Source organism: Anas acuta, chromosome 7 (genome assembly GCF_963932015.1).
Source record: "Anas acuta chromosome 7, bAnaAcu1.1, whole genome shotgun sequence".
Classification (NCBI taxonomy): Eukaryota; Metazoa; Chordata; class Aves; order Anseriformes; family Anatidae; genus Anas; species Anas acuta.
The window spans coordinates 28,542,419-28,666,747 of NC_088985.1; the positions used below are offsets into that span (position 1 = coordinate 28,542,419).

At 39.5% G+C, this 124,329-nt stretch overlaps 1 protein-coding gene across 5 annotated transcripts; it reads right to left on the reverse strand.

Moving 5' to 3' along the window:
• Positions 1 to 59,136: 59,136 nt before the first annotated feature.
• On the reverse strand, positions 59,137 to 109,211 carry GPAM (glycerol-3-phosphate acyltransferase, mitochondrial). 5 transcript variants are annotated; one of them, XM_068688555.1, is made up of 22 exons: positions 109,149 to 109,167; positions 107,018 to 107,109; positions 89,081 to 89,211; positions 86,947 to 87,069; positions 83,904 to 83,977; positions 81,512 to 81,625; positions 80,140 to 80,289; positions 79,182 to 79,278; positions 78,080 to 78,216; positions 76,625 to 76,724; positions 75,692 to 75,904; positions 75,143 to 75,256; positions 73,018 to 73,103; positions 71,906 to 72,021; positions 70,956 to 71,026; positions 69,602 to 69,866; positions 68,949 to 69,091; positions 67,458 to 67,535; positions 64,346 to 64,486; positions 63,641 to 63,830; positions 63,468 to 63,526; positions 59,137 to 62,453 (listed from the first exon to the last, which is right to left on the reverse strand). In XM_068688555.1, the coding sequence occupies exons 3-22, from the start codon at positions 89,180 to 89,182 to the stop codon at positions 62,337 to 62,339; spliced, it is 2,490 nt and encodes an 829-aa protein (XP_068544656.1). In that variant the 5' UTR covers positions 89,183 to 89,211; positions 107,018 to 107,109; positions 109,149 to 109,167; the 3' UTR covers positions 59,137 to 62,336. The 5 variants fall into 5 exon arrangements, with proteins under 5 accessions (XP_068544656.1, XP_068544658.1, XP_068544655.1 ...); XM_068688557.1 differs by lacking the exon at positions 107,018 to 107,109 and having other exon boundaries at positions 109,149 to 109,211; XM_068688554.1 differs by lacking the exons at positions 107,018 to 107,109; positions 109,149 to 109,167 and adding an exon at positions 90,508 to 90,690.
• Positions 109,212 to 124,329: the final 15,118 nt, after the last annotated feature.

Below are 124,329 nucleotides of genomic sequence, written 5' to 3' on the forward strand. Positions count from 1 at the left end.
TGGTGGGCTCAATGTTTCCAGGAAAGATAAATATATCATTGTGTCCTCATAGCACTTGTAATATAGATATGGAGTTTAAAACACAGTCAACCTCTAACCCACAGCAGGACAAGCATCCAACTCAGCTCCAGCTGCTAGGCTGCAGATTGAATACTGCTGCTGTCACAGTGAAAGACCTTAATATCCTTAGACCTGTTATTAGCACAAATCTAAGTCAAAGTGTGTTATCTCTGCTTACTTTTAGTTTCCTGTTCTTATTTCATGTGCTCTTCTCTGATGCTTAGCCAAACTTGTAAAAAATAACGACCACGCTATTTGAAAAGTGACTAAAGTTACCGGCCAAAGGTGATACAGTGCTGTTGGTATGAGGGGCTGATTTACATGGTGACAAGGTCAGGACTTCACTAAGACAAAAACATTATGTGAGGTAGACAAAGTAATACCTCTCACTAACACTAATATATATATATATATATATATATATATATATATACACACACACACACACAAACCTTCCGGCCCCCCCCAATTCCTTACAGTACGCATACACTGGTCCTAATAAATGGGAATCACAGAATTTCTAGGTTGGAAGAGACCAAGATCATCGAGTCCAACCTCGGGAACATACATAAAGCCAGGAAATTATTCCCTAGATAAAGTGCTTAGTAGCTATTCACCAGACACAAATGCATCTAACTAAGTACTTTAATCCCTGAGAGGTACAAAGCTGAGGTTGCAGGATCTGTATTAGCTTCAAAGGTAGGACTGTCTGTATTCAAGCAAAGTTACTGCTCAGTTGTAATTAACTGGAGGAGGTTCAATCCTGTTCTGATGCACCCCAAATTGGGTAAATCTAAGACCTGTGGCCTGAGCCTGGTCACAGCTGTCTTCTCGAGGAATGGGGTGAAATACGGGCAAGAAATGCTAGTTATCCTTGGATAACCTGAACACACGCAGCACAAGTGCTTTGTGGTAATCTTCCTCTTACAGGCTGATAATCGGAGTGCTAGTGAGTCATGGAAAAAAGAAGTTTGTTTGGGATTTGGGTGTTTAGACCAGAGCACTAACATCAAAAATATTAAAGATAAACATTAAAACAGCTTGTAGCACAGCGAATTGCTGTAGACACAGGCTGCAGTAAGGAATTCTTAAGACAGTTTCAAATTCTTTCAAATTCAGAAAAAAATAGACAGTCAATATCTGATTATCTCTGATGAAATATTTCTGGTCTTACCAGAAGTGTTAGAAATATGAGCAACTGGGATATCCATAGATCCATAAAGATCTTGGATGTTTCTGTCAGGTATATGCATGTGCACATCAGCACTTCCATCAGAAACAAGCACAAGGCTTAGAACTGAGGCAGCTGAACTCAGCCTCTCTCCATTTTCTGGAGCGCATTCAAGGCACTAAGGTGGGGCCAACCAAGCAGTGTAAATCCTGATCTTGAGAAAGATCAGGAAATTAGTATTTTCAGAAATAAGTATTTAGTTCTTCAGCGTGCAGTGCTTGCAAATGCTCTGGGAAGCCAGGGGATGTGTTATGTCAGCAAAGAAGGAGCGGCACAGCAACTGCACACCTATCATTGCAGTGATAGCTCCCTTTTAATTCCCTCAATATCTTGGAAACAACTTTAGATAACGATGTTATTTCCAAACTCAGAATTTGTGGGAAGGAACAGACCAGAGCAGCCTAGAGAGCTGCTGGTAAGCAAGCTGGAATCCACCCACTCAAAAAAGGGGAACAAATAAATGCTTCTTATGGTCTCCTCAATCACAAGAGCAATAAAGCTATCTTTCCCCTCTTCCCTCCACTTGTTTTTCTCTTTTGTGTTTGTTTTCCTTTTTCTAGTATTTCTGTTAAGAATTCAGGAGTTAATCACATTTCTGATGTTTTTCTAGACATCTTATATGCTGCATATATTACTGTAGTACCAGGGGGCAGGGGGAACAGATTCAGGTTGCAGCATAAGGGAAGAGAAAACAGCAAATACAGATTGAAGAAAGGAAGCAAAGATGAATATAGGACACAGGAATAACTGATACCAACAGGTATTAAAAACAGATGACAACTCTTGAATAGTTCAGCAAATATTGTAATTGATTTAGTTTTCTCTTTCAGAAACTCTTCAAACTCCTGAACAAAATTATAACCTCAAAAAGGCTGCCTTTAGTTTTGGATCCAGAAGGCAATAGCAACACTCACAAGCACGTTTCTATTTTGGTGGAGACAGAACAGAAACATAATGCATCTCTTCATCTTTGTTTCTTATGCCTATAATCTCAGATTTATTCTCTATCTATAATTGCCAGAAACAATCTTTCAATAGAAGTGATACAATACAACAGTGTTTGAAGGTAAAAGAGTGAGGATGGAGTGGGAAGTGGAGGCGTTTAGTAAAAGGAACATTAGTTTGAAGACAATTGTGCTTCCTCCCATACTGATAAAGCAACCATTAGATATAGAGAAAGCATTTCTGTGCAGGCAACACTCCAGATTTCTGTACCTTTATCAGAAAAATACAGAAGTTGTATTCCTAATGGGAAAAAAAAAGAGCATTTATTCACACTCTAAGAGCAAGCCAACTGTCCTATCTCATGGTAAGGCACATTATGCCTTGTAGTTAAGCAATAAAATATTCCTCTGTTCATGATTTCCCTGCTGCTTAAATTCAGAGGTATATGAAGTGAAACAAACATCACCGAGGGCCAGACTGTAATCTCCTTAGAAAGGAAAATCCACTGATATCAGCAGCCAACCTAAACAATTCCCTTCCACACCCTCTGCCACAGCAAGATTTCCAAATCTCTTCTCAATGAAGAGCAGTTCAACTGGGGGGGCTGGGGATTAATCCTGATCTGGGGATTTATCCTGTGTGCCCAGCATGTGTCAGATAAGCAGTGACAGATGAGGGGTACTACCACAAACTCCTCCAGCAGAGCCTGGCCACCTCATCTGTTGTGGGTTGTCACTCCCACCACAAACCATCACATACAGGTTGCTGCCCCGTGCAGCCCCAGCTCTTGCTTGGTTTCATACTGGTAGGCTTCAGGGGTGCTGGCACAGGCATAGTTGGACAACTCCACTGCTCTGAGCCCTTCCTCTAAGCTCAGGGGAGGCACATTTAGCCAAGGCATCTTGCTCATCAGCACAAACCCAAAAGCTTCTCACAGCACTGAGCCAGTCCTCTTGTATATCAGGTTCACTACACCACAGGAGCTTTAGGATTATATCCACACAGCTGAGGAATTAAGTCTCCCCTTCCACACGTGCTTCTTGCTACAAATACCAACTCTTTTTAGAACACAAGAAAGCTCATACTGTAGCTGCAAGTACAGTCCTATTAGTCTTGAATTCAGTCTGAATTGACAGAAGAGATGAAAGGAGGGGGTTTCAGCCAAGCTTACTCTTGCTGTTTTGTAATCCTAAAGGCTAATACCTAGCTGTGCTGCAGATGGTCAGGAATCCCACAGCTTTTAGTGGGTCTGGTACTGCAAAAACTGTTTCTTAGAGTCCTAACTTCTGGACATACATCATTATAAAAGCTAGCTTTATGGGAGAACAGAACCAACAAGAAAATTGAAATAAATTAGTTTGTTCGCTCAGTTTTCATTCTTCTGAGAACTTCCCCACTTGTATTGATTTACCTTTCCATCACCATACCAATGCTCTACATTTCTTAGAAAGCAGTTTGAATGGCTCCAAGCTCCTCAAAAACCCTCTGCAGTTTTGTGGTCATTTGTACTTGGGTAAAAACTCTGCTTCCCAGCAAGTGGGTCTTCTCCCTGTGCCTGGTGAACACCGTGACATAGCTCTCTTCTACAACTGCACTTAAGTGTCTCCAAAGCACAGATAGTCTCAAAGATTCACCTTGGTGAATCCTAATCCTGCTTTGATCTCCCATGCTCCTACTATACCTACTACTGTTTAAGAAAACAAGGATGGAGACATGGCACTTCCTACAGCTTCTGTGAAGCCTCTGTGGACACTCCTGCACTTCACTCCAAACAGACCTGGATTTTGTTGTCAATGTGCTGTCAATTTTTCCTGCTTACTCCCCTTCCTGCCTCCAAGCTTTGCTGGCTCCACTCTTCCTTGCTTCACCCACTTTATCCCAGTCTCTTCCCTTTCCCTTCAGAGAAAAGCACTGCATTTACCAACCTCACCATAGATGCCTGTAATCCTGGTGAATGACACTAGCACAAAGCAACAACAGCTTTCCTCTTTGAGCCAAATTTTCAGTCCCTCTTTGCACTTAACACTCATCACAAAAATGTTTTTAAAGCTATTTGCAAGCAGTATGAGAAAAAGCAGTGCTCTGCGCTGAGGTGCACTAGTCTTTCTACCTCTAGAAGTGGATGGAGTCTGTACTCCCTGCACCTCAATGCTTTCTAGCAACTACAGATCAATTAAATGCCTACAGTCTCAAATCCCACCCAAACACAAGCTCAGTTATTCATCAGAGAACAGACAGTAGGCTGAATTCTTTTTAAAACCATGCCATTTAACTTGTAATTTAGCAAACATTAGATTCAAATTGCTTTCCAATTGCTAACTCTACTTAAAGAGCTTTCAAGGCTTTCACATCTGAAGTTCAGCTGAACAGGTCTGCAACTGAACCACCTCCTGCACAAAATCCAGCATAGTCCCATCTCACGTATGACCTCTAAGGCTTATTTTAGTCTCAAAGAAGAGCTTTAAGTTTCTAAATCAATGTTTAGAGTTTAACTTCCTGTTGTGCAAAAAGGTGAATGGTGAATATAATGGTTCCTGCTGCAGCATTCAAACACCTGAATTATGTGTAAGAGGTACTCATGCTTATAAAGCCAGGACAACTTCTCCCCAAGAGGGAAGGATAACAAGCCACCACTGATACAAACACTGTAAGCAGCTACATTTTTTTTTTTTTTAAACCAACATCCCTCCATATTTTCTGATCTTCTAGACTTACTCAACAAATTAAAATTAGCCAATGCTATCTTTTGTTTTGGAACAGCACCAATGAAATTTCATCACAGACGGTCACCACTTCATTCTCTCTGCTTCTTTCTACATCTGCACAAAATACCCACATTCTTACAATGGCCAATCTGCACTTTCTGTGCCAAACCAACCCCAAAATGCTTTTTGCTCAGTGTAAGTCATTTTTCTTAAATGTTAAGTGTCTAGAATAATTCCTAACCATTTTTTCTGAGAGGTCTTAAGGCTCTCAAGTCCAGTTTGTGCTCCACTGTCCTAAGCAAAATAAATGGAGTCAAAATGAGAACCATCACCACCTGACAGAGCTTGAAATCTCAGGAAAACAAGCTTTAGACATATTGAACAAGGCTGGAAAAAAAAAAAAAAAAAAAAGAGGCAGCTTCTAGAAGTCTCTGCCTGAGCAGGGAGAAATCGGGTGATTTTTAGGAACTGCTGTTAAGTTCAGGCATATTATGTCTGCAAGGCAGCTTGACAGGAAAGTTTGTGACCTGAGAACAGCTTCATCATATGAAATGCTCATAAATCACTATCTCTAAATTACTTCCTTTCCAGACTGCCTTAAGTGCAGGATTTGTAGGGTGCAGGGTTTCAAGACAAGTTCCTTAGACAGCAAGGTAGGGGATAGTGTCATGCCACTGGTTTGGTAGCTGCCACATCCTTCAGGAACAGCAGGGAATCCCATGGGTGGATCTTCGCTGTAGTCATGCCCAAACCTGACCACATAATTCTAAATTTCTGTCCAGCTGCCTGCAGTCACTTCTGCTCCTCAGCCTAAACTCTGTTTTAAGCTCTTCCTCACTTCCCAGCTTTTGTATAAGGTCATCTTTGGCCTTGCGGATGGTCATCTCTTGTCCCGGCCTTCAGTTACACATTTATCTGCCTTTTAAAACATAGCCAAGGTTTGTAGGTTTAAGTACAGGGGCATCTACCTTGATATCAAATCCCATTACAGACAAAATGCTGCAGTTTTTACGCTGACGTAGTCAGCTAGATAAATAGCCATTACCACCATTACCAGTGCCCATTAGCTAACTGCTTCACTAAAGACGCTATTACACAGGGTATACTACAACAATGAGAGGGACCTAGATTCAAAGTACATTAGCTATTCCCCTTGGCTGATCTATTGCACATGGAAAAGCCAGGGTATAACTCATTTTACTTCTGATAGTCAAGCAGTTTACCTAACCTTTTCATCTAGATTCATTTAATTACCTATACAACAAACTTGAAAATGAGGTCACTAAATACCTGTGTAGTGCTAGAGTTTAGGGTGGATTCATCTGTCTTAAGCATGGATGGCTTACAATACTTCCAAACTCTCACCATGAACAGCATTGGTCTAAAGAAAAACCCAGGTATGAGTACAAAGAAGCTTGTATTTTCAGAGTACATTTTAAAAGATATGCAAAGTTATTTTTTTTCTTTTATTGTGGACAAGAAAAACAGGACGTTCAAATTCCACTTTTCATCCAAATTCATGATTTGGCCTTCAAAAGCACACATACAATGGCTACAGTCCAATAACTATTATTTATACATTTAGAAGTGTTCCTGTGATTATTAGGCAGTTTAAAAAAAATGTAAGTGTAGGTTGTTTAGAAAGAGTAGAAATTTTCACTTTCCCCTGAGAAAGCTTTCCAAATTACAATAAGGATAAAACAAATAGGCTCTAAAGAAATATAACAGATCCTATAGGAACAGTGATAGCAACCTGCAGAAACTTATAGAAACAAGATTATACTCTGCAAATTTTCCTTAAATCAAGTAGAATTGAGGTAATAATTATATCCTAGATATTCAGTGTTGCAGCATACTAATTTTACATGTCAACACGACACCTGCTACAAATTACCATATTTCACTGAACCTTACTGGGGTTTTCTATAAGGACAGATAAGCTTAAAAGCAACTGATTTTTCAGCTTTTCTAAAGAGACCAAACAACTCATGAGAGTACAATATTAGTTCCACGTGCTTGTGCTTGACTTTTTGCTGCTGAAGGTCATTCCATTACATAGCCAATACAATTATAGCTGTATAAAACTGTTCTGAAGCATGTTTCGTCATCTTTACTGCAGAAGTATTAGACCAGCAAGTAGTATATGATGCATAGTAAGACATGGCATGATGAATCACTTAGGTCGTTGAGCCATAAGGCTATCCAAGACAGCAATTAAGCAGGGCAAAGGAGACAAAGATGTATCATACAATCAGACCTGAAGAGATGGAAAGCTAATGAAGCAGAGAGAAGAAAACTGAAATGTTTTCAGTGGTGTGATGTTGAGTATTATTCTGAACAAGAGCCATTTGCTTTTCTTGATACTGGATGGCATTCACATCTCATTAAGTCAAAAGGATAAATGTTCCAGTGTTTCACAAATGTGAGGTGCTGCTCACTGAGTTACTTTGACTGGTGAAATCAAAATTCTGCTTCAAGCCCTGATCCTGAGGAACACACCATAAGGTTTAGCAACTATATCTCTTGGCTTTGGCAAAGTCTCAGCAATGCCAGTGAAAACACTTGGGAAAAGAAAATACTATCTTTTAAGGACATTAATTATTTGGCTTAATTTCCATTATTCCACTTCCAGTGCATTATAACCAGGAAACACACTTTACATACCTGAAGGTAGTTGTATCAAGAGACACAACAAGCATTTCACTTGACTGAAACTTTACTGTGGAAGCATCTCTGATACAACTTCACGTAAGTGATTATACGCTTAGTAATTCTAGAATGGCGCTTCCCAAACTAAGCACCTCCAGTCCAACCACAAATAGCAGCAGCAGATACAAGTGATGAATATTCAGACAACACCTGCATGCTGCCTTAACCTTTCACATGTTGATCATGCACAGCACACATACCAGGCTGCAAAATCCGTATTCTAAAGCTAACAGCTAAAACCGTCAGTTTTCAAGAGTTGATAGGAGAAAAAAGCCTGACCTGAATGACAAGTTAATTGATACCACACCTCCCATATCCCAAGAATTTGGGAACTAAGTTCTGGCAGCTGTACAGATGCTACAGCAGCCACTGAGCATCTATTATTTGTCTAGAACATTCCAAGACTTGAAGTTCCTGCTATTAACCAGATCTGTGGCAGTACTTTGCGAAGAAGCTTAAGACCACAACATACTAATACCATTTCAGTTGACTTCTCACTTTATCATTTCCTACATAATCAGGAAAATACATTTTGTATCACAGAGCTCAAGGTTTCAAGAGGGAGTTGTTCACCATGCTCTTTGCTGTGAGGAACATCTTTCCCAAGACATAGATAACAAGCCCTGTCAGATGAAAATAAGTAGACACTGATCTGTCTGTTGTGATATATAATACAGCCAAATTCCAGGTACAAGGCATTAGACTTCCAGGTAGAAAAAAAAAACACAGATGCTTTTTAACTAAAATGCCAAAGTAACAAGTGCAAAGTACTGTCGGTCTGATTTTATTCTTCAGCTATAGTAGTTTTATACCAGCACATTTCAGCAGGCTCATTTTTTTCTTGTAGAAGCACAGATAGCAAACACTCAGCCTGATTTAACCATTCAACAGGCAAAGGGGTAGATGCCTTACAAAGCCCAGGTTTTTGAACAACTCAAGCCTCTCATTCTATGACCTACATTTCTGCAAGCCCTGCTTTGCCTCCTAGTTTATGTAAATTGGTACAAACACCTGAAGTACTACCAACTTGAGACACACACACCTGAGCAAAACAAACTAGCAGCAGCAAAAGAGATGAACAGCAGTTTACAGAGTCCATGAACCAGCAAATTACTGTCTGTTGAGGAGTTGCTTTCCTTTGCCCATGATGGATACCCACAGCTTCATTAGGAAGCTCAACACTCCAGTCTCATTTCACAGCTCACAGATGTTCTGCTTGAACTCTAATTATCTTCATCAATCTGCAGTTCAAACATCTGTAGTAAGTAGGATTGTTGCTCAAGTTGCCCTGCTTCTGCTGGCTACTGAATTCTCCTTAAAAGATTTTCCTGCCCTCCAGCTTAACAGCTCCCAGCGTTTTTTCCCCTTGGAAGTAAGATCAAGGAGAAAAAATCTTGGATTCTTTCCACAAGAATGAATATAGCAGAGCCTCAAAAAGTTTCCCAAAACAGAAGCACCCTGTAGTTAGCTCTGAGTTCATGCTTTACACCTGTTACTGCTCTCAGAGCATTCCCTGCAATAACTTGAAATGGTTTTTACACATAAACTTATAGTAGACAACAAGTAATGGGAGAAGCACTGACTTCTGCTTACAGTATTGAACTTAGGTTTTCCTCTTCTGAGAGGAGTAGGATCCAAGCACACAGATCACCAGTGCACAGTGCTCTGAACAGAAGAATTCAGCTGGAAAATAACACAAGTTGTCCTTTTTGTTATCTCCATTAGTGGCACTTCCCTGCACAACACACACAAAAGTAGTCACAACAGCATCCATATTAAATACACTGGTGACCCATCCTGGGCAGTTACCTGCCCATGCATTCCACGTCTTGTGCATACCAAAGCATCACAAGTAGTCTGCAGGCCTCACAGGATCATGAACAATACTTGTGTTGCCTGCAGTGTGCTGCACTCTTGTGCAAGCTTCCTGTGCCTGAAAGAAATATTAGAATGCCTGCAAGGTGCAGGTTGGGATGACCATTAAAACCTTTATTGTGGAGATTTTTTTTTTTATCCAGCTGGTCCTGGATGTTTTCCTGGGCTTGCTAGGTGAGGAAATTGTTTGCTTTAACATTTCCTTCCTTAGCAATTCTAAAAGCAATTGAAGTAGTTTAGAGATCAGTAGAAATAATGCATAAAAATTCATCCCATCCCTAGAGATATTATAACATGCTCTTCTATAGCAATACTAAAATACCAGATGCAAGCCAACAGCTGTCAGCTTTAGTTTCAGTTAAACTGTACAGGGTTTAGAAAAAACTGACCCTGATCTGCAACCAGAGCTTGGATAAGAGTCATACACATTTATTAGCTTGAAGATATTTAATTAATCCCACAAATAGGAGATAATTTTGAGAAGTACCTCTCTCCAAAACAGCCTGTGGATCTCCTATCATGGAGAAAATAGTTTTCTTTGTTCTATGCTATTTTCTCTAGCAGAGGAGATAGAATGGGCTGCTCAGGAAAAAAAAAGAGATCTGTCACTCAATTTTGTACATACACAAAAGATGAACCCCGCTCTGAAAAGAGCACGCTACACTTGACAAAAGGCAAAGACAAAAAGCACAAGGTAACTATTCAAATAGAACTTAAACATGCAAAGCAAGCTCATTTTTTAGACAAGTAATTATTAGCCCAATAAGAACATTTAGTGAATTGCACTGTCCTGTGAATATGCAATTTGTTTCTAAATTATAAGGTCTATAGTAAGAACATGTTTTCTTAGCCCTTTCCCACCTATTGAGCTGTGTTGTATACACTTTTGATACTTCACAAATGGACAAGTAATAGTGATAAAGCCATGTCATTTCCTGTTCTCATTAAGGCTAGAAAAAACAGGGAAATAGAACATTTTTATTTTGTCTCCCTACCCCCAAATCCTGTCACCTATTTGGTTGCCTCTCTAGAGGAAGCTGTAGGCGTGTTCACCAGAAAAATAAAATCTATCTATAACAAGCTTCACAAAGTAATTACCCTACTTGGAGTCTGATTGTGCAGTTGCTTCTTACTGATATGTTTGCAGAAGAACTAAATTAGATGGGACTAATTAAATTCATTAGAGATTATGAGCATTCAGGATCAGATCAGGAGTGAAACTGATTTCCATCTATGATTACTCGAAGTGCTAAGAAAAGCACATATATGAATTAACACCCATGGATTGTGTTTGCCAGCGATTGCTGTAATGGGGGTGGAGGAATAAGCACTAACCTATGCTCTTACCATAAAATCAATAATGTGTACCATTATCATAAAATTGCAGCAAACAGCTGGAGCCTTCACATTTCCTACCTGAATTTACATGCTCCACAGCACCTGTAGGTCACAGCACAGAAAAAGATAATCATTTGCTTCAGGTAGAGCATGCAAACAAAAGCTAAGACTACAGTTTGCGTAGGTTTTATGCTTGCATTGAGTTGCCTTTTGAAGCATCTAATGCTTGAAATGCTAAAAATTGAAGGGATTTAAGACAACATGTTTTGATAAGACCAAAATGTTTTGTTCAAATACCACTTATGAAAGTTCACAATGCACATTTGTGTGCTTTTACCCCAGAACGACATTTTGCAACACAAATGCATTTTCTTCTAGAGCCTCCAGCCAGCTCATGATTCATGGATTTTATTTTTTCTAGTGCCATCAGGTAAATGATTGGCTACCAAGCTCCAGCTACGGGCTTCCTGACTCTATCAGCACAGCCAGAGGCTAGCAGTCTGCCCCATAGTTCCAGCAGCTTTGCATTCAGGCAGTTACATGTAGAAATAGTCACACTTTAGGTCATCCTTTGTAGCTCCCAGGATCTTCAAGATGAGGGTTTATGTAGCTACATAGGAAATTTTCCAAAAGGTAGTCTGAATGTTTTCCAGTAGCTTCTCTGTGGACCCAGAAGCCAAAGATCAACAGAACAATGAAATATTGCCAAACAATAACTTTGGAAAAGTCAGACTTGATTAATGTCTCTGAACTGTAGAAACACGTCAAAAAGCATAGAAAGATTTTTGCCTGTAAACATTTTATCCATGCCATAGAAGTCTACTCAAGAGTATTTATTGGAGTCCAAGTTCAACCAATATAAAAGTTCAATTCTGTGCATTACCACAAGCCTGACAGCCCATTAAACATCTAATGCATTGAAAACACTTCTTGTACCCAGCTAAAACTGCAACATATACTTTTGGTGGCAATAAGTCAGCTACATGCTCACTTTTAAACTATAGGAAGATTGAATGGGTGGTAATTTTACTATGGCTACCCAATAATAGTACTACTAAAATTAAGTGACTTCACCAGAATATTTTCTGCAAAACTTGCATGAAGACAACAACTGATGTCTGTTTTTGTCAGTTACTTCATATCACCTCACCTTGCTGGTCAAAATTGCAGGAAGAACAATAGTATCAAATAAGACCTTTGGCCAGTGTAGAACCTAGAAACATCATTAAAATTACAAATTAAAGCTGTTCTGTTTTTTGTGCTATTGCATTTTGGAATTGACTTCTGTGAAAATCTGATCTGGAACACCCTCATATGAAAACAAAAACTGTGTGCTCCAGTAAGATTAATATCAGACAAATGAGTGAAAAACATTAGTGAGGTTTTACTCTAACTCAGAGCACCCGCATCTTAGCATAATTCCAGAAGCTTGGAAGTCCTCCCTTTCATTTGATGATTAAGATCTGATTTCTGAAATTGTTCACAATGAATTCATTCCCTCCTACATGCAAAGGATGGTTGGTACAGCTGTAAGTTGAACAGGTATCATTTACACCAAGAAAATACTATTTGCACTTTTATCTAGTTTCACCATACAAAGAGAAAAATCACAGATAACTTTCAAGGATCTAAAAGTTTGCATGGCAATAGTTCTTAGGGCTTTGAGCTAGGAACAACAGAGGAGGGAGAAAGTCCCCAGCAGCTCTGTGAGGGAGAGGTGAACAAGGTTGACAAGCAACGGGCTTGGGGTGGTGTGAGCAAAAGGGAACAGAATCAACAGAATAGAGATTAGGCAGTTACCTCAAACACTTGCATGCAAGAATATATTTTTTGTACCTATATTTACTGAATGGCTAAAAAATCTAGGTACACAAAGTCCCTCTAGTCTGTCTCCAGCAGGACCAGAAACTGGAAATTTTAAGATCTGATTTTGTTTGGTACAAACATTGCCGCTGATCTGAGGAATAATTCTCTAGATTAGGAAAGAAACTAAGAAGCTGGGCAAATCAGCTGGTGAACATCAGCAAAGTCTTTCATGTTCTTGTTCCACACACTTCTACCCAATCAAAATTTACTGCAGTTTTCAAATACCACTAAGGTGTCTGAACTGCCTGTCACACCCCTATGGCTGTGATAAACCTCTCAATTAACCATGAATATTGATGATACAATTCTAGTAAATAGTCGGAGAAAATTATGACGTAGCTGTAGAAGTTTCAGGAACAGAAGTAGAAAGCTAGGCCTACTGTATATTACTTTCTGCAAGTTATTTGTTCAGCATACTTCTGCAGAAAATATATAGTACTATTGCATTACATTTTATATAAAACAATTTTCAATCTCTGTATAGTGTAGTACTTCTCTTTTGTAGATCTACTGAACCACCCACATGCTTCTATAACTGAGTTATGGGAGAGTTTACTTTTTACTTCTCTAACAAATTCAATCAGACAGTCCCCTTCAGAAACAAAAAAGCAGTAGAAAGTTTCAGAGTTTAAACTTCACGCTTAGAGCTTTCTTTAAAGGGTTGGAAAGAAAAATGTATTATGTTCTTATTTTAAGTGCAGCTTCTAGGAAAAACAGATAACCAGCCTTTAACCTACTATATAGATGGGAGAGGAAAAAAGATTTACATGGCATGCTCACACAGTATATCCAAACCTGAGTTGCATCAAATCCATCAGTTCTTTAAATGAATGGACACAAACTAGTTCTTCACTTTGTACTTCCAGGCATCACTCTTGGAGTGCAGTTTCCTCTTAGACCAGTGAAGAATCTTTAAAGCAGGTAAAGAAAACTATTCCTATAAGGTAGATCAAGAGACAGTTTTATATTGACCATGTGCAGGAGACAAGAAAGAAATCCTATCTTACTGTTTTAGTAGTCTAACAGCCACTCTGCATTGTCATCAAGAAACAAGAGTTTAACTTTTACCATTCAATTATTACAAAACCCCTATGGAGCATCAAGAAGTAAGGCTAGATAACTAGAGTGCAATGGTTTTATCCTCAGCTCAATAGGTTATTCAGCAGCACTACTTCAGTTGTTATACTCCAGACAGCAGCATAACACCTATACTATGACACTTCTGGACATCTGGTTATCATGACCTAGACTCACACCTCCTACCCCATGATACAAGCATAAATCCAAATCCCACATCCCCACATCCCTATGAAGGAAGATGGAGACAAAGACCAAAGCATTCAGACTGCAAATTACATATAAGCCACCTCATGAGGGACCGTGTTCTTAACCAGAATGTAAAATAAGCTTGTCTCAGCTTGTGTGTCTCAGTCACATTTAGAAACAGAAGCCAGAGTATTTAAAAATATTGAGACCAAGTACTACTTACATTCTTAAACCTTTTGAATTAACAGTGTTTTGGTTATACCAGTCATGTTACTCATGTCTGTTTACAGTCTTTCAGATTTTAAGATACTTTCGGTCTAATATCTGAAACTACCTTGATGGAAAATTTCAGACCAAACCCTGATCTCCAAGAAGATGCTTTTCAGAGTAGTGATGTTTGATATCAAGCATTTACCAAAAAGCATTTTTTTTTTGTTTTGCTTATTTCAAGTATGTAGCAGCTACAATTACTCTTGTTCTTAATGTGTTCAAACATCACCAACAGCCACAACCCATTAATTTCTTGCCTTGAATTGGGAGAAGTTCAAAACACCTTAGAGATAAAGGATAAACTATTTCTGCTGAACAAATCCTTTGTTATTCATGTCAAAAAGAATTTCACAATAGAAGAACGGAATCCCCAACATCACTACTGCCAATTCACATGAGCCAGCTCAGTACAAGTTAATATTTAGGGCAGCAAGAAGCAACTCACATACTAAAGGATCAAGTCACATTCCTAAATCATTTTTTGAGATTAATTTAATAGGTATCTAATCTGAGCAACTCATCCAGATTCTTTCTATAATCCAGGGAAATAGAAAGGCATCTCTAGTGAGTCTAGTGAGCAATTTGTTTCATTTTAAATCTTTCTAGAGGCACCTTCTAGCCTCGACTGAATACACAGAGCCTAAAAGATTAGCTTTGAGTATCTAGGATTAGAACATTTGAAATTTCTTAATGTTTGCATTACTGCTAATTGTATAAACAAATTTTAGCTACCAGTATGAAAATAGTTTGCAAAAATAATTATGCGATTGTATGCATACAATCGCATGTTTCATTCATGTGACAATGTTAGTGGGTGTACTACTAATAAATCTCTCAAAGAAAAAAATGGACTCTTAAAAATGGAAAGGCTACCATATTTTAAAAATCCTGTCTCCAAAGGTTGACTAGATTGCTTTTCTACCGTTCCGTATTAGCATACTGCTAATGGAAAATTGCAAGTCCTCTCCTTTGTTGGGCATCTAATGAATCTGATCTGTTTCAGTCTGGCCTACAGCTCTATACAATTTTATCCCACAACACTGAATGTCAAGTGCCACTCCCATCCTTGCCTGTGTTCCTAAAAACCCAGGCAACATATCCTCTGGGAAAGAGGAAAGTGCTAGACACCAAAATTAAACACTTCATTGTTTTATTACAATATGCTTATTCACATAAATGCCCTCTATTTATCGTATTGGATCAGCACAACCACAACAAAATTTACATTTAAATAGTATCACTATAATTGACATCAAGTACCTGGGCTTATTTTCACACTCTTATTTCCATGCATAACAGGCAGGAAAAAGCTTTCTCTACTTGGAGAACAAAAGATCGGTATGAGATAATAAGCAGAGCAACTTCTCAGAAGTCTGTTTATTTAAGTTCTCCAAGGACTCTGTGCTTTTCCCTACTTTAAAATATGTTGGCAGTTAAAGAAAAACAGCAAAGTTGGACTTGGTCTAGTCAAGAGAAGACTGAACCTGCTTGCATCATCTCATACCAAAGACATCTACTTATAGATGGTATTCCTGAGTAGAAGTGTCACAGGACAAAAGCTATACCAAACAACAAATGGGCAGCACTGGCCATTGCACTTTTCTGATCAGTCCAACTATCATGCCAATGATCATACACTGGAAAACAAAAAGATGCTCTACAGAGATGAAGTTTCTTATCCAATACTTGGCTTTCACTGGAAGAAGAGGTTGCCACTTTAGAATAGAATGAGATGGCTATGGGAAGAGATCCTGAAGCTTCTCTGTAGAAGCTTTACTGGAGAAAGGCAGTTGGATCATACTTTAGAGATGTTATGAAGAAAATTGGTGATGAGAATCATGCAATTCAGAGAGAATACCCCCTCTGAATGCCAGATTGGTTTATAGTAGATTAACAGCCCTGCTACATAAAAGCATCATGCAGACCCACATTTTGCTACAGGAAGGATACCACTTAGAAAATGCTTTGTCATCCCAAAACAAAGTCTGAAACAGAAGAAGCTAATGAAGGTTTCATTTCCTGCAGTTCTGGAATACAGCATGAATCATTGTTGGGATGAAGAACAGGAGTCCAGTAATGATTATGGGATAATGACTATCTTGCCTGAGGTGGTGGTTATCCCCCCACCCCATCCCAGTTTTCTTCTCCACTTCACTTTTGATCCATAAAGGCACAGAACTGTAATTGCTGTATGACAGGACTTCCAAATGAAGCAATGAAAATAGAATGCTTTTTCTTTTCATTTCAAAAAATAAAGGACAAATATTTTAGCAATATTCAAAGGGAAAAAGCCTGGGAGAGTGTGGAGAGAGGTATAAACACAGCTGAGCTGCTTCCATAGAGCAATGTTTCTCACAACATAGGCTGTAAAGCACCAAGAGGCTCACAAAAGACAACCTACTTCAGACAAGAGGAAGACAACTCACTTCTCACAAGATGAGGCTGAGCACAGCTGTTCCAGTTAGGGGCTGTGGGTTTCACAAGGAAGACAATTACTACCTCTAATTGGTAATTCTCCAAATCACAACAGACATTGAACACTTCAAAGAGCATTTGGGGTGGGAAGAGTGACCTCGAAGAGCATGCAGTATACAGCCTTCAGACTGTACCTTTACACACCATTGTGTAAAGGCCTCATTGTTATGTGAACATAGGGTGTTGTGATTTTTTTTTTTAAACAAATTAGTTAGCTCAAGTATTTCATTGCTCAGTGTAAGAACAAGACCTTTAACAAATTCACGTAGACACACACTGTGCAGTATATTTGCTTGATTTCTCATTGCTATTCAAAGAAATAAGACAAAACTTTTCAAAAAAGATGTGAAACTCCACAAGTAAAAAGTAGCCAGGAAAAAAAAAGATGTTTCCAAAGACAACCCAGAAATGAACATTCACATTTTTGCAAGTTCTCTAGTTAAGATTTTATGAAGACAAAGTTGCAGATGAAACACTTGCAAGGCTTAGTGCTCAGATGAACAAGGAAGACTGAGGAGAAAACAGCAGAATGCATCTTTCAGACATTTCACCAGTCCCATCACCCACATTCCCCCGTGCAATCAGAACTACTGCAAGGTGGGTCTAACATGCGCCTGCCTGTAATGGCCACTTAGAAGCTGCTGCCTCAGCAGGGTTCATCAGAATGCAGTACCTTTTCACTCTGGTGTGCCTCTGATGCCAGAGATCCTGCAAAAGGCACCATTTGCTCATCTTTTCCCTTGGCAGAGCAATCAGCTGCACAGGTAATGCAGTTTCATAGTGTCAGTTCAGGAAGTCAGCCGCGCTTCACTGGGAAGCTGAGCAACTGAAAGCTAATCAGAGGATCCTGAAACAGAGCTGCTTCTGCATAACTCTGCTCCAATAAAGTTAAAAGGAATGGGATAAACAGGTTGTTTTATTTTTGTAGACTGACAAACCCACGCTGTGCAGCCCATCAGATTATCATTAATGTAATTAATGAAAGGCTGATGTTAAAACAGGTCAGGTGCTCAAGCATAAAGTTTTACTTCTTCAATCCCCAAACACAACGCAAACAAAAGAGCTCCAGAATGATATTCTTTGACACCAAAATGCCAACTGTCTTAAATATCACTGAGAATCAGACTGCTGTGAATTGGAGTCCAAGGACCTGTCAGACTGATTTTAATTGAAGACAATACACTGCTCCTTTTATTGTTACTCATTTACATAGCAAGGTAAACCCTTTCATCCCAAAATGCAGAATTGTTATGCTGAACAGCAGAAATAAGAGTCCATTTCTGCATAAGAATAGCTGGACAATATGTACATTTTACCACAATTATCGTGGCATAACTTATTGAAGAAATAGTTGTCACACAGTGATCTTAGAGGACATTGCATGGTAACAGACACATCTTAGCTACAGAGTTTAAATTGAACCTTTGGTAGCTATGATTTAACTGTGTTTTGATCAAGAAATTTGGTGCAGTCTTGTCTGTAGCCTCAACCGTGTATTTATGCATTGTTCCTCAAAACTAAAGGCAAATAGACTTTAGCTACTAAACAGACTGTGTCGTAGGAGATTGCTAATGCCATATTTAGGCTTTGAAGTGTTGGCACATTTGAGCAGGGAGGGGAAAATGCCTTAAGTACAGAGTACTCTACAAATTACACAAACGATTCCCAAGAACCTCTGATATACTTAAAGCTCACTTGATTATGATCAAAGGCATGCAAGTAGTAATTTGTTAGTCTGTCAGATTCTTGACTGTTTACAAGTTGGCACAGATGTCAGATCAATAATTTAAATTTTGAGCACTGTACAGCAAACAATGCCTCTGCAAAAATCCTTAAATGTAACTGGGCTAATTCATATAATTTATTCCTATTAGAAAACAGTGCCCAAGACTACAGTAGCTGGGTCTCATTTAAAATCCATATAGAAGTGTTAGAGATAAAGCATTTAATTGAAATGTAAAGGCCACTAGCAGGAGTACCAAAGCCACCCCCTCATTTCTGTGCAAGTCTGCTGCAGTTTTGCACTGCTAACTTTATCAACAGCTAGAGACTGCATGTTAAATCCATGTTACCTTAGTTTAAAACAGCTTCAAGCAATTCAGGACTTTTATACTACAGCTTGGAAGGCACCATAGATCTTGAAAGGTATCTAGTCTCTTAAATTGATGCAATTTGTACCAAAGCCAAAATGGGCACTTAACCACTCCACTGCCTACACAAACCTCAGACAGCCCAATGACCTACTAAAAACTATGACAAAAGCGAACATTTTCCTCACCTTTATATCATGCAATTTTATTTTTTTTTTTTTTTGCATCTTTCAGGCAGGTATTAATGGGTACAGGAAAACTGTCTGGCTTGTTTCTTTGAGTTATTGCAAGCCAATGGACTTGTCAGTTCTGACAAATACAGCAGCGTTTTTTTCTTCCAAGGTATGGAATTCAGTTACAAGTTGAATTGTTGTGTTTTAAAGTCAATTCCCCATCCTCCTACTAGTCAGAACAAAATGATCCACTAATACACTGAACTATTTCAGGTTAGATATAGAGGAATGATAAGTTCCCACTGCTGCACATGTGCATATCAGGAGTCCGCAAAGGGACCAGAAGTCAACATGTACACACTTTTTCTTCCCCCCAGAGTTGATGATTTTTTACTTCTAGTAGAGGAATAAAGTTCACACGCAGCGACTGTTCACTTGATCAAGTCTGAGATCATCAGCTGCTTTAAAAAATTAAACAAGCTTCTTTCAGTCTGTTCTTCTCCACTGAGCTATAAGAATTCACTTCAGATTTGTCCTCTTTGCACTGAATTCAAATGACTGACCTTTGACTTTGAGCTTTACAATACCATGAGTTAAGACACTGGGCAACCATGAAACTTCACATGAACTTGAGTGTAGACGTGGTGTCATTAAATACTAATTGATCTTCCACTTCCTGCATCTCTTCCTTCTTCAGTATTTATCCAGTCAAGTTATCCTAGTCTAGACAGAAGCCTGATGGCTAAGTCACATTTCCGTGACTCATTTCTTCAATATACATCATGCTCTGCATGTAGTGCAACTCCTCACTCCTTTTCACACTAGGAGAGTATCTAACAGCTCCAATCTAAAGTGATTTAGATACCTATCTGGCAGATAAAACATACTAGGAGTACCAGCAATTTCACTGGTCTATTCTACAAAGCACCCCAGTTTCAGCCTGATGAAAAACAAACCCCAGTTCTCATCTATTACTCCTGCAGAAACAAGTAGCTTGGACCTGCTCAAATGAGCTGAGGCACATCTAAATTTCACAGAGTAGCCTCATGCTAGTCTGCATGACTCTATGGATGTGAATGTCCATAGCTGAGGACCAAACTATTAGCAGTACTTTATATTCACCCCTTTTCTCACTCTCTCCTTCTGTTTGATGCCCTTAATGTCTTGATGTGTTTAGTTACCAGGGAATAGCAAGTTCATAATGTTCTTTAGTTCCATTTGCAAGTCGTCTTGCCCTTTCTTTTTACCTTGCATATCACCATTGACTATCTTAGCTTTGTATTTCAGTGAGTCACTTCTCTGTGCCTATGCCCCCTCCCATCCCCTTCCAGTCCTCCTTGCTCTACCACTCCTACACATGACCATCTCCACCTCACCCATTTCAGACTCACAGGGAAAGACTACATCTTGCCTCCAAAATGTTGCAAGTCACCACAATCTGTAGGAAGTAACTCACCGGATCACAAGTGGCTTTTGCTAGCTGTAGAAGAAAAAAATGCGTAAAGGCTCCAGTAAGCATTGAAAGACCTGTTAAAATATGATCTCCATTGAGGTCCAGGCTGTACTTCTCGAAAGCAGATGGGAGCAGCCAACACATCAGATCTAGGAATGCCAGCAGCAACATCCAGGCCAACACTTTTGGAACAGCTTTTCATCAACTTCTGTGGAGACAAGGGATCAAGGCTCCAGGAGGAAGTCTAGCCACTGGGGCCTCCTGGGTGAAACACTGCACACACAGCTTTGCAAGAAAAAGCTGAATGCAAAAAGGCCAGGGCCTCAAGTATTCCAATGAATTTGCCTCAGGCTTGAGAGAGCAGAAATTAATATCCTACTGAGCAGTTGCAAGCTTCAGTAACCCTAAAGTAACATTTTCTTATTTAGAAGGCAAGACTGGTATCACATTTCCACCAGAAGTTGTCGGAACCCACCCATTCCCTATCTCACTTCATAACTTTATTTTCTTCCCTAAACTTAAAGGGATTTAAGAAGACAAGTCTGGCAAAACCAACTTGTGAACATACTGATCTGGTCCAGTTTGTTACTGAAAGCAAGCACAGCAGGATATGCATCATAACATCTGTCACACCAATCCCCAGGCTTAAGTACAAAAAAGAAATCTGCTTCAGTTTCATCAACACTAGGGCTGTACACATGAACTTTGTTGTAAGACTTAAGCTGTTGTGCAAAGTACGGAGAATAAAGACCATAAAACTTGTGTTGAGCAACTGCTAGCAGCAATAAGTGAGAGCATTAACCTGATTGCAGATAGCAACATTTAGAAGTGCAGCTTTCCAAAGGAGGAAAAAAAATAATCTAGAAAACATTGCTCTTGCATTCAACTCTAAGGTCAGTTGAAACTGATCTAGTAAGATGTTAAATGGGCAAGGGGGCTACTGCTGAAGGGTATGGTTACTTTCCATCACTGATAGAATGAAAAAAAGCAACTAGAAGAATATTTCCTAAGGACTTATCTTGACCAGATTCAACTCTTGCAACAGTGGTAATGGTTTAACAGAAAGTGCACTCCGCCTGTGCAACTACTACTAGAACAACAAATAGTAAGATTTTCAAGTAAAAATTGAATTTTGTGATTGTTAGTCAGGATTCTCATTCTGCTGAAAGAGATTAGGCTCCGCAAGGCTGCCTTTTATGCATCTTTTTAGACTCAGAGAATAGCTTCTGGTATTACAAGTTCATACTGTGTTCTTTTGTATACAGGTTTTTATACCTTCTTGAATTCTTTGTGATATGTTTCCAAAGATAGTAAAAGAAAAATCCAAACAAAGCATATTGATCTTCTCCAGCTTACTATTCAAGTTTTGAGTAGAATTTCTGTAGTGTGCTACACTGGCCTCAGTTACACAATTGATGTATCCACAGCTTGAAGCTTTTGAAAGGCCAGACAGCCCAGCTGAATTGCTTTTTTTTTCCCCACTGATTACTTGAGTCAAGTCATCTCTTCTCCATGCTAAAATACTTCTAAAAAGATTCAAGGGGTGAAGCATAATTACAGAAGCTGTGTAAATGAAACAAAGAGCTTAAGTACTCTTTATAATATATACAAATATGAAAAATAGTACATTGCATTTGTAGTACACCAAAAGGATGCGTGACAACCTACGCAACGTACCTTTAAAAGGGGAAGGTATAAGTGAAGAACCAGAACTTCCAAATATCTTAATACCCATTTAGGATGAAAAGAAAATACAACACCACAAAGTATTGCAAAGCAGGTGTTGAGGCTCCACCAGGGTAAACTAACACACCTGTTGAGAAAACACAAACCATATTGCAGTTTACCCCATGCAAGGATTAAATATCCTCATAACAAACAGCAGTTTGAGGCCTTGCGCTCTGCTGCAGGACAGCTGCCTTAGCTATTGCATTTGCTGTTATATTCTTCCAAGCAGAACACCAGAAATAAGGATCTCTGCCCAGGGTTTCCTCCAACTCTTTCCCTCTGCCAGAGATTTTTCTTCGGAAGTAGCCCAGCATTTAAAGGTAGCCCTTTTGTAATAAAGGTGTTCCTCCTTTCCCTGCCTCCACAAAGACTTCCTGCATTCCCAGCAACTTCCAAACCCTTATATTAATTCCATGCTCTTTTGTTCTCCTGTTTTAATGTCTGCCAGTATCCATACTCATCTTTCTCAGAAGAGATTAGCAGGGACTTGTTTCAAACACGTTTTAATATCAGCGTCAATTCACTTTACCTCTATACTCAGCATGGTCAGGAGAGCACAACTTGCAGGAAGGCAGCATTGCAGCTGAAGTACACCAGCAGCAGCTGGGTACAAAAACCTCACACACCATAACTGCACCCCACTGAGAAAGAAAAGCAAGCAAGTCAGAAATTTATTTTTGGTAGTTTGCAATTACTTTCTTCCTGCTCTGCTGACAGACTCTCCCACCCCCCAGCCATGCCAGAGGAAAACCAACATCCTTTCTTTACTTCTAAGGCCTCTCTCCACAACCTCGTTTGCCTCATTACACACACGATGTTAGTTTATGTTCCAAAGCTAATTGCAATAATTTTTAGATGAGGAACAAAAATCAGGTTCATTGAGGCTACAGAAAAAGGAAGAGCAGACCATAAGAAGTCTGCTGATTTCTAAAAGCTTGGTTAGAGACAATTTGAAAAAGGTTCTCATAGAGGAATCTGTGCTAAATGGTCTCCATCAGTTACGGAAACCTTTGACTTCTCATTTCCACCGATTTTACCAGCTGCATTTCAATCCCCTAATTGTTTCCTTGTTCCCTGAGATTGTTGTTGTTTGCTTGCTTACTTTCAACCATGAAGGATACCCCTTCTTCGCACAACTAGGTCTAATGAAGGGTACTATTTCCACCATTGTAAAACATCTAAACATAAGATCTCTTCCAGGTTTCTCTCATTTGTGATTTTCACTCAAGATTTACAAAGCTTGAAAGTGCTCATTTTCCCATAGGATTCTGAAAAATTCCTTTGCATGATATAGTCTGTGCATATAACAGATTGTCAGCAGACAGAAAATAAGCTTAATTTCTTCCTACACAGGAAAAGGTATGCTCCTAGGCAGCATCTGTTACTAACTTAGTTACCCATGAGGCTTTTTTTCTAAGCACATTAATTCATTGATAGAAGTTGGTGGGGTTTTGTTTGTTTGTTCATTTGTTTTTTTTTTTTTTTTTTTGGGGGGGGGGGGGGGGGGGGAGGAAAAGTTTTTCTACTTCTTAAACTGTTTTCAATGTGAACATTTTGCAAACTCAAACAAAACTGTAACTATTACTTTGGAAGTATGACATGTATTACTGATGCATCCAGAGTCTTTTTGGTCCTTACGACGTGCTGTTCTCTATACACACATCTGAAGAACTACCCCTGCCCTGGACAACCAATCTGAGTAGTGAGAAAAGCCTCACTGTGCCTACTTCACAGCAGGAGAAGCTACCATGATGAAATTCACTGACCTTGGATCACAGCTGGAGCTCATTCCTGGTCACCAGCAAGCTAGCTTTGAACAGACACCATGCATGGCAGCTATGGAAGCACAGGATGACTGCAACACTGCTGCATGTAAACGTGCAAGTGAGCCAATTTAAGACTAGTGCAAGATGATTCCAGTTGTAGCAACAGCTTTGGGCTGGGGTCAGAGACAGCCTTAACCCACATAAGAAATCACTAGCAGAGCACAGCACTCTAATCCAGCTCTCCTAGATCACTAATCAGCAGTTCTCAACTCAACATTTTTTTTTAAATCTATGGTCTCCATTTCTTATGTTCAGGGACTCGTTTCTGTTACTTTTTTAATAAGTAGTTTTATTTTTCCTTTTGCATCATTACTGCAAATCACTCCACAAGACCCTTACTAAGCATCTGGAAGTGCTACTTAATTACTTGCCTTCAGCAGATCAAGCTGCTCACCTGATCAGAGACAAGAGCTGTAGAAATCACAGCCCTCTCGTGTTTTAGCTGAAATTGTGCTTTATATTTGAAGAACAGACATCAGATAGCTGCAGAAGGGAGCTGTGCTGCCAAATCAGCAGCAACTGCACAGTAACAGGAGCATTAGCAGGACAAACACACATAGCTGTTCTTTACCCATTTTTTTTTTCCTTCTACCCCCCTCTGAGTCTTTGCTGGCATACATTCATGTGGAAAGAGCAGAGTTTAAGGCTACCGTTCTCTTTCAAACAATTACAGGCAAACAAGAAATTGGTCAGCTACTTCATGTAGGCATGTGGGTTTTTTTGTTTGTTTTAAAAAAAGGTTCAGTGAAAGTATGTCTTACATTCAGCAGCCTGACTCAGGCAGCTATTTCTCAGCCTACCAACATGGGCCTCTCATTCAGTAAGGTTTTTAAGCACACGATTATCATTATTTTCAAGCCAAATACAATGAAAACAGTGGGGTTGTGTCTGCCCTTAAAGCCAGGCTTTCCTTTGATGAAAGCAAGGCTAGATAACCCATCCACGGGACACATATTGCTCCAGTGAAATATCTGCATGCTTTCAGGTTTCTTTGTTCATTCCCTAACACCAGATTTATAAAGATCGATCATATTTTCCCTCTAGTAAAACCTACCTTGAGCCCACACTGATCGTGACATTCAGCTTGAAATGCAGTGATTGCATTCACCTCTGCCTGTTCCATTCCCTCCTAACATTGGAGAAGTACTCATTTCAAGCTTAATGACAAATCTGCCCATAAAACATGTAGCAAAAAGTTTCAAATCTGATGCTTTGGGAAACTGTCCCATTTTGCAAAATGTTTTTAGAACACTGCCTTATCCCATTTCATGATGGTTATGATAATTTAAGAGTCATTTTACACACAAGTTATGATTTCACCCTTGCACACAGGGCTGTGGCTAGAAAAGGCAAGCCAGGGTTTACAAGGGATATAACATTTTTCTTTTCCTTCCCCATTTGTGGGAAAAGATGGACAGCTCTGGAGCCTTGTAGATATTATTACATGTGTGAAAGACAATGGGTACGTCACATGAGAGAATCAGTTCTCCACTCAGCTCAGGAACAAGGAGAAATTAACTTCTGCTGTTTTGCATAGTGCTTCGAAACAAGGTATTAGCTATTATTTGACATTCATACGAAGACAAAAGGAGAATCAATCTTCTTAGACACCATCTTAATTTGGTTCTTTTGTGTATTTCAGCAACTGATAAGACATGTTCAAAATCTCATCCTTTACTGAGCCACTTTTCCTTGTTCCCTACTAAAGGATTTTCTCCTCACTCAAGATGAATGCAAGCCTCACCTCAGGGGTAGCCCCATCTTCAAGGGGCAAGGAAGAGGAAAAAATGGCGAGACAGGAAAGAAAAGTTTGGCAGATGGCACCTCTAAGGAAATCAGTAAAAGCAGTGCTTCACTTCCTCTCCAGTTCCACTCTTATATCCTAGTTATCTCACTTGAATCACAACTAACTTCACAAGTAGTAAAGAAAAAAAAAAAGCTAAGGTCTGCATCAGTATTTCTGCTATTGTACTGGGTAGCAAAGTTCACAAGCTCCCATGGCTATACATGAGATTCTAGAAGAAGCAATTTTCCAATGTATTCCTCACCATCCAAAGCCTAAAGCCAATATTCAAATTTTGTACTCCAGATTTACAGAAAAGATACCACTAACCCCAGAAACAGTTGCTTCATTAGAAGCCAAGTGAAAGCTGCCACGCCAGCCATTTGACAACTAATTCCTTCCCAGTTTGGAGGAGTGAAAAGGGTTTCCTGACTAGACCAAGGTACTATGTAAAATACATAAAAGGCAAGTGAGTTAAGCTGAAGCAATCCTGACAGGAACCTCCCCAACATTGCCATTAGAAGAAATGGAGTGAGAGAGCGCACACTAGTAGCAAAACATTAACTAGGGGATCACAAGAACTTGGTTCAAAACCTAAGTGCATTTTCTTAATGTAAGGGGCTCTTCGACTTGTTAGCATGGAAATATTTTGGAAAAAAGTTTTCTTAGCCTCATATCCATGTCTTATAAAGGAAACTGGAGGACGGATTTCAAGTTATGACAGGAAACACTGCCAAAATAATAAAAATGAATAGAGAAAGAAGCATTCCTGCTGAAAAGGATTTGGTTTTGCAACACTAGCCACAAGACAAGTAATTTGGTCAGTGGTAACAAATGAAAGCTGCATTCTCAGACCATCCAGGTGAAAGATCCCTCTTGAGTTCCCACATGATGCATCCTACACTCTTCAGAGGAAACGACATTCATTAACAAAGCATGCAAGCTCATCTATAACTTCAGATATTTTCCTGTAGAAGGCACAAAAGCTCCTGAATACTGTACTAAGTACTAACAAAACAGAGGGCACAGTTTCAAGTTTTCAGATTCTGCATCCATCTTCCCAGCTCATTTAATTAAACAAAAGAGTTACAGCAGAAGCTGGCTGTCAAGACCTGGATGATTTATTTGCTACTGCATTAGCTTGCGGGCAAAAGTTTGGCTCTAGCCTAGTCCTTAACAAATCTGGATGCAGTTCTTATAATGCCATGAGAGCACTATACAGCCTTAAGCAATTCCTCTTCTCCAAACTCTTGTTGGTAGACTGGAGTTATACTGCTGCTTCCTACAAGGGATAATATCCACTCTGGAAGTTGTCATGCCTACTGTTGTATGCTGACCTGAATTCACTGGTGGAAAAGACTGGGTAGAAGTGCAAACTGAAAGAACAGTTAGTCCACCTTATTCATACAGCAAGTCCATTAAGTACCCTGGGAGCACTCTAGTGCTCTGAGTCATTTGGGTCAGCTGCAGCCTGCTCACAGAGCTCTGCAGGGGCACCTGTGTCCCCAGAGATGCATTGCTCAGAAGCCAGGTTTCACCCTGTTACCTCACTGTGCAAGGAGCAGACCCAGAAACAAGCTCATTTTGTCTAGTGTACAGGTCTTCAGGCACACATTTTGACAGCAGCTGAGAAAGCAGGTCAGAGAACTGTTGATAAATACCAGAACTGGACTGGCATGTCCAGATCACTGCAGGCCACAAGCACATCCCAAGTGTGAAAGTAGCCTCAGCTGTGGTTTTAACATTGGTGGCCATCATGGGATGGCAAGACTACTCCACCATCACTTGGCTCTCAGTGGCCAGCAAAAAGAAATAAGGGCAGGAAGTAATTCAGGAAAGGGAAGCTCCAGGTCATAGTGCCTCACAAAGCCACCGATGTTGCAGGCAGGTTGTCCTCAGAGCTGGCTTTAGCTCGCCAAGGGTTAACCAATGGCTTACTATTTAGTCACATTGAACTTGCTTCACAAGTTTCTCACTAAATACTTACACAGCATGAAAATGATTTAAACATATGGAAAGAGTTCATTTTATACCTAAGCCAAAATGATGCACCAAAAAAAAAAAAAAACCAACCCACTAACACAAGATAGGAAAGCCTCAACACTAATGAGCAAGAACTATGTGTGAGACAGAGGCAAGTTAAACCTGTAATAGCTGCTAATGAGCCAATCAGTTGCACAATTATTTGCCATTATTAAAAGAGGACAGTCACTATAGCAACAGAACCATCTACCAGTTTTGATTTCTCCAAGTCACAGGATTACTCTTGGGAATATGCACTGTGGACTGACAAGCTATCAGAGCTTTCCACAGGTTCTCCTAAGAAATACTCATTTTTCATTGAAGCAAATTCTGCTGCACCCCAGTCCCTTGTTTTGACTGAAAACTTCCCACCGTGACTCCTCAAAACATGAGGGAGTTGCTACCAAGAATAATAAGGCTGTACCAGGACTTGTGGTACCTTTGGGACCAATTCCCAGGTTGGAGCAGTTTGTCATTTCTCAGTGCTCAGGCTCTACTGTTCTCATTTCAGTTCCACTTCCCTCCAGAATACCTTAGGGGTCAGGGCTCCAGCTATCCCTTTCCCTGATGCATGCATCCAGTTACCACCCTCTCCTAAGGATTGAAACAGGTGCTTTTAAACAAGATCATTTCCCAATTTCCCATTATGCAACACCAGGGAAGAGCAATACAGTCAAGGAGCAGAAAAAAATTGGTAGAAAAAGCAGCAACATCAAATGAAATGCCGACGTATTTTTTATGGAAAAGTGAATTTTTACAAAACAAGCAATGCAGACAGGAGAGTGCCTGCAAGAACTGTGTTTCTGTCCCTGTCTGCATGGTTGTCCCATCTCTGTGGTCCATAGGGAGCTAGAGGATGCAAGTCTGATCATTATTTTATTGGCCAAGTCTATCCCAGAAAAACAAGTTGGTTCTCGCATCAGGTCAGCTAGGTCTTTGAATCTCCCTGAGGCCATACATTGACATGTGGTGCAAGGGACTCTGGACCACAGCAAGAAACAAACCTAAAGTCATATCAAACAAAGTCTAATAAAGTCATGCCCTAATGCCTACCTGCAGGCACCTGAAATTACAAATATAATTTAGGTCACGATGACACTGTTTCAAACTCATTGATAATAACCAAGGTGCTTATCATTTCACAGTTGTGACAATTTTGAGTACAGAAGCACAGTGATATTTTGGAGTACTACAGTAGCAAAAATCTACAGTAGTCTCTGAACAGCTAGCAGATACTTTCTATTTGCAGAAAGCTCAGTGGACAATATGGGAGCCAAGAGATTTCAATTCTTATTTCTGAAGTTACTGGGACAAAGTTTGTTTTAGCATTATTAGAAAATTAAAGTTATGTTAAGACACTTCCTCAAGAACAGCAAAATTACTGTGACCTTATTTTGTACATTTGCCTAGAAATACCTTATCTGAAGATTGCAGGAACATAAAGTACCCTAAGGAAACTGAATATTTTAAAAGTATTAGAAAATAAGTCAAGGAGCAATGCAGACTTTACAAGATTCTTAGGATCAGCATAGTTAAGAATAATCAGCAGTAAAACCATTAGCAACTAAACTCCATGCTGGTCATTGAAACAAACAGTATTTCAAAAGGGAAAAAAAAAAAAAAACACCACCTGAGGAATTGCATCTCTGAGATAAGACATAAAGAGCAGTTCCCCACTTATTTCCCCTACTTTGGTTCTAAGAAGTCTCAATTAGGTTGATCCTTGAAATGACCTAACCTGATAGAAATTATAAATTTCTAGATAGAATTTAAGTTTATAATTTCTATCAGGTTAGAAATATCATTAGCTATTATTTCTGATGATGATCATGCTCTACCGTTCAGAAAAAGAACAGAGTGCCAAAAAAGTGAGACATTTATGAATCTCAAAAGTGTTCACATTCAAAACGAATGCATATCCTCAAGATTTTCATGCCCTCCAACTCTGCCCCAAAACAATTTAACTAAGGATAGAGGACAGAAGAAACAGTTCCTCCTATCACAGAAAAAGTGACAAGATGACTTCTTAAAAGCTTGCATTTAAATTTCTTTAGCTTTCTCCAGAATCTATCCAGTAATTCAACAATAGCATAGAAGAGAGCTACCTGTGCCTATATTGAGCTCCTAATATGTCAGCTATGCACTGAGCTATACTGCTGACTCAAGAAAAAGAAAAAAAACAGAAGAGACATTATAAGCTCTAGATCACAAACCCAAGCATGGTTCTGCTTATTCCTTCATAATTCCTCCCTGCTTGCCTCAGTTGCCTGCTTGATGGGGTAATATTAGTGCCTTGCAGATTCTTCTAGCAACCTGCTGCTGTTTCCACTAAAGAGGAAAAGACAACAGAAAAGGTCAGCAGCCCCTTTCTCCCTTCAAGACAGCCCACTGGTCCTTTCAGGGCTTGGGCAGGAGCCCTGCATTTAGCCTCCTGGAGGAGGGAGGGAGGAGCCCAGGTGACCAAGGGAATCAAATCAATGAATCATTTGGAGGTCTTGGAGACAAGCAAGGAAGCACCACACTAAGTACATCTAGAGGACCCATTTAGAGAGTCTCAAGTAGAAATCACTGGGATGCAGGACATCAGAACATGATTGCCTGCTGCACCAGAGCAGATCCTCCAATATGCCAAAAAAAATCAGTGCTAGTCATCCTCAGAAACAGGCAGATCCCAAACAACAAGATACAGACGTCTTTGAAACATCTTTATTTCCTTGTACTCCTGAAGTCATAATGCTGGGGGCCATACACTACCATAGACCAATATTATTTGGGCTGACAATACTGCATGGTAGGTTCATAAATCCACAGTACAGCTTCAAAGTTAGCAACATAGCTCTGGAGGCACCTCTCATAACATGAAAGATGAGACTTTCACCCTCCAGGATGTTATAAACATTGTACAGCACCGATCTGACACAGGAACATTTTGTCAACTGCTCTACAAGGACAGACTTCTCTTGTTCTTGTTTTAAATGATTTTGCCGCACCGTACCTGACTCAGTTTTCCCCACACAGTTTTACTTTCCCTTCAAATCTGAAGATGTATTTTTTATAACAAGATGTTTTTCACTTAAATGCCCCTTTCCTTTGTACAATATTTTCTGTGCAGATGTATGTCAGTCCCCATCTGTCTCCTGCTGGGAAACGCAGGATGTGCCTTCCCACATTCAGCCCAAAGGCTGAGCCACAAGCTTGCTCATCTTTCTGTTTGTGACAGCTCCAGTCTCATGTTGAGAAAAACACCTAGGAAGAAAAGCAGCTTCCATAACCTCTGCTTAACAGACTCCCAGGGTCTCCTGTGCCACACAGACGCAATCCTCTCCCCACAGCTTGCTCAGTAACCACATTAGTAAGGAGCTACCTTTGCATCAGTTCTTGGAATTGGGATATATTGCTTCAGGACTTGTAAACTCTGCCTAACTTCTAGCTGTGTAGCCTTCTTTGTTGTGATGAGAAAAAGGGAAAGAATCTTGGGGGATTTCTAAGGGATTTTCAGGCTTAGGAGACAAAGCATTCATTTTTAGGCAGATGGATGTTGAGGTTGTATTTCTTCCAGAAATTAAGAGAAATTCATTGAGGATTAAAAATAGCCAGAAACCACTCCTACCTCAAGAAGCTGTCAGCTGAAAAATAGAAGCTGGGAGACTGCTCATGGCAAATGATTTCCACCAGCAGCATGCAAGCATTCACCTGGACCTCTGCTAGAGTCAGGATACAATGCTAGATGGACCCCAGCCATGGGCATTATGCCCTAATCCATAGCACAGCAGGTCTGGTGCAGCTCAGTGAAATTAGCTAGTACTCATCCATCTGAAAAAATCCTAACATGGACAGAGTAGACATCACTTTACCAGCTGAAAGTGCTGAGGAGCTTCTACCAGCTGATGCTGTCCAAAATGTTTTCCAACAGCATTTCATCTTGGAATATTAGTTGACCAAGGTTGGGGTACTGAAGTACAGTCCCCCTCCTCTGAAGGGCTGAAGTACAGCTCTTCCAGGGAGGAGCAATAAAGCCAAAAACATCCCTGTCCATCCTTCCTTCTCACTGGACACCTGCAGCAGCTCCACTGGTCAGATGGCTGAAAATGATGCATCTCCCTGGAGCAGGATTTTACACATACACACTATCAATGTAAGTTGAATGCAACCCCTTCATTCAGACCACTTATAGCCCCTTCAGACTCAGGACTGTGAGGCTGCATGACTAAAGGCCAGTCTTAGTGATCACAGTCTCATCAGGGATCAGAGGAAGCTCAGTAACATCAGTGAGAGAGTACAGATTCAGCTGCTCCAAAGAAAGGAAAAAAAATAGATGAGCATCCTTGAGTGTAACACCCCCTAAAAAATAAGCCAAGGAAAGAAGCTGTCCCTTGAAAGCCTTGCAGACTAAAACTATTGCTAAAAACTGTGGGAATGTGCAAAAATTATTATTTAGTGTTGAGGTGAAGGGCTCTGGAATCCACCCAGAAGAGGGGTTAAGAGTAGATGGGCTACAACAGAAGCTTAAAGTGGGTCTTTGTATCTTATAAAACATTACAGAAACCCATAGAAAACAACCTCAGGTTGTTCTGTGAGCAGTAAAGCTTATTGAAATTCCTTTGGGTAAGAAAACTCTAGCAGAAAACACAGCCTGACTTTAACTGGAAAGTAGCCAAAATGGAAAAGTAAATAAAATAATCAAGTGTCACAGTCCCACTTAAATCACCAGGGGTATGAAAATACTTGTTTTGTAGAAGCACTGTTGTACACATTGGTCTAGGCTTTCAGAGTTATTTACGCCAACCCCTTCTTATATGCAATCAAGTAATAATTAAGTCTCAGTGCTCTGCGCACAATGTAAGTGCCTTACAATTTTCTGTGAGCATAATTAAAATTATTTATAGACAAGAATGACAGCTGTGGATATGAATGCAATGCTTCAGTATTAAGTTTAATATCAGCAGGCAGGAGGGTAATTAGTTAATGGGCATGCAGAGTTTTTTGTTTTGTTTTAAAGGGCAAAAGCATTAATTATTTCTATTTGAAATTGCTTTAATACATATTCCTCCCTGAGTAAATCCGAAGATTTGTTTCAGCTTAGGTACTGTTTTATGTAATCGAAATTCAGGTTTAAAGTTAGCTGTCACCCAGGGAATTGGTAATAACTACCATCCTACAGTTTTTAACTTGTGAAGTAAATCTCTTACTCCTGAGGAGTAACTCAAAGGCACTGGTGATGCTGAAGTTATCTTTAAAGACTCTAGTTTGCCTAGTTCAGTGTTCTCCTATGCAGATCTTTAAGGTGCTTCTGATCATCCTATGAGTTCACTGTTTCACACACAGTGCAGGACTTTTGCTCACAGCAATTTACAGGATGGACCAAGTTCAGAGGAAGGTCACTCCAAAAAAAGCTTCATGTAGGAACATTAAAAACAGAGCAGTAAAGCTTCAGACAGGTCATGAAGTGACAATAAGGAAGTTAAACTCTTTCCAATTTTAGCATTATGAAGTCTTTCTATATCACGCAGGCAATATAAGCTTGACAGGATCCATGTCTTGTTTTGGAAGCTTTCATAAAAGCCATACACAAAAATAACATGGTGACAGTACAGGGCCAGCAGTCTTTCCAGATAGGCACTAACAGGAAACCCTCCCATGAGTATTGATGCTGCGCCTCTTCAGGCAAGAGCAGGACAGCTGACATTATGATCTTGGAGTAACTGTGAATATCATTATGTCAAGCTTGTTTCTTGGTGTCCCCAGTGAACAGCAGTTAGGTTAACTCAGTCTTTACTCAGCAGCAGAGCTGTTGCCCATCACCCAACAGCATCTCATTGCTCTATGCATACACAAAGCCTCTGAGTTGTAATGCTTCCACACACCAGGACTGAGCCCAGCAAATAAGAGCTCTGATGCTGCAGAGATCATGTGCAGCAGGAACTGGTGCTCAAAAACTGAAATCCCAAGGACAGAACTCCTGCTCTTTGCCAAGGGCCACTGTTAGCACAAGGCAATTCTTAAAAATGAGCCTCAGAGAGGCACCACCCCCACCAAGCCACGAGCTTTATTTGAAAACAGCCCAGGTTACTGCTAAAATCCACTCTACCCCCATTTTTTATTTATTTTTTTTAAAGACCAAGTTGATGCTGATGTCAACACCCATAGCCAGATCTGGAGCACAAAATTGCACTTTTTCAGCATTCAGTGGTAGAAGGCACCAAAGTAATGTCAGTCAGCTGCCAGAGGAAAGCATTTCCATCAGCAGAGCAGAGTTGTTCAAGACAAGCTCTTACATCTATTATTGACATTTTGCATTAACAGCTGTCTGCTTTATACATATATACCAACTGAAGGTTTCATCTTCTGCTTCAGCTATTGAGCATTTCCTATGTTACTTCCCATGCAAGCATCTAGTAAGTTGTATTACACAGATACTGATTCATACTTGCTAAAGACTTCACCATTGTCATTTAATTGTGCGTACTAATTAAAATACAGTATGCTGAGAGAGGTGACAGAGTAAACAACACTAGATTGAAAGCTTCTAAGCAATTCATCATATTGCTAAAATATGCAGACATGTTTCTCAACACCAGAGCATCTCTCCTAATTTACAAGTGAATTAAGCATTGCTGTATGTCTGTGACTCTAAGATAATTGCAAGACACTTTTCCTGGATTCTCGTGTTTTCAATTTGCAATTGCTGCAAGAAGTTTAACAGCAGCTGTAATTCTTTGCACCTCCCCAGACATCCCTAAGGGGCAGGCCACAATACCAGTTTCTCAGAAAGTAAACCATTACAGTACTTGCCTGCTATAAAGATCAAAATGTAGAATAAATGTGAAATAGAATGTGATCAAGAACTCTTTCACCAAGAAAAATTTCCTTCAGGATGTTACCCAGAAAGGCAGAGTGTTTCAATGAAAGCCGTGGCCAGGCAGCAAGGACTACCTCACAATGATTACTTCCTTATAAATTAAGAATCCCTTCCAATTATCTGCTCATTGTAGATTAGACTGAGAAACAGCATACTAGGTTGCTTAATGCTAAATCTCATTTAGTTCGCCACAGACAGGTATGTGAATTCCCTGTGAGGTGGCTTAGAATAAAGAAAGATAAGCTTTTTATAACATTCAATTGGCCAATTTTTCATGCTAAAGGTAGGAAAGCTTACCCCAACAACAACTAAATGAGTGTGCGTGAATGTTTTTTCTTTTGTTTGTTTGCTTAAAGTTCTACCCATAGGAACAAATATTCTTCAGCAGCTGTTTTCCAGTCTCCTGAAGGGAAAGTGTGGGAAAATAATTTGTAATATTTATGACAGATTACTATTAGAAAACAGCAGACGCAAGAGTGCAAGTTCTGGATACTGAGCAGTTGCACATCCGTGGCAAACCCATGTAACTAGGATTAAAGTGTAGCCACCACTAACCCATATTGGGGTTGAGGTAAATGAACAGGTTCATCAGAAGCCAGCCAACATGAGAAACATTTAACCCAGCAGAACCTTAAGAGTCCAGACAAATTTTGAATTGAAGGCTTGCATCAGTTCATCTGTGCAAGAATTAAGCTTGTGGGTAGGATTCACCTGCACTTTCTGCCCACAGACACTTTGGGGACACTGTTGGACCTACCAGTCACAAGGAACTCATGAAGTGGCTATCATTGGGGCTTCACATCATCAGGGCCCCAGTAAAAAGCTTATCTTCCTTGTTGTGAAGCAACCTACAGAGCTTGGAGATGGCAGAAGCTACATAGCATACACTATTAATTACTTCCATTTCTCTATCAGGAAGATTAGTGATTTATTAAAAGACCTACACAAGGCAAGGAATTTAGTTCAACCCTCCTGCAGATCAGGAAAAAAAATTAGTGACTTTTACTGACACGTACACAACCTGTGATTCGAAATGAAGGATTTTTAGCCTGGTATAGTTTAGGAAATGAATGAGAACCAAACATAGCTCTCACTGCTGGAGTCGTTTCAAAGTGCAGCCATATTTTACTGAAGAAATCTGGATAGAAACACAGAAAAGTCTGAGACCACATTACACAAATCCTTGCCAGAGGGAGATAAGCTAAAACATTTTTTAAAGGAATATTCAATTAAGCACATGTTCAGAAGTCACACTTGACATGAATGGAAGAGTTTTGTTTTGTTTTTTCCATGCAGTAGAATTGTTTGTTTACAGACAGGGTGAAACAAATTACTTTTAGCAAGTTAAAATCAACCCTTTCAGAAAAAAATGCAAGATGTTTAATGCAATAGCATGAGATTTAAAGAGTACTTTCCCACACAATAAAGAACAGGACACCCAAGCTTGCCACATTTCATTTTTAGATAACATGCCCTTAAACTCACTACTTTCTACTCATTTTAACCACCTGTAGCTCCCAACTACTTCCCTGCAAAATACTCACAAAATGTAGCTATTCCCTGCATGAGACTTACAGCACATCTGCACATAACAGACATCTCAGAAAAACACACACACACAAAAATAAACAGGTATTGCAATATAGCTTTGATAAACCAGGAGTAAGAGGTGCAGATGCATGCTGTGCAGAAAGAGGGGAGAGCTCCAGGTGTGCTTCTCCACACCTGGACAGCACGAGGTCTGGGAAGACTTTTCCAGCAGCTCTGCAAGCTGCTGCTTGTCAATATCTAAATACCTGCCAACCTTCCTGTTCAAAACCAAGAGCCATATTCACACTTATCCACTTCATACAACACCCTTGTTCATAAGCATTGCTGAGTATTGCCCTATTTGCTCAGATTTGCTGGCTGAATAAGGTCTTCAACCAAGCAAAGAATTACTCACACAGCAGTGCTTGTTAGAAACAAACCAAAAAACACATTATTCAAGCTGAGCTCTCCCATTCAGTCAGCCTACCCCTCCCCAACACCTCATTTTTCCTATTTAGCCTAGCACAGCATTTCCCTGAGAACAGGCATAAGGCTGACATTTTATGTGATTAACTGATTTAGTTATTTTCAAGACCACTCCTACATGAAAAGCACAGCCCTACCACACACACACACAGAGCCTTGTTTCCCCATTGCATTGTCCTTTGGGGAAGGCCAGCTCCCCACTGGGTAACTCTCTCCATTTATCACAGCCTGCAGAGAGCCCTGGTACAGGGCTCGGCTGTATGCTGCAGCACCCTACTGACTGCTCTGCAGGTTACAGAGGAGTGCAAGAGTGTAATAAATTATGCCCAGTGTTCAACATATCTCCTTTCCTCCATTAATCACCTGAATAGTCAACACACACTAGTTTTTGAAAGATGTCTATATTACATTTCATTGAAGTACAACCTGAACACAAGTTTTGGCTCCTGATATTACATAGTTAATCAAAATCCACGGGCTACTGCTATGACTAGCTTGTTGATAAAATAAAGGTTTTATTTGCTTATGAATTAATGATTCATGAATCCACCAACAAGAAAAAAAAAGTTATTTAGTGTACAGGAGAAAAATTGTGTATTTTGTGCTGCTCTCTCTATCACGCAATGGACATCCTATCGTTAATTAAGTTGTGCTCATTGAGCTCTACCTTCGCTTTTTGACAAGTAGTTTATTACATTCTCTGTTATCCAGGACCTACAGAGCTTGGCCTAGTCCGTGTCACAGCCACCGCTCTGAAATTACAACGTCTGTCTGCCAAGTTCAACAGCCAGCATATAACAACTCAGTCTGCAGCCCAGAGTTCATCCTGCACCATTTTATCCCTTCCAAAAAAATCTACAAGTCTACAATCACAGCTGAAGTGTGAATAAAAACAAGAAACACTAAAGACAGAAGCAAGGCTTGCATCCCTGATTAGCAGTACTTCTGCAGCTCTCATCAGTCCCCAGGTAAAACAGGTATTTAGCACAGACTCTGTAACAGTTTATTTCTCTTCCTGAAAGAATAAAAGGATGCAGGACAACTAGAGGATTCTGTGACATTCCTGACACAGGTTTTGCAGATAGTTTGATTCCATGCCTTCTCTAAACAATGTATCTAAAAGAAATCTCCCTTCCAGGGGCACTGATGCACTACCCTAACAAGAAGATCTGAAAGAGCTAAAATTGCACGTTCATCTGTATTGCTTTAAGCAACATCCACATCCCCTTACCAATGAGGTATTTTGCTGAGGCTCAGCACTATATCAATGAGTTTTGGTATATCTTACTGGGGTAAAATGTCTCCAGAAGAAAACCTAGGACTCCCTCACGTCACTAGAAGTTTTAGTCCCTATTGTGGGGCAATACAGAGAGGCAGACAGTAACTCTACAGGAATATAATTACACTTTACATAAAGCACCTGGAGATAACTAGGTCTTAGTTGCAGCATCTTTGCTACATTAAGAAATAAGCAAAAAACCTCAATGCTTGCTTTGATGCATCTACATTTCAGGCCTGCTAGAGCTCTGTAATAGGTAGTAAAATCTCTTGTGAGAGAGTTAGCCCAGCACACACAGCCCAAAGACAGCAGGGCTCAAAATACAGCAATACAGCCTACAAGTTAGGTCAGTTTCTACAGAAAATGTTATTGTAATTACAGAAGAAACAAACCAGGCCTGTATTTAACAAGGTAGGAAACACGCAGGTATGGAACCTTACACATTAATCTTTTGAGACTAGGTAAAAAGATTCCTGAACTCATCCTTTCAGTGAATTTCATCAGCAAAATCTAGTTGCTACTTTCCCTCTAGACTAAACATGACCTACCTGAAGCTCTCCACCATCACTTAGTTAAGACACAATGCTTGTATCGCAGGAATTCAACATTTCACAGCTGCAACTTACATACGTCTTCAGAGGTCTGTAGCTACAAAAACCCTTCAGGCTTATAATGTTTTCAGGTAAATTCTACCCACATCACCATTTTAATTTCATCCCACCAAGGCATTGTAAAGCACTTACATTAAGCCAGACCTTGTCCAAAGAGCACATTCTTCTCCTGGCAGCCCAAATTAAAATACAGTCATCTTCCACAGTCTGAAAAAATCTTTTGCTTCTTCCTTCAGATTTTATCCTCTGTGTTGTACTGGCTTGTTAAGCTAGGAACTTGGCTTCACCTGGAGTATGTGTGTGTGTGTGTGTCATTTTGCAGGTGAGAACAATGAACTAATCTGAGACCAAGGCACACCAACAGTGGGAAGTGCATAATGTAATATTGATAAAACATGAGTGGTTTTTACAGGAGAAATATTTTATGTGTCCTTGTAAGTCTTCCAAAGACAACATAAGTATTTCTACAGATTTTCCTGTGCTTCAGACCTAAGTAAACCATAAGGATATCCGCACTTTTAATTTACCTGTCCTGAAGTTATAAACACATTTGGAAATGATTCAGTTTCTCTAGGACCCTGTATCCATGAACGCATGCCCCCACCTGCTTTCAGTTGGATCTCAGATTAAACCTCAAGTCCCTCAGCTGTGAGAATGATGGCATGTTTTTTTTCTTGGTATCCACCAAAATATTTTCTTTTATTTATGCTTTCTTTCTATATAGTAAAAAATAGCTCAAGCATTTCAATATCAGACAATTTGGTTTTGCTTAGGATCAATCTCCATGTTTTACATGCAGATCTTTTCTCAGAAATCAAACACTAAAACTCTCAAAATGTTGTTAGCAATCTTTTCTCACCTGGGCTCCACCCATCAACTCTCTTTTTCTGTTACCTTCCCCTTGAAGCTTTCCCTATGCTTCCAGAGAAATGTTCTTTAATCTCTCTTTTTCAGCTTCATGCTTTTTTCCTTGTGCTTACCTAAGAGAGTAGTTAAATATTTCACCTTTGTCTCATAGTCAGAATTAATTGTTTTATGTTCCACTCAGAATATTTTCTTTGATTAATTAAAACACACATGCAGGAAGTTATACAGTAATTTTATTGCTGTTTTCTACTAAATAGCATTTTGTGTTCTGGATATTATCTGGCAAATGTGAAGTTCACTTAAGAACTACAAAACAAAATTGAAAATTAATATAAACTGGTTAATATTGTAGCAAAACTAACAGCAATGCCATCAGTTATAAGAATAGTCATGACACACTATGCATTACTTAAGACAAGTGGCTTTTTTGGGGTCTGTTTTTACTGCTGCAGAATTCAAATACAGTGCATTGCTTTGATGACATGATAGAAATGCATCAGCTTGCTTGCACACTGCCTGAGCTGATGTAGATAATTTAACATTCAACAGAGAAACTTAAATGCACAGCAGGCCCTTGTGCATTGTTATTCCAGGTGCAGCAGATCAAACCATTAATAACAGACCTCAGCGTACCTGAGCCTTGCAGCATCTGAAATACAGCTGAAGACTCATATCTTTCATGTTGAGACTGCTTCTAGGGAAAAAACTTATTATAAAGCAGAAGGTATATTTCATGCATTGGTGATAATGATCACTTTAGCCAACGTGGGCAAACAGATGTCTTCTTCCTGTTGGATGTAGATAGGACCGATATCCATCACCTTTAAATGGGGCTTCTGCAGTGCCTGAGTTGTAAATGCCACAGCTATCAGCAAGTGTTTTAAGCACAACAGTGCAACAAAACCAAATCTCTGTGCATGTGCATCCTTTCCTATGTTTCATGCCTCAGAAAGGGACTAGATTCAATGTATGTATAGTTCACCCTCTGCCTGGTCTTGATCTCCCAAGGTCTGTCTGCATGGAGTCACATCTGCTCCTGTGGCTACACAGATCAGCTTTCTGGATCCAGCCTGCTGAATCCAGAGCTGTTCATTCTGGTCACTGCCAGTCTTTTTGTATGTCTTGAAACTCACCTCTGGATAAGGAAATCAAGAATTTTTACCAAAAAGCCCATCACAGAGCCTGATTTTGGCTGTAGAGTCGATACATCTTTTAAACTACAAGGCTGTTCCCCAGAAAGGAGGCAAAAGCAACAATTAAGCCAAGATTAGCATAAAGCAAATGCCCAGATACTAAGAGATCATATGTCCAAGCAAACTGAGACCATATGTATGGACACCCAGCTAATTGATTCCCAGTGTTCTGAATAAGCATATGTTAAACTCAATGCACCTGGAGTTTCATGCCTGAATTGCAACAGTTAAAGTCTCTTTTGTTTGTTTAATCCTTTGGTGGCACTTGCCACAGCTGCAGTTAAAGCGACACCAGGATCAAATTGATGCTTTAATGGGCAAATCTTCAGTCACCATCCTGTCCACACTATTTTTCTACGTAGTACCTGAAACAATTTCTTTTTTATTTCCCCAGTAAAGTGTGAAATCATTTTCAAAAGTAATTAGCACATTGTGCAGCAAGTAGGAATTAGTACAGCATTAAACATCACAAAAAACGAGCAGTCCACAGAGGAATGGATTTTGAAACAAATCACCTAAATCTTCATAAGTGCTTGAGCCCAAAGAGTCAGGAAACTGTAACAGAGATTCAGTGTGAGCTCCCATTAAGGTATTAAGTCACATTTAGGAATCTAACATAATTAAATTAAAAGCAAAGATTATCTTTCTCTGCTATGAAATAGCCGGTAGTGACAAAGATACACAGCCTAACTCTCCTATACCTGTAATTTTCCCCTTGTGAGAGATGGAGAGAGCTCAGAAGAACTTCCAACAGCTGCAAACAGAGGATACAGAAACTTGCATTTCTCCACCTTTCTAATAGAGGGATCATCAGCTGGGTTTGAAGAGATGAATTCCAACATCTCAGGAAAGCTGCACAAGCAACTGGCTGGTGCTGAGCAAGCAGAAATATTGTCAGAAGTGTTTCATCATTAATTATGCCACAGACAAGAAAGCTACGTGTTTGATGTCTGGTGTTTGACTAACAATGAGATGAAGTTTTAGTGTGGGGGAAAAAAGGAAGGAGGGAAGGAAGGATTGATTTCCCTTCCTCTCATTCTGCCTAGTTATTTCATTGTGTCTGTGTTTCTAGAAACATCATCATTTTGTTGTGCAAATGTCACTTTTTAATTAACTTGCTGTTCCTGTGAAACACCAGAGTAAAATGCTTATTTGACTATTTCCTTCTCATCCCTTTAAACTTAAAATAGTTCAAAAATTTCTTATTCTTTCCAGATACTACAGGTAGCTTTAAATAGCTTAAAGATCACCAGGTTCCACCCCCCTGCCATGGGCAAGGACACCTCCCACCACACCAGGTTGCTCAAAGCCCCATCCACCTGGCCTTGAGCACCTCCAGGGCTGGGGCATCCACAGATTCTCTGGGCAGCCTGCGCCAGGGCCTCACCATCCTCTGAGTGAAGAATTTCTTCCTTTTATCTAATCTAAATCTACCCTCTTTCAGTTTAAAGTCATTGTCCCTTGTCCTATCACTACACTCCCTTGTAAAAAGTCCCTCCCCAGCTTTTCTGTATCCCCCTTTAGGTACTGGATCCATTCTCCACCCAGCCAATATTTGTGCTTGGGATTGTTCCAACCCATGTGAAGAACCTTGCACTTGGCTTTGTTGAACTTCAGGATGTTTGCACTGGCCCAACTCTCAAGCCTGTGAAGGTCCCTTTGGATCTCTTCCCTCCAGCGTATTGACCGCACCACACAGCTTGGTTTCAGCTGCAAACTTGCTGAGGATGCACTGGTGTCTACTTGCACAACTGCGTTGACCATAACTATTTGAGCACGACCATCCAGCCAATTCCTTGCCCAATGAGTGTTCCATGCAACAAATCCACATCTCTCCATTTTCAAGACAAGGAAAGAAAGGCAGGTCTAGAGGCAAGAGTACAAGATATTCCCGTGGGTCCATCGAGCATAAAAACTACCTACAGAGCAGGTCCAGGTCCATTCAGGATGCAGGTCATAGACAGGCACATCTACAGACAAGGACTGACAGCCCTGGGCTGATCTGAAATGACAGGGGTGAAAAAGGTCCCAGGGAAGGCTGGGCAAAAACACTAAGGGCTATTAGTGCCCTCAGGGCCCTGACAGTATGACCTGTCCCTTCTTTTAAAAGGTGATATTTGTAAACATAATTGCCAATATAAAGGTCAACAACAAATTACCTTCAATTTTATGATCTCAGTAGCTTCTGGAAATTCCCATCAAATACTTGCTGGGCTGATTTTTTTATTTATTTTTTTCCCACATTTTAGTTTTTCATACATATTGGTAGACAATTACCTTCAGTACAAGATTAGAGAATCCACCTAATGGCTCACAAATGTAGGGAGTTTTCATCTCTCATCATTAGCACTCAGTTAGTTCACCAGCTGACTGAATTATTGCTCATAAGTACTTTTGGATTGATTAGCTCTTGCAGCATACTTTGAGCTGTTCAAATCAATGTACATTAATTTGGGGATCTTAAATTGTAAGACATCGCAGTATTGGGCACACAGAAATTATTTATTCTATCATCTTTTATATTCTTTGCATCATTTACTTGGATACTATCCAATTTACATTGGATACTTCCAATGCCTAGTTGGAATGAAAAGCCTATTCCAAAGTATCCCTGTCCCATAAAACAGATAATTAAGGCACAATTAGATCACTGACACCTCTACAGTTTTCTCTCAGAACTGGATGGTCTATCCAAATTATGCTAATTTTTTTTTCCCTGCTTTACATTAGTTTTTCAAACAAAAAGTATTTCTTCATTATTCACTATTTTTAAAATTCCTATTTAGAGCCTGACATTGATAGCATGATCCATGCAAGGGCTGTTGTATTTTTTTTTTTTCTGATTTTCTTAATAACAAGCTGGGTCTACTAGAAGTAACAAAAAGAAACAATTATATTTTTAAACCTAAAATGACAGAAAACCAACATGAAATCTGCAGAAATATACATGTATTAGTAATATAAGGGTTTTTTTTGAAAAAAATGACTTCAAAATACACCCTTCAGACCTAGTACAAAACTGAATGCATTTCAACCTGGAGATGAAAGCCCATGATTTTTGACAGAAGTTTTCCCAAGATTTTGCCATTTCCATCACGCCACAATGAGTGATTCTGAACATCTCACTTCTTTTTGTAGCAGCCTCCAGCAGTGGAAACCAACAAGACACAATCTGTTCAGTCGCATCTTCAAAGCACACATCATAAATGAATATGCAGTACTGCCTCTACACGTGGAACAAGTTGAAATATTTAGTATTAACCAGCATTGAGGGTATTTAAGCAGATTTCACCAAAGCTACAACAAAACTACAACACAGAACCCAAATATTCCCAGTCTAAATTCCCATTCCAAAGTTTTCATGAAATGTGTCTTTAATAATTGCCCCACTGCCTCCTTAAATAATTGCTCCATAATGCCCGCTAATGCCCCCAGCTGGGACTAGGTCTCACAGACCAAAGTACTAACACAAGCAACATTTTTTGCTATGTGTAGACACTGTCTGCAGACAAGGTGGTTCTGGGGTGAATAACGTCTCCAAGTATTGCCAAAGTTAAAAATGGAAGGTATGGTCCTTGGACAAATTTACCCAATACACAGTCAAAAGGATGTGTGAAATTTAAGGCACGTAACCCACAGCAGATGATGGGTGGGAAACGTGCCATTGAAAGATAATTGTTTAAAAAATTAATTGAAGACTTCATTAACATATGAAATTGAAGACTTACAGGTTCCAGTGACTGTAGTGGCTCAGCAGTGAGGAAATCAAATATTTCATATATGTAAAGAAGGAATGACTTCCTTCTTGCCAGCTGCTGGTATTCTTAAATCCCACCAGATCCTGCCAGTGCTCTCTTGGGGTCTGCGATAAACTTCAGCAGTTTAAATATTAGTCAAGTGGGATGTTCAAAGCCACATAAGGGACTTGTAGGTCCAAAATTCATTAATTTTAGAAGGAACTGAGTGCTACAAAACCTTTGGGAACATCAAGCATTTTACCCTCATTTCCATGCCTAAGATTTCTTTTCAAGGAAAGCTTTTAGTGAGAACCGCTAGTGGGAAAGCACTGATTTACAGCTATTGCTGAAGAGAACTGATCACTACAAACAATGGCCACATGAATTTTCTTTGTGCTTTCTAGTTACTCATGGGTGCTATTTGTAGAGGTGATTTTTCCTCTGGGCTCTCTGTTGCAGGTGGCAGCTGTAAGGAGGAGCAATGAAGGATATGTGCTGCAAGAAGCTATGGGATAAAAGTTTTAAAGCACTTGCCTATGACAAGCAGAAGGATTCCATCGCTGAGGGTTACTGACTCTCTAACACAGCAGTTTATCACTTTTGGCCATTCTCTCCCTCTGCTTACTTCCCCCAGGTGAAGTGCTATCAGAAATGAAGCAGATGACAGCACAAGCTCACACAAATATTTTTGTTACTGATGGACCAAGACACCACTGGCTTCAGATGTTTACCCTAAAGATTCAAAAAGCAGGGGTGTTCAAACCTCAGATTTTATTTCAACATTTCTTGAAGATGGGCATTAGCCGAGTCAGTCACATTTGCCACTGAGCTGCAGAGTTAGTCATGAGAGATGTTGCAGGAATTCACTAAGACCATTTTGCTTTTCCAGCCCCATTACAGAAGCAGAGTGGTAGTTGCTACATAATGTAGGTATTTTCAAACTGCTCTTAGGTCTGGCACACTGAAGAAGCTCATGGGTTGACTTCTTCATCAGAGCTGTGCACAAGTTGGTCTGCAGCCCATTGCTTTGCTCAGCAGTGCCATGCCTCCCCTCTGACCTTCCTTCACCAGGTAATCCTACCTCAGGGACAGAGCACCTCCTTGCAGCCAGCAGTCACAAGAGCCTTTCTGGGGGACGCAGCCTTCACATGATTCAGTTAGGTGCTTTTTAATATTCTACAACAGCAAACTTCAGACGTGATATGAGACATTTATTGACCTTGGCAGAGAGGTATTGTAAAGTCCCCATGGCAGTAACCTCATGTCATGCCCTCTCCTTGTCCAGATGACAAGAAATCTGCTCACACATCTTTTCTCTCTCGGGATCATTTCAGATCGTGCTTTCAGATGACTCCCTACACAAGCAATATTGCAAGAAAAAAAAAATAAAATAAAATCCCCTTTCGTTATGAAACTCCTTAACAGGAATTTATTACAGAATAAATGGTAATAAAACTGTATTTCTGTCTCACAAGCTTCCTTGCAAGAGGATGAGTTTGAGGTATCTCAAATGTCCTGGACCATCTGCAGAGTTCCCTACGTGGACAACAGCAACTTTTGAACCCATCAGTTGTGCCCTTTGACACACTGTGGCCTGACACCAGGCAGAGTCTGACCCAGTGACTCCGGCTCACAGTCTGTTACTGTGAAGCAGTGCAGGGAGTTCTGCCGTCTGTTAGACTGATGAAAAACATCAGGTGTTTCTGAGGGAAAGCTAGAGGGGAATAAAATGGTAATAGAACAACATATTTCTGAATTTAAACTTTGATTTTTGAAAGAAGTTCTAATTCCTTCCTAAATCCGGTAGTAAGTAATAGCGTTGCTTTATGAAATCAAAAGTTTTACAATGCAACATCACCCAGGTTTAAAGGGACACAATGCAGCCTGATGAAGGAGGATTAGGAAGGACTGTTTGTTCCTGCACATACAAAACATGCAGGGAACATCCACGTTGCCCAAATCTCATCAGTGAGCAAGACCTGATTCCTGTAAGGCTTTCTTTATCTGAGTGAGTTTCATTTCCCATCATTACTTAAATCCTTCTCTATTACAGAAATAAAGGATAGTATTGGCACTTGCTTAAAAATACTCCTGAAGCAATATGGGACTGAGTTATCCTGTGCCCCACACACACCCTGTGAGAAGATCTGACTAGCAGAGACCATAAACTTCGCCTGATCTGTATAGACTACCAACAACATTATTCCATGCTAAATATCTCTTTCACATACACTGACAGGTACCCCAAGTATCTAATCCAAAGGAGCAGCTGCAGAGCAGGAATAGGAATGTAAGGGCAGTTAAAAGAGAAGACAGGAGATGCAGTGGTAAAACAGGTAAAATATCAGGTATTTTATATGAATTTATGGACAGGGCAATAGAGCACTTCTGCATACATCCTTATGAAAGGAGGGCAATGGTCTTGTTAACAGGAATTGGGAACCCACTGCAGAATGAGGAAATGCATGTCAGTTTGGGAGAGAAATGATTCAAACAAATGCTAAAGAGCTTTTGAAATTCATTGCCACACAGTGTCATTTGGTGCCACAGCACTGAAGGATACAGAAGATCATACAACAAAAGCTATCCTGCATTTCAGCCTGTGTTCTCAGCCATGAAGAGGAAAACCTTGGAAAAGAACTGGTGTCTTAGCACGTGGTCCTGGCAGCTGTCTGAGGCAGGATGACACAGACCAGATTTTCCTCCATCAGGATGAATCCTGCATTTCTATAATTCACAGAAACTAGAGTCCTGCTAAGAGTTGTGTTTATTAACCCTACAATACAATGGAAAATTCTCTTTGTTTCAGTTCTTCTGAACAAAAATCCTGGGTTCTTGCCCTTCCTCTGGAAGCCTGTTTCCTTCACGCATTTTGAAGAGAATTCTGCAGAATTAAAATCCTCTTCAGGAGATTTTGTAGGTACAGAAGCACAACTTAAAGATCCCTGGCAGCTAGCTGATGTCATTCAAAATCCTTCAGGAAATATTTAAAACAAGCACACTGGAGATATCGAAGTAAGAGAAATGTGAGTTTATGAGTATACAAACACACAACATTCCGAGAGTCCTAAGGCTCTCAATGAGAAATGAAGAATCAATTTCTAAAGCAGCAAAAAACAGCAAGGTTTATTTTTAATTTGCAATAAGCAGAAATAAAGCTATGAAAAAACTGTGATAACAGATTTATAATTTGCTTTATAATAAATGCACTAATAAAAGTGTTTTAAAAACATATTTAGTAAGGTTTTGTGGTGGAGATTCAGCTGAGTTAATCCAAGAGCTGGAGCAGAGCCTAACACACTCTTATGAATTCATAAAATTGTACTGGGTCTGGCACTTTAAAGGATCGCATGAGCAAGACCCTAGAAAACTAATTTGAAGTCTGAAGCACGCTATTTCATAGTTCGTATATAAAATCAGAACATCAGGGGTTTGTAATGACAGTGCTGACACATCATTAACTATAGGGGGAGCTGGTAATTTTAAAATGAAAAAGGAGAAAAAATATGAAGAGAAAAATGTGCTGGGTACTGTAAGTATACATGTTTTCTGTTATTTTACCTGGAAGCAGAACTCTTACTTCAGACAAAGACAAATAGTTGAAAGCACTGCTGAAATCCTACCTCATGTCACTGAAAAGTAATGGTGCTTTTCAAAAACTCTTTCAGATGAGGACTAAGTTATAAACCAAGTGAGCTGCTCCCAGCACTGGGATTTGCCATGAGTGCCATTTGTTTCTTTGCAATGTAAAGCCATAAACTTTCCTTTCCTGACAAGGAAAGGCAAAAGCAAAAAACCCTTGTGGAATATGTAATTGGGATTTATATGATGTTAATTATATAGTCTTGCTAAACAACAACAAACAAACAAACAAAAAGACAAAATAACACCTTGCTAAGACATACAAGTCAGAGGATGAACACAGAGAAATCGACGTAATAATTAATTTCATTTTCACATATCTAGGCAAGTACTGCTAGCTTTTTCACATGTGTATTGTGTATATGGAAAAAACTATGAAATACATTGTAAATATGCAGTTATGTAATTAATTTGTATTACAATACAATACATTTCATTGTAAATTAAATACATTAAAGAGTGTCAATCATCTTATTTCACAGAACCAATCACTGACTGGGTCATCAAGCCAAGAACACAGACAATTCATTGAACCGGGACCATTCAAAATAAATTCACTTTCACCTCCTTCTTCCTCCATCAATTTGCATGAGTTAGTAACAGATTGATTTCAGTCATGCTATAACTGATTGCTATAATTTTGTGTGTTTTACCTATGTATATTAAGAGGTAGCATGGGAAGTCTCAGGATTAACAGATCTGTGCTTTGAATTACCTTTCTTTTTCATGCAAAATCCGTGCAATTCTTTAGAAGGGCTCTTCAGAAGAAGTTCTGCAAGAAAAAAAAAGCCAGTAAATTCACAGTAGATTAAAGCTCAGCAGTAGTGAATTCCTATGTGATGAAGAAAGGAATTAAAATAAGAAAAGAGTTCCACTTTACATTTTCCAAAAAGAGAAAAATCATGACCTTACAATGATCTTAATTCTTAAAATACAAACCAAGTCTCAAAGGCTGTTCATGTCTGTTAATTTAAGCAGACAATTAAAAAAGTACAGTTTCCTGAAGCTTGTTCCAGTTCTCAACATGAAGCTGAGAAGAAGAAAAGAAAAAAAAAAAAAAAAAAAGGCATAATTTAGGTTGGGAACTACATCTGGAAGTCACCTGGTCCAGCACCACCACACCCTAACTCAAAGTAGGGCCAACTTAGGAGAGATTTCTCAGCTTTTTTCCTGTTGGGCATTTGACACCTCCAAGAACAGTGGTACAACAACCTCTCTAAGCCCTTGCTCCAGCATTTCACCACCCTCACTGTGAATTTTTCTCCTGGTATCTAATGAGAACTTCCTTTGTTGCAGTCTGTCCATTGTCTCTGGAAAGGAAGACAGAACCCTTCTCTACACCCTCCATTGAGGCAGCCAACAATAAAAACTTGTAGGGGGTGGGAGGGGTGAACCAGACACTTTATTCCAGATGTGGCCCCTTAAGTGCCCAGTAGAGAGGAGCAATCACTTGCACTCCAGCTAACACAGCTTCCTGTGCAATTAGCCTTCATGGCCTGGGGAAGTACTGTTGGTGCAAGAGCAGCTTTGATGCCCACAAGGCCATGCTGGTCCTTTTCTTGTAACTGACTTCTATAGACCAGTTGATGACACTGAGAAATAAATAACATCTCTACCATCATCTGTACTAGATGAAATTTTAGAACATTCCAAGGTTGCCTTGGTGTACCCACTATATTAGAAAAATGTCTGAAGTTTTGTTATATTTTAATTTTCTCCTGGTCTGCAGTCATCTTATTAGAAACCATTGACCCAGAGTAGATTTTGAAGACACATCTGCAAAATCCCATCTGGAGAAACAATTAAGCCAGTGCTTTTCTTGGGCATTTGAAAGAGAAAGTGACAATAATTTCCGTAGATGATAAATTTGAATAAGCAACTGATGCCTCTCTGCATTTATTAAGTGCCAGTCTCCACTTTGAGTTAAAATTTCGAATGAACTAGAGCCCAAATACAAACTCTCCAGCTGGGTGCAGTATGACATTTATCTAGCACCTGATACGTAGCTCTCATGTAGTCCTCCAAATACACTTGAGTCCAACTCTACTTTTTTACAAGGATGGAAAGATACAAATAAGTCACTCAAATTTTTCTCCTGCCTAGAAGTTTCAGGTGGGTGTTATGTTTTTATTCACTGAGCTGCTGTCATTTGATGCTGTTTCAAATTGTTAAGCAGCTTCTGGATCCTCTCTTCTGATGGATGAGGCAATTCTGTCTTTACGTAATTCAGAGGAGCCACATGAGACTTAATTAATATTTATAAAGCATTTAGGATGCTCGGTTGAAAAGGGTGATGATATAAAGGCTCTACAAAAACACTCCTTTTTTTTCAAGCTCTCTGATGATGCAGGTCAAGTTAAAGACTCATTTTTCCCTTTCATTTTCCTACAGTAATTCTGTCCCCTATGGGCTGTGTGGAAATAGTCAGTGCCCCGAAGCCAATAATACAGGGAATTTAAAAGAAGAGAATAAACTATTTACTTGTAAAGAATGGTATCCCAGGAACAGCAAAACCAATTAAACATTATTTCCTGTGAATTTGCGTCCTGTCTCCTCTAACCACCAGCTCATCGTACGTCTTCCCACAGCCCTTACATCTCCAGCGGGGCGCACAACAGCAGAGGCAGCAGCTGGTCCGGCCCCGCGCCGTGCCACGAGGCCGCTCAGCTGGTGCACGCTGCTCAGCCACACGACTGCCACGTCTCGAAACAGCAAACAGGTCGAACCGCATAGCGGTGATATTGTATCTTGTTATTACATCTGCAATTACTCTGGCTTGTGCAAGTTGGTTGAAATTGCCTGGAAAAGAAGACAGACATCCCAGCTGTCTGAAGAGCTGCCAAGCACACCCCCCAGCAGAGCGAAGCAGACCAGACCAAGGCTCTCGAGGCCTCTCAATGGTGTCTGGCTTGTACCTATGCCTCATTCTTGCAAACAGCTGCTGGTGCCAGCAAAGAAATCAAAAACTGCTTAACTGAGGCTGGAGCAAGCTGGAAACCTTCCCACCCTGCTGCAGGGCAGTACCGAAGAAATGCAATAGGGATCACAGTGACAGCAGAGAGGCAGCGGGCTGGAAGGGATGTGCTACAGCTGGCAAACAAAAGCACCGGTTAGAGGAACATCATTGCCCATAGGGAAACATGCGTGTTTATTTTTTCAGGTCTCATCTACCACACAGAGAAAAATTATAGGGAAAGAGGCTGTTTGCCTGTGTTTGTACCTCCGCTCAACCATGCCGGCAAAGCAAAATCATCCAGAGCACAAATTTGTCTCGTGTGGGCTGATTTAATGGCGTATGGCATAACTCAGCAAGTAACTGAGGCAGCCTCCTCACACGGCTGGGCAGGGCCCTGTTGTCATCCTCCTCCTGTCCCAGAGCTGGGGCCTGCCAGGCCTGCTCTCCCCACCACTGTCTCTTCTTGCCCCAAATCCCACTCCCACCCCCAGTGAGCAGCTGAGGGGTGGACAAGTGGCTTCTCCAAGGGTAAAAAGTTAGGAGTTTATGCCTACAGCCCCTGAGACCTCTGCTGGCTCCGCCACAGGCATCACACTTCTGCTGCTCGGCGCTCTCAGCCGCCTTTCATCCCAAACGCCCACAGTGCCCGCTGTGGGTCCCAAAACCTTACACCAGGCTGGTGTAAGGGTGGCATCAGTGGGGTGAAGAGTGGGGAGCTGCAGTCCTGGGTGCTGGAAGAGCTGCTGGGTGCGAGTGGTGGGGACAGAGGAGAAGGCACCTGGGGAAGCAAAAGGGAAACGTTTGACAAGAGGAGCCTGAAGTGGAATGTGCGGGGAGAGGTTGGGTTGTACAGGGCAGCTGTGAGTTTTGACACTGCCCTCCAGTGGCCACATTAGTATCCATCCATCTCCCCCCTGCCTAATTCTCTAATATTTCAGACGTGGAAAAAATCCTTTCAGACTTTTTCTTGTGCCAGCATGGCCACTTCTTCTCTCACAAGCAGCTTAATGGCAGAAGAGTTAATTCCTTGACAGTTTGACTAAAGAAAGCAAATTCTGATCCCAAACCATTTAGGGGCAGAAAACCAAAAGCAGTATTTCTACAGAAGCCATCCCCAGACCAGGGCAGGGAGTTGAACACAGGCTCAGCACATGCTGTTGGGTATATGGTTTCTGGGCTGGCAGCCACTGCCGTGCTCCTTGCTGCTCAAGCACCTCGAAGACAATTGCTCAGGTGCAGGCCCCGCTGTGAGCTCTGCTTGCACGTCATGAGGTGACCCAAGGGTCCTCTCCATGTTGCTTCATTCCCCGCTCCTCCTCCTCTGGGCTAGCTGGAGACTGCCTGAATCACCACATAGACCCGAAGCCCCTGAACAGCGGGGATACAGGGAAGGCAAAAGAGCAGGATTTTTTAGCATCAGTGCTGCTGGCTGGAAACGCACATGAGTCACATCTCCTGTGCTCCACAGCGCTGCTGGACATGGAGACATTTATCAGAGGTGCTCTGCAGGGCACTGGCCATCTCCCTGTCCAGACCCCAAACCTACTTCACCTTGCCACACGAGGGCTGTGCAACAGAGTGTAGAACAAAATCAGGCTGCTCAGTTTATTTAGGGCAGGTTCAAATCTGCTTTGCACTAGTGCCTCTGGAGATTTTTTAATAAAAAGCACTGTTGACTGAAGAATTAAGTTGTTCACTGGGACACTTTGATTCAGAAGGTTATCTTCACAAGGAAAGGAAAGGCCTTCAGAAGAGTTTAAAAATAAACTAATGCTTGTAATGCTTTGCAGAATATTTAGGAGGCGCTCTGAGGACACATGGTACTCACATTCAGCCATGGTATTTGAGTTACCCTCCAGGTTCAGAGGAAGGTTTTCATCTCCAGGGGGATGAGCTGAGCTGGCAGCCCAGCTCCCTGAAACACGCAGTGCTTCTCCTTTCCATCAACCTTCCAGAAGACCCACTTCTCAGCTGCCATCAGCTGTAGGGGGCCCTTGGTTTGCATGGGTTCTGGGGACCTGATGTGGGCCTGCACCCCAGAAGACAGATCTGGCATCTGGGGCACTTCCGAACTGAGGTGTGCTCAGGTCTGGACTCTGAGTGATGGCTCTGTTTCCTTAAAGAGCCTGCAGGATGACTGGTGTGGTGGTGGGGGATGTGAAGTGTTGCTCAGAGCCTGCCTCCTAATGCTAATTTTCTCTTGAAGCAGCATGAACACCACTCCATGCCCACAGGCATCAAAGTCATCTTTCAATGTGTTGTTGCTAGTGTCGGGTGACAAACACGGCCTGACTCCTGCGATTATAAAAATCAATCACAGCCACAGATAAAATCAGCTCTAAAAGACGTGCTTTCCATGTTAGGCAAATATTGCATCTGGCTGCCAAGGAAATGATGTTTGGTTGCTAATGGACAGCCTGGGGGCTGAGGTATGGGAGTGGTGGTGTCCAGGCCCTCCGCAGGAATTGCAGCTGTAGATGAAACTCCACCACCATCTGCTGGACGCTGAGGATGGAGCTGTTTCTCATCCCTGTTTGTTTACTAGCCTAATGCCAAAATTCATACAAAGAAATGAAAAGAACAAAAAGATCAGGGATAAAATCCTTAACTCCTTGTTTTCCAGGCACTGGGGATTCTTTCTACCCATGGACATAAGTGGCAGCTGCTTTTTTCCTTTGGAAAGTCTGTTTTTATTTCATTTTATTACAGTCCTGATACTTCTGAGAAGTAATTTTTACCTCACAAAGTACAGCCTGAATGCAAAGTGGCACACAGCAGGAAAAGTGTTTTCCTGGGCAAATTAAGCAAGCAAAAAAAAAAAAAAAAGGAAAAAAAAAAGACCTCTTATGTGTTTTACACACTAGGGAGCAATCAGAATCAAGGTTAGTCCCCTGTATAACAATGATTTGAGAAAAAAAAAAAAAAAAAAAAAAAAAAACACCTGTACCAGAGCCCAGAGCCCATGCAGGCAGTAAAAATTACCATAGCCACATGGCAGCAACAGGGAGAACTGACTGAATTTTGGTATTGAAAAAGAAAGTCCCCCTGAGCCAATTGGACTGGGAGTCTCACGGTGTCTCCCTCCCCTCATTTATTCCAACCTGCTGTGATGCAGATGGGCCACACGCTCCATCATGGGTGTGGAGCTGAGCAGGTACTGCCTGCACTGGTGCCCTGAGCAGCTCTGTGAGGCCATGCCCAGCACCAGCACCTCAGCATGGCACAGGATGGCTCAGCACCATGAGCATTAACAGCTGTGGCACTGCTACCCACTTGGCAAGGATTTAATCCACAGCCCAAAGCTTCTGTGCCAAGGTGCCAGGTGCCCAGGCTGTCTCCAGGAGGTCCTGCAGAGCCAGGACTTTCTGCACCAAAGCCACCTTCCAGCTTATCCCAGGTCTGAAGCCGGGCATGGGCACAGCACACAAGGCTATTGCAATGTCTCAAGCCTGCTGCATCATTTAGATCTGATTCCTTAATAAACGAAGAAGTGAGGCTTTAATAAGAGATAAGGGAGCTTCAGACTGCCTCACTCAGGCTAATCTTTTAATGGTTGAAAATGATAGACAAGCTGCTCCAATTTCTTATCTAGCATTTTGCTTTGAATTATTAATATCCAATTTGTACTTAATTCACTTAGTTCAGAAAATTAACTACATGTGTCATGGGTTCCAACATTTTTCATTTTTTATTGCATTCTGCACCGGAAAAGGGATAACTTTGTATAAACCAATTAAAAGACAAAAACAACCAACCTCCTGCCCTGCATTCTCTCTCCTAATTTTCTGGAGCATATCCAGAAATAACAGCTTTAAAATTTCTATGCTTCCTTGCTCCAGATTTCCCTAAACTACAACTCGGGTTAATGGCTATAGCTATCAAAGGGATAAAATTCTCCTAATATCTAAAAGAGTTTTCCAAGGCTCTTGGCAAAAGAGGAACAATTTTGAGTAAAAGGGACAGAATTAGCAGTGTTAAAGAATGAATGGAGCTAGTGCTTGTGGTCAGGGTTTGCAATGAAGGAGAGATGAGGACAAAGTGATTTAGGAAACACAAGTTCAGACTGGAGCCGATAAACAATGCAACTCCTGTTCTGTTGTGACTGCTGATCCCTTGCCATCATCTTTATTTCAAATTAGAATGAAAAACTGAAAAGGGTACATCTCCTAGACACTGAAAATTCTGAAAATGGTGGCTTTACAATAAGATGTTTCCTTACAATTATGTCAGAAACTAGTTCATAGCCATTGAAAATAAAACTAGAATTAATTCATATTATATCTGAATATTACAAGATACGACACAAGATGTCTAAATTTTCCTATCTCCTAGAGACAGGGAATATTCGTTTTGTTCCATGTAATGGTTTATATGTGGGATTTCAAAAATATTGGTCAAAAAACATGCCCTGTGCTGTCTCCCTCAAAACGTAATTTCTTTGCATCAAATGCAGTTTTCTGGGAACAGCAGCATAGCAGTAAAATTATTCTCATTTAGTCATTCTGATCATTTTCAAAAAAGATACGCAACATTTATTCAGAAAAACAAATATTACTTAATGAATCAAGCTAGTAGCCAAAAAGAAGGGGAGATGGATGACCTTCCAATGGGAGCTCAATGAAACGTTACAAACATTTCATTTGGAATTATTTTGCTGAAAGTTTTTATGGCAACTGTTTCTGAGAAAAGGTTTGCTCTACCTTCATTTTCAACATTTCAAACTCAATTTTCAAGCTGCTTGTTAACACAGCAATTTTTAAGGAAAAGAGATTTTCTGACCAAAAAAAAAAAAAAAAAAAAAAAAGATGAAAATTACTCATTATTTTTAATTACCACATCTGTATTTTAAAGGATCTAATGCTTACATTTTAGGGGCTCTATTTGAATGAGAAAGTTGAAGAGCTGCTGTTAAAAGGCATGGCAATGAAACACACCTGGACATGGGAATGATCACAAGTGTCTGAGTCTGTGGCATACAGGAAGAGGAAGCTTTGGAAATCAGAAGTTATAAATGGCCAGAGAGAGAGATTTGTAGGCAGAGGTGCTGAATTGTGACAAGTCAGTTTAATTAAGGGGGCTATCAACTCTGAAAAAGGGCTTTTACAGCTGACAGGTAGCATTTAAATTGTCCTTCTCCATCCTGAAGAAGTAAGAGGATGTCTAATTCAAGGTGTCTAGCACCACTGCTAAAAATAGGCTTCAGTTAAATTTAGGTAACCCATGTATTAACATAGGCATAAGGCGAGCCCATGAAGTTTTCCAGACATGCTAAAAAAACTTAACTGAAAAACAAAACTAATCAATCAGCCCTCCCTGAGCCTCATCTGATGGTGGAGAATAAATCAAAGGCAAGACAGGTGTTTTATTGATGCACTCCAGCTGGCTGTTAACAAGCTGTGCTGGGTACCCATCACACAGCACAGAGCTCACGTAAAGAGGCTGCTCAAGTATTTGTTTGGGGGTTCTGGAAAGACTCACAAAGAAAACGTGTGGTACTAAAATAGTGCCACACTGTTTTCTGTGGCATTTATAAACCTTGTTGACTTTGGGTAGATATGATCAGTGGAGCCCAAAGCCCTGAGATAACGAAATAGTCAAGGCAGCAGTAAACTAAAAACTCAGGAAATGCCACTTGGCTTCCAACATTTCCAAAACAGGGGCAGAGTTAAACTGTAACCTGCCAACAGATTGCAGGGTTAATTTTTAATTTGTTGTTGTAATCTGCCAGGAAGAGTCTGGAAGGTGAAAATGCCAGGGGCAGGATTCCTTCAGTTTTCTGGTCACTGGAGATTTTACAGCTGGTAGGATGCTCCTACACATCCCCCATGGAAGTGCTTTACAGAACAATCTTATTAAAGCCCGCATGTATGTTGTCCTGTATGGTAACAGGCACAAGTGGTGTAGTTTGTATTAGAGCTGTTCCTGATCTCAGGGCTCAGGAATAGGAGTCAGCCAGCCAAAGGAGCCTGACCAAGCTGCTTCTGCACAAATCCAGTCCTAGTATGCCTAGGAAAGGTGCCTGGACCTGGAAGGCCGACCTTCATCATCCATCCGTTCTGCTCATCCCACACCACAGTGCAAACATGGAGAGAGGCCATGGACCCAGCACCAGGAACAAAGGGAACTTTGGCCTCACCAGGCCATCTGTTTCAGGGTTTCTCTATGCCTCCACTAAAAAAGATTTTACTGAATCCAACCTGATTGTTTTTATTGCAACTTGAAGACAAAATTCACTTTCATCCAACTTAGGAGCCTCCATATCTATGGAATAATCCAAATTATCCTTTTCTTATTCCTATCCATCTACCATTTTCATAATATCATGCCACTTTTGGCCCATGTTCAGCCTGTGATCTACCAGTAAACTCAAGAGGTTTCTCCAAAGAATTGCTACAACCTCCAGGATGCCACCTGGCTCCGCCAGATCTTGTTAAGTACAGATATAAAGAGCATACCTTCTGTACCATTCCCAAAACCACAGAAGAGACCAGACTTAGAACAGATGCCAGTGGAAGTGTCCACTCTTAATAGGAATTATTTAAATCCATAAATCCGTAATTTTTCCATTCTGACTGTGAATTGTTCTTCAAGGATAGAAGAAAAAAAAAAATCTTAAAATCTGTACATATGCAGCCTTCCTCAAACTTCCATCACTTCCTAGATGGAACACAGCATCAGCAGTGACGTGGAGCAGGAGGAAAAAAAAGAAAGAGAAAGAGGTTCATAGGTGTCATTGAAGCCACGCATGGCTTTAGACACCCTGTCTGAGCTCCATGTCTATCCGTCAGGGGCTGTTCCTCTGTAAAGCATTTGAGACCTAGAGACTGTAAGTACTACCAGGGTAAGAACCAGTATTATTACTATGCTGGAGAATGTCCTTCTAAGGCTAATTACTCATAGAAATCTTTCCATGCATATTTTGTTGAAATTTTGCATCTGTAAGTACACATGTAACTAATAGCTATACAATAATTAATTAGGTTTTGTTTCTGTTTCTGTCAATGGTTATGACATAGATGAAGTCTAAAAGTCTCTTCAGGCTGTACAGTCTCTGGGGCCTGAACTCTGGCACAACACACAGCAATGACCACAAAAGTCAAAAAGTTTCAGGTGGGACAACATACAGAAGAATTAACAGGGACAATATTTCTCACCTAGGAAATCCAAAGTGCAACAAAGATCTATAAAAGACTGAAAAGAAAACGTTTCAAGTAGCAATTCAGATCAAAGGGGATCTTACCTTGAAAATGCAAGGCTGCTGAAAATTTGGTGTACCATAGGAGAGAACAAAGCAGAGAGTTCAAATCAAGTGATCCTTCTAAATAAGCCTGACAAGCTTTTATTACAAGAAAACTGAATTAAGTAAAAAACAGAGATAAGTGCTTTATCTGACATTTGGGATTTTAGAAGACTGAGCAATAGGAAGACATTTACACAAAGAATAACTTGTAAGGTCATCACCAATAAAAATTGGGTTTTATTCAAGCTATTCACTATAATTAAATTTCAGTTTCCTACCTCAGCCAAGAGTTGTCAATTAATTGAACTTTGCTTGCAGGTGAACATTGCTAGAGGCCTCTTAAAGAATCAGTTGATTATGACTTTTTTTTTTTTTTTTGAAAGGTGAAACAGCATCCCTCCTTCTCAATTTAAGTAATGATCATCTATGCAGGTTTTATTATATTAAAGCCCCACTCCAATTGATTCACATTTGCCAGATGCTGTCAGAGTTGCTGAAAGGGGCTTATTGTTCTCCTGGTCGGTTTGAAATCACCACGTGAAGGAATAATCTGTAGAGTTAAGACTTCTGCGTGGCCCACCCCTCCCTGTAAGGTAAGAGGAACTTTCAGAGCCTTTAAAAAAACATGGAAGCCACACACAAGATCCTTGAGAGGATGGGAACAGTGAAACTAAATGGCACCTCTGCTTTGTGACCAAATGGAACTGACTCAGGAGTCAGGATGTCATCTCAATTGGCTTTTTAAATGGTTCTGCTCTAGTAAATTCACCACTAGAAATTCCTCTTGGTCTCAAACTTTCATGTGCACCCACATCTGTAAGGAAAGCTTTTCATGGCTCAATTTCAAGAACTACATGGAAAGGGACAAAATTATCAAATGAATTATTTTAGCAGGTTATTAAAAAAAACACACTAGAAAACTTATTAAATGTCATATTAGCAAACAGTTTAATTTATTAAAATGAATCCAGTACACCTCTGTGCTTCTACAATAGACATCCATTAGACATAACAAATAAACTGTGGTAACATTCACAAGGAAGCAGTACCAGTCTCATAAGCACAGAAACAAAATAGCAACGGTATCTTACAACACCTCCAGCTCAACCTTTTAAATTTGTGATTCCAATACTTCGTGGAGCAGGCGGTCAGTCCTGTTAAACATCAGTGTGCGTATTCGCTTCCTAATCGAAGGTATGTGAGTAAAGCCCTATGCTGTCAAAGAGAAGGCAGGTATGCCTCATACGTTACTGTGAGTAGAGTAAACATCAACAAATTTATGATCCCCGGGGGACTGGGTAGTTGTGGCAGCATGGAAAATGGAATTCTTCCATCACTCTAAAATACAAGATCTATAGGATGCATATGAAAAACATTACATTTCACTTATTGTGAAAGACCCTGGCCCAAAAGACTTGCACACCTGAGTAATATGTTTGTAAGAATGATGGGACTTGTGTAAGCCTTTGTAAGAGGAGAGTCTTAAAATACATTTGTGGTAATTCAGAGTCCATAATTTCTTCTTTACTAGTTAACTTTACCAAGGTTAACTCAACCTGGTGTTGTATCAGCAAAGGAAACATGAGAGATTAATAAAATCAGAAGACACTGAAGGTGTAAATACAGTGCAAAAGTGTCGGGTATAGCTTTTGACTGTTACAGTCTGATAATTTTTATTCTGTGCTTTATTTTCAGGAGAAAGCATAGTTGTGTGTCATAATATACATGCTTGCATACATACACACTTGCTGCAGAAAGCAAAGGCTTCCACTGGCAGATGATTCATAGTACATGACTTCTCACGTGCAGATTTTTCTCACAAAACACAGTCTTAAGAGGTGCACCCTCCCTCTGCATACTAAAAGGATTCATTAATGTGTTTCACATGCATAGTACCCTACCCTCTCATTGACTTACATTACTCAGATTTTTTTATTTTTATGTTTTTAAAAGGTAATCCATAAGTTATCTTTAGATGCAACACCTAGCCAGAACACTCCAGTGACCTTAGTACTCCTGGGTTTTACGGTAACGAATACAGATTGTTGGCAGAACAATCTTAATAAAATGACTCAAGTTTTGTTTGCTTCATATTGCTTCATTTGTAAAAATCTTTTTCTATACAGTCTTCACTGTTAGTACACTTCAGATTTACTGAAATGTAGTAAACTGAGACTTGTTATTCAGAAGCACCTAGTCTTTTTTGACATTAAATGGAAGCCATCAGCAACAACTGTTGTATGAGCGTTCATTGGGTTAACCAACAGTGCACGTTAGCTAGAATGAGATGAAACTTTCCTAAGAGATAGAAGACTTCACAAAATAAATCATGTGCTAGTCACTACCCTGCCAAGACAGCAGAAGTGTATAAAAACAGATGCAGTTCTATGGTCAGTTTGTATCCATATTAATGTAGCTTTGGTTCAGAAATTCTTTTAAGTGTTGTAGAGCACCTGGTTTAGTGACAGAACACATGCATCTCACAGTGCTAATTGTATAATGCTAACAAACTATAAACCACAGGTTTCCAATATTAATAGCATTTAATAAAAAAAAAAATTACAGAAATATTCTTGTTGACGAATGTGCAGTACGAATGCAAGCTCCTTGGCCACAAACTCAAATTATGTGCATCAGTTTTGTGCTGGCATAACAGTGCAAATGCTGGGATTCAAGTATGTTTGTCCATATTTATGCTAAGCAACAGAGATTCACATGATGAATTTGGGGGGATTTTCTGCTCACAAGGCCATGATGTGAGAATCAAGTGAAACACTGCAGTAATGGAAATGTTGATTTCCCTCATAGCAAAGGCAATCTAAATGAGGAAAACACATTTCACAAGCAAACCAGCTTCATGTACCACCAAGTTATTGCTTCAACTAGATCAGCTGTACTAAAAACACAGGACCACAGCTTGCAATCTAACCTCCTCTCACAGAAGAGAAGATGAAATCTACAGTGCAAGTCCTCTGTGCAAAACAATGACACTGCAAGACTAGAGTCCTGTTTCATTGGACAGAATTATTCATCATTTGTTGTTTTGTTGTGTTTTTTTTTTCTCTTATAATCCAGTTAAATTAGAGCCCGAAGGACATTGTTTATGACATTCTATGTTTCTAGAGGCTATTCCTTCGTGCTAATTTAAATCTGTTCAGCAACAGAATACAATATGAGCCACTGTTTTCCTAATAATTGCAAAAGTTATTGCTGAAATTTTAGGGCCAAAACTAAAAATTATTTCACCAAATCAAGCTTTTACTCCACTTAAAAAAATAATCTGACACCCTATTAATTAAAAAAGAAATCTTAATAGCTTTTCTCAATTAAATAATAAACTAAGATTTTACAAGATATTCACACTTTGGCAACTGTCTCCTGACTTTCAACTAGCTGAAAGACAGATGCCACAATAAAAACAAAAACGCTACTCTCACATTCTTCATGACAGCAGTGATTAGTGCAATTTACCACTGCACTATTCAGCTCTAATAGTGCAAGCTGTGCTTGCTGACAACACTTCTCACAATCATCTGCTACATGATCGTTATTCTCAGATGTTTGTAACTGTTACTCTCATTAGAATTTTGGCATTTATGTTAGCAGTTATGCAAATCTATGGCTTTATCCATGAAGTATTTAACCTGCCTAAGCAAAATTTTAGAAACCATTTATTTAAAACAATAAAACTGGATCAGAATTAAAGTTAGTTGTTTATGCCATAAGCTGTGTTGCCACTAAACTCAAGATCTCAGGGTTACCTATAGATCACAAATATTTGTATTTGTGCATCTGTTACAGTCTTTAAAAGTACATTTATTTAAAACATAACACTGATAAAACTTCACTCTCCATTTTAAACCTAATTGCTTATTTTATTTTTTTTGCAACATGTTTAACTTGTATCCGAAGTGTCATCCGAGTATCATAACAGGATTGGGACTGTAAGAAACCAATAAATGCATACATAATAAGGCACTTGTCTTCCAGTAGTTCAAGTCAGAGAAGGCCTTACCCAGACAGTGGCACCTTAAACTTTGAAGGATTAGCAAATGTTGTCAGGCTTTGACACAGTCTCAAAACCTGTCTTCATGTCCCTGGACAAAGGTGCTGTATGTGTTCTATAGTACCATGAAGCTCATGATGAATTCCAGTAGTTTTTGCCTGTTGCGCTGAGGTAGGAACGTAGTGCTAAGTTCCAAAATAGTGTCTCTACATTGTTTTGTTTGACTGAAAACCTGAAACACAGCATGGATATATGTAATTATCACCATATTCAAGTAATCACCATTCTTAAGAAAAGAAACTATGAAATAAGCAGTGTACAAGAAACAGCCAACTCCTAAGAAAAATTAGGAACCAAACAGGCACTCAAAATGCATCTGAATTGAATATGCACGCACTTTGAAAACAAAAATTCAGATGCTATCTAGTTCTGCTTTTCCAACAGCCGAATAGACTAGAATTAAAATGATGAATGCCTTTACCATAAGCTTTACTCCAGGCTAACTATTGCTAGCTTATTTAGTACATCAGAACTCAAGAGCAAAGACTACAAAACCCTCACCTGGCAATATTTTGCCCAAACGCTGGTGCTTTTAAAATTACAATGTTAAATCCCATCTGGTATTCAGGAAGTCATGCCATTTTGATGAAAGATTTTTTTTTATTTGTAAATTCAAGATAGAAAATCTAAAATTTGAAATGTGAGTGGTATAGTGCAAAACGGACCCTTGTCTTCAAAAATAAAGTACATCTGTATCCTCACAATGGAGGCTAGAGGTCCAGTAAGATGATGCTCCTGGAACATCAATCAGCACTGAGACAAAATTCATTAACTTAATAAAAAAATCAAAAAAAAACCTCCATAACTTAAAGATTTAAGTAGTCCTTCAAACTTTGATACAGCTGTCACTTAGCACAGGGCATGCTCTCTACCTTCCAACATTGCTACTGATGTGCACCAAGGACACAGAGCAGAGCAAAGAACTTTATTAGCTAGGAATAAAACACCTGGTCCCCTAGATAGCATCTGGACAAGTTTTCACAGGTGCCAGAAGTGGCCTGTTTTGCACTGTGCTCCTTTCCTTCGGCCCTGAGCTTTAAAGCAATATTCCAAAGATGTAACACATTTGCACAGCTACACTCATGCATTTTAAATTGACATTGCACAGATTTCACAAGTTGTCAAAATTGTGCTCCTTGCTAAAACGAAACTTAACAGTCTCCAGCTTTGATCACAGCACACTTACCCCAATTTCCTTAAAGACTTTCACTGCGTTTTTCACATGACTGTAGGTAGCGCTCTCAGCTGCAAGAAAGAAAACACAAAGATAAACAAACTGCAATTGAACTTGGGCTATCCTGCTGCCAGGAGGAACAGAAAGAATCAAGTATGGCTCCAGAAAGAAACTGTTTGACATACCATACACAGCAACGTTCTTCTCTGTCCTGCTTATTAAGTGCCTGTGTAACTTTTGAATGTACTCAGACTCTGAAACAGGACCACTAAAGTTGTGCACGAAGATGACAGCAGAGCTATATGCCTCCAGTAAAGGTCCCAGTAACCTCTGCAGGAAAGTGATGTACTGCTGGTGCTCTTGAGACTGACTCACCTAAGAAAGAGCAACAAGAGCTTAAAAGACGGAGACCAGCAGAAATCAGAAACGACCCGCGCCACAGTACATGGCAAAATGTCAGCCCAAATAATTCCTACTACAACAAAGAGTACAGGGACACAAGACAGTACATTATAAAAGCATATCAAAAAAGTAGTTTACCAGTTTGTTTGTATCAGCTCTGTGAGAAAACTGATATAAGTCTACAAATCAACATAATCAATCTATGAAGAATAAAACATTTAGACACTAAGATGCTTAGGCCCTTTTGTTTCATGATACCACCATTGCCTTTCCACCTCCCTACAGGATTATTTGATATATCTTCATCTATTTTCTCCATGGGAAAGAGAGAAAGGTTTTTTACTGACTGTAGCAAAATATGACAGGCTAATACTGGAGATAGCAAAAAGAAAAAGGTTTTATCATTAGCCCTCCAGAATGAGCGAAGTAGTCTGTCTCTGGTAAGAGGCTTCAAGGTTACTAGCCTTAGTATCTTAGCCTTACGTTACCTTCAGGTAGCAATCTCTCTGCTCTTCTCCAAAATCACTGTCTTCATCTTCCTCATCACTTCTCCAAGTTAATGGTTCAGGGAGTTTTTTATCCCACTGCTGCTCTGTAAGACTGGGACTAACATCCTCCTGATCATCCTGCTTAAATTTGAAAGACAAGGTGGTTAAATAGGTAACATAAATAAAAAAATAAATGAAATGAAATCTAAGCAACAAACAGGCTTATTTTATAATCTCATCCAATTAAATCAGTCCTTTCATTAAGCAGTATTTAACAAGAACAGGGGAGACCCTTATAGACAGGGTTGAGACATGCAGACAGAAAAGAAATTTGGTGAAAAAGACTGTCTTTCTGTAGCCTGCCTGTCACATAAAAGTGAAAATCTCTGCTGTCATGTTGCTGAACCTTCCCACCAGCAGCCAGTCAGCAGCAATTACCAAGAAACTGTTTTCAATTGCATTAGGATAGAAAGCTGAGACACTATCTGGATGCGGATGTTGCTAACTGTTAAAAAGATATTAGTAAACTGTGTTTTATTGTATTACAATAGCTGAAATCTCAGTTAATGCAGAATGCCAGAAGTTCCTATTTTTAAGTGATAACTTACTGCCTCTAACAATGCTGTTCGTGTATTTGTCCCCACATGAGACATCGACTGGAATATAATCAGATAGTTTTGATTGCAAAGGATCCAAATTGTTTAAATCTCAATTATGCCAAGACACTTAGTCCCCTCTACCTGTTGTGTTGCAGCAATTCGGTTCTGCTAATCATCCTGACAGGCACCACCCAGGTTTAGCTTACAAATACTCCGCCAGTAATCTGTCTTCATATCAGGGCATGGATTTACACATATTTACCTAAGACGCTTACTTGAGTCTTAGGTAAACACACATTTCAAGACTTCTGAAATGAGTGCACGATAGCAAGAATACCACTGGTAGATTTTCTTCAACTTGAACTCTTTTTTTCTCACAATAGTTTGTTTTTCATCTATTTAGGAAACAATTATTAATTAAAGGTTTTACTGAAATTAAAGTGCTCTGTAAAGTCATAAAGTACTGTAAAGTTCTGTTGCAAAGAAAAGATGAGGTAATCTACCGAGGCAATAAGCACAATTGAGAAGTACATACATACTCGAACTACCCAAGTAGTGGTTTAGTTCTGTTGTGAAATAATGCAAGTATGTCACGAGTTCAGATGCACAGTAATTCAGGTGCAACAGAAATACTCCAACTAACTGATGCAACAGTCAATTTCAACAATGCATCTTCAGAAATCAGTTTCAGAGATAGCAAATACACACCCAGAAGAATAAGGGAAACCTTGTGTCAATCATTCAGGATTATTTGTTTTGCTCAAAGTAGAGCTGAGATTCTCAAAGGTCACCAACACTAAGTCACTTGGGAAAGATCCCCATATTCCACTTAGAAATATAAATCATGCAAGATTAAAAACAAGCGGATAACAGACATGTCATTATGATTAATATCTTAATATTCATGACAAAGAGAAAGGCTTCTGTAGTAAATGATATATAACATCCTTCCCATCTCACAATATGATCAGACGTTATATTCAGAATGAAGCAATGGCCAGCAAGTAAGTTTTAAAAAAATACTAGAGAGATGTGTTGCGACTGTTTCTTATTTGTAGAAGCAGACAGTAGAGTGACAGGAAAAGAATTAAGAAATTTTTAAAAAGCATGTATCAATTTATTAGGAAATTTCCCAATGTGTGAAATTCAGCCAGAAAGTAAAAGCATCAGAAGGTGCAGAAAGTAGCTACCCCTTTTAGAAAGCAGGTTTTAAAAGCCACAAACATTTCCAAGCTGTCCCAAGTCATGAAACAATTACTGCTTACAGTGTTTGCACTGATTATGTAAATTCTTAATGTTTTAAAAGCATAAGCAGGCACAGAGTTTCACTGAGTTTAAGAAGCTTACTGATAGAATATGTATTTTTAAAGCATTCAAATGTTGCATTGGTGTGGTATGTCAGATAACACAACTGAGTATTTATACACTTGCTAACAGTTATGTCCATCCCACCTATAAACAGCCGAGTACCAGCCTCAGCAACCAAAACTTACAGAAGAACCATCAGGACAGGTTGCATGCTTTAGTAGACAGAGGTGTGCATCTGCTACCATCCACGCCTATTTTGCCCATCTGTCCCCAGGCATGGAACATACAAGTTTCTTTCTAATCCCTGAGCAGCATTCAGCTTTGGATTTATTTAATAATGATTACATCTTAAAGCATGATAACATGTCAGTAATTAAGATAAAAAGCAAGCAGTTGTAAGTCCAAAGGAGGAGAAAGTTTAATATCCAGGAGTATTGAGTAAACATTACCTACAACTATACGTATTAAAAATGTATCAAACGGTGTGCAGTAAGACTACGGAGGAGTAATGGCCATGAGTAAGCATACCAGAAGTAGCCCTCACCTCTTTTGAAAGTAGAGAGCTACGGGGGGGGGAAAAAAAAAAAAAGCCAAATCTCTCTTCTACTTCTATTTTACTTTTTGTCACTTCCCCCTGGGCTCCACAGCTTGGTTACTGTGCACAAAAAATGTCCGGGAAGTAACAGTATGCTGAGTCAGTCGCTGCCTCATCCCCACATTCCTGAACAACATATGCCTCTGGTGACAGATTGCACCACGCAGCAACTTAAAACTCCACACTGTGTGAGCAGAGAAGGTTTGCAGGAATTCCTAGACCAATGCAGAGGAGTCCAGGAGCACCAAAATATCTGTTCTTTTACAAATAGAAATTAAACATCTGTGCAGCTATACTACAATTCTTAAGGACTCCAAAAATAAAATAAATCCCCGTTTCACAAGGCAGTATAAAATATGTCATCTTTAGTAGGTGTAATGGAATGGGACAGTGACATTACACAGTCATTTGTAGGCTCACTTTGACCACCCCCAAATGTCTGATGCTTATAAACGTAAAAATCAAACAGCATCAGGCCTAGACTTGTTCATTTGTTACCAGCCTTCTGTAGTAACATATATTTAGAACAAGACTAACAACTAACAAGCATAAACTACCTACGGCTAAAGTCACGTGCAAGGAACAGCACATTTACTATCTGTCATCTTACCTCGGCAACCAGAAGAATACCATACTGTATTAGCCGTTCCACTGATTCGTGGCAGACTTGATATATCACCTGACAAGGCTGCAAAGCAAAATAAAATACACTAAATAACAAAATAAAAAATTGCATCCATTACACCCATTAGAAACACAGACCAGTTCCCTACTCTGTATAAATTTTTTAGATATAGCATTATTATTCCTATTAAACAAGTTATCATTCTTTTATTACCATAATCTGAATGTACCACTCTTGTCTATCCTGGCAGCCAGAAACACTTTTTTGTCTGATGATTTTTTCTGGAAAAAAATCATCATAAAAGTAAAATCATTCAGACTTACAGCAGTGATTTCTTTGGAATTTAAAGAAAATTCCACTTTTAAGAAATTGCCTTGTATGTTTTGAAACTTTTTTTTTTTTTAAATAAAAAAGCACCTATTTTTAAGTTTAAAAAAAATCAGTTATTAACTCTGGAGGCAGAAGGATGACATTACTGAAGAACTCTATCATATGAACTATACTACTGCCCAGACAAAAATATTAAATTTGGCTTATGTTTCATTTAAAAAGGTGAGAGTCAGGCAAAAAAAAAGTCTACAGATTTAAGAAAGAATTGAAGAATCCCTAAATTCTACGTAACTTGTATGTATTAAAAAAAAAAATCTAGCACTGAAAATTGTAGGTATACATGTTATCTTTCAATACTGAGATATGAGTTCTCTTCAATGTTTTGCAACAAAACAAAAAACAATGTCAGGACATATTTAAAATTTACACTCTTAACACTGTGGAACTCTTGCACAACTATGTAAATTAGGATTATATTTTGAATCTAGAGTCCTTTATTTCACTATAATTTCAATCATGCATGCAAACTCATCTGGTACTCTCAAATCTTATATTTGTTTAAATCAATATATTTAAACAGCTTTTGGGGAGCACACATAATAGTTGTAATGGTCTAATGACATAAACAAGGCAAAAGATAAAGAAGTCCAACCTACAGTTGTGGGAAGCTGACAAAGAGATCAACCTTTTCTTTCTCAGGACAAGCCTGATGGCAGCAGAGTAGAAAAGCTTCAGGCTCACCCCTGTATCACACATTTAACGCTTGCACAAGCAGCTGGCATACACTTAGTGTGGATCCCCTAAACCTGACTGACTGATTTTTGCTGAGGCAACAATAAAGCAACAACAATGTGGCAAGTTAATTCACATGTTATCTGAAACCAGATAGCTTTTGGTTGAATTGTCCTGATGCAACTATATTCATTCAAATGTTCAGACATTTCCCTGAAACAAATGGTAACACCACTTTTTTATTTTTTTTTTTCAAATGATGTTCAACTTCCTGCTGCCCTTTATCATCAGACTGCACTTACAGCAAGCATATCAGAATCAAGACACTTAAAAAAAAGCATTAACTCTCTTTTAAGTACCAAAAATAGAGGGGAAAAAAAAAAAAAACGTGAACAATTTAATACAATGACTTACCAAAGATATAGTAAATTCATTAGAGAGCAAGTAACACAAGCTGGCAGCTTTTCGGACAAGGTGTTCTTGACTAATCAAACTGGGGGAAGCACCATTGGTACCATTTCTGTACCTCTTACTCTGAACTGCACGAAGACTGCAGGCTGGAGCAGAAATAAACATAATCAGAGTTTTTCCAAAGAGCTTTACAGCAAAGGAAATTTAAACTAAAGCTTTGTCTATTTCTAGATCCATAAACTGTCAAATATTACACACGCAGCTGAAAAATGGAGATGGAATCACTATTATTCCTTTTGTTTCCAAAGTATCTCAGGTTGAAACAAATTCTCATTAAAACATTGCTAAACAAAGCACAGCTTCTGCCATATAGGCTCAAAAATCTGGCAGTGCCTTGCCTATGGCAGTGAACAATACATGAATACTTCCAAGAATGATAAAAGACGATGGGAAAGTTGAGTGGAAACACTCCACAAAACAAAACCAAACTTACTTCAACATCAACATTGTTAGGGTAAACAAGGGCTTAAACAGGAAGGTGACAAATATATACTAGTAGTAAATTACATAGAAAACTGGGTTTGGGGTCGAGTGCAGGCACTTTTTGACTTCATGGGTCACAGGAATGTCTTTCCATCGTAAACCCCAGCACGTACCAATAATTGCCTCTTTAATGAATACATGAAGAACTCCATTGCTGTAGAAGTTGAGTTCAAAGACAGCAGGTATCGTTGTGCTGGGAGTGATGAAGAACTCATTATTTCGACTAGTGTTTGTGATATTTACACAGTTCCCCAACAAATGGATGGCATGCATGACAACATCATCTGAGTTCCCTGAAAAACCCAAGTCAAAGTCACGGGCTAAGACCTCTTCCTTCATGGAGAAGAAATCTTCTACCAACCTGGAAAGATCAGTTCCCTAGAAGAAAAAAAAAAAAAAGTAAAAATAATTTTCTGCACGAGTTTATCTGTACGTGACATGTATATAGCAAACACATAAGATACGTTGATTTTCAAAAATCCCAAGCCCAACAGTCATGTTAGAAAGCCTTTTTGTTTACTGAAATAGACCATGCGTTTTGAATTACATACAATTAAAGACATGCATCTATTTGAGAATGCAAGATTTTTGTTTGAATCTTAGTTTATTTCACAACCCACAGAAACTTAAGTTATTCTGTAAGAGGACATGTTAGAGATCTCGTATTTCCATTACCTCCACTATAAAATGAATGATTGGTTATCTGGCCACAGTGTAATTAACAGAACTCACAAGTGGTTAGAGACATAGGGAAGAACTTGCTTTCTTTATTTTTTGGCAAGATAGCTTCAGGCCACATAACAAAATGCTTCCTTCATCCCATTATTTTAGGAAACTGGAAGAGTGTACTGATGGGAATACTGATACTGTTTTTGACTAGGAAGATTACACACCTGACCAATATTTTTCAATGTGTTTTCAATTTATGTGCAATAAAAGCTTCAAATTGGAGGGAAAAGGAATTTCAGACAAAATGCCAAACATACTTGTAGAAGGAAAAAAAAATCCAAGCCCCATGCACAAAGGTTCCTTTAAACATTAGAATAATTTTGCCAAATTGCCACAATATTCTAGTACCAAGGGACAGCAAAACTCATTTGAAAATTAACTGAAGAGGTGCTAGCGTTTTCAGTGGCAAATGTGTTTCAACATCAGAGATCTAAAATGTGATCTTAACACAATGGACATAAACCATTTACTCTTTAATAAACCATTTACTCATTAAAAAAAGAGTAACTAAATTTTGAATTTGAAAATCTATTTTTATACGAACATATTTTACTATCTCATCAATAATGCGTTATCTCCAAGCATTCACCCCTAACCAAAATATAAGAGTACATGAAATCTACTTCAAATGCATCTCTCTTCTTTCGTCAGTATCGTGTAGTAGTAGAATGCAGACTATGCTTCTAATTAACAAGTTTAAAGCACTGTTTGGCCATTTATGCAGCACAAAAGCCTTACCTGCCTATGTCTGTACAGCAGCAAACAGGCAACAATGTGGGTGGACATCACTGCACAGGACTTGTTAGCAGCTAGAAGTAAACAAGACAAAGTTAAATTGAAACGCTTCAACTATCAGAAAAGTTTAAAACATCATTACAAATGAAACATTAGCCACTACTTTAAAAATTAGTGATACTGGCAGAGAACTGTATGTTCTGAATGAAACATGAAGTATATTATGTCTATACAGTAACAGTAAAAGGGTATGAACTAATGAATTTCAAGCATGCCCTGACACTACTGTATCTCAGCCCTTAGCGCTTCAGCTCCTTCTAGCAATACACAATGATGATCATATTTACCCTACAGAAGTACTGTAAAGACCACAGACAATTCTGGAGACCTGCAGGCATGTAAAATATTAAAGTAATCAAACTACAGTAACTTGAACTCAGAAGCCTGAGTGAAGTTCAGAAGTTTACTAAGCTAGAAGTGCTGTTTCGTATGCATCTCTTATATCTGAATTCACAGACCTGCCAACTGAAATGCACACCACATCGCCTTTAAGCCAGCGTCCCATGCAGCTAGATGAATTCATGAGAGCAGTAACATAAATAAAGCCTACAAGACACTGCAGTAACTTCTTACATGGTGCAATGAGAAGTCACGATGTAATATTGATACACTGATATCAATGCAAACACTTCAAATTACATCAAGTTCAGTATACTAATAAAAAAATACACAAGTTACCAATATAAAAAGAAGGTTTGTACAGATAGAAAGACAGTCTATTAAGCGTTCCAGGGGGCCGGAGGATGGTAAAAGAGGGAGAACTGTCAAGAAAGCACGTGAAATGATCTTCTGGAACGGAGAAAACTTGGAAGTATGACACTACCAAACAGCAAGTTAGTTCATGCAACAAGCAAGACAAAATAGGTAGCTGACAGTGATACTGGAACACTTACTGAATAAAATGTGCTCAGCCAAGTTAGCTATCAGCTCTCTTCTGTAGGGCTCACTGGTTATATCCCTGGTGTTAGGCAACGAAGCCTCTCTACCTTCATCCACAGTATCATTAGGTCTAAAGACAGAATAAAAAAAATTATTATGACATTTAGATTTACATTGATTTTTATTTTTTTTAGATACACTAACTGAACTACAGTGCAAAAATACACTATGAAATCTGGTAAGGGCACAAAACGTTATGCATAACAAGCTCCACAAAAAGTTGAATGTCTACAACTTTTCCAGACACTTTCTTCACACTAAAGAACAAACCAAGATAAGAACACCAAAATAAAAAGGGCAAACAGAACATTTGCCTTGTCCTATGGCTATTCATGACTTTGCTATTACATCACTTGCACCCGTCCTATGGCTATTCATGAATTTGCTATTACATCACTTGCACCCCACAGCTCTTTTCAGTGAATACAGACAGAAGTAGATTAAGCAAATCTGCCTAGAAGGCAGTTTTCAGCTCAGCCACACAAGCTAGAAATGGTCTTTTGTACGGACCTCAAACTTTCCAAAGATAAATGATTTTGTCTTTACTAGGACCACACAGGTTTGTAAAAGTCAAGCAAAGACTTCAACTAAAATCCAAGCCTTTGTAATACTTGCAAGTCTAGCCCTATGGTGAAGTTTTTAATTTCTGGGTGAGTCATATCCTTGAACAAGTGGTATTCACTCACAAGTTCTCACTATTTGGTTTGGAATGATACCAAAAATCCACCTGAGATGTTTGTGGATTTTAAAAACACACTCTTCCTTTTTCAATAAGAGTGTTATTTTTCTTCGCTGACTAAATTATTGTGTAAAATTTAAAATTAAACCAACAGAGGTCACTATAATTAAATCTTTTTTTAAAAAGCCTCCTCAAGCTTATTTGAAAAAAAAAAATCCCAGAAAGAATGCAACTCTTGGAATAAACTGCACAGTTATAATCATATAATCATTGGGGAGTTCAAGCATTTCTTGAAATGTAATGCAGCATAATAAAAGCCATAGGAAAAGTGGAAAAAAAATATCAACCTGTCATCCCTCTCCTCAACAAAAACAAAAAAATCTCTACCTTGATGGAAGTATAGCTGGTAACAAAGCTTGTTCCAGAGAAAGAGGAGCAGGCACAGGTTTTTGACTTTGGCTGTTGACGTATTCCTATTAAGAGAAAGATTGATTTTTGTTTTTGTTTTCTGTACTTTTCCCACCTTACTTCTGCATTCAACTGCATTCACACTATTTATATGAAAAAGGCAATTACTCAAAAATGCAACAGTGATTAAAAATAGCTTACATTAAAAGAGTACTAATAAGTTTACAGAAGTGACAAGTTTGCAATACGTTATTCTCTTTTAATTCTATTTTATGAAAAGGAAAACTTTCCACTGCAAGGAATCCATACTTGCTGAAATAATGACAAAAAAAAAAACAATACACAATCCCTGTCAGCATCTTGCTGGGAAGAAGTCCTTTGAGACTAGCTTCTCCGTGATTAAACTAATGAGAACTGCCTTCATTAGCATGAATGAGAGCAAAGTCTAGTACTCATTCAGAACCCACAAAGAGATTATAATTATTGCTTGTTGCTTCTTTCCTCAAACACCAGCACAGGGAGCATCTCCATAGGTAAACACCACTATGGAAGCTTTATCTGTAAGACATCACAGAACTGAAGCACCCAGGAAGCAGGCATCAAACCACATACTTGGAATTCTTGAATCCCAAACTTCTAAGAAGACTCTCCTTACAGGTTAGCATTTACATTACTCTGTTTTCAGGACACTGTGTTCTTCCAGTTCCTATGAAGACTAATGTGGGAAACTACAGAGCCACTTAGCCTGCTGGTCAGAAAAAGTTCTCTCTCAAGAAAGCTTTTTAAAGGGCTTTCACAGTCAGCTCTCCCTCTTCTGCTTCTAAATCTGTATTCACAGAACTTCAAAATCTCAAAATTAACCCCAAAAAACTCATCTTAGAAAAAGTTGCTGTGATATAGCTATATCAACTTAAACTGACATAGTTACAACATTTTTGCAAATCTTGGTTAACGCATACTTAAACAATTTATGTCATGCTTATTCTGTTTCTGGAGTACAACAAAGAATGCACATACAAATGAGACTTGGCAGAGGCTGCTAGGAAGGTATAGAGTGATCAGTATTTCACTAGATTAAGAGGGCAGATAACCTTCTTTTCCTTATACTGATCCAAGAATAATCATTAGCTTACTACCAAGAATAGCCTGGAAGTGACCCAAGCCTTCTTCTTTGGAAGTGAATTAATATCTTTCCTTACTACACTAATTATAATGCAGTGCAGACAGTCACAATAATTTCATGCTGTGGTAATTGAACCCTCCAAAGCTCTCCAACCTACTGCTTTTCTGAGAGAAGTAGGGCAGAAAGAAGAATGCCTAATTAATTTGAATAATGTTCTAGTAGGTTGTTGTTACAGCAGTTAATCTTATTAAAGTCACACTTAAAAAAAAAAAAAAAAAAAAAAGGTATACTGTAGCAGAAGACAGATTAGTGAAGTGCAGATAAATTAAGTATAATACTAGCAAATTCTGCAAAGAGATAAGGGAAAGAAAGTGAAAGCAGCTAGTAGTGAACCAGACCCTTCCCTGAGAAACTACAGAACAGTATTTTGTGAATTAGTGTAGGCAATAGGTGAAAACTAATGATGAACTATGGAATATGTAGATTTGGTGATATATCCATGGTGACTTTATAACTACTAACTTGCTTAGCAACTTTAAAAATCCAATGAGACAAGTACTGTTCCTCAACAATAGCGTTAACCATTCAATTACTTAAATTGAAGAACTGTAACCAGTTTCCTTCAACTACAAACATCTATACAACTTAAAGAATTACTACACAGTACACAGATCACTTCAAAAGCTGTTAAAACAAACAAACAAAAAAACACCAATGAAAATATTTACACTAATTCAAAAATAACATGATACTTTATGTCAACTTTGAAACTATTTCAGCTTAACACAGTTGTGTTTGAAGATTCATGCATTCAGTGAAACAGGGAAGTTACATACTTTTGTCCTGCTGGAATAGAATTCTGCAGAAATTCTATTCTGCAGAATTCTGCTAATAATGACTACCCACAATGAGAAAGTAAAAATAGATGTCTGAAACAGCAAAACCAAACTTCAAAACAAATCTTCAAAATACCAAACTTACTTTTAAGGAAAACGGTTGTGCAAAATCTACTCTGACACACCCATAATTCTTCCGTAGCATCCTGAAGACTCCTCTAGCTATACTCCAAAGGCTTTCATTCTTCTTAGGCTTGCCCTGGAAAATATGGTAGTAGTTGGGTTTGGGTGTTATTTCTTTTTGTTTTGTTTTTGGGTATTTTTTGTTGTTGTTTTCTTCCAATTTGCAATTAAAAAGTTATGTTCAAAATTAAAAATGCATCCAACAGACAAGGCCAAATCTTCTGACACACCTTATAACTTCAAGTAAGTCTAGAGAACTACTGTTTTCTGTGTGTATTACCATTTGAATGTATTATTTTTTATGTCATGGATTTGCATTTAGAACTATGTTACCTATACCTCGGCACTCCCTATCAGAGAGGCTCTGTGATTCATGGCTCTACATTCTTCATCACTAATGCCAAGTGCATGTGACAGAGAACTACTAGCACATAATTTAACTGTGTAACACATTCTCCTGCACATAAACAGAAAATCCCCAAGGCAAAACAAGCTGTTAAATTGCTCTTACCAGCTGTTCACTGTTATAGTGACCTTCAATTATGCGATCATAGGAAATTCCCACAGGTATAATTAGGACATCAGGAGTAGCATTTGAGAAGAGAGCATCCACCACCACAGATAAAAGACCCGCTCTAGCACTGGATGTCTTTCCACTTCGAGACCTTGTGCCTTCCAAGAATATTTCTAAAAACTGCTGCTGTCTCAACAGTTCCTCTATGTGCTGAATACAAAGAGAAAGAAAAAATAAGTATCTTCACATACTTGTATACTGGTAAATTCACATTTAAAACATATTGCTCCTTAGCAGCAAACATTTCCTTTTAAAACAATGGAAGACCCTGAGTTGGCATGAATACTTGTAAGAACAAAAAAAAAGGCAATAATTACTGCTTGACACAAACCCAGACCAAACTGCAGTTTAATTTGCATGAATATAAAAGAAGTATACTGCCATTTGTTCAAGAACATCTCTAGCAACAGTTGATCTAGCAGATTTGCATATGTCTCTTCTGGTTCCTTACTATATCCCATCTTCTGAGATGCAAATAGAGCTGTTTTACTGAGTTACACAAAGAACTACATCAACATATCATAAACAGAGGCTTCTATTAAGTTAATAAAATCACTGTAGATAGGCCCCAGTACAAAAGAAATCAGACAAACAAGACTGAAGTTTAATATTAATTCAGAGAGATTAATTCCACTTACTTTAACGAGGATTATGCAAGGTGAGAATCTTCTGATCCTCAAAGGTACCAGGCATTCCATTCTCTCTTATTTCACACATTCAAGACTTGATACAAAAACGTATCCTGCTTTTCTGACATGAACCCCAAGACGAATTCAAAGCAGTAAAAACCCTCCCCAGACTGATGGAAATTACTCTCCTACTTGCCACCCAACTGAAATGCTACCTATGGACACAAAGACAAGTACATACCACATAGAGCAAAGCTCTGTAGAGGAAGTCCTTACGACCATCAGGACTCTGATCTAACTTTCGCCGAATGAAAAATCCTCCTAGTTTGCGGATCAATGTGCTACACAATAAAGAAGAAATAGACTAATTGGTTTCAGATTATATGAAACTACTACACAGCCAGTGTAAAATTCCCAGCACACAACAGCAACTGAAATTACTAAATTTACGTAAGACTAAAATGTATTATTCTACTTGCACATGATGGGATCACATATAAACATTACTGTTTTTAATGAAATAGGCTACTAAAGACTCACAGTCTTGCTCAATGTCACTACGTGAACAGACCACTTACCCTCGGTAATGATCCTGACCATTGTACATCAAGGAGCTAGTGACCCAAAAATTCAGTTAACCTGAGTTAGCTCAAATCTGCATTGTGCTGCATGTACAGCTTGGCCTTCATGCCTGTGTTGTGAGGCAAACATCCCTTGGCTGCAGGATAACCTCAGCTGGTTTGTTTTAAGAGAGGAAGCTACAGGCAGCTCCCACTTAATGCCAGCAATTACACCACCTGTGTGGCCTTGTCTTTATCTAAAAGTACACCACGAAGTTCTCATAAGAATGTCCTTTCTGTTTGACAGAAAAAATGATGGATACAGCTGTTTTCTTGCAATAAGATCCTGTACAAGCTTGAGTGATCAAAATGTAGTAACCTGTCCTGTGGGCAGCATCTGCAGCATGCTGCATGTATATCAGAGGTCTGTTGGATGCTGCACAACTCAGGGTTCCCAGCATCTAAAGGGACGTCCTTGCTAGTATCTCCTTCTTTACAGCGTTAACTCCAATTAAAAGCATCTTAAACAATATTCCGTAGCATCTGAGTGCCTTTCTTACTGGGATGATCATGGACCAGCACCTAGTGGTGCAAAACACCCTCTGAGTCAAGATATTCTTCTTTTCTTGCTATTTCCCACAATGTCCAGTGGCTCTTCAGAGATCAGGTATTCCTGAGTTCTTTGTCACTGACAAAAAAAATACCTAAAAGATCTTCAGACATTCTTCAGCCACCAGAAATATAATTTAAACAGAAATCAAACTGGAGTGCTTTCCCACAAAGTACTATTCACTCAGTACTGTCACTGCCCAATAGTCATCTCATGTAACTTCACAAAGAATAGCTGCCTATTCACATATGGTTTTCACATATTAATCTTTCTTTACTCACCTACTCACTTTGAGACTCCTAGAAGAAATTAATATTATTCTTTATCCCACTTAATTTCACAAAAGGATTTTGTTATGGTCTCTCTCCAAGCATGCAATAGGAGCCAAAAAATTCTACAGAATTGCCCAGTAATACTGATGCCCTTACAAGTGGATGTATGATATAGTGCACAACTGGTCAACTGATCATTCCCCTACTTCAGCCTTCTTCAAATAGTGAGGTTCCACATAGTTTATTATCATTACCTGAAGATGGGGATGTTGAGATTGTTCCCTGCAGCAATATAAGGTGCTTTGATGTTATGGCAGAAAAGTATGAATGTAAGGAGCAGGTAGTCAATGTGAGATTTATGAACAGGCAAGAAAATAAGGGGCAAATTCATCTATGGAGAGGAGAGAAAAAGAAAAAAAAAGACAACTGATAAGAACTGTGGAACATTATTCCTTTTCTAAAATCTGTCATCAAGATTGCTAGCATATTATCAAAACTGATGTTGCCAACATTCAGTTTGTTGACTTCTGGTTTTCACTCAGCTGTGACAACAATGAGAATATTTCAATTAATTCTACTTTTTAATTTTCAAGGACTGCAGTTTTTAGATGTAAACATTACCAGACATTACCAACCACTGATATTCTACAGACTCACAGTACTGAGAAAACGATCAAAAAGTTTCAAGGGATGTGACCAAATCAACATCACCAAAATGTTGCTATTTCTTTCTATAAGACATCAACAAGAATCTACAAATAGTGGGGTTCCCAACACCATAACCAAACGTAACGGAAAATATCAGGAACCATTTTTTTTTTAAACTTATCTAATGCATCTTTATAAAGTAAACTCTGCAAAAAGAATCAATTCAGTTGAGTGTAAACAAGATGCCTGAATTTAGGGGTTATTTTAATCAATTTCAGTAAGTATTGCAGGACTGAGAATAGATTGCTAACAAGGAAGAAAAGTTCTTCAATTTTTTTATTCCAAATTAATGTAAGAGAAATTCTGAAAATCCTAAACATACCTACTAATTTATTACTGGCTGTCTCAGCACAGAAAGAAATAATGCTGGATGCAGGTTTATGTGAGATAATCATTCAACCTTACAGTTAAAATCTGATCCTGAAGCAAAGATGAAGACACCGCTGACATAGTATTTTAGGTTACACAACTCAAAGAACATTGCATTTAATTAAAAACATTATTTCTGAGCTGAAGACAGATCTGTCTAGAATCTGGTACGACAGAGACTTAGAAGAACTCTTCTGAAAAGAGAAAGCACTGTAAAAATTAAGAGAAACTCCATCAGAAATATACCTTACCAGATATTTTTTCTTACCCCACCCTTACCTCTGTTGCTGCTTTGACCATTTCTATTTGACCTCTGTGGATCTGAATATTCCAGAAAAAGCTATTAAACAACTTCAGTAACACCCAGCCAGTCAACCTGAAAAAAGAGCAAACATAATTCAAAGAACTTCATTCACCGCTGCCTTCATTTTTATATTGCTTCCAGACGACTAAAGACAAAGCCATAAAATCCAATTACTTCATATTCAAGAAACCTTACTATGAAATCAGATTGCTTAACAACTCTTTGCTATCATAAAGCCTTCTGTAATTATGACACAAAAATTGTGTCAACTGCAGTGCAGGCTGTTCACACCACGAAGACTACTGTATGTATGTGGCAAGCTAACAGAGGTCCTATGATCGATTGCAGTAACTAAGCACGTGGATAAACATGTTAGGTGACATGGTGAATCTGGTCTTGTAGGAAAACTTAACGTAGTTACAAAAAGAGGTAGGGTTTGCATTACAAAAGTGAGTGAAAGGACTTTGAACATGACAGAAGCAAATTGATCTTTAGCAGTGAAGCCGTATATACCTAAGATAAGACTCTAAGACATTTATAACTACAGGCTATGATATTCAATGTGTTACTGGAAAAAAGGATCTTTCACAGTCTAAGATCCTGCAGCTAGCTGCTTTTTCTTGTATCAGCCTCAAACAACAAAGGATACTAACATTGGTCTAAGCATTAGCAACAAGCCTAGTTTTGGGAGGAAAAAAACATGCTTGCATTTAATCACATCATAGGATTTATCCCTTGAAAAAAGGAAGGGTTTCTGCTGTACCTGACAATCAAGAGTAATAACCATTTCGCTAGGTGATGTTAGAAAAGGACTTTTTATGAATAATTATTCATTAACTATGAATAACATGTTACAAGCTCTGTTGTTATAATACAGAGACAGCTTGACTGTTCTTTTATCCATTGACAATGTTGATGGGCCATTTTCCTTACCTGATTAAAGCCGGTGACACATTTGCTACCATTTCCTGGAGAATTTTCCTAGCTTTTTTCTTCACTTTGTTGATAGCTTTAGGATCCGTCTGAGCAAAACTACCTGGAACACTTGGTTCAGAAGCTTCATCTACGATGGCCTTCTGTACTCTAATATTAAAAAGTAACACTTATGAGACAGTTCTGCAATAGTTCAAGACAGTTCAAGACAGACAACAACTGCTAGGAATAATCTATACACTACTACCAGAGTAATTTGCAGGCATAAAAGAAGATTAAAAGTCACACCAACGTTTTGTGTATTCCAAATTAATTCAATTTAATTCAGTACTGCTAACCTCTGAATTAAAGAGGTGGATGATGGATGAATGTACTCAGATTTGGTACATAAAACAGTATGTACACACTTGATCACTGATACTAAGTGATCACTGAATTTCAGAAATGATTAATCATGTTAAAACTGCAAATAGCGCAGTTGAAATCTCCTCTTTGTTCATACTTTGTTTTTACTACCATAGCAAATTTCACTTACCTCATTAGACAGATTTATGCATTTGCTATTTTGCATTTCTACAATATCTCCACACTTGAAATCTCAGTTTTACAAAGTGTAACTAAATTTTATATGGGCTGTTTTCCCCATTTAAAACATATATAAGAGAGATTAAGTGGATTAACAGACCGTAACTGTGGCGCAAGGTAGTTTGCATTGTTTTACAAAAGCAACACCATCATCTTTGGCTGGGACTTGAACAAAAATTCAGGGGAGTTCTCTGACTAAACTAGACTGGAGGAGTGGGTATGTGGCTGTGTTTCTCTGTGTCCATGGAAAACAGATACCTTACTAGCTGATCAGGGTATCAACATGCCTTTTAAAATTCAGTAGATGAGACAGAAAACAAGCTACACAAAACAAAGAGTGGGTGTAGACACTCTATAATCTTTTTCCAATTTTGTTTCACACTATTGTTGCTTCATAAACTAGGGTAATCTGAAATGCCATTTTCCCATTATTTTTGAAACACTGAAAAATTTTGATGACAATAGTATGGCTTTAGTAATAACGATTTAACTTGAATTAGATAAACAAAAGTTTGAAGAGTTTCCACACAGCAATTTATTTTTCTGTGTACATAGTCTGCTGTCCACCCACTACACATTATTCATTTGAAGATTAAGAATTACAAATCTCCCCTCTTAGTATTCAAACTGAAATTGCAAGCAACAGTCCTGAGTGTCTGTGCTAAAGACATTGCACCTTCTAATATATTTTAAAGAGCATGGTTTTCAAAGCCGTCAGTTTCCAAATTCTTAGATTATAATGTAATGTATTAGTCATACAAAAAAAAAATATTTTGCATTATCTTACCTGCTGTTATTCAGCACATTTTCTGTCAGATTCTTCGCAAACATACCCTTATGAACATCCCTCTCTTGCACAAAAAGAACATAGCAAAGCCGTCTTGCAAGCCATCCTCTGTACCTATAAAAACATGAAGCAAGTTTGAGTGTCAGCCTCAAAATAAACAACTGGCCAAAAAAAATGGAACCTTAAAAATAAATACGAAGAAACAAAAATAAGTAAAGTTCTTCGAAGTGCTACTTAAAAACTTCTGCATTTTTTGTATCTTAAGCCCTGACCCTTCTTGAGATTATTCATTATTATTCAGTATTATGCAATGCTCTTTCATTACTACGCACACATGGAAGTATTTGAAGCTTGCACTTTTACTGCTGAAAGATCTTCATGAATACAGAGGAGAAAACCGTGAGAAGCTGTTAATCCAAGAAAGAAGGAAGTATATTGCTGGGACTAGGTACAAAGTCTGGGGCCTGATTAACAGTTTTCTCTACCCTCTGCCTCTACCGAGTGAGAAAGCAACTGCCTGTAGTGCCATTAAGGACACAGCAGTAGGGCAACATGGAAGGAAATACAGGGATACAAAACGAAGCACAGGAAACTACTGAAGCATACAAAGCCCCTCCCTTTTTTCATCCCTCTTCACAAAAAGTCTGTGCTTAGGACTGGCAGTGCAATGTATTGCTGATGCTCCAGTGGGTGCCCCAGATGGAAACGCTGCCAAGGTCTCACTTCCTTGTGGCCACCTGAGCTGCCAATGCTGGCCGTTAAACCCCCCTACCACATTACAACATGTGTAAATACACTGAAAAGAGTTATAAAAGATGAGAAGAAACTTGCATACTGCAAAAATGTCAAACAGAATTCACCACAACTCCTGTAATTGGGATGAGTGCATATGCACAAGCAATCAAAACTGTCACATAACACACAAATAGTCAGACTGTCTCTAAGGACAAAGAATTTTGCTAACCATGTTGTCTGGAAAGTAGATTGGTGATGCTGTTTTAATTGCTTTTCCATTTTCCCCTTCCCACCTGAGTTTGAGATAGCTTTATTGATTTTTCAAAATAGCAGAGCGAAGGAGATATGCTTCTTTCTGTCAAGAGGTTTTGTAACTAAGAACAAATTGTAACAGCATGCAACTATTAGACAGACCTGTCTAGGTACTTGTGTATTAATTTTAAAGCTTAGACACAATGCAGAACAATTAGAAAAACTTTTTTTCTAATCATGTAGCATGGACATAAGAAAAAACACACAGAGCAGACCCAGTCAAGATGTATTATTTTGTTCAGAATCTTGCTCCAAATTACCAAAACTGACATATTCACACCTCAGAAAAAGGCCGCTGATAATTCTTGGCCTTCGGAAGCTTATGGAGACACCTGTTACTGTGGAACCCCAGGGGACCTCAGAATTTTATTATAGTCTGAGAATTGAGGATTTTAATAACATTCTTAGCTAAAGGCATTTTATTTCAGAATAATTCATTAACCCATATTTCATTGCCCTTATATTTCTAATTTAAGAATCTCTGACTATTCAAAAGCACTCAAGGATGAGACTTCTCAAACTAATATAAAAAGTTGAACACTACTTCAGTTATTTTTCTAAACTACAGACTCAACTCTTAAAAAAATCATTAATTCAAATTGAAGAAAGAACAGTCTCTAACATTAGCTTCCTCCCTCTCAAGCACAGCACAATACTGCCTTTCTTCCACTCAGACACTTTGGCTCATTTCTTTCAGGCTGCTGGCCTCTCTTTGTTTGCTCTGGTTCCACAAACACTGCAGAATCTGCTTATGCTAATGATTACTGCAAAAACTTCAGCAAGCATTATTAACTTTCCAAAGAACAAAATGAAGGAGACAAAATATAATTCAAGTAGCACAAAAATACATACCCATTTTTACGTTGAATACACCATCTTTCAAGAGCTGCACTCTGCCACCGAGGCAGAGGAGTCACAGTCTAGCAAGACATTTTCAGATTTAACTGTCATTAGTAATAGTAGTGAAAGCCTAAATTGTGAGCCAGATTTGCTCAGTAAATTAAAATGCAGCCCAAAGTCATTCTTAAGTACGGGAATAAAACAGCTCCTCTCAGCACTATACTGCAGATGCTGCCATTTGCAATGAAGGAAAAAATGCCTTTTTTTTTTGTGAAATAGGTCTGACCTTTACACTCCTTGCCAATAATCCCAAAGAACTTTGTCCTGTGCCCAAATGCACACAGCTGAATTTTACAAGTATATTACTTTCCTGAAGTCAGCATCAATTCCTACATTTCAGGCCTGCAATGTATATTCACTCAGTCTGGACTATCCTAGAGATTTCCCTGCCATAAGATTAGAACACACTGAATTTCAAAAGTAAAAGAAAGACTTCCTACTTTACCTGGTATGTGTTTCATTGATATATATGACATTACGTAGACCCAAAGAAGGAATACTAGAGTTGAAGAAGTTATCCTGTAAAAACAAGGAGAAGAAGATTAGAAGACCGTTTCTGTATGTAAGAATAGTCACCTCTTTACATTCCTAACAACAAATAAAATAATGCAGTATTTTTCACCTCTATTATAAAAGGCAAAGCAGAGAAGTGCTAAATTTCCTTACAAAGTATACAGAAAACGTTTTGAAATGAAAATAAAATTCAGCAAGTCACTACTCCCAACTCCAGTACTTCCAGTGTATTCTCTAGGCTTCACTGCATACAGAAAAATGTTCTGGTTACATTCTTCAAGCCAGATTTTTTTTATTTATTATATTCTGGTGTAACATAAACCGGGACTTGTCACAATACAGAACTCTTATTTGAGACAGAAATTCATTAAGCCACACTCAGCATTAGTAAAACCACGAGCCTTTCTACACTCAGCCTGTGACACCCAGTTTGACAGCGGATCAGGCATCACATAACAGCAGCCCAGGGGTGAGAATATCCATGGTTACATGGCAAACTGTCTTCACATTCCTGCTCTGCCTGAACAACAAACTCAGTCCAGCCTCCTCCATAAAGGCTCTCCATGTCAGACTATTAACTGCTCTGCGATGAGTTTGGGAGCAGTTCCACTTCGGACAAACAAACATTCCCTGGCAAGCAGACCTGAACTTTAATCTTCCATTTTCCAGCTAAGAACCTTGACCAAAAGATTAAATATTATTTGGGCAGAAAGAAACTAATTTTAAAACTGGCACCATGCCAACAGGGAATTATAGGTAAAATCACTGGGATTGTGCATTTCAAGGAAGTCAAAGACAGGGAAGTTAAGGAGAAAGATGGTTACCAGCAACAGCAAAGCTACAGAACAGCCTCATTACCAATTTTGCAATGGGAGACAGATAAGAGCCTTATTTGTTTGTAGTTTGTTTAGGACACTCAATTTGCCACATACTGAAAGATGTGAGTGTCCCGTGTCATTTGCAAATCAGGTAGAAATTACACACTGCAGTGGGAGCAAACACTCTTGCCCCATGTTAAAGCACAGCTGTGTAGTACGCACAATCGACAAATTGTAACTTTAGGCACTTAAACGGAAACTTTCAATTAACACCAATTTCTCACAATGTTCATTCATAACTTTTGTGCACAATGATGACTTCTTGGTCTCCCAAAAATCAGCAACAAATCTGAAGAAGCATCACTGAACGCCTGAGTCCACTCCAGTGCGCTAACCATTCATTAGGTTATAAACTTGCTCCTTGAAATTCATCCTCCAGATGCCTCGTCACACTTCAGCTTTTCCTTGTTTAACTCTGCCCCGATCCTCTGCCAGGCAGAAGATGTGGTTCTGTGAGACGACGTGAGCTAATCTCCCAGCTCTGCACCACACGGGAGCTGCCCAGCTCCCACACTGCCCTACCCTTTCCCACCACCTCCCCACCTCGTAACTTACATCACCACTAGCACTGATGAATATCAGACCCCTTAATGAGCCAAATTCATTCAGGTAAGGCAGAAAACTAAGACAGCCACAGACTAAATAAATAAATAAAGCAGGCAGTTCTGCTTGGCTGGTGAACTTTATCAGCCACAGGAGAGCAGGAAGAACGTAAGAGGGAACAGACTTGCCACTTATAGCACCAGCAACGTGCTAGCTTGGCCAGCTAACTATGGGAATCTGTCTTGCTCATCTCTCCCTCTTCCTTGAGATAATTAACTGAACAGGCAGCTCAAAAAAAAAGTGAAACATGTGGACTCTAATGAGAGGATCTGCTTTGTTGTTGTCTGCAGCAAGAACGGTACCTTCTTGGGGCATAATGCAAAAAAGGACTTTATCAGGTCATGCCTCATTCCTAAGTGAGATCTCAGGACTAGTAATTTCTTATTAAACGGACAAAATACAGAACAAGATTTTTCTTCTTGAAGTGTAATCCCCAACTTGAGAGGAATAGCCTAATTACTAATAGCCTAATGACTAAATGCATAATGGCCCTACCTAGGGATTACTACACACCTTTTTACAAGTCAAAACACTCCACTGTTTGTTAGAAGCAGTCCCAGTTTCTCTAATTGCCTGTCTTGCTGCCCATATCATACATACTCTTCACAGCACGTTCGGATTTCTATCCCACGTTTGTGTATCATTGCTGCAGCTTTCTATTTTGGGCATAGTAATAAAGTGAAATAACAACTTTTCCTTAGTCAAAGGAAAAGGCAAATTTTTATTCCAGTCCAGCCAATTAAGGAGCTCAGTGCAGGTGTAGCTGAGTGCAATGTAAAGCCTGCGGTGTACACACAGTCAAGCCAGATGATGAACTTGTTGCAAACTACATTATGCCATTTATCAGCATTTTACATCTTCAGCCTACAGAAAACCTGCTCAATGCAGTTCAATAAAGGTCACATTTTAAACCAGCTGGCATAACGTCTCCAGTGCCACCCTCTTGATGCTGTTCCCAGCAGACAAATATCCCTGCCATTGTAACTGGCACGTCTTGCTGCCAGGATGGGCAGACAAGCCAAGAACTATTTGGGTGCAGAAAACCAAGCTGTCTTCTCAAGCACAGGATTGATCTCTTCAAGTTTGAAGGGAAGTACATTGCTTACTTCAAAACTGTGCACGTTGTGTGGATAGAGAATTAAGCATCCTAAAAATAAGCCTTAACACTTTTGTAAGCGCCAAATTCCCGTTACTAATCCAGTAGAGCAGATAATTTTTTCCATACATTTTCACAGTACTAATTCTGAAGAGCTGGACAGTTTTGTGCACGAAGTCCGCACTGAATAGCAGGAGACAAAGCATCACAATAGATCTGTGTCATCCATTAATTCCATGACAAAGAAAATATAACCACAAACAAATGAGAAAAACTATATTCCTTTATAAAGCAAGAACATTCTGACCTTAATTCTGAAAGTAAGAAAACTTCTGAAACTTCATTACACTGTAACTACGCATTATTGTCAAACATAATCCAGCCTGTAATCTTCTTACCCGGCTCTGGGGAGTGCATACGTAGCAACATCGTCCCACAAATGGCCTTTTTCTGCTCAACAGAGTCTCTTTCCATTTTAAAGTGGCAGATCGGAAGAGAGGAGGCCTAGAGTTACACTCTCCCTATGGAACAAAAGAACACCATGTCAATATCCAGCAACATATGTTTTAATGGGTATTTGAAAACTTTTGATTAGAGGTGCTGCCAGAAACACGCACAAAACTATCACAAAAAAATAAAATAATCCTGAAACCAGTACTTGTTTTTTAAAGATTTTTTTTCTAAAACAAATTATTTCATCTCCAAATGATGTGATTTAAAAATAAAAAGCAAAAACAAAAGCAAAACATCGTGTTGTACTTGTATATCTTGAGCATTGCAGCATTTGCTGACATGTGAAATATTAAAATAAACAATAACTCTACTACAAAACAGCAAGGAAATTGACAGCTGAGAAAAGGTGAAGAATTTAACTGTAAATTACATGCTAACGTAAAGGTGCTCATAATATGAGCAATGCATTTCAAGCTTTTACCAGACAACACCCTGTAAAACTGCAATTTGAATATACACGAAACATTAACTCCATTGACTCTGTAGGCTGTTCTTTGGCAGTTTTATTCAAAGCAACATGAAAAAGGAACCACTGTGCTTTCTCCAGTGTTAGGATAAGATTATAGAATGGAAAAAATCATAAGTAAGTGCACTTACAGAACATGTTCTGTTTGTTGGGACACAACAAAAATATACTTAACTACAAGACTTACAAAGACATTGGCTGTTCCCATGAAAGTCTACTGCATTATTGCTTCCCTGAGTATAAGTATCAGGTCCACTAGACTCCAATTTTTTTAAACCAAATATTGTAAGTTTTTAACAAAAAGGAAGCCACAGAAACAAACAAAAATGAAAAGATGGCAAAATACAAAGATATATGTTTAAAATAGCTCGTTCAAAAGGAAGAAAAGTGTGGTAGAACCAGTACCTTAAAACCAGCAAGCACATGGCTTAGAAACACAAATACAGATCATCACATACCCAGTGAGAAAGCCAGCCCACTGAGAAACAACCAGAAAGTCAAAAGCAATGCTGAAGATGACTGAAAACAAAAATATGCACATATCACACCTGGCAAGCTGTATGAATTTGCACTTATTCCAAGGCTAACTCTTCAACTGAAATAACTAAGCACCAAAATGCTAAGCCTGGCCCACTCTGTTCTCTATCACCCTCAGTAATGCTAACTCCTCATTAACCAACTTTGTAGCAAAAATGCTTCTGCTTGCCTCCAATCCCAGACCAAACTTACCACCACTTTCTTACAAAACCTTTCCCATCTTTTTGGCTTGCCTGCTTTTATCCCACTCTCTCACAGACCTCTCTGTTCCAGCAGCCTGCTGTGTAATGTATCCTACTCCTAGCTAGATACAAAACCCAGCTGTCAGGACATCTGTCCTTTTCCTCAACTCTGACCATGTCTCCAACCCTTCTTCTGTACTAAGTTCAAACTCCTCCTCTCCTAATTTCTCCTGACCTATACTACTAAACCAACCAGCACCCAGCTCATCCCCATGTGGCTTTGTGCTCCACCTAACCCTCTCCGCTCCTTCCCCCTTTGCCTCCTCCAAATCCCCAGACTCGCTCAGAGGACATCGAGTTTTAATAGGCTCCTTATTTTTATCTACCAAGTTTCCTCTGCCTGCTGTACCGCATGAATAGCTCTGACTCTAACGGTTACATCACTGTGCATCTTTAGACTCATGCTCCTTTTCCCTTGCACATTTCAAGCAAGTACCTCTTTTGGAACAGGAACCAGCTTTCTGTTTGACCTCAGCCTGCTACAGAATGAAATTCTGCACGTCTACTATTATATAAAATGATTACTAACGTCACACCAGTAGAGTGTGAGACTACGAATAGAGTTCAATATGAAGGTTTTCCCTATCCAGCATCATTAGTCTTTGGCACAGCACTGAACTGTTTCTTCTTCCTTACATTTCAAGTTACTAAAACCAAAACTGTATCATGCATTAGAGATGATTAAAAAAAAAAAATAGTTCACCTTCAACCTGCATACAAAAATGAGAAAACAAAAGGCAAACATGGCCAGCCACGTTTGCAATTTTTACTTACCCATTCTTCATTGGAATGCTTACATCTACCGATGCTGCACTCTGCTGAGGTGGACACATACGAAACATCTATCGTTCCAAGGGACAACGCAGTTTCATCCATGACACACGAGTTGAACTGAAGATCAGAAGCTGTAAAATAATATGTATTTGTTTATAAAATACTCATGCATGTATCGTTTCAGGGTAGGTATCTAACAATTAATTAGCTAATGGGTATTTTGGCACCTTTCAGTAAAAGTTAGATTCTGAAGAAGTTTCACTACGCTCAGAAACCAGCAGGATTTAACCCACCATATTCGATTTGCGTGCATGTGGTATACCAATCAGCTACGTGCATGTTTTTCCTTCCCTTCTCCTCTTCCCATTACAGGTCATCGCAGCCCCCTCAGGCTTTTCCGCTGTTCTTCACTGCGTGGATTAAGCCATTTGGCCACAAGGATACAGAGGACATTTCAGCCAGGACATTTCAGCCGCTTTTAAAAGTTTACTATTCTCTTGCACTACGTGACCTCATTCTTTCATCATTTCCTTCTGAAGGACACCAATCAATTTGATAAAATTTCCTTTATGCCCTCTCCCAGTCCTATCCCACAGTAAGTTTTATGTGCCTGCTCTAGCTGCAGTCAAACCCGTTTACAACCTCCTCGGACGGAGGAGTGCTCTGTGCAAAGCACACCCCTAATCCCAAACATGCTGCTGCCATCCGTGATACGACGGGCTCGCTGGATTAAAAAACATTGAAAAGATCTAAAATTGCACAATTATTTTAAAACAGATGATTTATCGTCTGTATGGTAAGCAAGGTAAATAATTCTCCCTCAAACAAATGAAAAAGGAGGCCAAACGTACCAAAACAACTTAGAATTGTGTACCTGCAAAAGCCTACAGGTTAAACCGTTTCGTTTGGGTGTCCCATCAAGAGAGGAGCCAGCGTTTTAATTTAGCAAAAAATACCATAAAGCAGCAACTCTGCCTCCTGCATCTGTCCCTGCAATGCCACGTTACAGCCCAGCCACGAGCCCCCCAGCAGCCAGCCCGTTCCCGTGTAGGATTTCCAGGAGCAAGGCCCCACACAGCCCCATCCCCGCATTTTGCCTCCCTGCAGCCCCGTCCGTGCCCGCACCAGGTGCACCCCAGCAGCAGCCGCAGCGCTCAGCCTCGCACCGGGCATCGTTACACAACCCGAGTCCATACGGGAACCTCTTCTTGGCTGACTCTAAGTTTCAGTTACCCTTTTTTTTTAACTAAAGCGCATCACTACTCAAACTACACGATATATACAATAAAAGAGCGGCTGAATGCCTGAAGAACACAAACGAAGCGTGCCCCCGGACCACGCTCAAGGTGACCTTGGCTGCCCTGGCCTCTAAAACCTCTCTGCCGGTGCTTCAAAGCCTGCTGCAGCGCTCCCAACGCGCCACGTACCTCCGCCGAAGGGCTCTTGCTCAGGCCGCCATCCCCGCGGGGCTGGGCGCACGGACCCGCACCCGGACCCGCACCCGAACCCGGCGCTCTCCCGAGCTCCGCTCCCGCTCACGCCGCCCCCGGGGCTGCCGCGTCCCCGCCCGCTGCCGAGGGGCCGGCACCGGGACGCCGCCGGGGGTGGCCCCCGCCGGGCAGAGCCTCCGCGCCCACGCGGCTCCCAGCCGCCCCCTGCCGCCCGCCCTCGCCCCGCAGCCGCCGGGGGGAGCAGCCACGGGCCCGGCTCCTGCTCCGGCTTCCAGCCCGGTCGCTACACGCGGAGAGGGCTCGGTGGCGGCCGCTGCCCCCTGCCCGCCTGCCGGCGCCGGGCCTGACGCGATTTCCTGAGCGCCCGCCGCCATGGCGTGGGGCCGCGCGGCAGCCGAGGCTCCCCGCAGCGAGCCCCGCTTGTCCCGGCCCCGCAGCGCCTCAGGGGGCTCCGGGGGTCCCCGGTCCCGTCCCCTTCCACCCCAATGTCGCCATCCCGGCCTCCCGGGGGTCGCTGGGCAGCCTCCCGGCAGCCAGCTCCACCGCCACGCTGCCTTCATCCCCCCCCCCCCTCCTCCTCCCTGCTACTTTTCTCTCAGATTAGGGCTGCTCAAATAAAAACCCTGAACAAAAAAAAAAAAAAAAACGTAAAAGCGTGTTTGTATGGGTGTACAGGGGCTCGGATATACAGGGGCTCGGGGCTGTTGAAGTTAGAACAATTGCAGAAAATTCGGGACCGGTATCGATCTGCCTACCTGGCCTTGCAGCGCTGCCAGTTTGTCTTTTGCTGAATGCAAAAGTAAATGTTGATAGAGATTGCTGCACATAAACAAACATGGACTAATAGCATGTCTTGGCTTGGGCAGTCTTGGGCTATTTAAAGATAGCGTTTCTGGGGCTTAGTTTGAGTTACATGCCTGTGGAAAGGGTGGGGGGGGGGGGGGGGGGGAGCTTGCGTCTATGTTTCTTTGAGTCTGCACTGATATTTAATACAGAGCAATACAGGTATAAAGTGACAAAAAATGATAAAGCATTTTATGCTAATGCAAATATCCCATTTGCAGTCTTTTTTTTTTTTTTTAAAGTCACCCAAGGACATATTCTCCTAGATGCCGCTTCGAATTTAGGACAAATGAGAATTACCGATGCTTTTCACACTTAAATGAAATGCGCGAGACTCGATAGACAGAAAACCAAACTGCTACATGCATTTGTGAATTGCCCCATTTCGCGTGACTGAGTGTCTGAGGAGAATATTTACTATTCTCTAAAAAGAGGGAAAATAAAAGAAGAAGAAGAAAAAAAAAGCTGATGCTTTCTTAAAAGTATTCTGTAGCTTAAGGGCCAGAAGAGATTTGTAGATCCCTATTTAGAAAGAAAATATAGTGTATTTGTTGCAAGGTGGACTTTGGAGTTTACACCTACTTTTTAAACCACAACAATATAATGCAATCTCATGAAAGACACAATTCTTGCAAAAAGATTGTGTTTCTGCAATAAAACACAGTGCAGCACTAGTGCACAGCCTATATAGAAAAGCACCACCTCCTAGGGTGTTGTATTTTGTATAGCAGAAGAACAATCCCCAATTGTATTTCTCACAGCACATTCACAACTGAGGTTTTCTCCCGGTTTTCTCATCATCCAGGCCAAGAATTCCAACCTTGGTTAGCACTGTGTGTGTCAGTTCTCAAGACTGTTAGTTCAGATAGTGCCAAACACCCCCTTACAAGTTCTGGTCTCCCAAAAGCATCCCAGCCAGTGTCTCTGGCCACTTTGGAATTACAAGCCCGTAGCTGACCGGCTCTGTAACAAAGCATTTGACTTCATACCAACTTCTTCCTGAATAGATTCACTGAAGGTCAGCGAGAAAGGGAGGGCAGATTCTGCTTTCATTTGTGCCTGCTGAAGCTAAATGGATTTGTAACTGCTTCGCTAATCCGAGTCTAGCCCAGGAGGCTGTCTATATGAAAAGAAAATACATAAGGGTTTCATCGATCGAGTCAGAGCACTTCTGTCAGACCAGTGACTCAGTTTCTGACCTCAGCCCAGCTCCGCTTACATTACGAGCACCTCACTGCCTCCCTCGGCTGCTGTGGGTCCAGCTGGTCGGCAGGGCCACATCCTGCTGTCAGGCCTGAGGGGGGGAAAGCTGCATCCAAAGGGGAGGCTCTGAACACCGCTCAGAAAAGTGAAATCCAGCATTGCATCACTTATTGTGGTAACTCTCCTTGCATACAGAGCTCATCACAACAGCTGTGATCCCAGTATAATGCTGCCGCCTCATCCTGATGGGCCCGGATGGCCCAGCTAAGTGGATGGAACAACATAAAATAGGGCACCCCCAGCTGCAGCTAACGGGGCAGAGCTTATCTAAAAAAATCACTCTGGAGGAAATGATTCAACAACTGGATCGCGTGACAGCAGAATAAAACAGAGATGGCAGTGAATGCTTATATCTAGAGTTTAAGAAAATGCAAGAAACATAAAACAGTTAAAATTGTAATTAGTGCTCACTAATCATTTTGTTGTTCCACTGCATTTGCATTTTTGCTTGGGAACTTCCTAGTAGGTACTTTTTAATATAAAAGACCATTTGTATTTCTTACACGCAATTTTACCTCCTCTAGGTATAGAATTGCTTTGCTATTTTTTCCCCTTTCGCACAGTTTTTAGCGTCAAAATATGGGATCAAACAGTGCACTCAGTTTCAGCATGCTATGATGTAACTCTGAGCAAACTCCCAGCCACAAAGCATACAGGGCTGGTCTGCATCACATCCCTCTAACAGATGAACTCTAGTACATTCAGAATCTAATACGGATCCTTGTTCAGGTTGGAAAGTGGTTATTTCTTTGATATAAGTAATACAGAAATCAGAACAAAACCTCAGTGGCCTTATCATCATTTTTTTTGCAATTTCTAGAGTCTGTGTTAGCATCATTTATGAGTAAACTGCTTAGGTGGTTCTCTAAACTGTTTTGAAAAGAATAGCAAATAAATACAGTATTTTACTTAAACATAGTGATGTGTATAATAATAACAATAATAAAGTTGTTTCTGGTATGATTTTAAAACCGTGTCCTTGTTTTTCTAACCTTAGCAAATTCTTGGCTTATTGTAAAATAAATCCAGAGATAATTTTGCCACTCATCTGAAAAGGATAAAGAATTAGTCCAATGGTAACTACAGCTCAGCAAGATCTTTTTACAGGATACACTTGTATAAATCCTCAGGCTTACTAGTAAAAATCTCATTTCAGTATTCAGGGCCTGGTGCTGGTGTGTTGCCATGGAATCAGGCAAATGGGAAAAAAATTTGGAATGCTGTAAAGGAACAGCCTTTGAGGGCTTCATGTGCTCCAAAAAACTCAAGTGCTGCTGAGCCTTGCTTCCAGAAAACAGGGACTCTGCCCAGCTGCCATTGAAGTCAATGGGAGGCTTGCCACTGACCTCTGTAGGAGTGGGAGCTCGCCTCAGTTTTGCAATACATCTTTTTAAACTTAAACTGAGGTGTTCACCGCGTCAGTGAGTGCAGCGAGGTAATTTGCATTTGATGGCAAACCAACAGATCCCTGGCTCTCTGTGAATAAGCTGCAAACCACTTCATGCATAGCAGCCTGCAAATGAGAACGAGCTGGTAGGATTCATTTTTTGTCAGATTTTTCTGTCCTTCCCATGTTCACATTCCTCAAGAAGCATCCAGCGGAGTGCAACAAAGTACCTGTTTGCTACAGGATGCTGTGGGGGCAAGGGGGGAGCCGGGAAGAGGGGAACTTCTTTTACATCTTGGCTACCCGTGTCCCGCGCCCCAGCTTGCCTTCAGCAATTCCCATGATGTCACTTTTAGAAATGGAGACACGTTTACAAAAGAGTACACAGCATCCTCTTTAAAAAGAAACTTTCAGCCCAGGGAGCGCTACAAAAGTTAGGAAACCAAAAACGGCATGAGGAGGGAATAAAGACGCAGACAAAGATTCGTTGTTTGCAGTAACCGGACTTGACCTCACGTGACTGCGAACAATAATGAATATGCAATTTGGCAGTCGCAGGACTCGATGTCAGCAGTATTTTCTTTGGTATACAATATACTAAGAGCATTTGAGAATGGCAAATGGCCATGAAATGGACTGATAAGATTGTACATAGAAATGGTTTAGCTATACTTTATATCTCCTTTCAGGACAAATGATTTCTTCTCATCTATTTCATCTCCCTTATCTCGAGAACAAGAGCAAAATTCATTAAGAGCACAGTGACTCTCTCCTATGTAATACAGCGCATTGTGATTCTGTAATTTCTTCTCATTCAAATATCATATTTGCTACTTGAAAAGATAAGGGCATTTCAGCCCAAGCTGCTCCTTGCTTTTCCCTTGAATTTGGAACTTAAATCAGTACAAAAATGGTTTTTGTTCTAACAGAAAGCATTATTTGATTAAAACCAGTATAACTAACGTTTAAAATTACAGTCAACATAGCACCATTTATCTATCAAGCAATTGCACACATACTTGTATTACCTACAAATCAGAAAATCTTAAGTATCCAAATCAATTTGCCATCATTTTTAATCTAGGGACACTTGCTGACAGAATTTGGAACAAGATTCTCCCACGCTCAGACCTCAAGCAATTTTCTAGCATAACTATTCAAGCTTCCCCATACCCGTGGTGAATAAGGGGTGAATTTTGTAAGAGCAGGCATTTCACTTCTCTGCTTTTGCTTGTGGAAAATACTTGCAAAGTTGATTTTATCTCAGAGTTGATTTTATCTCAAAAATAGCAAAGATGAAACATTGATTTATTATATATTGGCCTTAAATACTGTGGGATACATCAAAAATATTATGCATTTGTAAATCATTCCTCGTAAGGGAGTGTCGAGAGGCAGGAGACCTTTTCTCCATTAACACCAGCGACAGGACCCGCGGGAACAGGGTTAAGCTGAGGCAGGGGAAGTTTAGGCTTGACATCAGGAGGGGGTTCTTCACAGAGAGAGTGGTTGCACACTGGAACAGGCTCCCCAGGGAAGTGGTCACTGCACCGAGCCTGACTGAATTTAAGAAGAGATTGGACTGTGCACTTAGTCACATGGTCTGAACTTTTGGGTAGACCTGTGCGGTGTCAAGAGTTGGACTTGATGATCCTTAAGGGTCCCTTCCAACTCAGGATATTCTATGATCATTAAAATCATTATGCGTGTAGAACTCTGTTATATAAAGGATAAAGTCAGCTTTGTTTCTGTAGATATTTCAAGTTCCACTAAGGGCTTTATTTTATGTCAAGCCCGAAGGACTTTTACTTGTTGCCAGGTCCCCTACAGAAGACAGTGAGAAGACAGTTTCCTCTTGTTTGGTTCCATCTCTAAAAAAGCAAAGCTGCACTCTCACCCTCCAAAGAAACAACCAAGAAATGGAAATAAAGAAATCAAAGAAATCTGGGAGTTGAGGGCAGTGAGGACCATTTTGGAGGAGAAAAAATATATATACATATATATATATATATATAAATATAAAGCATAGCATAAAAATAAGTCACAAATTCCTGATCTTATCAAATTCACTGTGAGGGATGGCAGTCCTTGGAGGACTGGAATCCTTGAGGATTCCAAAGGATGGAGGAATCCTTGAGGGATGGCAAAGTGTTCTAGAATAACACAACCCCTAATTATCATGTGATGCTAGACAAATCTTTTATCGGTATCTCCAAACGAGGTGGGTTTTACTGCTGAGGTGGGCTCTGCTCTGCAGCAGGTGGTTTTAGAAGGGCTTTTCACATCTCATAACTTAAAGCACTGTGGATATTGGAAATTGGGATCACAGAAAGCTCTTTCAACCACCACTGCAGAAGAGTTTTTACAACAGATTATGACACGGGGTTTCAATCACACCATGTCACACCCCTGCCTTCTGTTATGGGTATTCGGGACCTTAGCCACCAAGGTCTCCCTTGGCAAATGGCCATGAAATGGACTGATAAGACTGTACATAGAAATGGTTTGGCTATACTTTAAATCTCCTTTCAGGACAAATGATTTCTTCTCATCTATTTCATCTCCCTTATGTGTCTGACCCAGAGCCGTGGTGTCAGACACTAGCCACAGAGCAGGTGCCGCTGGCCATCACATCCCCAGGCATGGGACAGGCATTGGTACTGCACTGATAAGGCAGCTGTCAAGTTGTAGGTGCTGCCGTGGGGCCACTGGAAGAGGCTTAACGCTTCTGACGTGAAAGGCATAAGACTCGTTGGTTGGGAGATTGCGTCAATTTTGGGGACATCTTTTGCAAACACCTTGGGAATCTATGGAGTCTCTTCTGACCTGGTGCAGTGGTTCTGATGCAGACTGCCACATGGACTCGATCATTCCCGTGTCTCTTCCAACTCAGAACATTCTATGATTTGATATATTCCAGTGAAGAAGTCATAACCCCCATATTTTCCAGTCTCCTATTTCATTATCTGTTCTGCAGGTGAGCAGAGCCATCTCCAAAATGCAAGCTCCCCACAACCCTCTGCCCAATTTAGCTGGGCAAACAAAAGAAGTTCATGGATTTGTGTGCTGCAAAAAGTAAACCTGAACTTAAACTTTCTGTAGACTAGACTTTTTTTATTTTTTTTTGAAGTCAGTCTGACGGAAAAATACAAGGTCTCTAGGCTTCAGGTTGTCATATATACCTATAATTTTACATTATTGCAATTTTATCTATAAACAAACAAACAAAAAAAAAAAAAGGAAGCTATACATTTTGTTTCAGGACTACAAAATTGACTAAGAACACTTTTTTTTTTTTTTTTGTGCCTTTGGCCTTCTCTTTGCACTAATCTGGCTTCACCGGTTGTTACATTTCTTTTCTGACATTCAAATCATGTTGAGAAATTTTCCCACAGTTTGTTTCCCAAGCAAAAGCATTTTTCCTACTCACATTTATGTGAGTTCTGGATCTGGAAACTGCAGAAATATATTCTTGAGTTCTATGCTAGGCCAACAATTATACTCTACTGCCAGATTTCACAAGCTATCAGTAAGCATTTGATGAAAATAATACTGACTGACTGGGCAAAAGTGTAACTTTCAGTTATTAAATAACAGATATTAATCTCACAACAGGATAAAATCCTACTTCTTTTTTTTCTTAAAAAAAAAAAAAAAATGCTTGAAGCATAACCTAGTAATTTCCCAAGCTCCTTATACCTTTCTGACATCAGAAAATTTTTATGCATGTACCCTAGACTACTGTATTGCTTAATTATTCCTGGATATTCTCTTGGAATAGCACAATTCTTGAATATCTTCTCTAAATGATATTTTTGCAGCTCTGTCCCTTCCACTTTATCAAAGGTCAGTGCATATTACTAGCTTGGTATTTTGTACATGGTCAACCATTGCATCAGGAAAATTACATGGTTCATAGCGTGACAGGGTGGTTTTGTAAAGCTCTTTGTGGGCTTAGGACTGAGTCACTCCACAGGTCTTTCAGATTTAGGATCATGGATTTAGGAACCATGTTTATTCTGCACTTTCCTCTTTGTTTCCCTCTCCATAGCAAGAGCAAAGCAAAAGAAGTTTTTGGAGGGTTTATGTTTACCTTCACATTCAGTGAGTGTTACTGCAGCATCTCCCAGATCAAACTGAGCTCCACCACTCAAGCTGAATGTTTTTCCCCAGCTTTTCTTGTGAAAGAATTTTCTGTGCATTTTCACCCGTGACATTTCTCATATACATATTTCTGCAGTTATTATTCAGTATTTCTTATATACATGTTTAGAACGTGGTAACTAAGTTAACAAATTTAAAAAAAAAATACAAGCAACAAACAAGCACCATGGAAAGCACTGCCAATGAAACAGGGATAAAAACGTTATAGAGAAATTGCATGTACTTAGGGACCAAAATAAAAGGGATGAAATGCAAGAGTGCACCAAGAAACTAACAACTTAAATTTGCTATCAATTATCATTGTGATCAGTTAGAAATGGTAAAACAAACAAACAATCAATAAAACAAAAAACACCTTGGGGTTTAAGTTGCAATAGCATGAGCATAGTGCCACATCTAGTTGTATTTCCAATACAACTAAAATATATTTTTGCATTATTTGAAAATTGCCATTATTAGGAAAGATATAAAACCTTGTCTACAATACCACATTCAGTGCAGCTACCATTCTTCTAAGCAGATGACTTCCTACTGTAACAGGTACAGAGGAGAGCTAATAGAATAATCTTTACAAGTTCATGGTGATTAACTCTAAAAAAAAAAAAAAAAACAATGATCAGGAAGGAGGCTCCTTTCTAGAAATCTAGAAATCCCTCAGGGCCTCAGGGAGAGCACCATACAGGGAAGTACACCAGCGTAAGCTACAAGGTAAAATTGGCACAACATAAAGCAAATGAGTAAACATTGGCCAGTCTGGAAACTGAAAAAGGCTCCTATGCAGTTAAGAGGTAAGTGCTGGAACTGCCTTTCAAGAGGATAATGGGGAGAAGAAAAAAAAAAAAAAATTATCAACCTACATCATGGGATCATCCAGACATTTTTGACCATTCTTTGTTCAGTTTTAGCTCTTCTGGTGGATCGTTACTGCATCTGGGCCAGGAGGTATCATCAATAATCCCAGTATGATGAAAGATGAAGCAAGATTTCATAGCTTGTTTACATTAGGATCACAAATTGTAGCTATAAATATCTTAGACACCGTATTTTAACTCTATTTTAACTAATATTTCAAGTGCTAACATAGTTATCTGTTCATGATCAGCCCTCTAAGTGAGATCCAATATATTTTGGAATGTGATTTATTTTCTAATCTAGGCCTTGATAAATCTCATATAGCCTGGGTCAGATTGATCTTGAGAAAAAGTCATCTATATCTCTGTACTTGCAAAATCTGTAAGCAGAACAACCAATGATCAACGAGCCTGAATGCCATTTTGCAACTTCACTGTCAGTAGCACAGCCCACTCTCTCCACTCCTCTGTTCCATCTATCCCTCTGTTAAATATATATAAGATGGCTTCTGACCATAGATGGCTTCTGACACATTTCATATTCACATGGTCAGTTGATATTCAGAACTGAAAAAAGGCTCCATGCAAAGAAAGGTATGCATTTTCAGAGGACCACAATAGAAAATATATGCTGATGGGACACTGCAGCGAAGAAATGCTTTAAATCTAACTTGTGGGGCTTGCTATTGGGATTAAAATTAATCATTCAGCAAAGTATTACATTAATGTCAGTGAAGGAAAGAAGTGTTATTACAGCTAACAATACTGCAAAATACAACCCTGTCTACAATCCTGATTTAGACTTAAATACTTTTTAATTTTTTCTTCAACTAAGATTTCCCCCTAATCTCAAGTCTCTTCAATTTTCTCCATTCCAGGCTAAACTCTGTAGTTAGCGCAATGTCCTATTTCCCGGGTACAGATGCCAAGTTGGCTAATTAAAATTAGATTAAATAAAATAAAATGGCCTAACACAGAAGAACATGCATAAAATGAAAAAACATTGTGACTGTTGACTTCTGATGTCTTCTCTGCCTACATGTTATTGTGTTTTAGCTGATCTAGCCTGAAACTTTTGAGGTAAAGTCATGGCAATACAAAACTCAGCAGTGAAACTCCCACCCAAACCAGGAAAGCTGCATCATGTCGTTATATGCTAAGAATATAACAGGCACTATATTACAGGATAACACAGCTACATGTTTTCTGATGCCCATTTGAACATATACTGGCCTTCTGAATTAATAAAGCATTTGGTCTATGTAGGAACAATTTAATCAAGGTAAAATTATTTCAACCGAGAGTAACTTTTGAAAACATGCTTACATTTATCAGTAGTGATTTGTGCAGGATACCTCATGGAGCTGTAATCTATGCATCCTTTCGTAACAGGCATTAAGAAGCAGTTACACAACTTAATGCAAACACCACCAACAGATGAAAAAACGATGGCACAGACAGGATCTTGAGTAATAGTCAAAGCAGTGCCAGAAAGTGCAAATTCTACCTGCAGAAAGTTGTGGTTTTTTTTTTTTCCATGTTAAGTGCCCCTCAAGAGATGGTCTGAATTTCGGTGGCTGGTTGGCAGGTCATACGTTTGTAAGCCTTAATGCAACAGTCTGCCAAAAAATGGCACTTTATTGTAAAAAACTTTTGTTTTTCAAAGCTTAATTATATAAACTTTGACCAACGCTGACACAAAACGTGTGTGCAATTCAACTCATATCTTTACTGACTGCAATAATAAACTTTTGATCTAAAACAAACAGATCATTAGCAAACAGATATTGTTGTGCACTGTGGTTACTTGGGCCTCTCTCCTCCTGTGATCCCTTTCTTTCACTCACTGTTCACATGCTTCAAGTTTGATGTGTGAGCCTGTCTTCGTGGTGCCAGGGCCTTGCAGCTTTCTGAAATTCAGCACAAATAAGGAACACATGCCATTTCTCTGGGCACAATTTATTAGTGTCCCTTTATCATAACTGGCAATGCTTTCATCTCAGGCATTAGCTCAGGTCACAGAGTATGTCTAAATTCAGGCAGCCATGCCTGTAGATAGAGGTAATCTAACTTCAAGAAACATTATTCCATTAGCTATCTGTACTATCATCAGAATACTTTTTGAAGTTGGTGCTATTTCTTGATAAACGATTCTCATTTTCTACAAAAGGAGCATTCCAAGACCCCTTTCAGATACTTTATACTGCAGAGATTTAAGTGCCATACAAATTATTTGATGGGACAGATTGCAGTCACTTGACATCAGTAGAAACTGGGATGACTCCAGATTTCTACTGGTATTCTACAGATACTCATATTCTCCAAACTTCTAGTGGTATTCTACATAATGATAATAATATCCCAGCCACTATAAAAAATTCAAATTCAAGACTCACATGCATAGCAAGACATACGTGTACGGTCAGAAATACTTTTTGAGAGATGCCTAGTTTATCACTGTTTAGCTACATTACATCTTTAGAAAACACTCGTGTATTTTATACACCATCATGCCTGGAAGGATACACTTCCAGGGCTTTTTTAATGTGACATTGCCAGCTTCCTTTACTGAGATGTTTGCAATGGGTGAAGTGGGTAACATGCTTGCACTGAAGGTGTTCAAACAGCAGTAAAATATTGGCACTGCATGACTAAAGAACATGGATCTGGGCTCCATTCAGGGGACATCAAAGAAGGGAAAGATTTGTTCTTACGTTTTTTTTTTCATAGCTTGACCAACCTATCTAACTTCTAACCTACTAGTCTGAGGTCTTTTATTTTCCCTTTTGATTTTCCTGATTTTAAGCTTCAATCTCACCAAAACCTCAGCCATTTATGAATACTTAAACATCATCACTTAAAAACCCCAGCCATCAAAGCACAAGGACCAGGTTTAAGAATTACCTGAAATCCTCACCGCCCCCCCCCCCGATTCACACCCCTTCCAATTTTTTTTCCCTCTTCTTTCAACAGAAAGCAAATGCCATTGCATTGGGTTGTTTTGGTTTGGTCTTGGTTAAAAAATGCTAAAAACAACACAGGGTGGTCTACAGTGAGCTTGGTATAGGAGATGATCCACGTGAAAAGTAAGAGGTGAGCAAAAACCTGACCCTGGTCCAAGCACAGAGATGGGAGGAAGAACTGAGGGAGGGGCAGGAGCTGTGCCAAGTATCCCTGCCATTAGAAGATGCGTATGTGCAGTTGTGCTCCACGAGTCATATCCTACTTCTTGCAGGGAGCAGCGTTGTTTCGTAAAATTGAATTAGAACATAAGGATGGGGGAGGGAGAGTCCCAGGAGGAAAACAGACTTTATGGAGAACAAGGTCAAACCTCTGCAGAAAAAAGTACATTCTTTACATGATTATCGAGGTTAAAGCTTAGTTTTGCTTTCTGGGGGTGAAAAAAAAAAATACTCATAACATGCCTGTTCCCTCATTTTAATTTCCAGTTTAAATATACATATATACACACACACATTTTTTAGTTTTGTTTCCATGCTGAGAATTCAAATAAAAATATCTTCTGGTAAATTATTTCCTAACTAAAAGTAAACTCCATTTGTCAAAGCCCTTAAAAATGGAGTCATCACCAAAAGATGCTTTTCTTGAACAAGGTGTTCTCCTAAATATTCTTTGCTACAGCTTACATCCAATTCAGACATGATTGAAAACACTGTAATTACATCAGTCTGGAACATTTTTATTTTTTTTTCCCCTTAATGAAATAGTTTCCTAAGTGGTTTCTACCACCTACATTTTGGAGGCCAGTATACTGTCATACAAGCTACTCTCCTTCCTTGCAAAATCACCTCACTATTGGCAAAGCACCATTATATCTCTATATACATGCCTAACTGCTGCGTACAAACTAAGGATCTTTGAGTACACGAGAATCTGGGAAAACATGAGGAAGCATTTATTTACTGTCTTCTGAATTCCTTTTATCTTCATCTCTTAATTTTTTTAATGCTTGTTTGTACTGGTTATTCCAGAATTGTCTGTCATCTACAACATCCTAATTGTATTGCTTTAACTAACAGTTATGAAATATTATTCTGCAGATTTATTTTTAACTGTGGATTTTCCTTTCTTGATTAAAAAGTGACAATAAAGGAACATACAAAAAGATAATTGTAAAGCAGGTAACAATTCTAAATAAAATAAATAAATAACACTGAAATTAAGCTGTCCCGAACAATTCAGTTCCCTTTGCTCATCGTAGGAGACTTGCAAACCATGAATTTCCCACTCCTCACTCTGCCTGCTATTGTCCTGAGCACTGTATGGGCACCTCTAGCTATATTTTATTTTCCTCTTCAGAAAAAAGAAAACATTTTCTTTTCCTCTCCAGAGGAAGGAGAAAAACAAACTAACAAACAAACAAAACAACAGATAAAATAGCCACCATCTTACCACATCTGACCAGTGCTGACAAATGTCATGAACAAGGACAGAAATTACATCTGCCTTCATGAAGCATGATTCATATTTAGAGGGGAGGTACCCAGGAGATGTGCCAGGGATTATCTCTGTCCCCTGCTGTTTTATCTGCCTTGCTGAGACATTTACATGGCTCCCACTACTGTGCCCAAATACATAGGAACATACAGCTATTCTTACAACACCCAAGTAAAGAGGAGAGATTATATGGGTTATCTCAGGTCAGAAGTTTGAAGCAGAACAGATCATTACACTGACTTCACAAGCACTTGATCAGTAGGTGTTTATCAACCATTTCTATATAAATCAACACCTAGCCCCATTCCTAAAACATTTAGGCTACTAAAAAAGTCATCAGGAATTCCCATCTTGGAGGCTTTACTGGAAAGGAACCAATGGTTGTAATGAACAGGTGTTTGGCTCATAGCAGCTTCTTTTGGTCCACATCAAATGCTCTGGCTGTCAAGATAAATATATTTCATAATAAGACTTCTAAATTTCTATTTAAGACATAGAGAACCTAGTAAGACTGTATTTTTCCCATTGCCCATATGAACATAAAACTGTGTCTAGTTTTATTAGATAAAGATGTCACTAGCCCTCTCATGCTTTTTTTTTTTTTTGTTAGACTATCAGAACATGCTTTCAAAGAGACTTATACCTGAAATTAATTTAGAAGCAACGTGTGCTTGTTTACATGCATTACATGCAAGTTGATGATATGAATATATGTATGTGATCTTGTTTGTTTACTGAAGCCAGCTGTGAGATTTCTGCATGGGACACAGGCATGTTAACACCTGCCATGAGTAAGTTCAGGCTGATAGTTGGATGGATGTCACCTGTTGCTTCTCCCATAGAGGTACCTACCATAGAGGTAACCAAGTAACACATTACACACCCTTTAGTCCATAACCTCTACACACCTGCTTTGACACAAATGAGGGAATGACCCTCTTCTTTATACAATCATTTATGACTCCCATATGATACCATACAGCCAGAAAGTATTAACATGTTTATAATTATTGTTATCTCTAAAATGACAAAATACCTTCCTACCTGGTAGGATGTTGGGAAAGACGATTAGCTATTATTTGGAGAGGCCCTTAAGACTGCTGAATGCTAATTCCTTGAAGAGATAGACAGGTATAATCCACTGACATTTGTTCATTTGTTTAACAAACACCCAGGACATTGCCTCAGTGGTCTTTACAGCTGCTTTGCTTAGTAGCCAAGAGAAATATGCAAGGCTTGATTGCTCAAAATTAATAATGGGTTTGGACAACATTTGGCTATGAAAAGTAGTGTTTTCACTATGTTGACATCTTTTCCCTTACAACACCTAATATTCCAGTTTTATCTTAATATTTCTTTTTATCATGTATCATCCTTCTAATGCATTACTCTCTCTCATCATTTTATTGGTCAATAAATATTCATGTTCAATGAGCTTAATCAGTAATCTTATTTAGATTTCATCTAAGAAATGTCTTTTTTTTTAGTCATGTAGTTTCTAAATTAACTTCTGTGTTTTATTCCTTATTTCAGAGATACAACACTAAGTTCTAGATATGTAGACAAAGTCCTCATGACAGAAAGCCTGTCACCAATTAAGGTACTGAGAAGGCAAACAAGAAGGAAATGTCATGGAATGCCAGAGGCCAAAGACACTCTGCAGCAGCATCACTGCAGCAATGCCATGAAATAAGTTTTCAGCACATGTTTCATAAATTTCTATTTTTTACTGGTGATGATTCAAGCTTAGGACTTCAATCAAAGGGCTTGGACTGGAACTGATGGCACAATAATGCTAGCTAGTTTCACACAATACACCTATTCAAACAACTCCTGGAAGTTACAGTCTCTACCTCTCAAATCTCCATGCTGAAATATCATTGTGGCTATTTCATCAGCAAACAACAAGAACTTTAAGATTAATTTAATACACTAACGTTAACATGGTTTAGTCAGATCTGAGAGCCAACCAATTCTAAAATGTTCTTAACACATTTTAACAACACCTTGCACTAGAGCCAGTAAGATATTTTTGCCTGAAAAATACCAAGTATTATGTAATGTTAGCCTTTATGGGACTTTTTATTGTAGTTCAAATCTAATTTTATACCAAATTACAAACAACTTTGTCCCAGTCACTCACTGGAAAATGAAGATGTTAGCTCAGAAATATTGCAACACTGCCCTATGGAGATGGGCAATCAGCTCACGGTTTGACAATGTGTTATCAGTGACGTTGCTCTGTTTCAGGAGAGATGTAATTTGAATACTTCCTGTCTTCTTTGTCCAAAGTGTGCCAGGAGCCTTGGCTATGCTGTATGTTGTGCAACATCTTCCCTGGCTTAGTGCACCTTAAGAGAGATCTTGAGATAGAAGTTCAGGCACTGAAATGTGTCTTCCAGGGCTCTATATGATATTTCTGAATAGGCAACCATTTCTGTTTTCTCTTTAAGAAATCTTTGTACAAATCTGTCAACACAGACCAACTTTTCTCTGTTCTTTTTATAGAGACACATTCCACATACACACAACTATGATGCATTTATAAATAGCATAAATAGATAATATAGACATAAATTCAAGTCCTGGCCTTCAACATTTGTTCAGCTGAACAGTCCTGTTTCTGGAGATGAATCTCACTGATGCTAAAGAGGCCCGTGGGCCTGTGACAGTATATATTACTCACAGGAAGCAAGATGCAAAACTTGAAATTCACTTCCAACTCATTCATTATGCATGTATGGTTTCAGTTCTCTTAATGGCAGGCTCACATGGATCATACATTTTAACTACATGTTAGAAAGAAGGAAATCTATACATGAATAAGAGGAAGGAAAAACTAAGTTCCACTGTTCACCATTCAGTAGAGATGGAAATCTACTCATGAATAATGCTGAGAAGGCCAAAATAGCTTGTGTCTTTCCATTTTCCATAACTACTGCAAATAACAATTCAGGGAGTGCTTTAGCTAGTAATTAAAATATTCTAATGCATATTTTTCAGATTCTGGTTCTCTCTATATAAATGCTATAAAATATTATTTAACCTGTTCTTTCTGTTTTGTTTGTTTGTTTGTTTTCCATTTAAGCTCCTTCCACAGTTAGAATTAATTTTGCTAAACTTTTGGACACAAGAAGTTTGAAAGCCTTGAATAATTGCACTTTCTTATCATCTGCTATTTGACTTCTTTCCATATTAAGTAGTGAACTTCTAACTTGCTTTTTAATTTTCTTTACATTTTCATTAAGAAATCTTTTCTTTTTCTTTGTATAAGAAACCCAAACACATACCAAGTTTAGCTTTCCTGACTGTTTTTCTGTGTTCTTGACCATCATTCTCATCCTCAGATCTATCTCCTTCCTCCTACTTCTCATACACTTGATCTTCAAGTCACAAAAGCGATCCTGATGCAGCTTTGTCAGTTGTGGGAAGTATGTAGACAAAGCTTACTCCAAATCAGAAGGTTCAGTTTTAAGTCTTTTTAAATGTATCCCTTACAAGAAATTAGATTATTACATACCAGTACTCACGAAAATCCAGTTGCACCTATGGTATGGTTAGCAGATATTCCAATATGTGAGAACACATTTGGTGCTAATCAGGTGAGAAAGTCTGAAATAGCAATGAAGAGAAGCATTGTGGGTTTTTAACCCAGAGGAGGTAACCACCTGGGACGATATTGCATGTATTGTAAACACAATATTGTAACCACAGCTCTAGCTCAAGGGGAGCTGTGATTCTCTTTCCCTGGCCACGTGCTAGACCTACAAGGGATCCAACAGGCTATGAGGTACAGGTGTTGCTCTAGTACACTCAGAAGTGATGATCCTTTGGAGTTGTTCTGAAAAATTAACGCAAAATTTGAATGGATTTAAAGGCCCAAACAAGTTACACAAGTGATGTGACAAATTCTGCTTTTCTGTCTGCTTTCTCTGTGCCCCCTACAACACAGAAAATTCATCCCAAGTCCTACTTAGTCTCGCTAATACTGAGAGATTACTGAGAGGCTAAGGAAAAGCTGACCTGGAATGAAGGTCATATGTACTGGGTGAGTTTCATCCAGCTAAGCTTTGACATCTATATCTGTACCTCACTCTGGAAAGAAACATTCATTTCTAGGGCAGAGTTCATCTCATCACAAAGTGGATGACTTGAACATTCAGATGCATCACTCCTAACAGGCTTTGAAGGAGCCTGTTTCTCTGCACTGAGCACAAAATTAGCTTCAAGTGACTAGCCAAAATAGAGACAACCCACTGACTTCTAGTGCTGGGCAGAGTAAACCCCAACCCAATTGGCAAACCTTGACCATATGCTACAAAGCAAAGAATTGGGGAGTTTATATAGAAGCACAGGACTAGCATAAAGCCCTGATGTATTTGTATTTACCCACTGGAACAGCTCAAGGAAGTCAAAGCTGGACTTCAAAATATGAAGCTCTAAACAACTTCAGACTGATCATCAAAGGCTTTAACCAGCTCAAATCTAACCCAGCAATACTTTGCAGCTGGGCTCCAGTCTTCCCTGCAGGGTTGTTTCAGTCCTTGGAGTAGACATTATCTTCCCACTGAAGATCTCAAAGGATCTAGCTGTGATAGAGCTAATTATAGATAATCTGCTGATATGTGATTAAATATTCTCACCAGCACAACTTGCAGGTTGTGTGGTATGCCCTGCTATGCCAAGCAAGAGGATCTGACATTGAACAGTAATAAATACCAGCTCGGACTGCAGGAGATTAGTGATTTGAAGCACCTGTTGTGTGACAAAGACATCCATGTCAGGAACAGCTCAAACAAATTCCCTTAAACAAGGAGGCCTTGTCATGTACTTGTTAGGAAACAAAGTCTTCATTAATGACAATTAAGGAATTATTTCTGAATATTTATTTCTTATTACAGACCAGAGGAGGAGTGGATGCAACTGCTGATCCACCCACTATGCTCAACGTGCTACAAATATAGCAAGAAGAGACAATTCTTCCACTAAGGAGACTGCAAGCTAAAAATACAAGGCAGAGGCTGAAGGGCAGCCAAAGGCACACAGGGTGGTATGCTGTGCCAGTGATCACCCCGCTGGTCTGTGCCCAAGGACTGTTCTCTGTCCCTACGACACTGCTTATACAGAGTGACTTCAGAAATTAAAAAGCCTCTAGAGACTGCTAAAAAGAAACTGCATGTAACGTCGTCTTTCACACTGTCCTATATAAAGCCAAAGTTTTCAACCAGTGCAATACTGAATGAGTTGCTACCCAGTTTTCTGTAAAACTGATGGCAGGATCTGCTTCCGAATGACTAACCCTGCCAGCACTATCTGTGAACTGATAAAGCCAATAGTGGTGTTTGATTATGAGTAGTCTCCAACAGAATTGGAAGAATTTGGAAGTTGTTTTAGAGAAACCACTCTGCAAATCACCTAGTGAGCCTTAGGAGAGGTCAAACGCACTGCAAAAATCATTGAACTGGACACACAGGCTTTTCAAAAGATCTTTCACCTACACCAAATTCTCAGAGTGCCCCTAGCCTGAACACAAGGAACTACAAAAAAACAGGAATGTGTTCCATACAAAAACAGAGGTTCAACAGTGGAACATAAGTGATGCTGCCTTTACATCTAAAAAAAAACCATAACCAATACAAAAATAAGCATACCTTGACCGCAGAATCCTGGTGTCAAGATGAAATTATGTCCTCCCAAAAGTTTATGCCACTGTCAAACACACCCAAGGCTGAAAAATATACAAGAGACCCCAATGAGCACGGTGAGTTTCAAAACTAATCCATAATGTTCTGTTCAAGTCACTTCTTGAAAGTTGCCCTTAAATGTGAAGCAGCCAAATGAGGAAAAAAAAATAAAAATAAAAAAGGCAACACAATAAAATTGCATCAAAGTACAGCCATCAGAAAATGAAAAATATAAAGAAACTTCTGATTCCCTGGCAAGGTGGCTAGCATGTACATATACCTAAATGTGACAGGTTTTATTCCTATGCACGGGCTACTCGATGTATTTATGTTTGGAACTGATCTGTTGCACAATGCAAGAACAACACAGTAATAACAGAGCATAAATCAGTTTCCTTGGCACCAGGGTCTAGATGGCAATAACCTGCAAATAACACATGACTCATTGGCAATTCCCTTTCATTTGCTTATTTAAAGGGAACAATATTGAAATTCATGAAATTATGCCTATACAGTAAGCTATATCCTATTTAGATAGCCAGTTCATGTAAGTGCTGGCACTGAGTCATTTTGTCCACTAACCAGGTTCCTGAGCCAAAGATTATTAACCAAAAGCAGTTACAAGAGGATGATGAACATGACACAAGTAAAGCAGTATCCTTAGGCCATTACATCTATGACAAAACAAGTGCTATCACATAACAGCAGAGTATAATCTACAAATGAATTAACAGCTCCCTGATTTACAGGTGGGAGAGATATGTTTTCAAAGGGAAGGTGGCAGACAATTTGTTTTGGAAATAGTTAACGCCTTCAATAGTAGGATAATAAAACTTAAGCCACAGTTGCAGGTTGTTTTAAGAAGAGCAGGAGACATGCAACCACAGCACAGGAGAGGTCCTGGCCTCCTTGATGTGCAATCAAGAAATGTCACAGTTTTAAGCTTTGTTGTTTGTTTGTTTTTTTTTTTTATACCTGCTCAGTTCCATAAGAATAAAACAGAGAGCAGAAATTCAGCATAGGGGAATCAGGTGGCGGATACAACAAACTTCCAAACACTGCAGAGTTAATTACCGCTCTGGAATCACACTCAATTGATAGCGTGGGCCAAATAGATGCTGGAGTTTTTAATTGCTTGTTGCTATATTAACGTTACTTTTATGGTGATTAGAAAAGACATGACTCAGAAACGAGCCACCACAGGAACGACAAACACTTCAAACTTGAAAGAAATGCACCGGTCTTTCCTGATGAAGATCCATCAGGAGGTAAAGCAGTGAAAACGAAAGAGAATCTCACAGCAGATAAAATATTTTTCTTAATCCATGCATATTATTAAATATCTATTAGACATGAGTAGCATACAGTCCTGTGGGGAACAAAATTGATATAGTCAAGTTATCTGTGCAAGTGGTTTGGAAAGACCAGCCCCTTCTAGAGAGGAGAACCCCAGTGAGTAAATCCTCACTGTTGCCGCACTGTTGATTCAGATATCCGCAGGTGGGTGCTTAGCTAATGGGTGTACTTACACCCACAACCCAACACGCATCCCAGCAGGCATGTACCCATGTCCTGATTCAGGATAACATATCTTCTCAGCATCATACACACACTAAAGAAGAGCACACACCCCTTCGTGGCAATTTTCTGGTCTTTGTGCTAACTTGACCTCCTATCTTATATATATATATTAGATATATATTATATATATCTAATATATATATAGTGTGTGTGTGTGTGTGTGTGTGTGTGTGTATATATATATCATTCACTTACCTGCTTGTATTTCTTTTACCTTTTGACATTTTTCAAAAATGAATGCCATGCAAAAGCTGTGCTAGTGCAATGTTTACCCAGCAAGGTCAGGAAGATGGCAAAAGCTATCTGGCATACAAAGATGGGGGAGAAATGCAAACACAAGCAGTCATGCCAGACACTTTCAGAAGCACAGCCAAATGCAGGGTCAGAGAGACCACAACAGCAAAAAATGAGTCAAAATGTCCTATCCTGAGTACGGCAGCAAGACTCAAGGGATACTCATGTAAATAATCACCAATCTCAACAGGTTAAAAATTTTCTCAAATTTTCCCTATGTTGTGTAAGAAAAACATTTCACACCAGATGAAAATACTTCCTAGTAGACTTTTGACTACAGAACCTGTCTAGTTCTCCTAAAAGTATCATTCACTTTAGAGCAGAAATAAAAACAGGATGCAGAGGCTATTTTTCCCCTCCCTATCAGCTGCTAGTTGGCTATTTAGAAACTCATTAACTTCCTCAACAGACCTTGACCCTAATTAGTGCCTGAACTGACCAGCCTGCCCCTTTCTCCTTCACCTCTGCCTCTCTGAGCCTTCCACAATGATTAAAAGAAACCATACTCCTCTTCTACAATTTTAAAACTGGAATTGCTTGAACTGTCAGGATCTGCACACAACTGCTAAATTCCCTTTTGCCTCAGAGCTTGCCAGACCATTCCAGAATTGTCCAGCTTGCTTTGACACACTAATTCTTCATCTGTACACATACTTCAGAACCTTCTCTAAACGAAGCCCTATGGTTTCCTTTTCTTTGCCTTTTGTACAACAGAATCTGTTTAACCATGATTGAAGTGTCACCAGGGCCATTTAACCAACTGCAATGTTGATGCCAATCTTGTAAGCTTTTAAACACCATCAAAAAGAGGGAAATGAACAAAAAATGGACTCATTCCATCTTCCAAAATGATAAGGTATTTTTTGTGTAGATATGTACACATACACTCCATAAAGGTGAAAATATATATATATATATTTTTGATATAATCAAAAAACAATGGAACCTCTCACATTAATTTATATCTAAATAGATGCAGCCAACAATGTTAAGTTCAATGAGTATGTGAACTGAAAGAAAAGAAAAATGCAGAAATCAAGATGAGAAAAGTTCTGATTGCAAAAAAAAACAACCAGAAAAGTGTGGTGTTACTCAGGCACTTACACAGTTAAATATATGTAGCCAGCTAATGCAAAATGTTCTTTATTTCCTGAGTTTCTTCCAATTTATCAGAAGTATTTTTCACATTCAACATCTGTGAAACAAAAAAAAATGCTTCTATGCCCCGACATTGTTATTTTTGGATGAGTGGACATCAGTTCCACCACTGCACGGCCAGATGTGCTCCTCATACTCCAGCTCAAGCCATAAGCTTGGGTAACTCTGATAGTCCTTACTCTAAAATAAGGGGAAGTATTGTCCATGCACATGGACTATTAAAATAATCAGTCCAAGGGCTATAAAGTAATAATGCTATCCTAACAAGTGTCTAATTATTATTATTACTGTAAATGCCACCTAAAGACTCATCACATTTTGGATAGGCACAAAGATTTCCGTTGGCATCACAGGAAGGCAAACTGAGGCCATCATAATTCATTATCATAATTACATATTGATGATAACCCTAGTTTTTGTGTGTGCGTGTGGTTTTTTTTTCCAAAACAATTTTTGAAAAACATCATTATTGCAACAACAGGTATGAGGATGGTTATCTCCTGAATATTATCATTGGGCACTTGTAACAATTACATTAAATTGTAATCAATAGATTTCTCAACTCACAGTCAGTTTGGTGAAAATTATAAGATGTTTTAATAAACTATTTTAACAAAACACGATGCTGTGACACCAAAGCAATTTCTTAAGATTAAATTTTAAATAGGCATGACACTACAAGGTCCCTTTAACATAACAGTCAGTAGCCTGTTAAAAATATTCCTATTCTGGCATCCTTACCTTGAGTAGTCACTTATTTACCAAGCTTGAGCTGTAGACATGGTCAAACCACTGATTAAATATTTCCTGAATTCTATCCTTGTTTTCCTTATGATTCCATATATTGGTACCTAAACCACACTTGCCTTTTTTTCTGCTTTCCCACATTCTCATATGCTAATATCTAATTCTATGCTAACTGTCCTTTGTTGGACACAATTGTCCCTCAAGCTCTTATAACTTTTCAGTTTCTTGAAGACCAGCCCTTAAAAAGACATCTACTGAATAAGTAGACATTTTCATCCTGAAGAACACTGTAATATTTTTATATTCATTCTGTACAGAATTTGGGTGGAAAGCTGAAATAATGACTCTATGGAAATACTGATGTATTGTATGGATATATTCTCCCCGTGCAACAGAGGCATTGTTTCCCTATTGGTTCTCATTTCAAAAATAACACAAGGGTTATAGATTACCTTTGGAGTAAACACTGTTTTTCATAATAGCCCTCTCTGCCAATACCCTTCAGGGCAACTGCCCTGAGAAATTGCCCTCAGGAATAGTGGAGGCTCTCTGTACTTACAGGATGAAGAACAATCTGAAGGACTGATGATGGGATCGGTAGCCTCATTGTAAAGCAGTCTCACTGCATGCAAAGTAGCTTCATTGCAAAAAGTACTTTCTGAAAGCCAGAAAAGCTGTTTTGCATGAAAATCAAAGTGCAAGAGATTTATTTGCCAAATACAGGTGGAGAAGCTTCCAATGCTGAATAACAATGGCAAGAGGACTATCAGTTTTGCAATCTTTTAAATCACTGGATTTCAACTCCTAAATAATTTCTCTTGAAAAATATCAATTAGCCATCTAAATCACCTAGATCAATTTTTTTAAAGATATTTAGGTGCCAAGTCCCTGTAGAATTAAGATTTTAGACGATAAATATGGAGTTTTGAATAGATTAGCTATGTCATTTCAAGAAAAAAAAAATATATATATATATATACATATATAAATTAGACTACACTGGCCAAGCAGAAAAAGCTGTTACCATCACAATAGTCAATCACATAAATAAACCATCGGCATGATTGATCTCAGTGGCATTTAATCCTCATGGCTCTTTTCCCAGGCCATCTAGGACACTTTGTCCGGTATGTTAAATCTGAAAGATAATAATTATTGTAGATAACATGGCTATATACAGCATTTAGAAACAATTATGAAGGCATTTATCTGCACAAGAACTATATTGTGCATTATTCAGGATGCCCCAACTTTGGTGTGGACAGACAAATAAAAGATAAGAGGACAAGAGGAGCTGTGCCTTCTTGTGCCACCCATGCAAAATGAGAGGTGAACAGATCATGCACCAGGGAAGGCTGGGGCAGGTCTCCGTGCAAACCCCTCCCTGCAAAGCCCTGGAAACCTCTCTGATGAAGACAAAGCAATGAAATACCAAGATGCAGTTTCCCTCTTTCTCCTCTGAGTTTCTATGGCCTCTAAACAGCAAAACTCAGGCTGTACCTGGCCTCCTCACTTCACTTCATGAGAACATAGCTGGACTGATGGTCCAGGCTGGCTATAACTGCGCAGTAACATGGACCAAATAAAAGCCTTTATTCCTCTCCTTGGATGGTAATGATTAAAATAGCTGATAAAGTGCAAAACCACACATGGATAACCTGGGATCACAACAACAGCCCGGTGCCAAGGAGCTATGATAGCTGATCACCATCTACTACCCAACACCAACCTCTGTCTCCCTGGCCACAGAGCCTTGCCTGGATTACCTACAGTGAGAGGAGAAGAGGCAAACGAGCAAGGATAAAACCACCACGGAAACTCTGCACAAAATGAGGGAGTGTTGGAGAGAAAGATTTACCAACAGAGCCTTACACAGAGGTGCATTTAAGTAGCACAAAGTCAAGAAGCGAAGGAGATCACATGAGTACCGATGTTTACAGAGCTCAATGGGAGTAGTAACCGAACAGAAGGGTGGTGGGAGAGAAACAGTCAGGGGGTTGTGAAGACGAGAAGCCAACCCACATTCCCAGAAGGTGACATTACGTAGTAACAACTGCGCACGATGTGGTTTTAGCAGCATATTGGATGCACTGTAAGGGTTGCAACTAGAGGAGGAAAATGAAGACTGGAAAGTGGAGAGATGAGCTGGCAAAGGCACATGAACTAACTATGCTGGTAGGAAAGGAGACTGAAAGGTTTGAGGTCACGCTGTAACTGAAGATCTCAGCTAAGTTGGCTCCTGAGAGGATTTGAAAGAGGAAGGGAACATCTTTCCAAACTAGCTGTTATTCACCATAAGATTAATATTTTGAACCAAATTCAAAAAGGTCTGGATGACTTCTCTCACTCACATCTGCTATTCCTGAGTGACATAGGCTTTGATCTAGTCTATTGTAAATTCCCAGATAATAATCTACATTACTAGTCAATTAATGTATCCCTGGTGACTCAAGGAGATTATGTTTGCCTTTATATCATTACTTGCTTGCTGTGTTGAGACAAAAAAAAAAAAAAGACTAAATAATTATCATTATAGATAACACAAATAATTGGAACAGGCCAGTGGAAGGTTCAAGTGATGGGGCAGCACTCAGGTGAGGGTGAGACACGATCACCAAATTTCGTATGACTTAGTCATCTTTCTTTCCTATGTCACATGTTGTCTGTTTATAGTACACCACTAACACCATCTCCTGGCCAGTCAGTGTCTGGAGTGAAATCTTTGTAAAGGTCTCAGAGTCTGGAAAGAAAGGTACTGCAAACAGAGAAAATATTATTTTTGCCATACCTCATATTCATTCACCTCTGGCTTCACGTATGTCAAAATAAGGCAGCAATCCCCCCCCACCCCCCAAAAAAAAAACACACACACACATGCTTGGATATAGGGTGCAGGCACTTCAACTACATTATTTTTTTCCTAAAGGGTTTCTAGTAAGAGGTATCAAAGAAATTTGAAATCAGTTTACATTTTCAGAACTAAACATTGATTTGGATATGTTTTGGGGGCTCACTGAGAAAACCAAAACTGAAATTAAGGAGAAGCCTGTGAAAATAGACCCTTTTCCAGGGTATCAATTTCAGTATTTTAAACTTCAGGTACTTTATGAAATATCCATAATGGATCTTCTTCACCTGTTGTTATCAAAGATTTAGCATTCAATCTTCACGTTACTTGTTTTTCAGATATCATGACCATCCACAGATGCAAACAATTGCCAACTTCCCTTGATTTTGGTACAGCTGAATTGTTAAAAGACCAAGTCTTGTCAGCACTGATTTATCCAGCCGTTTTCAAGCATTTGAAACAAGGCTCTGACATCTTGGTCTTTCAAATTGTCCAATTTTAATTATCTCTAGGTGTACAACATAGCATCATAAGCACTTATCTTGGGAACTGCAATGTTTTTGCTTATAGGTATATCAGTTGGCCCAGACACCTTCATTTCAAAATCATTTAAGACCTAACTCACAACTCGAGGAAGATATTTTCTTAGTTTTTATATAAGAGACCACATACCCAGAAAAATCAACAGAATCAGTAAAATGTATTTTTGCCTTTAAATTAGCTCAGGAACATAGGGTCAACTTCTAATTTTAGCTAATCCCAGAACAAACAAACTGCAGCCTCCTGCGTCATCAACAGCCTAATCAATCTGGAGTCTTCAGCACAGCCTGTCCGAGAAAATTCAGTACTTGGAGCTGTAGTGGGCTTTAGAGGAGAACAACTCTATGAATCCCTTGGAAGAGATCAGATTATTGTAGTCCTGAGGGATTTTCATAGAAGAGAACTGCAGTGTCATGCTTTCTGGAATTGCTTGTGGGAAATATTACATGAATGCCTCTAGTGTATTATAAGTGCAAACGTTTTGCAGATGAACACAATGTTCAACTAGTTTAGATTGAAATTATGTCTTTCTGCAGAGTGCATACTTTTTCTAATTACACTAATCATTCTGTGGGCACTGTGAGCCACATATCTCTCTACTACTGTAAAGCATGATGAATGGAAGAAATCATCTTAATATATCATTAATATATCATTAATTATCTCATATATCATTAAGATATGTGTTGGGTGCAATTTGAAGAAAACTATATCCTTTAGATAGTCTTTTCTATGCAAAGTCCCAGAAAGCAACCTTTTTGGAGACTGAATGCATTAAAGGATATGTCTTGACAAACTGGGGAGAAGAACTTTGCTTACAGCATCTGATAAGGAAAATCTACTGTGACATTCAACTGATGATGGAATTTCAGTAGTCAAGTCATCGTTAAAAAGCTGTAAGTCCCAGTGTGAATAGTAAATTGACAAGCAGGGGGAGTTTGGCACTTCAGGTGGCAAAATAGCCACTGTGATGAATGAGTCCTCTGTTCCAGGAGTCATGGCCTGACAGTTAAGGCAATCCTCCTGTAACTTCACAGAAAGGTTTTCTTATTCACAAGACAAACACATCCAAAGTTTGCTTGGATAGCTCCTCCTCCAAGCTGCTTACAGTTTAAATGACACAAGGAAAATACAAGCAGCATGGCCTGCTCCAGAGCCCTACACTGAGCTTTGCCCTTCTCCAGCTCGTTTCCATTATCTGCAAAATAGCGATAATGGTACTAAGATCATGATAAGCATTATTATGATCAATTTACAAGCACAGCACAAGGTAATTAATACGGTTAAGCTAGATACATGTCGTTCTTGAAGCCGCATAATTCCTTATAACAAACAGATCTCTTCACAGCAAGAGAGACTGTCTCTGAGCGTGATGCTATCAGCCTGATGAAAAATCACAAACTTAAAAATGGGGACAACACTAGTATAATGGATACAGTGTGCTAAGAAAGTAGGTCTAAGATCTAACTAGCAGGATTACGTAGCTCGGGAAATGAGAACTGTGATTCCAATCAGCAGCTGCTATTGAGAGAAGAGCAGAGGTTTTGCACTAGATTTGAGAGGGCAACGCTACAGACAGAGAAAGATTATTTCATACAGAAAGTGACTGAATCTTAACTCTTCAAAGGATAGGCATTAGAGTGAGCAGATTAACATGGACAATACATATTTCTATACATATGAATGGTCAACTTCAAAGTGAAATAATGTGATAATTGTAAAGATGGTGCTAGAAATATAACATGTTTTGGGTCCTGTTTATTTGCACTCCGGCTTTTAGAGTTCCTGTTGGCTAGCATGATGAAAGCTTGTAGCTTTATATTGCAGCTGAGATTTACAAAGTACACAGGCTCAGAAACTGGAGGAATAAATGAGAACCAAATCAAATATTGTCAGACTGGAGTTAAAGTAATGTTTTAATTAGTCATGCAAAACCTTCTGCAAGACTAGAACTAGGCCTGATTTTTCCTTATCAAAAATATTTGTTTATTTATTTATTAAAGCAGATGCTCCTAGCTTTTCTGGCACCATAAATCTTTCCTAGTACTAGTACTTGGGTAGAAGTTGGTCTCTTCCCATGGAAGCACATGCTACTCTCTAGCTGCTCCATCATTTCTCAGGGGTCAGATTCCGTGTCAGTGTGCTAGAAAAGAGGGCTGGAAGAGACCTGGAGAAGACAATCTAGTCTATCCACCCTTCCCCGAACTCATTCCAGACATCTCTCTCCTATTGTATAATGAGATATTTAGTAATTGGCACCAAATGTGTTAAAGGAGCTTTCTATTCAGACTTTGTGAGCCACATGAATAGTGCTAATCAATTTCTAGAAACTGTTTTTTCCAGTCCTTCCTGTATGCAATCATATTCAGATCCGCACAATGTGGCTTTGTAATTCAGCTGGCTGAGACAGCTGGAGCTAGGCTCTGCAGCTCAGCTAAGGCTGGAGGTGTTACAGAGGGAGCAGAGTACTTCAGGCTCCCAGGGCGATACAGGTAGCAAATCTGAGGAGATCATTCCAGGCCTGACAATGTGAGTGGATGGAAGCAACTCAAGTCAGGTGGTGCTTCAAGTCTTGTATTCTCTTCTATTTCTCCTGCTTTCTGTATTCTGTTCCTGCTTCCCGTATTCTGTATTTCTCCTGCTTCTCAGATTTCTTTATCAGTTTGCCTCTGTTTTTCTTTGCCTTTTTATTTTTTCTTACTTAACCTAACTTACAAAATTCTTATTTAACAATTTATTTTTTTTTAAGCATTTAGGGTCAGTTTCTCAGAGTTTAATGGGACTGCCACTGAGTGATACCAGAAGAGTGATTTGCCTTTAATATTTTCTTTAATGCCTCACTGCACTGCAGTCTTTTTTTTTTGTCTTTTTTTTTTTTTTTTTTCCACTCCTGTAGCAAAGCATGTAGACTGTGTGTGCAGTGTTATTTCTGACCAACCCATCATGGCCAGGAACCAGGCAGAAGATGAGACAACTACTACAGAGTCTCTCCAAGTTGCAGTGACATACCCCAACCCACGCTGAGAAACATGATATTACTGCAACCTTCCCAGCACTGGTGGGATAATGTCCAGGAAAAAAAAAATATATAAAAAAATAAAAGTATTACTGGAACAGGAAGAGTAATGGTTACTATGTCAGAGCCAGCTGCCAACCTGGGAAAATTAAACTAATAAACGACACAAAGAGCCCATTTTGCCTTCTTTCTCACCTTCTACTAAAACCCTCCCCCTCGCCCCACGCCACCAAGAGATGAAGACCTGTTGCTGAGATAACAAGACCTGAAAGGCTTACAAGGTGTTATACAGCATGGCGTGGCTGGGATCCAAAAAAGCACTTAGGCACCTCAGAAGCCATTGCCATTTAGGCTAAATTCAAGTGATTCCAGAACACTATTTCCCAACAACATCATTCTCCTAGAACACACTCCTGTTTTCTCAACAGGAGGTGCCTGCATCTCGGTTCTGGCACACAGCGGGTGGCACAGCAGCACTGAGAACAGCTGAGTCCAGCTGCCACAGACACTCTCTCTTTACAGCATCCTGGAGGAGACAGACCTGTGGGTCAGAGTCCTTAACCCAACCTGTGGGAGATTGAGATGTACTTCTCCTAGCCCGCAGAGCTCAAAGTTATCTTTCCCCAGCAGTGCCCTGACTCACATGTAATCTAGCTGTGGGTGCTCAGTGAACAACCTGAGGGTGCTGTGCCCACCACAGCAGCTTTGGGCATGCGTACAGCAGAGCACGCAGGGCTGCTTCACTTTCCAAGGCAAAATAAAAAATAAGCATCAAGCCAAGCAGAGCAGCGTGCCTAGGTCTCAATCCAGACATCCACAACACCCAGCCCCACTTGAGATGCCCTTGCGTATCCAGGCCTTTGGGTTCCGCTTGAGTCTCCTACAGGTCCCACAGCCCAGCTGCAGATCTCCTGGACACTTCACAGTGCCTGTTAACACACTACATGCCCAGTTTGGGCAAGTAATCAAACGCCTGACAAGTTTAGGCACCTCCACGGGAGCGAGCAGCCCAAGCATGGCTGTGGCCTCACGTGATGGGTTAAGTCATCAGTTCCGGTCTCGCATGACCTGCTTAAATGTCTTATGCCTTCATTAAATCAAGCCCCAACCCCTTATCCTGAGCAGCTCTAAGACAGCCCGTAAAGAAACACGCTAAACAAAACACTTACCCACACAAAGGCTTCAAGGAAGTTCAGCTGGAAACTGGTGTTTTTTTCCAACAGTTGTGAATTCCAGGCAAAACGTTGCTGGAGAAGCTTCCAAAGAATATTATTTTGAATTTCCTGCCAAAGCTAAACAGCAACAGGAACAGGCAGTCAAATGAACATGAAATATGACTGTTTACTTCAGCCACAATCCTGTGCACAGCGAGATTTGCTGTTGTGAATGTGTATGCATGCACCGGACAGCAGAAATGTCCCAGGAATGCTCCTACAGCGGAGTGCCTGTGCTCACCCACACCCCAGGGAGTGCATGTAACGACAGCAGCAGGCACTACCTACCTCATCATGGCTGCAGGTGATTCCAAAAAAAATTGTGATTCAGCATTACGTAGTTACACAGGTGATACACGAGGAATTTTAAAGCAGAAGCCCATCTCTTCCAGTGGTCCTGACCTGCATTTCTGATTTTTATATGACTCCCTCTCCCACAGACATGATTTCCTCTAATTTCCCCTGTTTCTGGTTTGATTTTGTGCAGTTATTGAAGAATGTCAGCTACCTGAGAACTGCACATTTCTGTTATCTGCTCCTGACCCTGAAACACCGTGTGAGAAGTGAGTGACCGATCACATGCCATGAATAACTAATGATTGGAAAGGCATTTATTCTATAAAAGCAAAACAATGCTGGCATACATAAGGTATTTATGACTCGGGGCTACAAGTCTCCACAGCACAGCCCACTGTAGACTTAGGATACAGGACAAGGTTGCCTGTACCAACCCAGTGCTGCATTTCCACAATAGTTAATGGTAACTCATAACAAGCACGGCACAAATGTAGCTACCGTGCCTCCAGATCCAGCAAGGATATCTCCACCCTTGTAGCCTAAATGCACCCCTTCTCTCAGACAAAACTAAGTATGGGTGTGGTTGGAAACACCATCATCAGTACGTTGCCAGTTCTGGGCAAGTGCTGCCAGATTTCACTCCTCCTAGACTCACTGAATCCTCTCTACTGATTCTCATTACTTTTTAAAGTCCTTCCATTTAGCTAAGGGGCTCTTCAGGTTCATTGTCTTCTCTAAAACCATGAAAATTGGATGTCACAATATCCCTTGCAGATTCAAACAGCAGAACCTCATTTTCTTCATGTAAGAACCAGACAGTAGATGTTCGCACGGCTTTCAATCACAGAGATGGGAACAACGCTAGAGAGACAAGCTGCCCTTGTAGGTGAAACTCACAATAAGGCCTTCATCTGCTCTTTGTCAAAATCTCTGCAGATGCTTAGATTGCTGAGATTATTTAATGGGCTTGGAAAGACTCAGGGAAACACAACAAACCTCAGTGGTCTCCTTTGCAATTTAATGGCTTTTCTTTTTCTGCGTATTCAGTTACTGAGAGAAACCTAACCCTTCCCCAAGCCTTCACCTTTGATCAGAGCAGGTATCAAATGCTGTTTGGTTTAGGTACATTTTGTGCTTGTTTCTTATGCAAATGCAAACTGCTATAAACCAGCTGGCACATTCACCAAATTTGTTTCATGGACTTCAGTCTGTTTTCTACCTTTCACCTAAAAGGGGTATTATGTACATGGAGACTGTGTTTCTGTGATAAGATAATGAGATATTTATTTTCTTTCAAAAATTATAAGATTAGATCCATCTTGGAGCGATTCCACTGAAACCTGTAGCATTACATCACGGATTATTTAATTTCATTTTTTTTTTATTAAAATGATCAGAACATAGTTAATTTGCATTGAAAATGTTAGTATTGTGGTGAAATTGGCTACTTACAGCATTTTTAGCAAGGTGTTTACACTAAGCCTCATCAAGGTTAACCAAATATCTTATGCTCCAAATCAGACATGCATGGCCAGACCTGAGAGACCAAGTCCAACCCCAGGGCTGAGGCTGATCTCTTGAGCATGAAGAATCAGTTTGGATAAAGCTACAAGGCCTTCCTCATGCACAACATCACTTTCTTGTGCAAACCTTCCCCTTGTTTCTGGGCTGCATACACCTGCTAATGGAGTGGCTCACACTGTCTCACCAGTCCCTTGTTCCTAGTTCCAGACCAAATACACAGTCACCCACACACAAAACCAAGTGAATATTTCCACAGCAGGTATTCAGCCAGAGCTGGGATTTGGAAACCAAATGTGGGCTTCAGTTCCTGCAGGAAGATTTAGGGTGAGGCTATAAAACCTGAATTTAAATTTTCCTGATTTTAGGATTTCTGATCAGGATAATCCTAGTAAGATCAAACTAAATAATTTATGAGCTTTTGTTCTTGTTCAGTGGATTATTTTTAATTCAATTAAACTAAAAGCAAACCTTGTCTGAGGCTGTTTATCCATGTCTGCATCTTTAAGTAATCTCATTTAAATCAGTATATGATGGCTTGCAGGACCTGACTCACAAGAATAGTAGGAGCAGCCTATTTAACATGATGTCCTCTGCACTGCAATCCTTGTGAAGCTTCAGGTCTAGGTTCAAGTTTATTATTTAAAACTAAGCACAGAACATTATAGGCTTCAAACTTTTTTTTTTTTTTTCTTTTAAGGGCTTTGAATCAGTTTGCAAGAGGCAGAAGTGACCTTAATTACTTACAAACATTTTCATATCATGATAGATTCACCCTCACACCATCATTGCTGGGTGAGCATTAGCATCCCATGTAAAGCATAGTTATAGACATGATTAACTACTGCCATCCAGCTTGCAACATTCCTTGTAGTCTGGATTTAGGGCAGTGAATGCTTTCCTGCCCACAAATCTCACCCCTTTCCTACCCAGAGCACACACGAGAGCTGAAACCTCAATGTTCAGCACTTCAGGTTAAGATCAGAGCTACTATGGCCTTCTGTCCCACTCTCTCTTCCTTCAGAAACTCTAGACGAGTGACAACAGGAACAACTTTACTACTGCTCCCCCCCCCCCAGTCCAAAAATTGTCTGGGAGAAGGCAGACCCACATCAAATCCTGCCAGAGATGAGGCAGGAGGAGGCTTCCTCCACTGGGAGAACTCCACAGAAGGAGGCACCAAAATCAGCTCTGAAGAGCCTGTGGGACTGGGCACCCCAGGCAAGGTCAGCAAGATCCTCTGTTTTATGACTCCAGTAAGAGATTGGAGCCAACAGCACCTGGATCTGGGTGGATACACACTACCCAAAGCATCGGCCATGCCAGTGTACATGGCAAGGCTGCTTTATGACCCAGGTTTTGTGTGCAGGCCTGTAAAATAGAAACAGCATACCCAAGTCCTTTTTCTGGGCCTGTCACTGTAAGCTAACATAAACAGGATGCAATAGGTCACATGAAAAATTTACTAGCTATGATTGTCATATGGCAAACATGACCAATGGTCATGTGGAGGGCAAACTGACAGAGTTTTCTATACAGTGGTGAATTTTACACTGCAAAATAGTCTAATCTTCAATATATAATTTTAATAAATAAACACTTCTATGGTGTAATATTTAACATATGTTATACTGTCCTATACACGTGTAGTATTTTGTATTATGTAGTGTACTTGTAAAGTATAGGTAGGACCATCCTTAAGACTATTGAACTCACTACTTCAGATTACCTGCCTGCAAATTTCTAGAAAAAAAATAGGTAAATGAAATAACTCTGAAGGTGGTATACAATCTGATGAAATTACTTTTGTCCGTTTTCCACTTGCATGGCACAAAACATTGACCTTGTTGATAACTCATTCAAGACATCTAATTCCTATAAACATCTTCTTTCACTGAATTCTGAAAGATAGCCATGGCTTTGCTCTTACAG

What these genes read in the sequence shown, in the direction of transcription:
- GPAM (XM_068688553.1), bottom strand. Translation starts at nt 89,419, where the DNA reads ATGCACGTAGCTGATTGGTATACCACATGCACGCAAATCGAATATG. An exon ending in ACTATAACAGTGAACAGCTG is followed by an intron (nt 75,257 to 75,691) that starts GTAAGAGCAATT and finishes CATATTTTCCAG; the next exon opens with GGCAAGCCTAAGAAGAATGA. An exon ending in GTATTCTTCTGGTTGCCGAG is followed by an intron (nt 64,487 to 67,457) that starts GTAAGATGACAG and finishes TTCAAATTTAAG; the next exon opens with CAGGATGATCAGGAGGATGT.